General features: G+C 44.0%; 6 protein-coding genes across 12 annotated transcripts in view; 2 read left to right on the top strand and 4 right to left on the bottom strand.

Annotated features, from left to right (window-relative positions):
- LOC117040688 (serine/threonine-protein phosphatase 6 regulatory ankyrin repeat subunit C-like) overlaps window positions 1-21,088 on the bottom strand; it is a 31,653-nt gene extending 10,565 nt beyond the window's left edge. Inside the window, 5 exon segments of the mRNA XM_033138621.1 lie at window positions 1,892-2,092; window positions 6,772-6,842; window positions 8,221-8,299; window positions 14,501-14,584; window positions 20,920-21,088. Coding sequence (XP_032994512.1) covers window positions 1,892-2,092; window positions 6,772-6,842; window positions 8,221-8,299; window positions 14,501-14,584; window positions 20,920-20,946 — 462 coding nt within the window. The 5' untranslated portion in view covers window positions 20,947-21,088.
- An 11,142-nt stretch (window positions 21,089-32,230) lies between these two features.
- COQ10A (coenzyme Q10A) lies at window positions 32,231-45,430 on the top strand. Of its 2 annotated transcripts, XM_033138620.1 has the most exons (6): window positions 32,231-32,382; window positions 38,358-38,519; window positions 39,698-39,890; window positions 40,619-40,720; window positions 43,226-43,437; window positions 45,345-45,430. In XM_033138620.1, exons 1-5 carry the CDS (start codon window positions 32,303-32,305, stop codon window positions 43,391-43,393), a joined length of 705 nt encoding a protein of 234 aa, XP_032994511.1. In that variant the 5' UTR covers window positions 32,231-32,302; the 3' UTR covers window positions 43,394-43,437; window positions 45,345-45,430. The 2 variants fall into 2 exon arrangements, with proteins under 2 accessions (XP_032994511.1, XP_032994510.1); XM_033138619.1 differs by having other exon boundaries at window positions 43,226-45,430.
- A 7,960-nt stretch (window positions 45,431-53,390) lies between these two features.
- CS (citrate synthase) lies at window positions 53,391-85,989 on the bottom strand. The gene is made up of 11 exons (XM_033138618.1): window positions 85,776-85,989; window positions 68,820-68,867; window positions 67,968-68,075; window positions 64,408-64,473; window positions 64,171-64,302; window positions 63,740-63,928; window positions 61,472-61,671; window positions 59,166-59,295; window positions 58,951-59,052; window positions 57,424-57,633; window positions 53,391-54,921 (listed from the first exon to the last, which is right to left on the bottom strand). The coding sequence occupies exons 1-11, from the start codon at window positions 85,827-85,829 to the stop codon at window positions 54,751-54,753; spliced, it is 1,410 nt and encodes a 469-aa protein (XP_032994509.1). The 5' UTR covers window positions 85,830-85,989; the 3' UTR covers window positions 53,391-54,750.
- Window positions 85,990-90,434: 4,445 nt separating this feature from the next.
- CNPY2 (canopy FGF signaling regulator 2) lies at window positions 90,435-105,148 on the bottom strand. 2 transcript variants are annotated; one of them, XM_033138617.1, is made up of 6 exons: window positions 104,611-104,844; window positions 101,106-101,233; window positions 98,576-98,691; window positions 96,983-97,180; window positions 96,570-96,666; window positions 90,626-90,768 (listed from the first exon to the last, which is right to left on the bottom strand). In XM_033138617.1, exons 2-6 carry the CDS (start codon window positions 101,203-101,205, stop codon window positions 90,725-90,727), a joined length of 555 nt encoding a protein of 184 aa, XP_032994508.1. In that variant the 5' UTR covers window positions 101,206-101,233; window positions 104,611-104,844; the 3' UTR covers window positions 90,626-90,724. The 2 variants fall into 2 exon arrangements, with proteins under 2 accessions (XP_032994507.1, XP_032994508.1); XM_033138616.1 differs by lacking the exons at window positions 96,570-96,666; window positions 104,611-104,844 and adding an exon at window positions 105,040-105,148 and having other exon boundaries at window positions 90,435-90,768.
- A 3,352-nt stretch (window positions 105,149-108,500) lies between these two features.
- Window positions 108,501-117,388, bottom strand: NABP2 (nucleic acid binding protein 2). 2 transcript variants are annotated; one of them, XM_033138611.1, is made up of 8 exons: window positions 117,285-117,388; window positions 116,745-116,847; window positions 115,503-115,607; window positions 114,637-114,775; window positions 112,523-112,594; window positions 111,374-111,455; window positions 110,317-110,383; window positions 108,501-109,120 (listed from the first exon to the last, which is right to left on the bottom strand). In XM_033138611.1, exons 3-8 carry the CDS (start codon window positions 115,579-115,581, stop codon window positions 108,924-108,926), a joined length of 636 nt encoding a protein of 211 aa, XP_032994502.1. In that variant the 5' UTR covers window positions 115,582-115,607; window positions 116,745-116,847; window positions 117,285-117,388; the 3' UTR covers window positions 108,501-108,923. The 2 variants fall into 2 exon arrangements, with proteins under 2 accessions (XP_032994502.1, XP_032994500.1); XM_033138609.1 differs by having other exon boundaries at window positions 117,210-117,354.
- A 1,405-nt stretch (window positions 117,389-118,793) lies between these two features.
- On the top strand, window positions 118,794-142,078 carry RNF41 (ring finger protein 41). Of its 4 annotated transcripts, none has more exons than XM_033138612.1 (7): window positions 118,794-118,928; window positions 123,831-123,975; window positions 132,719-132,814; window positions 135,931-136,043; window positions 140,317-140,588; window positions 141,184-141,319; window positions 141,941-142,078. In XM_033138612.1, exons 4-7 carry the CDS (start codon window positions 135,954-135,956, stop codon window positions 142,046-142,048), a joined length of 606 nt encoding a protein of 201 aa, XP_032994503.1. In that variant the 5' UTR covers window positions 118,794-118,928; window positions 123,831-123,975; window positions 132,719-132,814; window positions 135,931-135,953; the 3' UTR covers window positions 142,049-142,078. The 4 variants fall into 4 exon arrangements, with proteins under 4 accessions (XP_032994503.1, XP_032994505.1, XP_032994504.1 ...); XM_033138613.1 differs by lacking the exon at window positions 118,794-118,928 and adding an exon at window positions 121,897-122,013; XM_033138614.1 differs by lacking the exon at window positions 132,719-132,814 and having other exon boundaries at window positions 118,795-118,928.
- Window positions 142,079-142,525: the final 447 nt, after the last annotated feature.

The raw sequence follows: 142,525 nt of genomic DNA, 5'->3' as shown, positions 1-142,525 counted from the left end.
CAGTGCTGTGGAATCAGCACCTGTCTCCTTGGACTTTATTATTTAGGGCTTTTTAAGGCAATCTCTGTACTGCTTAAAATATGAAAATATATCTAAGTGGTGTACAGGAAAATAAAACAAAATCAACAACAAATGTCACAGAAATAACAAATAAAGCCACATTAACAAATAAATACAGATATAAATTCTGAGCCATTTCCCCACTCAACTCCTCTCTTCTTGACAGCTACTCATACACAGTTTCCATGCACCACTGGCACACCTAACAGCAAACAGAAGCAGCAAGGGAAGGTCTAGGTTAGGTGATGCCCCAAAGACCACCTTTACTACATAAGAGAAATGTGTACTCGACTGTGAGCCAGGTTTTATTTCTCAGCAAAGCTAGCTTTGGAAGGCAGATAAGCCTGTAACTGCACCTCTGCCTGGCAATTAAGTAGGAAAGTGACACTATACACAATCTGAAGAAAGGGGCCGGCATTTTGAGCTTCCAAACAAAATGAAATTCTGGCACTTTTATAGCTAAGACAGAGGTTACCCTTTCCGTCATTCTGTACTGTTTACCTTATGGTTGGCATTTCTGGGGCAGCAGCATGTATCCAACATGAGTCACACTCAGAACAGATCTGCTGATATTAATGGACACAACTAATTGAGGTATATTAAATTCAATGGGTCTACTGTGAGCAGGACTCATGTTAGATACAACCCTGCATGCTGAACTTTTGTTGTTGTGAAGGAAGGCAGACTGAAATATATAGTCCATTCTCCTGTGCACTTCCTCTGTGTTTGAAATACTGGTGGCGGGAGAAGAGGAACCACATTTTCTGAGAATTTTCTTTAAAGCTATAAGGACTCGTAACTTGCTTCTCTTCAAAAAGCAAAAGCTCAGCCAGCAGGCTCCCTGTGACAACTGCTAGATTCTACATAGGTGCAAATGCCGATATGCAACACCTTGAACATATTGCCCAAAGAGTTCCTGTCATCGCTCAGGGAGTCTGTAGGAGGAGCAAAGGATCCCTTCTTGTCAGAATTACAAACATATGTAGCAACACCACTGCATCTGCTTCTGTGACTTGGTTGCATCTGCTCTTACATTGGTTTGAGATGCTTTATTGTTTTTCAGGTGCTTTTAATGGTTTTAGAACATTTTTGTTTATTTTCTTCTTAATTGCATTCTTTAAATCAAATAAGTGTTTGCCAACCTGGGCTTCTTTGGAAGGAAGTACAGAAATACCTACGCAAACGTCCGCCTTGTCTAGCGTCCGTTCCAGCGAACGACCGCGGCAAACCCGGAAGTACCGGAATGGGTTACTTCCGGGTTTGCCGCTCCAGCATGTGCAGAAGCGCCAAATCACGCTCCGCGCGTGTGCACAGACGCACTGCTTTGCCCTGCGTCCTTTTTGGCTAGTGGCTGGGGCTCCAGAACGGATCCCGGTTGTAAAACAAAGTACGACTGTAAATAGATTAAATAAATATCAGGGGGAAGCAGGTTTTAGGAAGGGCAACAATGTCCACAAGCGGCAGAGGGGAGCTGAACTTGCCCACTACCTGTTGCTTGTCTGCTGCAACCCAACCCTGACAGCCTCCTCTTTTTGCCTGAAGGCAAATCTCTCCTCCAAGAAACAAGTTTGAAACCATGCGAGGAAAGAAGTGGCTTGCAAACGGTGGGGGTGGGGTGGGGGTGGGGGTTGCACCAGAAAAGTGTCAAGCAGAAAGATGTTTCCCCACAATAGCAGCGGCTACTCGAGTTTTACAGCATGAGTTTTCCACGCAGTGTTGTTCTATCTTAAGCCCCAAATGCTTTTCCGACTAGACCACCCCCCATTTCACTACTTATCCAACAGAGGTGGAATGCACAGAAAACACTCCATGAAAAGAAACACACCCTTACCTCAATGTGCCCACTGTGTACAGCATGGTGCAGTGCTGTCCGGCCGGTGCGGTCTGCCACATTAACACTACTTAGCAGGGCGATGATGGCCTCAGCACACTTGGTGGCTCTGTTGGCAGCGGCAACGTGCAGTGGTGTTTGCCAATACTTGTCGCGAGCGTTGACGTCCGCAGAGTGCTTTAGGAGGAGGTTAAGTGCCTTCTGCCAGGGACAGAACACATAGAGAGAGGTCTTTTTAAAAAGAGTGCTTCAGAAAGGCAAAGGATGGCTAGAGGAATAATTAAAGAGCCGAGGAACAAGCTGATAGTACTATGCTGCATGGCAAAGTTGGAATTTTAAAACAAAGCTAACCTAAAACATTGAATTATGGTGCTGGAGGAGACTCTTGAGAGTCCCATGGACTGCAAAAATGTCAAACTTATCCATCCTTAAAGAAATCAGCCCTGAGTGCTCACTGGAAGGACAGATCCTGAAGTTGAGGCTCCAGTACTTTGGCCACCTCATGAGAAGAGAAGACTCCCTGGAAAAGACCCTGATTTTGGGAAAGATGGAGGGCACAAGGAGAAGGGAACGACAGAGGATGAGATGGTTGGACAGTGTTCTCAAAGCGACTAGCATGTGTTTGGCCAAACTGCAGGAGGCAGTGGAGGATAGGGGTGCCTGGCATGCTCTGGTCCATGGGGTCACGAAGAGTCGGACACGGCTGAATGACTGAACAAAACCTAAAACACTGCAGAATCTGCTGCTGGGAAATATAAGAAGGACCAAGAGCATCCTTGCATAAGGCGCTACAAGATGCAGTGATCTAGCAGAGCTAAGCGGAGGCACAACGAGGAACCCCACAAAAGCTGTTGGCCGAAAGAGGAGCCAACACTGTAAGGCACAACTCAATATATCCCTCACCCTATTACCAATTCCTTCATCTTCTTAACCCTGTGAGGCTCAAAAAGCCCGAAACCAGAATAGAACACCTGGGAAGTTAAGAAATCAGGTCTTGGTGTCAATTATTGGCTGGTCCGCTGGTGGCAAAGAGTTTTAAGTATTACAGGCACCTGCTATACGCAGAATATTAAATAAAGCACCTGAATTGATACAACAACTGAAAGGGCAAAAATGTGAAGCGGTCTCCTTTTGACCAAATTCCCAAGGTGCCACGCATGCTCAGATTCGTACTTTCAGTGTGTCAAGCCTCTGAGCTCAAATGAGATTAGTCTGAATTCTAAGGAAGTCTTCTCTCTAAAAGCAGCTTACTGTCAGGTCAAAGCTTCAAGATCTAGACAGCTAGGGTGAGAGTGTTAGAGACTACCAGAGAAGAGGGTGGGGAGGCAGCAGCAAGGGTTCATGTGAGTCTCAGGTGGGGGCAGGAGATGAGAACCCAGCCAAGAAGGGCTTTAGATCCAAGGCCTCACAAACATGGCAGCTGGCTTGGTTTCAATAATACGCCCACGCTGCCTGGTATAGGATTACAGCCAACAAAGTTAACTGTGCAAGCAGAAGGACATCCGTTCATGCAATGCGACTTCTGCCACAACAGCTCTGGGTTTTCCTCTAACTCTCCAGAGCAGATTTGGGGAGCGTCAGGAAGAGAGGGAGAGTAAGATGACTTTCTCTGGTTGGGGTTGCACTCCCCTGGAAGGAGCAGGTTTGTAGCTTGGGGGTAACTCCTGGATCCAACATTGTTGCTTGAGGCCCAGGTGGACTTGGGGGGTGCCTGTTTCCAGCTACATCCCCTTTTGGAGAGAGAGCACTTGCTCATGGTACTCCATGCTCTGGTAGCAATCAGAACGGATTACTGCAATGTGATCTACGTGAGGCTGCCCTTGAAAAATGACTTGGAAACCTGGGCTCCTTAAGTTGTGGAATCCTCAACCCACAGAGATGTGCCTGGCACCTTCACTATACAGCTTAAAATGTTGAAGACCACCTCTTTAACACCTGAGACCTGTGTTTTTAAGACCCACCCTATTTCCGTGACTGTAATTTATTTTAACTGTTTTTAATACAGTGGTACCTTGGTGCTCGAACGGCTTAGATGTCAAACAAATTGGCCCCCGAACGCTGCAAACCCAGAAGTGTTTCAGTTTGTGAACGTTTTTCGGAAGCCGAATGTCCAACACAGCTCCCGCTTGAGTGCAGGAAGCTCCTGCAGCCAATTAGAAGCCACACCTTGGTTTCTGAACAGTTTTGGGAGTCAAACGGACTCCCGGAATGAATTAAGTTCGAGAACCAAGGTACCACCATACAAAATTTTAAATCCTGGGACCTGCTAGTGAATGATGAACAATAAATGTAATAACAGCACAGTAGTAGCAATAATAATACTACTGCGCAAGCATACGTCATTTTGCTCACATAATCACTTTGTCAGATTCAACCCATACAGTTTGCTGAAGCCACCATAGGAGTTGCTAGTTCTCTCTCTGGGCACATCTAGAGTGATGCTGCCGCTGAGTAATTGTGATCCTGTAGCTAACAAATGCTCTTCGGTGGCCCGCGATGTTTAAGACGCTTGGCAGGAGGCAAAAGCAGCCCAGGGGCTTACATTTTTCTTCATTTGTGTAAGGAAATATACCAGAGTCTCTCCTTGCTGCCTTACAAACTCAGGAGTAGGAACCACCCACCCTGCCCCTGGAAGTCAAGCATCAATAAAAATGCTGACGCTTTTCTGAAGCAAAGAGGTGAATTAATTGAGCCAGCTTAAGTGGTGCTTCTTGGCTGCTGGAAATGGCCTGAAGCTGTGAGGTCAGCAGGAAAAGGCAATTACACAAGTTAACAGACTCTGCTAAGGAACAGCGGAAGCTTTTCCAGGAGGACAGTCTCTTGGGTGCCCAGTCTTTGGGCAATTAAGGGCATAAAACGTACTCCACAATCATCTGTACAAAAAAAAGAGGCAACTTTCTGCTTTTACAGAGAAATATAGCAACGTATTACAACAGCACCCTTAGGATGAAAAGCTGCTCTATTATCAAGTTATGGATGTTATCCTACTCACAGCAATGCAAACTTCTCTATCTCTGAATTAATGTAGCAGCGTGTAAGATTAATACAGTACATCAATCAGGAAAGGGGTGGCATTTTCTACAATTCTGTCAAGAACAGGCTGTGATAATAATATCAACTTTATAAAAGAATGGATGGGTTACGGTATTTTTCGTTTATTTGCATGCATATATATTTGTATGCATGTATATCCTTACACATTTTGTCCCTTTTTCTTTTTATCACTTTATTTCTTTATAATTGAAACCTTTTCAATAAAATATTAATACCAACATTTTATATTTTAAAAAAGAACAGTCTGTGAGAAAATTAAGGGAACTTTAGTTTACTGCACTATTTAGATCACTGAGTGTGCATGTGTGTGTGTGTGTCTGTGGCAAAAGGGAGCTTCCACATCCATGCATTCTGTGCAAATCTCTTCCTAATCCTGCTAAAAATGATCACTGGGAGCAGCCTTGTCTCTGTGACACAGGGCCAGGTTAGATTCATAATGCATTCAGCTTGTGCAGAAATTGCAGATCTGAACACTCTGGAATACAGAATATTGATTTATGACTTTAAAGTAGACTAGTGAAGCCTTGTAAACAAGTGTACAAAAGTTACTAATCTTCTTTTCTACACAAATTAGCTGTTTTTGGATAAAAAGTTGGGCAGGTGACAAGCCTAGACTAACTTGTCCAGTTATAGGGGACAGTTTCAATTTGTACAGCTCAGGCATATGGACAGGATCCATGGAAGGGTGAGATCTACTATGTGTGTGCTCCATGCTTGCCCTTCTTGGCTTATAATAGCTGCCAAGGAAACTGGCCGAGCAAGGGCACTAATGTCTTTTAAGAAGCTTCCTTGAAGCTCATCATATTGGATAATTTATCTTCCCTGTCCCCAATACTCCATTTCTGGGCAAGACACCTGAGTTTGTGAGTGGCATCACACTCCAGGTAGGCGAGGTGGATTATTTAGATCCATTTCAATCTTACTTCAAGTGTGATTATGGGACTGAGGCAGATTTAGTCACCTTAGTGGGCTATATACATCAGGAATTGGCAGAGGGGATATTTCTCTGATGGTTCTGCAAGACCTTTCAATACCATCAACTCTCGTAATCATCTGACAGGGACAGGACTTGCAAGCTTCATTTTGTGGACTTCTAGAAGGTGGCTCTAGAAGGTGCTGCTGGGGGATTCCTGTTAGACCCCTTGGCCAATGTCCTACTTCCAACTTGTACCCAGTTCTATTTAGCATCCACAATAAAGCACTATTTTTTAGGGTTTGGTGTCTCTCCTTTCCATCAAATTCCAGGGAAGCCGGTCCATGTTTTGAAGTGGTAATAGACAAGAGTAAGGGTAACAAATTGAAGCTTAATTCAGACAAAATAGGTATTCAGTAGAAATGCTGACCATGGAATGGGGGTTATGGAACATAAGACACTATTCTGTAATTTCCCTCATTCCAGCAAACTTCAAGGACAGGTAACTCTGACTTCAAACTCTTTTCAGGTACACAACTGATTTGTCCATCCATTTTAATTAAAGGGGAGGGGGAAGAAACAGGCTACAGCAATCGGAAATTTGAGGGACACAAGATGTAGCAGTACCCCTCCTCACTTGAAACTTACCACAGCTACATTAAGTCATAATAAGGCCCACAAAGATGAACTACAAGGAAGGCAACAGGTCTTGCTCCACCTTTCACGATTAAGCTAACTCTTGTTTGCAGACATTCAAGACAGCTACTGGTTTTCATTGTGAACCACTGGCATATGAAGGGGGAAATGAAGTTGCCCAAAGGGTGGCTATAGGAGGGCCCTATGAGAAAGAGCATCTCCTTTGCCACTTTAACAGGATGAATTAAAACAGGTCAAATGAACTATTAGTACCTACCTCATTGCGAGAAGCTGCAGCACGGTGTAACGGGGTTAGCCAAAGGGTGTCCTTTGCATTAACGTTAGCACCTGCCCAAGGTGGATAGGAGAGATAAAGCAAGGTCTTATACTGATGAAAAGCATCCCTTGTCCCTGCACCCAATATTAGAACCCATTTATCCCCTTAAAATGCAATCCTAACCATGTTTACTCAGAAGTATTGCTGAATTCAATGGGGCTTGCTTCCTGGTAAGTGGAGCTAGGATTGTAGCCATTATCTCACAATGTATTTGCAGATATGGGTCTTGCTTGTTTTGCAACAAAAATGGTAGCAGACAGATTAAGAGGGAGAGAACATTGGCACTGTATTCAGAAAATGCCCACCATTCAAAAAGCTAAGCTGCAAATAAGTTGTGCACATATTGATTGTGCTATTCCTTAGACTGAAGAGCATGGTGTATCAATATCACACAAACCTCAAGGTTAATGTTATGTTGGCCTCCTGAACTGTACAAAATCCAGTCTCACTTCCACTAACTTTAACTATGCAACTGATAAAGGCAGTCCAGTTGTTTAAATGAAAAGAACCTCTGACTCACAGAACTTTCTCACAAGGACAGAGATGCAAAATTCTTCTTAACGAAAGATACCATGATCAGAAGCCATGCTTAAAAATGCTTGAAAAGGAAGAATAATTAGTTTGTACAAGTAGGATCACACAATTTAGTGTCCCAATCCTCATCGAAAGAGAAATATCTGAAAACCAGCAGCTTTCAAAAACAAACGCTTGCTTTAAAATTATATACCATCAATAGCCAACTTCTTCCATTACCATTAACTTGGAGACATTTGGCATATGCGTTGAGAACCATCTGTGCTGGCTTCACTGTCCAGAAAGCCAACTCTGCCCTGCAACCCACACAGGAAGAGTTACAGTGGATAGAGCTGTCTGTTTCAAAATAATGTAGCTTCACTGAATTAGAATGTTTCCATAAATCTTTGCTGCTGCAGAATCATGACTGCAATAATATTACTAGTAGCAATCTGCTAACTTTAGCACTTTTAATATGAAAGCACTTTACGATCCTCTCATTCATTCTTGTGACTGTTTAAATTGTAGATCATTATAATTCCTGCCTTAAAGGCTTGTTAACAGAGAATGAGCAATAGCAATTTGCCTGAAGCCGGAGCTGAACATGGAATATAAAGCTGCCCACCACCACCTCTCAACTGCAGGACTGCACAGGATCTATCAGTGTTACTCGATCCTCTCTGTGACTCTGCCACCTCTGACAGTTTGGGCAGTGATATATGCAAGCCTGCACCAAACTGCCACCAGTTCCCTCAGGATAGGAAGGGTAGGCTTTCTTTTTCTATTCAGCAAATGCCCTGAAACTGCTAGACCTGACCTGGGTCAACCTCCGCACAACACCTCTTATCAACCAGAACATGCACCTTCACTTCTTACCTGATAGTATTAGGAGTTCAAGAATAGGGGCGTCTCCCAAGTATGCAGCTGCATGCAAAGGGGTTCGTCTCTCTTGGTCCTGGTTTGGGGAAACACAATAGAGATAAATGGAAGATGTTAAAGTGGAATCTAAAAGCCATGGGAGGAATCCAAGGCAATTGTTTCATCAGTGCAATTGTTTGTGCTTGTGCAATAGAACGTTCGCCTCCTTTCCTTCCCCTGTTCCAGAGGGTTGGGGGGAACCCCTAGAACAGATTCAAGGGCATATGGGGAAGTCCAATTGTGCAACAGGACCAGCTACTAGAATACTGTTCCATGCTGTTGTTGCCATCCAATCTTTTCAGTCTATAGACCAATTACCTTGATGTGCTGAAATCTGTAGCAATAACTCTGAGCTTATCTACCCAGTGACAAATTGAAGCTTAAGATGTTATATAGCAAAAGTTGTGCAAAGACAAAGTTGCTGAAATTTTAAACCTGGTTGTTAATCCACGGCATTACCGACTGCAACACTCAAAATATATCTGCCACAAGCCATCAAAGTTTGCTTAAAGAGTGGGTCACCTTCAGCCAGGAGCAAGTGTTCACCCTTTAAGAAGAAAATCCACATGCCTGTTCTGCCCCACTGCTTTTTCCCAGTAACAATGGACTGGTCTGCTGGATCTCACTATCTGATCATAGTGACATGACCTATGTAGGATACGGATTCAAAAGGCCTGCACTGCATTCGAATTTGATTGACTATTCTTACCTGCTGTGAAGTTAAATGAGCTTAGTAAACTCAGAACAGGGATATCTTGTTGGAGGATTTACTCATCTAACTTTTGCTTTGGTTGCTTTTAATGAATCTCACAGATAGCTTAACTACTATGATGATAATTTATACTCATCTGAATGGGTTGTTCCAGCCACTCTGGGCAGCTTCCAGCACAATAAAAGCATAGCAAAAATGTCAAACATTAAAAACTTACAACAACAACAACAACAACAACAACAACCTAATCCTAATCATCATCTGTTCTTGAACAGAGAGTTAGAGCCAATTAATGCAGTGCAATTTTTTGTAATGTGCTTACCTAATATGCTCTATATGTAAGAGACCTTAATTTAGCCTTTCAAAAACTTGACATTGACTTTGAAAGGATTAAATGAATTTAAGAAGCAGTGACATATCAATCATTGCCACCAAGACTACACAAATTGGTAGAACTGTGTAGGCCCAGAAAAAAATCCAGAAACTTCAAAAAGAAACATAACAAAAAAGCTCTCACACATAGCTTAAAATGGGAAAATGGAAATGAGAATAGAAATGGCGTGTGAACTCCTCTTAAGGAGTATCTTCACTTGCAGGATGACTAGTGAAATACTTTTGAAAGCAGTGCTTTAAAATGGTACAAAGCCAATTCACATTGCTGCATATATCTTAGACCCAAGACTCAAAGGCAGCAGTACATGGCTAGAGGGAATGTTGATGCAACCATCTTGCTAAAGTTAAGCAGGTCTGGGTCTGGTTAATGCTAAGATGGGAGAATATCTGGGAAACTTATGTACACATTCAGTCCCATGATGATAGGATGGTTGACTATAAATGAAATAAGTAAACAAATGTTAGTGATTATAGCAGCTCCACTACAGTTGATTGGATAATTAAACAAACAATACACCTTAAGGCTTTTAAGCAATCTCAAATGCTGTGGTAAATAGAACAAGAAGGAGTGCAATCAGAATTTGATGACTGTAACACTCCTGCAACATGGCAAGGCCTTTATATAATGTAAGAGTAGAAAAAGAGGGAAATGGGGGGCCAGAGGGGAGAGTAAAGGGGTAGAATAAACCATTTAATGTTCAAAACTTTATAATCCAGTGCATTTCTGACCCATCAGGTCCTCCCTCAGAGAATTTCAAAATGTCAATCTTAATATTTATATTTTTTATTATTTTATTATTAATAAAATATTCTACTTTCTTCTTTTAATAAAAGTTTAATCTATTCTTAGAAAATGTTCCCCACCCCAGGGTTAGAGTATAGCAGCTGAGCTGAGCTGAGCAGTAAAAGTGAGGCTGAAATTTCCAACAAACATCTTCAAACTATTCAGGGCACTTGGAAGAACGAACCCCTCAAAGACAAAGCAAGGTTGTTCTGGATGTAGACCTTGCTACTGCATTTGCTTCTAAACTTCATTCCCCAAACAAGCAAATCCTAAGAGCAAGGCAAACAGCTCTGATAAGGCATAAAATCAAGGCTATCAAAAGGCAGGAAGGCCCACTTAGATTCTGTATCAAATCAACCAGCATTTGGCCTTTGGGTTTGGTGCCAAGTGCTTGGCATTAACTGCTCAGAGGGATATCAGTGCTCTAAGGCCAAATGATCAAATGTGTAAAGTGTTAAAAGGACACAGCCCCATACTTAAAAGTCAAGGCCAATTTGAAACATGGATTGTTTGAGTCCTGAACTACTACTACTACTACTATTAACCTGCTCTTCACCCCTATGGTTCCACAGGCATCTCTCAATGGTAAAAAGAAAGAAAAAAAAGAGTAAGTGAAAAAATAAAAAAGAGCAAAAGTCTGGCAATCAAGCCAAACTTAATTTCATTTCTCAGCTGCAGAACAACTGAATTAGAAAAGTGTGCACCAGCACAGATGAGCCGATCCATTTCAAGCAACTATCTTTATTTTCTTTATTTTTTTAATTCTTAGCTGCTTAGGTCCCCTCTGACACACACAAAGTGCACGACCAAGATCAGAGGAAAGCATTTAACCCTCATTTTGCAATCTTAAGCACAAGAACACTAGTTCTATAAATTTAGTGGAACTTACAAGCAAATATAATTAGGACCAAGCTGTAAATCTTTTTTATTCCAGGGAGCACGGATAGGAAAATATCACATGAGTTGCTTTCCAAGTAATTTTCTCCCAAGTTTTTAATCAATGGACCCAAAGCAGGGTGACCATACAAAAATGAAAGAAAAGAAACATACCCCTGAATATCTATTATTTTATTATTACAAACAATAATGAACCACTGCCAAGTATCAGTTACTGCTATGGTCATCCCCGAGAATAAGAAGTAGAAAATATGTGAGCTAACATTTATCAGAACTTCTGTTGGGGGAAATCAAAACAAGCTTTCAGAACTTCAGAGATCATCTTTAGGTACTTCATCAAAATGTACCAAGAGTTTGAATTCAGATACTGTGTTTGAAGTGACCTATAGCTCCTGAGCCTAACTGACTCATGTTGTCATCTGTGGCACAAGTGTAACAACTAACAGATAATACCCCTACCTGGAGATTAGACACACCAGACTCAAAATATAACTGGCCCATTATATTGTAACACACTCCAGCGACATCAAGCTTAGCCGTCTCCATCAGATACAGGAAGTTTTGGGATCAGGTGAGGATCAAATTTTGAAAAAAGTGAGCAACAGGGGAGGCACGACAGAGGTTTCCAAAATAATGAATAATATGCAGAGAGATGGTTGTGTTCAATGAAGTCAGAGTTCAGAACTTGTTACTCATGCTTATTGACTTCAAGGGGTCTACTCTGAGTAGGACTAGCATTGAATATCCCCCAGAATGTTTCCTTCTCTGAAAATGTTAGAACCAGAGATTGCCCAATGAAGACGAATGGAATTACTTTGCACAGTGTACACTGAATTCACTCCCTCAGGATGTACAGATAGCCCCCCAACTTGGATGGGTTAGAAAATTCAGAGGATAATGCTATCAATGGCTACTAGTCACGATGGTAAATGTGTTGCTGGCATCTGTCCGTCTCAAGAGACAATGGAGATGAGTACAGTACTGTAAAGCTCAACAGTGTGGTTTCATTTTCAGCCTGAGAGCCAAGTCCAATAAAAAGTATCATCTTACTCAAAGTGCAACAAGGATTCATTTAGCTCAGTGCACTCGTTTGGTCACCTGGAATTATGCGCTTTGCTGGCAGTGTATCTGCTATCTATGTGGCACACTGTGGCTTGGGTTGAGGGGGTTCAGTCCATGGCTTAGTCCATGTGAACTATTGGGAGAGTCTGTTTGTCGCCTATTTCAAGAGGCAGCAGATTTATATCCTGCCGATCAGGGATCTGCTTAATAATAGGTTGTTCCAATTAACATGGTAAACAGTTGCCAATATTCTCATTTTCATTTTGTAGATTGCATGTCGCTAGTTTAACCCAATAAAGCACCACTTTTCATTTAAATCTCCCCCCTCCACGCACACCCAAGTCATCTGCTGACATCTTTGCCCCTAAATAAAAGGCAATCATGCAGCTGCATCAACCTTTTCTTAGTTAAATGGGAAACATGAATGTTTGCATGTTACAATAAACCAGGGCTGCTGGCTATCCTGACTTACTGGAATGCAGCATGTTATCCAAGTACTCCTCCTTTACTCCTCTCCGGCTTGAGGGGCAGAAACAAACCAGGAAGCCATAATTAAGCTTAGTTTTCCATGACGTTTGAATCTTGTATTGTGGTTTGTGTTTTACCTAATGAGCCAGGCCTCATAAGCCAACAGTTGGGGGGGGGGGGCTCATTTTATGGCTGGCTGACAATCCTGGCTTGTTAGGAAAATACAAACCATGATCCCAAGTTCAGATATTGCAAAAAGTCATGCTTAACTGCAGCTTCCTGGTTTGTTTGTTTCACTTGTGCCAAGGGTGGAATAAAGAGGGAGAAATCACTCTGTGTTCCCGAGAAACCAGCAGCCCTTGGCTATCAACACGTGTCAGTGCACCAAGTCCTCCTGTAATACTGTGTTGTAGAATCGCTCACAGTTAGAAGGAAGTTTGGTTTGGCCCCTTGCAGCAGCTAGATTTTTAAGGTTTTCCCAAGGGATGCTCCTTAAATCTAATTGTTAGAACACTCTGAAACTTGGGTGTCCAGAACAGAACAAATGCAATCCAAAAGAAATCCTACTAATTGCTTAAACCATCATATTATCCTACTGGAAATATGGCCCAAATATGTATAATCTGCTTTGATGAGTATTCTTTACCAGTTCATCAAACTTGCTGCTCATGTCCTCAAACACTCAAGACTCTGGATTTCTCACATTCCTGAGTCTGGGCTACTACTGATATGTTCTGGAGACAGCCTAAGATGCATTTAATTGTCACACCTCCTGGTTTGCTCCAAACACTAAGAGTTTCACCTTCTCACACAAAATCGGCTTATAATGGGCCTATATTAAATGCGCCTCAGCTGAATGAGCTAAGATGAAATGAAGAGCCAATTACTGTTTTGTGGGCTAGACAAGAACAAGATGAACACCATTGTAACACAGGCTGTTCTCACTCAGAGGCCACAAGACTAATCCAGAACACACTTGGTGCCAAAGAGAACAGCTGATCCCAGTGCCACCCACTGCTCTGTACAGCTAGACCAATACATCTGGTACAGCCAATTCCCAACAAAGTCAACATTTACTGGTGATGTGTGGGCCTTTCAGCCCTGTATACCAATTCTGTGTCTGCACAGTGCTTCACAGTCTGTATCTGTCACCGCAACAACCCTGCGTTCACCAACATTCCCATTTTACAAATGGGAAACTGAGGTCCAGAGATGAAAACTAAGCAATAAACCCACCAAGAGTGTGACTAAGCTGGATTCCAAACCCATGTCTGTCAAAGACCAATATCCAGTCACTGCACCACAATGGCAAAACATCAAATAGTTAAAACAAGCATTTAAGCTTGCTAAGCTGGGAAACTTTAGTAGATGGGTTGCCAACGTTGCACCTGTGGGCACACCAGCACCTGCAGAGGCCTTCCCTGGAGCCACAAATTTCAACTACTCTGCCCCTCAACCTGCTAAAATTATTCTATTATTATTTATTAAATTTATATACCTCCCTTTATCCACATCAGGGCAGTTCACAACATGAAATTACAATTAGGCTTGAAATAAACCAGCAGTGGTTTTTAAAGCCTAATTGCTAGCAGAAGGGGAGAGTGATTGCATGTATGTGACTGCAGTGTGCACACACATATACATAGTTAGTGTGTGCATGGTGTCCACAACAGCTTTGCTAGTTTGCAAATGTGTCCATGGGCCCAAAGATGCTTCCAACCCCTGCTTTAGCACATCTAGCTCTTAAGCACAAATTCTAAAAGGGACACATAGTACATGGATCAATTCATACTCCCCTGCTCTACCCACAATGTGTGTGCAGTGGTGAGGGGAGCTTAGCCAAAAGGAAAATGTAATCTTCATGCAAAGTTGAAAGAAGCAGGTTCAGTATTACAAGGAAAAACTGGTGCTCCAAAACTTACCAGTACATTGATATTCTCCTTCTGGCTCAGCAATGACCGTACTTCCTCTATATCACGATTAAAGATGGCTTGGACCAGAGGAGGCTATAAAGGAGGAGAAAAGAGCAACTATAAAATAAGCAGGATGAGAAAGGGAATAGTTATGTGCTAGCTTATTATTTCATTCCCCCCCCCCAAATCTGGATCTTCGTTATTTTTACTTAGAGGCAACTCCCCGTTTGCGCAGAGATTGCACCCTGGGTCATTACACATATTGGTGGAGTGTGCATAAGCCCACCCTACCCCCTTCTGGGGCAGAAAATGGAGCATGCATCAGTGGTCCTGTGCCAATCAAACATGTACAAAATGGTTGTCCCCTGTACCTGTATTCTCTTGTTATATTGTGAGCCCCTTTGTGAAAAATGAGGCCTTGAAAAGCAGCCTCTGGGAGCTCATGACCAGGACCTCTGAGGGTATTTTGAAGGAGAGGCCTGGAGTGCTGTCTCATGGTATACATAGGACCAAGACACGTGGACGGCAAGGGAACTGCTGCAGTGACTTGCAACACCTGTACCATGTTTGTCTTCCTACGTGAGAATGTGCAAAACTACAACAGTGCAAGCTGGTTGCCTTGCTGGAAGAGAAGGTACAGCAACTTGAGGCCTGCCTTTTAACACTTTGAGCTCCTGGGCAAGATGAAAAATTTCTCGCTAGAGCAGAGTGGACTATCCTGGAATAGCGACAAAGGTGGAGTGCCCCTAGGGAGGAGGAAGACTGCCCATAGCAGGAGACAAACCCATAGCTGTCAACTTTTCCCTTTTCTTGCAAGGAATCCTATTCGGAATAAGGGAATTTCCCTTTTAAAAAGGGAAAAGTTGACAGCTATGCAAACCCCTGAAGGAACATGACACACAGAAGCAGGACTGCCAGGAGCCATGCTGTGTCACTAGAGCTGCAAAATCAATTACATGCCCTCACCCGAGACACCGATTTTGGGCCAGAGGCTTGCAAGAGTGGTGAAAAATAATTTTTAAAGGTTTCTTCAGCTGTGTTTGAAGCAAGTAATAGGTCCTTTGTGAGAAGAAGATAGAGAATTGCTATTGGGTGACAGACAGAAGGCAGAATTGCCTGGTGCCTGCTTTGCCACTGTCTTCACCCAAAAGGAAAGCAGTGCCCAACCTGGTGATAACAGAATAAACGATGCAAGGAGGTGGCTGAAGACCAAGGTACAAAAAGAGGTGGTAAGGGAACACCTAGCTACTTTAAATGAATTCAAATCTGCATGGCCTGATGAGCTTTACCCAAGGGTATGAACAAGTGAGGTCCCTGCAGACTGGAGACAGATAAATGTTGTCCCCATAATCTATCTATCTATCAAATTTGTGTATCATCCTTCTTCCGTAGATCTCAGGGTAGTACACACGAGTAAAATACAAGAGAAAAACTAAATAATATCTGCTACTACAAATATAGAGATTTCCAAGCACAGGATGCAAAGGGCCAAATTCAGTAAAAGCCTCTATCAGGCTTTTATACCTGACTTCTGTGAATGTATTTCTTCTTGCTTTTTTAAAAAAAGCAATTGTGTTAAGTCAATTACCCTAGAACAGAAACAATACGTGTTGGCGATTATCTTTAAAGCCTTATATGGCTAGGGTCCAGGATTCCTGAGAGATCACCTCCTCCCATAGCAACCTACCGGAACCTGCTTCCTAAGATCAGAAGCAGGGTGGAAGCATCTAAGGGGGAAGCATAATTGATGGTGACAAGCAATAGGGCCTTCTCAGTGGCTACACCAATATCGTGAACACATTAACCTATGGATGCCCCCTATGGCTTTTTTCACCAGCTGGGGAAGACATTCGTATTCCAACAGCCCTTTGCCTTCAAGGTGCTGCTGTTTTGTTTAAACCTATGTTTAAACCTATGTCTGTCATATCTTCCTTCACATTTTATTCTGCCTCTTTATTTTTATCGTATATTTTTCATTGCCTGTTTGTTGTATGTTGTATTGCTTTAAATTGTTGTAGTACACTCTTGAGTGGTGCACGGACATTAGAAATATGAGACAGAAACCGCTATATAAATAATGAGCCAATTAATCTAAATACCCATAAAGCAAATGCTTAATTTAACAAGTCAGGGCGGATGCACCAGAATTCTCCAGGCTACTGACAGTGTAACTACAATTCACCAAGTCAATGAAGGAAAACATTTACCGGTACCTAAATTCACAGGGTTGCTGCATGCAAATACTTCTGAGCTTGCCTTTTACCGACGATAGATAATAAAGAGAAAATTATGTTGAATCTTCTGGATATCTGTAGTTCCAAAGGCAAGTATCCACAAATTTTGGCTCAGCTCAGTAGACAAGTGACTATTCTGAGTTGCCATTTCCCCCTATCCCAGATTCCTGTGGTATGCACAGCTCTACAGCAGGCAGAATCAGCACAACTCTTAGTGCTTCTGTATGCCCGAAAGCTCAGTGTAAAATGCAAGAACCTCCCCCACTTCCAACATTTCTGTTCATTCCAGAGGACTCAAAAGAAAGGAAATAGAGGTCTTACGTCATGCTGAATGTTGGCACTTCTGCCTGTTCCAAGCTTCAATGCAACACAGGAGACCTCCTCTGAGTTCTCTGCAATTTGTACTTCCTTCTGGACATTTAAGGCTCCAATCCCAACCACACTTACCCAGGAGTCACCCCACTGAATTCAACAGGACTCACTTCTGAATGCACATGGTTAGGATTGCAACCTAAACCTATAAAACTTACGAAGATGTCCTGGAGTTTGACCTAAAGATATTCCACAATTGTTTAGGGGAAATAAAGCACACAGATCTAAGGGCACAATGCCTATTCAGCTATTCTGTCAGCAGCTATACCTTTCAATACCACCCAGTCCACACACACACATCCTGCATATTTCTATGTACACTGATCAGAATGAAAATTCATTTTGACTGCATAACTCTACCAAGCCTTTCCTTGTGCACACACAATGCTTAACACGCAAGGCTTGTAAGACTCAATTATTTATCATTTATAGCTCTGGTTTGCAAGGCATACACTGAATAGGCATGCAATCAAAGTACACAAGCAAGATGGACCCCTTATCTACTTGGCACAGCTCTAAACAGCAATCCCATGAGAAGAGGCAAAATACAGTGGAGCTGTAACAAATGCCCCCATGGCCCTCCTACACACAGTGCAGCCTAGTAGAAAGGCAGAGTGGTTGCCAGTACCATCTGCTCATCTCGTCTTCCAAAAGAAAAACTCCAGCCTCTGCAAATCTTTCCAGATGCAGTGCTTTTGTCCAGCTAACCCCAGGTTTACTTCCCTCCACCAGAGTGCTTGGATATAGCAGCAAAAGGAGGAAGGCATAAAGGGAGAGGGATGAGTCATCCAGATGGAATGCAGGGGACACTGCATCCCTCCTTTAGGGAGAAGAACAATTCCTAGATGATCATCATGCCTCCACAATTTAGAGTTGGGGATCTCCTTGAGCAGCTGGAATGACACACCCAATAAGGTGAATGCTTTAGCTTCAAAAATCCAGGTTAAATTTGTGTGGTTGAAGTGCTGGACCTGGAAAACCTAATGGCACCTATCTATCAACATAATGGGAATATTAATGGGGTTGGGATTTTTTTTAGAAATTTCCAAGAACCTGTTTCAGATTTTTAGTGCCAGCCAGAATGGGTCCAGAGGTAAAACCCACTAAAAAAAAATTCTAGCTCAAGCTATCGGAAACTTGGAATTTTGCAGGGCTAAATATAAATGATTTACCTCATAGGATTGACATGAAGATAAATGAGAATTATTGCCATGCACTTTGTGATTGAATATGCTTTGGAAGCAATTATCATATATGCCAGATTCTGGCTTCCACCTCCAAAAAATGGAGGAGGCAGTGCATCTGTTTGCACATACACGTAAGTCCCTGACTAGTATAGTGGTACCTCAGGTTACATACGCTTCAGGTTACATACTCCGCTAACCCAGAAATAACACTTCAGGTTAAGAACTTTGCTTCAGGACAAGAACAGAAATCGTGCTCTGGCGGCGCAGCGGGAGGTCCCATTAGCTAAAGTGGTGCTTCAGGTTAAGAATAGTTTCAGGTTAAGAATGGGAACGAATTAAGTACATAACCAGAGGTACCACTGTACAATAGGAGACAGGTGGGGGGATGACAACCCATTGTCTATAATTCAGGCAAGTGAGACCCAGAGACAGTCATGGAGAACCAGCTCTGTTCCTTCTTTGCCCAATGGCAACAGATGGATAGCAGGGAAGGCCCTCCACTCATACTACCCAAACTCCTGAAAGGCATTTCACCAATAATGATGATGATGATAATAATTACTACCACTAGGCAGATTGACATAGCTGTCAACTTTTCCCTTTTCTTGCGAGGAATCCTATTCGGAATAAGGGGATTTCCCTTAAAAAAAGGGAAAAGTTGACAGCTATGCAGATCGATCAGATGGAGCTCAGAACTCAAATCACATCTAAACCATACATTTAAAGCATGCTTACACCACTTTAACAGTCATGGCTCCCCACCAAACAAAACTCAAAACAACACCAGAAAACAACACCGGAAACTGTGGGTGCTGGGAAATGTAGCTGTGAAGAGCCTCCTAACTAAGTACCCTTTAAGTACAGTTCCCAGGATTATTTGTGGGGAGCCATAAGAGTGCTTTAAATATGTGTTGTGGATGTAATCTCAGGCACTGCAGTGAATCTGCATTGGCCAAATAAACATTGCACACAAGTAAAAAGGCAAAATTCCTAAAAGTGGAATTATTAAAAGAATAAATGTTTCTGGGATTTCTGGAGAAACAGAAAAATGAGTAAGATAGTTTTGGTTATTATCCCTAAGTTTACTCATGCACATAGTAATTATTTTCTACATTAAGTAAGGGAAGCCCCTGTTATAGGAATACTTAATGCAGAAGCCTTGGGGTTTCATTATATCCTGTAACAGAATATCGGATGGTCAACTGTCATCAAGTTTACCATCTTTTAAGAAGCAATGGGTGTAAGAGAAATTCAACATGTTTCCTGCTATATTCACAGAATGAGGATCAGATGCCAATCTACTGGGAAACATAGGGCAACCCTAATGGAAATATATCGTTTTATGGAAGAGATAAGCAAGATTAACCTCATGCAAGTAACAAGAATGGAGAAAATGCACAGGCTACGCAAAAAACCAACACAAAGGCCAAAAGCACAATAGCACTAGAAGGATTTGAGATTTACAAGGTGCAAAAGGGGAGAGGGTGGTAGAAAAGGGGCAAGTCACCTTTTGCAAGTGTGTTTATATGCATGTGAACAGAAACTAAGTCCATGAAAAATTTCTTGCCCATCTGTGCCACAACGCAGCTGAGCAGCAAGCCTGACTTTGGCCAGAAGGAATTGTCATTTGCCTTGGACCAGTTTAAGAAGTAACTGGAGGCTTGAACCATGGGCAGATACACTGGATGGATGGGGGAAGCAGACTATGGACAAGAAACAGGCTTCCTAGAAAAAATCTGTCTATACCTGGGGAAGGCTCCTGCACCTTTTAGAACTTGCACAGAAAGAGAAGTCCTGCCAGGTACAAGTTCTTCTTTCACCCCAATACTATGATGATGATGATGATGATGATGTGTGTGTGTGTGTGTGAAATTCACCTTTCTGTTGCCACTTCTAAAAATACACAAAAGGTCCTCTGGCAACAGAGGGAAAATATCGTTTAGATTTGGGGGGGGGGGAATGTTTGAATCTCAGAAAGCAGGAAAGAGAGCGAAAGAGAAGCTAGCACAAAGTATTAGCAATGGGGAGAAGAGAAACTTGTGTATGTGTGTGGGTGAATTCGCAGGTGCAAATGCGAGTCAAAAAGCTGGTTCCGAGGATTAGATAAATAGCTAGATAGATATGACAGAGATGGAGGGGAAAGCGAAGGGATTTTCTAGCAGAGGCAAGGAATAGAGCTGAGAGCCTGGAAAACAAGGAGCTCCTTCGCCTTAGGCGGGAAAGAAAAGAGGCTTCTGCGCGGAGCACGGGCGCCGGCGGCCTTCTCGGGATGGCGGCGGCGGCGGCGACAGCATCTGGCTCGGGCCCAGGTCCGCCCGCTCGCCTCCTTTTCTCCTGCTTGCCCTCGTTCTCCAGTCTTAAGGCCGGGGTTCCCAGGAGGCTCCGGCGCCGCTGCCGCCGGAGCGCCTCAGACGAGACCGCAAGGCCGCTCCCGGCGCGCGAGGGTGGGCGGCTCCACACTAGGCCGCGCATCCCCGAGCTAGCGTAGCCGGCGCGGCCGAGCGCGGGAAGGCGGGAGCCGAGGCCGGGTCTGGTGCCTATGTTTGTTGTGCAGGATGGTGAGGGAGGGAAGGAGGGCGGCGAAAGCTCCTTTTTTCTCTCTCACACACACACGCACCCCCCCCCAGCCCGGTACCTGGTCCGTGATGCTGAGAATCCCCATCTCCGGGCGGGGCCGCCCCCCGCGCTTCGCTCAGCAGCGCCGCCGCCTCCTCCGAGCTCCCGGCATCGATCGCGCTTCGGCTGCCGCGGCGCCCTCCGGCTGCTGGTGGTGGGGCGGGCGGCGAGAGCAAACTAAGCCCGCCCACCGGAGGGAGGAAGGCAGCGAGAGTAGGAGGAGGAGGAGGCAGGCCCGCGCCGGAGCAGCGACCCCTGCCGGGGAGGCCCAGCCGCCGAGGCCCGCCCTGTCCCAGGGGGCGGCGAGGCCGGCAGCCCGCCCAGCGCATCCTGAGCGAGGGCTGAGGGGACCCTTGTTCCAGGCCTTCTCTCCTGAGGGGAGAAATGGCCCAGGCCTGAGGCCATAGCTGTCAAGTTTCGGATTTGAAAATAAGGGATCAGCACCCTCACCTGTCCCGGGGACAGTCTACGGTTCTCAGGGACAGTCCACGCCATGGTAATTCCCCCAGGCTACAAATTAATTTACACCAGGCTACACACCATTATCTTTCCCCACATTCATATGTGGGATTTGACTGGAGTAACACATGGCTGGAAAGGTTTGCAGTTCCACAAGCACAGGTGTGCACTGCCTCGAAATAAAAAGACGTGAACAAAAGAAGGCTCACTAGGAGGGCATTGCTAAAAAAAAGTCAACTTTGTAACCAGAGGTTCAACTGAATAGAATCTGAATCACATGCACCACAAGGCCTATGCAGCCTCAACTTAAGGTGGCTCCTGGCCTGGCTTTTTACAGGCCCCAGCTGACTGCACAACCTGGCCATATAGACAGATACCTTTAGCTTCTGCACCCCTCCTTTGCACACCTGTCAACACAACCACATAGGCATTTTACAAAACAGCTCCGCAGCACAAATCCCTTCTGCAGGCAGGCACTCGTGCACAAGAAATGCGCTCCCCACAGCGGACCCATGCTCCCTCGCCCTCTCAAATTTCCCCTCTGCAAGCTGCATCCATGGATAGAACATCGCACCTAAACATTTCACCCCCTCCTGACAGCACCACACACGGAGGGATATTTCCCACACAGCTTGATGGGCACATGTGCAACCCCCCCACTCCCCCCAATATATATATATATATATATATATTCTGCATCAGAGGGAATGCCACATGCCTCTTTGTCAATTTGAGCATAGTTGCGCTCCATGGGCGACAACATACAGGAATGAAAAAGAGATGGACTTGGCCTGGGATTGACAAATCATCTGCTGGGATTGACAAATCATCTAACCCTCACCTGAATCTCATAGCTCTCCGGTAGCTGCCTCTGATCAGTTATCATTTAACTCTTGGGGAAAATAATTAGCATCACACATCATGTGCCTGGAAGTTGCCAAACCAATTAACCAACCAGAAGGATTACTGTTAATAGCACCAGTTTTCCTATAACTTGATATTGCTGGATAGTTTTTGATCAACTGCAAAAGCATTTTTAGTTTGCTTTCTGTTGCCACACTGGATCGTTTCTTTATTAGTGCCACTTTGTATTATATGATACCTTGCAAATGAAGGAAAACAACTTTTCTGCTTGTATACGTTGATAATATAATTTAGGTTACTGAGGACAAACAAGATTGTACAAAAACAAGATTGGGTGCAGGCCATGCTGTAGTGTAGTGCTTATGCGACTGTGAATAAAAGGTGGCTGGGCTCATTGTCTCAGGGTTTGGGGGGAAGAGGTGACAAAACTGATTTCCAATAAGTGCCCCCCTTTATTTCCATAATAAGTCCTTGAGTCTGTACTCTGAATGGTGACATCAGGGACCTAGAAGGTGATATTTGCTTCTTCCAGTACACTGGCATTAGTTGGAGGGTATGGGGTTATGCAACCCTCAAGCCAAAGAGACAAATAATTATACAACCTTTAGAAGACATCTGAAGGCAGCCCTGTATAGGGAAACTTTTTAATTTTTATTATGTTTTTATATATGTTGGAAGCCACCCAGAGTGACTGGGGTGATGCTGTTAGATGGGCGGGGTATAAATAATATTGTAGTAGTAGTAGTAGTAGTAGTAGTATGGAATAGGACATCCCTATTTTCATCAGAGAAATGTTGGAGGGTATGTTAATTGATTAATATAAGCTACATGTGCAAAACTCATGAAAGGTACAGGCGACTCTCAACTTACACAGGGGGTTACGTTCCAGGGGATAACATGTACAGCCAAAATTGTGTATAGTCAAAACACGTTGGGGTCTGTGGCAGGTGGGATTGCCAAAGTCTTTTTTCCCTGGATACCCACCCACTTTTATTTTATTTTTTTAAAATTTCGCCAAGTGCATAAAGCTGAATGCACACAAGTTAAATGTGTGTAAGTTGTGAATTACCTGTGTATGTGCCGTTTAAATCAACAGTGTCCATGTTTCTCAGTGCCCACAATATTCATTCCTCAAGAAAAAGGTGTTGCATGTATTGCTTCTAGGAAGATTATTGTAACAGGGGTTCTCAAAAGGTGGTCTGTGGTGTGGACCACCAATGGTCTTTAAGCTTCATTCAGGGGGGCTGCAGTATTTCTGTAAAAATACAATTAAAAATCATAGCATCTAGCATGGTATGTTACAATTGCTACACAAGGCAGAATAATTATTAAGTGGTCCTAGACCCTCAGCAAATTTGAACTGGTTTATGGGGGTGGGAGAGTTTGGGAAACATTGGTGTGTAAGATTAGAGCCATAGGATTTGCACGGTTAAATAAACATCCAGATTGATATCCTGTGTTGGTTCAGGCTGTGTGCATAACTCGTGAAAGTTAGTTTCATAACTATCCAAAGAGTAGAGAAATAATGACTTATAATAGCATCAATTTAATCTGGCATAAACATGCAATTACAGCTGAGTTGAACAATAGCCACTGGCAGGAAAATGTTTATGACTCTTCCCTAAATATAAAATGACAGACCTCTCACAGGTCTCCTAAGAACAGATTTCCAACCAAGATGTCTCAAGAGTATGCATTTGATCCTGTCCTGTCATTACAACCCATGCTCATTCTTCATATGGCCAGGATCAGACTATTTCACCTTGTCACATTTGTTAAAAGCAAAGCAGAATGTCAGATAATTAGATTTCCTGTCAGTTCCATTTGTTTGGCATATTGGAGAAGAATTGCTGTCTTTCTTTTTCATTATCTCTTCATACTCATTGCATATTAACAGACTGGAGATGAGCTCCTACCAATAGCCCAATCTCAAGCCTTAAATGTGCTTTCCTTTCTGTATATCATAATGAAGATACTGTGTCAAATATATGTGTTGCTTTTACAGGATTGCATGGGGAAGGCTGCATTTGCGGCGAGGCTTTGGCACAGACTTTCTCAGGCCCAGTAGAGGGCAGTATCCCCTGTACCGTACTTTCTGGTGCCATGGTTAAAAATTGCACTATGCAGTAACCAATGGATTTACAGTTGCCAACTTCTTAATCTGCCCCTGTAATTCTGCTTCTAACAGTGGCTGAATATGCAGAACATTAGCAGGAGGTTATGCTTCCCTCCATGCTGTGAAAAGCTTTTCCTGATTTCTGCAAGTCACTTTTAAAGGCACAAGGGGAAGGCAAGCTTTCACCTTAATTGCAGCACTGGTTATTACTCTATCTACTCAGTTGCCTGAGCCATTTCATGATATCACTGTCAGATGAGCATGAGGCTTTTTTTCTTTTTCTTTTTCTTTCTTTTTTTTTGGAGATGGGACCTTTTGAAAATACAGAGGTTCTCAATATGAAGCAGATCCAGATTTATTTTATTTAAAGCATTTATCAACTGCTTTTCAGCATGCATGCACACCTAAAATGATAGTCATGAAATGACATCAAACATTGTAAACCTGGACAGACAAAACCTGGATTATTATTTTTTAATAATAATGTCTGCATAAAATGCTGCCTCCTCAAATCAAGCAGTGATTCAAGGGACCTCAGCTAGAGGTGAATTTCTTTTTAAAAAATATTGGTTTTTTCATGTATACATCCTCTAACAATATTTCGCTAACAATTTTCCATATTTTCCCCTCTCCTCCCCTGGACTTCCCTCATATTCCCATTTTGTTTTATTTTCATATTACTCACTCTGCGTGTCGTTTCCCAAAATTTTGGGAAGCTAGAGGAGAGTTTCTGAGAGGTAAGAGCCTCAGAGGGAAAACGTTTAACCTATACTCCCATCAACCTAACATCCTAAATATGAATGGAATATGGCAATAACAATAGGGGGTCCTTTACCTTTACCTTTAAGAGATGGAGATCAATTAGGGACGTGGGTGGCACTGTGGTCTAAAACACTGAGCCTAGGGCTTGCCAGTCGGAAGGTCAGTGGTTCAAATCCCTGCGACGGGGTGAACTCCCATTGCTCGGTCCCAGCTGCTGCCAACCTAGCAGTTTGAAAGCACGTCAAAGTGCAAGTAGATAAATAGGTACCGCTCTGGCGGGAAGGTAAACGGCGTTTCCATGCACTGCTCTGGTTTCACCAGAAGCAGCTTAGTCATGCTGGCCACATGACCTGGAAAAACTGTCTGTGGACAAACGGCGACTGGACGTAACTGTCAGGGGTCCTTTACCTTTATCTTTAAGAGGCGGAGATCAAATACTGCATTCAGGTTTGGCCCAAAAGAAGAAATACAAAGCTCTATTTATAATTCCAAATGCATTTTACTTCTCTAGGTGTCTAACTTTGCTTTTATTTTTTAAATTATGAGATGTCAAATCAGTGCCAGGATTTGGAGGGACTTCAGACAAAGCATCCTCAGTAGGCCCCCATAAGCTAGAAGAGAGAGGGCATGCAAACAGATAATTCTCTCCCATTGCCTCCAACCTATTTGGTTGCCAAAGTGCACTGAGTGAAATTTGCAATGCTGCTGGGACCGTTGCCACTCCCTGTGTGATTCCTACCTTAAAGTAATTAATCTTTCTAACGGTTGCAAAAGGAATTTGTAATATAGGTGCTTTGCATTAATTGTATTGGGGTGTGCTCTGATAGCTGAGTCCTGCACAGCACTCAGTGTGATTTAAAAAATGAAATGAACCATGATTCATCCAGTCTGCATTTCAGAGATTTTCCTAGTCACAGCAGCATATATTATAGAGAACCAGTCAAGAGTGTTTGAGAAGTTTCCTTTCTTCCTGACCATCTCTCACTCTCCCTCCATTTTCCTCCCTCCATAATGGATCCATTTGGGAAGGTGTGGAGAAAGGAGAATTATGCAGTTTTGTAATTTATTGGTAGTGATGGGGTAAGGGTAGTGGAAGCACATAGCAACATTGCTGGAGTTCAGGGACATGACTAAGACTTTCTTGTTCCAGCAAGTGTTCCAAGGTAGCATTGGGTTTTATTATAATTTTTTATTGATACTGTCCCATTTTCTGTCAAATGTTTTTATGTACATTGTTTAGAAATGCAAATAGTTAAGTGGTATAGAAATGTATCAAATTCAATTTAAAATAAAAAAAATGATTGCACTATGTAAACTGCATGGCCTTAGAAATTACATTCTTCCTTTATGTCTTAACAAAGGATTTATGGACAACTGAGAGGAACTCTTATAGACCATACAATGTCTCTTCTAATCTTACTCAACTCTTCTGTAAACTAAATAGCTCTAAACTTGTATCTTTTCCTCATTTTGGGTGTGGGTGTGTTGCTCCATTTCCTTGATCATTTTGGTTTCCCTTTTCTGAACCTTTTCTACCTCTAAAACACGTAACACATGGCGTTAGTCACAATCCATATCTATCCTGCATCCACCCTGTCATTTCTAAGGAAATACTGTGTTTTGGTGTTTTCCCCCTCAAACCAGCACACACCAAACCCACTTCGATTCATATTGAGAAAAAGAGCGACCTAGTTGTGTTTTAAGCTGGTAATGTGTACACAGTCTCAGGTTGTCCAATAAAGGCATTCGTGTTTTTTTAAATGCTGGGACATCCTTAAAATTCCACACATAATATCGTGTCCATTATTACAGCAGGGAGTGGGAACCTGTGGCCCTCCGAACATTGTTGGACTCCAACTCCCGTCAGCAGCAGTCAGTGTAGCCAATAGTCAGCAATAATGGGTGTTCTAATTCAAAAACCTCTGAAGAGCCACAGGTTCCTCATCCTTGGCTCACGAGGAGGTGAAAGCTTATCTTCTCCCTATCCCCTGCCTCCTGCTCCTAAAGAACAAAGTAATGTTCAACATCCATTGTGGCCTCAAGATGACGGGAATTTTGGGTGCTGTTTTCTCTATAGCCAATGACTGTGGGTGCAAAGTTCTGATCTTCTTAATAAATATGTTTTGTTTTGTTTTGTTTTGTTCTAGAGATGGTGTCAGGGGAGTTAATTTTTGCTCTCCAGCCAACTTCACCACATGGCCTGGTTTAAGGAAACTTTTCTATAAGGAATTGGAGGTTCCCTTGCTTTAAAAGTTGAGTTGTGGTGGTTTTTATACCCCAAAAGGACTGCAGGCATGAGTCCACACATGAGCCAATCCACACACACACACACACACACACACCCCATTCTATTCCAGGGTGTGATGAGGAGACACTCATATTGTTCTAACTGGCATTTCAGAGAGTCTTTGAGATTGTCGAGTATTATATTGGTATGATATTTGCTGCTGCTTGTATTCTGTTGTCTACTTCTTGTGCTTATCAGTCCTTTTATTTCCTGTGTTTTAGCATGGACTTTAGTTTAAAAAAAAATTCCAACTACCTTGAGCTACAGATTGAAGGGTGGAGTGCAATTCCTTAATAAATGAATGAAACCCCCCTTCCCCAAAGTGCATTAGAATTCCTTCATTTATAAGCATACACTGAAAAGCAGAAAAGGATGCTTCCATTTACAACCTTTATTGTAAGTATGTCAGGGTGGTTAACAGTGCAATCCTATAAACGTCTACTTAGAAGTCAGCCCCACTGAGTTCAATGTGGCTTAACTCCACATTATGTGTATAGGAGTGCAGGTAAGAAAATATCCAAGTGATCTTGAATATGCATCTTCAGGCTGCATGCCTCTCTATACTTCCCCAGGAGTAACTTTACTGAACACAGTAAACTGAGGCTGCAGTCTGATACACATTGCATATATATTTCAAATACTGTAAACTTGCTTAATACTGTGCTGTGCAATTGGGAGTGTACCATGCATGAAGGATCAGCCTTACTTGAAGCAATTTCTTCGAACATTCAGTTCCAGAAAGGGTGTTGCTTTCATCTCTCTATTCTCTTGTATCTGTGTTTCATTAAAATATATATGAGCTCCAGTCCAAAGGAGTGGGGTGATTACTGTATATTCTGGCGTATGACTACTTTTTAATCCAGGAAAATCTTCTCAAAAGTCGGGGGTCGTCTTATACGCCGGGTGGAGAATCTGTGGTCGAGTATATCTCAAACTCTATATTTTAACTGGAAAAGTTGGGGGTTGTCTTATACGCTGGAAAATATGGTATTTTGACAAGTGCAAAAATGGCTAAAGAAAAGAGCTCTGCTTCAGTGTTGTTTGCTGGATTGGGTCCCAGAAAAGCCATGCAGTCTGTTAGCACACCTCCTGCAGTGGGTAGACTGAAGGTGGATCTGGATCTACTAGTAGACCTCTGAGTGGTTTGCAGTAGATCACCAAGGAATTCTGACTCTTTTGACAAAACAACTTTCCACATCTAAATTAGGCAGCCTAAAGGAAGAGAGCTAACCAGGAGCAGACTTTTGGCTGACAGGACTGTGAGCTCAGTTCAGATCTGGCTCTGAAAAGAAATTCCTAGGTTCAGAATGTGCTCAGAAGCACCCAGTTCCTTAATTCTATTGATAGTTCTGAGGGGTTGAGTATAAAAACAAGGAGATCTAACAAGTCTGAAGTCTGCCCTCTCCAGTCCTAAGAGAGTTGAATAGTGCGTGCTTAACTTGCAGGATTGCCCAATCACTTTTGATCTGCAGAACTGATGTTGTTACAGGTGTCACATGATACCCTGCACTTGTAAAGCAATCAATCTTTAGTGTGGCAGCATCTACACTTTGGAACTCCCTGCCTATTGACATTAGGCTGGTGTCTTTACTGCATTCTTTTCAGCACTTTCTTAAATCATTTTTGTTTAGGTAAGTCTATCCAGACACTTAGATGTTTATATGTTTTAATCTATTTAGTCTGCTGTTAATTTTAATTATCTTAAAATGTTTTTAAATTTACTTCCTTTTAACTGTTTTTCTTGATCATTTCTATATTTATTGAAAACTGCTTAAAGGGTTTTTTTTTTACATTGAAGTGGTATATAAATTTTGTTATATAGAAAAAAAATGGAATTAAAGAGACGGAAGGAAATGGTTTCTTTTCTGTGATGCTATAAAATCCTGACGCATCATTGTGTTGAATGCTACAGGGCAGAGGCACAGGAAGGAATGGTGATTTTGGCTACTTCTCTGCGTGACTTGACCTCAGGCAGCCTGTCTGGGTGTCAACTTTAATAATTGGTTCAAATGAGTTCATGGGGGAGGGATTGGAGATTGCGCTGCCAAGGCTATTTATAATTATGTTATTGGACCTGTAATTAGCCGTGTTACCTAACAGTGAAATCAAGGTGAAATGACATAGGCCTAAAGATCAGCTGCTGACATTTTCATTCACCGCTGAACACTTTCTCTGGATCTACTAGGGAAGGAGGAGAACAGGGAAAGTACATATACACTTTACATTTCTTTTCACAAAGTCAGCGAAGTGCAAAGCTGGACAGGTTTTTGAAAAGATCACCCAACCCATTCTTCTGTCAGTAAGCCGTGAAAATTATATACTATTCCTGACTGCTCTGCTGGAAAATCTGTTCTGTTAAAACTTCCAAATGCTCTTTTATAATAATAATTTTCTCTCCCAAAGAAGTCATTGATGTATACGTCTCAGGATTCTTGGCGGGGTGGGGTGGGGTGTTCTAACATTTGCAACTATAGCCCTTTATAGTTGTAGTTGAACCTTACATACCCTCCAATATTTCTCAGATGAAAATAGGGATGTCTTATTTAATATTTATAATTAATTATAATTATATCCCTCCTATCTGACTGGGTTGCCCCAGCCACACTGGGTGGCTTCCAGCACATATAGAAACATTAAAAAATTAATCATAAAAAACCTTCCCTATACAGGGCTGCAGGTGTCTTCTAAAGGTTGTGTAAGTATCTCCTTGGTTCGGGGGGGGGGGTCACATAACCCCATACCCTCCATCATTTTTTTGATGGAAATAGGTACGTTCTACAAGACCTTCCAACATTTATCCGATAAATTAGGGACGTCCTAAGGAAAAGTGGGACATTCCTGGGATCAGATCAGAAACTGGGACAGCTTCTATAAATCTGGGAATGTTCCTGGAAAATAGGGTCTGACTTTAGCAATGTAATCCCAACTGTTTCTAAGAAGCAATTCCTATTGAATTCAGTGGAGTTTATACCCAGGTAAATTGGGTTAGGATTGTATCTTTACTCTTGGTCCAGGCTGTTGCTAGTGGAAGAAAATGTAAGGATACTAACTTTATTTATCAAATCTGAATGATAGTCGGTACAAATAAGTGGAGCAATTTCATAGGAACATAGAAAGTTGCCTTACTATGCCAGGCTATTTATTGCCCCACCTAGCTCAGCATTGCCTGCACAGCAGCTGGCAGTAGTTCTTCATGACATTCTCATAAATGTGCCTTTCTCCCAGCCGGAGTTGCCGATGACTGAACTCATGATCTTCTGCATGCAACTCATGTGATCTGTCACTGAGCTTTAGCCCTTCCCATCCTGCGTAATGAACAACCATGGGCCACAGGCAGGCAGATTACAATCCCAGCTGTCATGCATAGGTAGAGAGATAATGAGAAGGGCACAGAGATAAGATCAGCCACTCCTGTAGGGAAAGGAGAAACAGAGCAAGTATCCAGGAAGTATACCAGGCTGCTCCTCCTTTCCTTTCTGGCACCCCATGCTATCATGGACTGGCTGAGATGCACCAGCAAACTTTTCCCCTCCGCCTAATTCACCTTCCACCTGCTCACCACCTGGCCTGATGAACACTTTATGGAGAATTCGAAAGCTTGCACCCTACTTATTAACATTTCAGTTGCCTTGATGAGGCTTTTGTGCTTTTTTTGAAATAATTTTTATTTGGTTTTACAAATATAAAATTATAACAAAACAGCCACAGACATCAACAATTAGAAGATTCCTCCGAATCTCTGGACTTCCCACCTTGGAGGGGAAGGTGTGTCCTATTGTTAAACCTTTTCTACTGCATCTTTTTCAGTAGCCCATGTTTTATATAACTCCATTATCTCAATAGTACTTGCTACATTACAAGTATTCTTGCAATCCTGCTAGTGTTTTCATCTGCTTACAGTGGTCTCCCAAGATAAATTATAAATCCCCCCCTTCTTTATTGAAGTTTTGGTCTTCTTGGTTCCTGAGCTTTCCATAGTCCAACAGTTTAATTTGCCCATCTTCTCTGGTAGGAACTTTATATTCTTTCCATCTCTGGGCTAATAGCACCCTTGCTGCTGTTGTCTCAGACTTTTGTGTTTTTTCATGAGAGTCACCAGGGCTTCCCTAGCTTTTTATATGAAGTAGGTTGTGCTTGTGCCACAATAAGGTGCCTTGTTACCTAGAAAAAAAAGACCCAACCATTTAATCTTGCGGCCGTTCACGATTTCACATTGCAAAGTGAGGCTACGCCTGCTCCAAAAGCTGCAATCTTTCCCAGTGCCTCCATTCCTCCGCTAATAGGTACCATCCCAGCACCCTTGTGAGCAGGGTCAGATTAGGTTTGATGAGGCCTATTGAAGGTAATGGGGCCCTTTATGTGTCCAGCTGTCCTTTGCCAACAACAAATTGTAGCTGTTTTTTTGTGTTGACATGTTATATGGTAATTTATGGACCTAACAGGTATCTAAAGCCATTTGCGCATAACAAAACATGTATTTTATCAAAGTAATTGTTGAACTGAAATACAATTAAGAAGTATATTAATAGTGAAATACAATTAAGAAGAAGTATATTTTTGGGGGCCCCCAAGAGAGTAGAGCCCTAAACTATAGCTTGTTTAGATTATACGTAAAGCCGGCACTGCAACCCAGCACCCTTGCGAGGACCTCGGCCCTTCCGGGAGGAGCAGCAGCAGCAGGAGCGAACTACGGTTCCCATGATGCCTTCGGCTCCCGCCATGCATCGCGCCCGCTCCGCTTCTCCTCCCCCCCCCGCCAGTGTGAGGTATGGCAACGCGTTGACGACGCGTTGACGTAAGCGGCGAGGGGGGGTGAGGGGTCACGGAGGCCGGAGCCGGCGTCTGTCTCTCGTAGCTGGCAGAACTGAGGCGGCGGGGAATCGGACGCGATTTCTACCTCAGGCTCCCCACTTCATGGCGGCCCGCCGGCTCCGGGAAGTCTGGCGACTGGGAGCGCGGGGAGGGCTGAGGCCGCGAGCGCCCCCGACCGGCTGGTGAGCGGGGCAAAGAAAAGGGAGAGGAGGACCGGGGTGTGGGGGGGGGGGAGGGGAGAGGAGGAGGAGGAGCCTGGGCTGGGCACAGATTTAGGGTTGCCACATTCCCCCCCGGCAGGCGCTCCTCTGCCTCACACAGCTGCATGGCAGGCAAACTCGAAAGGGGAAGCTGCACCCCCCCCCCAAAAAAAACCCTCTAGCGCCTCATTCTCCATGCTGGGAAAAAGACTCGCCTCTCGGCTTTCCTGCCTCCCCGGGGCAGCTTGGAAGAGGAGCCAGGAGGAAGGGGGAAAGTTGGCAACCCCAAACACTCCCGCCAGAGTTCAAAGGCAACGCGTCGAAAATGGACAGGCCCCTTTTAAACAAGAGCCCAGCGGGGGGAGCCTTTGGCAGGTGCTGATGCATATGGGGGGGGAAAGTAATAAGGGGGGCATCCGCCATGCTGTATCAGCCCCCGTGCTTTGGCTCTCAATTCAGTGGGGTAGCACTGAGGAGTTTAGGGGATAATAAGCTGCACAGCCCTTGGAAGGTCATCAGAGGGGCGAATGCCAAAAGAAGAGGGGTTGGAAGGGGAAATGGAGGTTAAATAGATACCTATGCTCGCATATTAAGGGTGGAAGTTACCGGTATATTGTGTGAACAGGAGCTTGCAGGGTTGCAAGCCCTGAGACCTCTGGCTATAGGGCGGTATATAAATTCAACGAATAATAAATAATAATAAAGTTATTGTGAGTTAGGAGGAAGGCCAAGGATGGTGAGAGGGTGGAGGACAAAGAGGTCAGGGAGGAGGTTGTGCCAGTAGCAAGGGTATGCTCAGAGGGAGATGAAGAAGGGTAACAGGTATGTGCGAACTGACCCACCAAATGGTTAGAGGGGGTTTGGTTAACGGCTGCATCCCTGTAGGGAGCATGGGAAAAGTTGCGTACACACTGCAGTCCATTGAGGGGTTTTATTTCAGGGATAAAGCAGCAGGTGATTATGGGGGAGGGCTGTTAGTAGGAACCCCATTCCTCCAGCTCATGACCCTAATGCTGTCTCCCAATAAATAACACAGCCTGGTGCTAGTATGCCTCCCTCTGTTTCTGGTAGCACCCCCCCCCCCAATGTCTTGTTCCTTTAGCACAGGGGTCAGCAAACTTTTTCAGCAGGGGGCTGGTCCACTGTCCCTCAGACCTTGTGGGGGGCCGGACTATATTTTGAAAAACAACAACGAATTCCTATGCCCCACAAATAACCCAGAGATGCATTTTAAATAAAAACACACATTCTACTCATGTAAAAACACCAGGCAGGCCCAACAAATAACCCAGAGATGCATTTTAAATACAGTGGTGCCTCTGGTCAAGTACTTAATTTGTTCTGGAGGTCCGTTCTTAACCTGAAACTGTTCTTAACCTGAAGTACCACTTTAGCTAATGGGACCTCCCGCTGCCGCTGCGCCGCCAAAGCACAATTTCTGTTCTTATCCTGAAGCAAAGTTCTTAACCTGAAATGTTATTTCTGGGTTAGCGGAATATGTAACCTGAAGAGTATGTAACCTGAGGTACCACTGTAAAAGGACACATTCTACTTACTAAGTAAAAACACACTGATTCCTGGACCGTCCGCGGGCCGCATTTAGAATGCGATTGGGCTGCATCCGGCCCCCGGGCCTTAGTTTGGGAACCCCTGCTTTAGCAGAATACACCTGAGGGTCACCAGAATTAAACACTGCCACCAGTGGCAATTATGCTTTTGGTCACTTATGGGTAAAGTACCCCTCTACTTATCTTTTTGTACTCACAATTAAGGTGAGCAAATGAGTTTCTCCTGTCCTCACCCCACCCTTTTCAATCCATGTTTGTTTTCAGAGTTGTGACTCAGTGCACAGGGACTGGTGGTTTCCTGGATCCGTTTCTCTGGAATAAGACACTGATCTTGTGTACATGTGTTGGTGGAGAACAGTGTGTTTCATATTGGTAGCCGGTGGCATTTACAACTGTGTAATCTCCAAAGAGGTACATGAAAAGGGCAGCTTAATGGAAACTTTTTCTTTAGCTTATGTAAGCATCATTTATTGGAGATGAGAACAAAGAGAGAACTTGACTTGTGAATAGTTGACTCTCTACAGACCCATGGCTTCTGGTAAGCTATCCATGGTCTTTAGGCTGAGGTTTGCTACTTGTTGGCTTGCTAAAGCTTGCCAGGATTGTGCTGGCTTGAGCAGCAGTGAAACAAATAAGATTCTAGAACATAGAGTTGGCAGGACAATGCCACATCTTTGCCCTTCAAGCTGGAGAAGGTTGGTGGTGCCTGTTTCTTTAGCAAACAGGTGGAGATCCAGAGTTAAGAGCTGGTGCCACGGGAGGCTTTGGACTCCCTTGGACCAGATTTCAAGATGCATCTGGCTTTTGAACATCCTTCAATAGGACTGCTTTTCTTGGCTTCTGCATTAGCCCTATTTTTGTTCAGAAGCATACAATGTCTAGATTGCAGGTAGATGTACACAAGCATGCTTTTCTATTGCTGTGTTAGCAACCAATGACTGTGGAGAGTGCCAGAATAATGTCTTGGCATAATGTGCAGTGTTTGACTTCAGAGAACAAAGAAAAAAAGATAGGAAGATGCCTTGCAGTGTTTGACTTCACAGAACAAAGAAAAAAAGATAGGAAGATGCCTTGCAATGGCCTGTCTAGCTCAGTATTGCCTACACTGATTGGCAACAGCTCTGCCTGCAGATTGAACATAGGACCTTCTGCCCACAAGGTGGATGGCTCTACCACTGAGCTATAGCCTTTCCCCCAGCATGGGGATGTTGGAGCCTGTGGAACTGGCTGCTAACAGGTTGCTAATGGTAATGCCTTTTGGTGCAAGATTTTGTTTGTACTTTGTGTGAATGAGAATATGATGGTGAGGCATGGCTTGAGACCAGAGAACATACAAGTTTGTGCACCCACAAGTGGTGGTGGTATGTGAGTTGCCGTTCCTCAGTTTCTTTATGGGGAGTAAGTTGATGGGCTTTGAAGGGCTTTGTGAGGGTTAACCTGCTGTGTGCTCTGTCATCCCAGATTAAAAGCACCTGGTTTCACCAGTGGCATGTTGGATTTCCTGTGCTTTAACTTTCTTACGTAACAGTCCTATTCATAAGCACTTGCTTGGCAGCACTCCAAAATAAATGTCCCAGCTAACCTGCTGGGCAGCTATTACTGTAACTGGTCGTTGTTGTTTTCTAGAGTCCCTTTGTCCCTGAGTATGCTGCAATGTCGATGTCAAATGGGCGATCCTGTTGGGCTGAGTTGCCTATGGAGCATAGACTCTTGATCTTGCAACATGTTGCTGGATCCATTTCCTGCTTCTCAGACCTTTTCCTACCTTCACAACGCATGCCGCAAGTTCCCTGAAAGCACTTGCCCTTGTGAAGAGTAATTGCTGGTTCAGCATAGGACTAGCACACCAGTCACCTATTTACTTTCTTCTCATTTCCAGAAAAGACTTTAAGGAAGCTAAACTCCTGCTGACTCGTGCCAAAAAGACACAGAGCATGATGAAATTGGGTCAAGCATAGGGCTGGGCGATATATTGATATATCGTCCAAAACCTGGTTTGAAGTCCATATCGTAATAACGGTTTCATAGTTTTTGACCTGGCGATGTATTGCGAATCATGATGTGTGTGCCCAGCCCTAGTCATGACACTGATCCCCTTAGCCTGTAGTGGGGTGCTCCAGAAACCACACAGTTCCATTTCTTCAGTCCCCTGAGGTCATGATTGTGAGCAGCCTGTAGCTTTGTCCTTTCGTGCAAAGTGTACTAGTTTCTTTCCCCTCTGGTATGAAAATTCCTCCTTCCCTGAATAGACTTTCCGCTTGGCACTCTGAGCATTTATTGGTTGACAAGGCAGTTCAGCTGATCCAGTGGGAGGGCTTAGAGTCAATATTGCGTAAGATAAGCCAGCCGGCCAGCCAGTGCCCGTGTGAGAGATGGAAGCTGGCCAGGGCACAAGGAGGGCTTGTGTAACCCTGTCTGATGTTTCCTTTCATGTAATTTTGAGCAAGACTTGTGGGAAGTGAAGGAGAAAAATCATCTACTACCATCTGTGGGTGTGTCTGACAGTCCCAGGCAGGGTTCAAGCATTACACTTTCTCTGCAACAAAGGGTTTGTGACCCAAAAGCAAGATGAGAGATCTGACAGGGCCAGCCTAAGACACATACTGCCTTGTCTACCGTATGCATCTAAGTGGTGCCTCCTTCCTTGCTAACTAATGTAAGGCACAATCCAATGAGAGGTGTTGCTGCAGAAACACCATTGAAATGAACAGGAGCTGTGCAAGGTTACAGAAGTGCTCCTGGCAGCTCCTGTTCATGTCTCTGAGCTTTGCCACATGAGTCTGATCTGTCCGTTTTCAACTCTGCTGCCCTTAATAGTATCCAAAATACTTCACCTGAGGCAGCAGCCTCACCTTTCCCCATTGTAGGGCCATCTGTGGGATGAACTGGTGAGAACCCCCCCCCACTCATCTCTTAACACTGTAGATCAGTGATTTTCAACCAGGGTGCCACAGCACCCTGGGGTGCCCTGAATAATGGTCAGGGATGCCACACCACAGGCAACACTGGCCTCTGTCCCTCTTCCCTTCCCTCCCTCCTCTGATGCCTTCTGTCATCTCTGCCTCCCAAAGGCATGCACAGCTGTTTGTTGCAGCAGCCCTGGCTACAAGCTCCCCAGGTGAAAGGTGCCTCTTGGGGCTGGCCAGGGGGGTGCTTCCCAGGTCCCTGTGGGGCAGTGTGAGGAGGCATCTCTCTTTGGGGCAGGGAGGACAGCTCAGAGCCCAGGAGTGGCAGCTGTGGCTGCCCAGAGGAGTCCCAAGGAGTGGGGCGAGGAGAGGAGGCTGAAGGAACACTCCACAAGGGAGGGTGTTTGAAAAAGGGGTGAGGGGCTGCCAGCTCTGCAGGCAAGGGGTGACATAACTGGGCTCCTGAGCCCCACAGGAGTGCCTCAGAAAGAATGTAGTTGGTCAAGGGAGCCATGGACCCCAAAAAGTTGAAAATCTCTGCTGTAGATCAAACATAACAACATCCCAGCTGCTGTCGTACTCCCAGCTGACTATGTAAAATGCCTGCTTGAAGCCCGTTTGAAAGCTGGAGCAGGCAAAAGGAGGTGTTTTTGTCTTTATGACATACACAACTATGTGCTGTCCTTCTGTCCAGCCTTGGAGAAGGTCTTGGGGAACACAGAAAAGACCCTGTGCATGTTGTTATTACTTTGATGTTGGGGAGGAAGCAGGCTTCCCTGGGACCTTACCTCAGTTTTTCAGTGTGGGTGATACACCATATAGTAAGTTATATTCCTTTATTTCCTTGCATATTTCTCAAATTCAGCATGGTGCAGGTTTGCAAGTTGCTGCTTCAAATAGGATGGTGGGTGGTAGCTTAAGCCTGTACATGCTGCTTGGCAGATTGGATGTGCATGGTCTTGGCTCTGAAGACTCAGTCTCACAAATGTAGAGAATGCTCAAGGATATTTTTTGGGGGGAGGGGTAGCATTATATAGGAGCCTCTAGATTAGCAGGGACCTTTGTTTTTGAAAATTAAATGGTTCTAGAATCAGGCTTGTGTACTGTGCTCATTATTTCCAGACGTGGTATTTTTCAAATTTTCCAATAATAATAATAATAATAATAATAATAATAATAATAATAATAATAATAAATTATACCCCACCCATCTGGCTGGGTTTCCCTAGTCACTGTGGGAGGCTTCCAACAAAATATTTAAAATGCAATAAAACATCAAACATTTAAAACTTCCCTAAGAACACAACTTCAAAAGGTGGTGCTTGGTCATGCTTCCTTGTAACTTATCTATGAGAAAACTCTCAGGTTAATGCTCCTGTTTTGCTTTCTGCTGGGCATTGAATGTCCCTTTGGAATTGAATCTTCATGAAGGTGTAGTGAATCTCCTGACGGTTGAGTCCAGCTAATCCTGAGGATTTTTCAGTTCCAGGTACATGCCGTCCTGTGGGATTTTGATGATCCGTGCCCCCCAAGCTGTCAGCAGTGCCGATTGGGATCTTAGTGCTCAGCACAGCCGGACGTTTATCAACTTTACAGGGCCTTTCACCAACAAACGGAAGGAATATTCGGAAAGGAGGATCCTTGGGTGAGCAGACTTGCTTCACAGGAGGATGAATGAGCTGTATTTGTGATTAGAACAAAACTGCACCTTGCCTTCTAGTTCAGCATCTGCTTCCTACATTGGCCAACCAGATGCTTCTGGGAAGCCCACAGGTCATTGGGAGGCAATAGCCTCTCTTTTAGTTGTTTCCAAGCAACTGGTATTCATAGGTATGGTGCCTCTGATCCAGGCAGTAGCATATATATATATATGTAGCCAGCCATCATGACTAGCTGCCACGAATAGCCCAATCTTCTGTGAATCTGTCTAAATGCCTTTTGAAGCTGTCCAAGTTGGGGACCCTCCCTACATTTTGTGAGCGTTGTGAAGTCCTTCCTTTTGTCCGTCCCGATTCTCCCGCCATTCATCTTCATTGGATGGTATCATGTTCAAACAGTATGAAAGACGGAGAAAACTTGCTTCCTCGACACCATTCAGAATTTTATAAACATCTCACGCCCCGCGTGCTGCTTTTTATAAAATGAAGAAGCCCCAAATGTTGGACATAAAGATTGTCCAGCAGCGTAGGCAGGTGGCATAGGACTGCAAAGGCAAAGGTTCTGTTCCTAGTTTTGTGTGCGAGTCTGAGGAAGCCACTCAAACTGTGGCCGTAGCCACACTTGCCTGGAAGTAGCTCTCAGTCAGTCAGTTTAGAATCAAGGTGTCAATGATGCTGGGTCTAACCCATAACTTCTGCTTTGCTCTGTATTGGACAAATAAACCCCAAGAATGAAGTATTTGTTCTCATAATAAAGTGTAGGGCATAGAGGTGCCTTGGATAAGAACAAATTATGTACCAAACTCCCTCACCTTGTGACTGCAGCAGATAAAATGCATTATATGTCCCACCACCCAAAAGCCCCCAAAGTCCTGGGCTTGAGGAAGAGGGAGGCAATGCTGCCTTAGAAGTTCTCTTACCTTTGACATGCTCTGAGCATGACTGTCAAGCTCTGAACTCAGAGCCAGGTTCCGATATTCTGCATACGTGCAAACCCAGTTGTGATTTCAGCCACCTCCCACTTGCATACCCTCTTCTCAGGTTCAGTTAAATAATGCCTTACCTGTTCCTTCTGATGTACCTTGTGTACTGTCACCATCAGGTTGTCAGTGTTATTTATAATGGCTCTGAGGGGCTCCTGAACTTGCTCTCTCCTCTCTTGCAGTTACTCCATGCAGGAGATCTATGAAGTTGTGTCCAATGTGGATGAATATAAGGAATTTGTTCCCTGGTGCAAGAAATCAGTTGTGGTCTCTAAGCGGACAGGCCACGTGAAGGCCCAGCTGGAAGTTGGGTTTCCTCCTGTTGTGGAACGTTACACATCCATTGTGACACTGGTGCGGCCCCATCTAGTAAAGGTGAGCTATCATCATCATCATCATTTTTTATTTATACCCCGTCCATCTGGCCGGGTTTCCCCAGCCACTCTGGGCAGCTCCCAACAGAATATTAAAAACACGATAAAACACCAAACATTAAAAACTTCCCTAAACAGGGCTGCCTTCAGATGTCTTCTAAAAGTCAGATAGTTGTTTATTTCCTTGACATCTGATGGGAGGGCGTCACCACCGAGAAGGCCCTCTGCCTGGTTCCCTGTAACCTCACTTCTCACAGTGAGGGAGCTGCCAGAAGGCCCTCGGAGCTGGACCTCAGTGTCTGGGCTGAACGATGCGGGTAGAGACGCTCCTCCAGGTATACAGGGCTGAGGCTGTTTAGGGCTTTAAAGGTTAGCACCAACACTTTGAATTGTGCTCGGAAACGTACTGGGAGCCAATGTAGCTGCACATTTCTGTGCTATCCAGACTGGAACCTCTTCCATTGGCTGAAATCTCTTCCATTATACAGTACATTGTATCCAACAACTCGCCATGTAGAAATTTCAAATGGTTAGTGCGCTTAGGAAAGAGGCCTTATCCTAACACTGACTGATGGCACGCCTGATGCAGTCTGATGGGTCGTGGGTGAGCTGCAGCCCCAGAGCTGCAGTCGGAACCAGGGATGGACACTCTTGTTCTAGCTTATCTGGGTGGGCGTGGACGTTGCTAGCAAAATCATTCTCTGATCTCACCTCTGTCCTATATCCCAGGCGGTCTGCACTGATGGGAAGCTCTTCAACCACCTGGAGACCAGCTGGCGTTTCAGCCCTGGCATTCCTGGCTACCCCCGCACGTGTACAGTGGACTTCTCGGTAAGCACACATGGCTATAAAAGTGTTCTCAGGCAGCTCGGCTCCTGTTCCAGAAAGGATTCATCAGTCTTTGCCAGCAAGGGGTGGGCTTATTCCTTTGAAACAGGAAAGAAAGGTGCTTGCCTGTGATGAAGCCCAAGCGTTAGTCATCCAAGGAAGCAAATGTTCTTTTCATGAGCAGAAACTGTGTGTACAGAAGGGACAGAGCTCGAGTGTTGTGCCTCTTGGGTTCACTTTTTTGTCTCTTAGAGAACAGGTGAGAGCCAAAACTCCTGACTTCTTAATGAGTGTGACTTTGAGGAAGTTTTTGATCCTAAAGTGTGACCTTCTGTGGAGGTGTGAACGCTTGCTATGGGATACTTAACCTCCTCTTCTCCTCTCAATCGTCTTGTGTGTTCCACAAGGCAGAGATGGGTCTGTTCCTCAGCACCACCACCATTGCTGCTGCCTCTGCATAATCCCAGCTGGTGTGACTTAAGCTCACTCTGCGCCTCTTCATGTGTTTGTCTAATTTTGTGATGCTTAAGGACTAATGAAGTAACATCCTATTTTTGAATAACAATAATGAGGTAGGGCAAAGTGCCTTCCTTAAGGGTCAAATGTGGGATTGCACAAATCTCATACTCTTCCTCCAAACTTGCAAATGCACCATTGGCTCCTTGTTTCTTTTTCCGTTGTGTCTCTAAAATGGTGCTGTTGTATTAGAATAGCCAGGACAGCTCCATCTCGGAGAAGTTCCTTAGGTTATCAGAAAATGAGAGAAATCGGGGCAGATGAGGAATTCTACTCCTCTCTACCCCATCTGCCTTCCTCCCCTCCCCTCCCCTCCTTCCCGTCTGAGACAGGGTCTACAAGATGGCATTGGTATCTTAGAGAGAGTGGCAAGGTTTCTCTGGGGTGATGCCTTGTTGCACAAGGTAGTGCTGTCCTTGAACAAGTCCTGCTAGGATGTCAGTTGTGTCTTGTATGATTTTTCCTCATCTATGAGTGGAAAAGGTGGGCTGGGCAGAAGTCCAGGTGTGAACTCTCATCTCTTGCCAGCAATAAGATGATGTTACTAACAATTAACCCCTGTGTTGCAAACAATAGATCAGCAAACAATGAAATGCAACACGTAGACCAATAAATAGTAAAGGCACTAATTCTTAAACGCAACAAACATAACATAATACGAGACCAAAATGTACACTCTTGCAAATATGATACATGACACAAAAGTCTCTGAAAGTAATGTAAGTCTTTAAGAAGCCAGCAAGACAATATTCGCCTGTCGATAAATAAATCAGTCTTGAGATGCACGTAGATACACGTGGAGTGGTGCCAAGGTGGTAGTGTGCAGGACAGTGATCTGGATAATCACACTGTTTCGAAATAATCTTCCTCAGCACGACTACAAAAAGAATAATAACAACGATGACCCGCATATACAGAATACAAACCACGTCCATTACAAACCATATCTCATAAGAATAAGAACAAAATACTTACCACAACAATTAAAGAAGTGAATTTCTATGGAACAGTGGTCATAAGCATATGTAACCACTGCTACTGGTTCCAAGAAACCCAAGGTATAAAAAAACCAATCAATCAAACAAACCCAGCTGGTGCTCATTACTATAATACAAATAAGGGAAAAGGATAAGATGATGGCTGAACATGTTGGAGGATAATTTCACCATCCTGGGAATACTGTTTCTTAACAGGTGGCTTAATGTAAACAAGGGGTGGGAAGCCTGTGGCCTTCAAGATGCTACTGCATTGCAGCTCATTTGTCATCCTTGACCATTGGCCGTGCTAGCTGGGTCTGCAGAGCTGCAGGTTTCTCGCACCTTGCTCTCGCCATTATCTGCTGATGTGCCCAGGAACAAAATGATCTCTGCCAACCACGCCCGTTGCACTTGCGGAGTTGCAAACCCTTTGGGATTATCAGCTGCAGAGCACTTTACAGAACAGGGTTTTTCATATCTGTCACAGGAAGATTCCCCCCCCCCCCCCATATATTCACAGTACGAAAAGGTAAAGGGACCGCTGACCGTTAGGTCCAGTCGTGGACAACTCTGGGGTTGCGCGCTCATCTTGCTCTATAGGCCGAGGGAATGGTGTTTGTCCACAGACAGCTTCTGGGTCATGTGACCAGCACGACTAAGCTGCTTCTGGCGAACCAGAGTAGTGCACGGAAACGCCGTTTACCTTCCCAGTGGAGCGGTACCAATTTATCTACTTGCACTTGACGTGCTTTTGAACTGCTAGGTGGGCAGGAGCTGGGACCAAGCAATGGGAGCTCACCCCGTCGTGGGGATTCGAACTGCCGACTTTCCGATCGGCAAGCCCTAGGCTCTGTGGTATAGACCACAGTGCCACCCACATCCCTTATTCACAGTACTAGAATGCAGCATTTCCTGCTTGTTGAAGAGAGCCCCGGCTGCCCATCTCTGAACCCAACCCGCCCCAGCTTTGAAATTGCTGTGAGATGGCAGACTAATGCTTTTCCTCTCTCCCCAGATTTCCTTCGAGTTCCGCTCCCTGCTGCACTCGCAGCTGGCTACCGTTTTCTTCGACGAGGTGGTCAAGCAGATGGTCGCTGCTTTTGAACGCCGGGCGGCAAAGAACTTCGGTCCCGAGACCCGCATTCCCCGAGAGCTCATGTTCCACGAGATCCACCAGACGTGAAGGGCTCCCTGCTGCTTTGGTGGCCACGCGGACACTGTGCTGGGGTGTGCATTCATGGCTTCCCCAGCCCCTCTGTTTTTATCTATTTATTTGGTTTCTCCTGGTATCCTGTCTTAATTTATCCACTGGGCCTGGTGTGATGAAGAGAGACTTTTTCCTAAGGAAAGGGCCAGGTGGTCATGTTACCTCCGGAGCAACCTCTTAACTGTCTGTTTTGCCTAGTCATGCTCTTATGCTGGGTCATACATACATATTTTGTTTTGTAGGACTTTCTTTGAAGCCCTTCTCCTCCCCTCCCCGTTAATCCCCCAGTCTGTGGATCGTCTCCCATCCCATTCTCCGCCCATTTTGTATGTGCCAGCATGTGCCAGCCTGTCTTAGGCTGAGGACAGTGCCGAACCCTGTTTCTCTGGGGAACGGGGTGGCTGAAGCTCACAGCATGTGGTCGTGTGTTCTCTTTCTGTGCCTAGTGAAGGGCCCATTGGAAATCGTGCCTCATAAATCACTTGATTTTAAAAAAAAAGGAAAGGAAGAAAGCCCTGAACTGGACTGCCTCTCGACAACAGAGAATAAGCATGGAGAGGCTGTACTTTTTGTCTGGCAGTCTCCTTAGCTGTTAGCGGTTGGATTTGCCAGACTCTGCTGGTTGAACGTTGGTTTGGAGTGCAGTAGCGGAAATGCAGGCGTGCTGGAGAGGAGCAGGCAAACAGTACAGAGTGGCTGGTGCCTGTTACTGAGGGTGCTGATAGAGGGTGCTCTGCGGTTGCTGCATTCTTTGAGGCTGTGCGAAGCTAACGTCGTACTTGTGCTGAAACATCAGGCTGGGATTCTTCTTCCTTGCCCAATCAGTACCATATCACCACTAGGCTATCTAAGGGAGATTAGCACCCAGCCAGCTGCCCCGTGTCTTCCTTTTGGTTGACAGCAGAGTGCAGAGTAGCAAACGATGAGTGCCAAATAAAGGGCCAAGGGGAAGATATGGCCCTCTTGGAGCCGGAATAGTTTTAGAAATGTTAGAAGACACACTCCAAATGGGTGCACATTTGCGGTGGGGGAAAGAGAAAGGAAGCAGGATTACTTGCTTGTTGGGAGTGCAACCAGAGCTTTCTGCAGAAATTCAGATTCCTCTGTCCTCCTGTTTCATTAAAACCAATGTCCAACACTCTTGAAAGGTCACCTAAAACCCAGAGGTGGGTATTTTGGTTGCGGCCTTTTGAAGTGCTGTGCCTACGGCACCTTTGGGATTATTGAGACAGTGGGTTGCATGAGCCTGCCAGCGCTCCCCTAGCTGCTTTCTGCTTTGCATTATGGGAATGGAATATAACATTATCAGGCTGGGGGCTGCTGCTTTGAGGACAGGGCTTCCACCTCCACAGAAGCATGGTCCCTCTTCCATCAAATATTTCCACACAGGGAGAGTGACTATGCCTTGTGCAGCCCACTTGAGATGAAGCGCCACCCGTGGGGAGTGATTAGCATGCCAGTTTCCAGCTGGCTTGTGGGAAGGTGCTTAGTTGGGGTGTGTAGATCCCAGCTGCAATTCTAAGTCTTGCAGAGTCTTGAAAGCTGCATGTTGAGACCAACCATGCCTGCCCAGCAGCTGTCCCTGAAATTGCCTGCTGTTCCCATGACCACCATTGTGGGTCTCCCCAAATCCCACCCTGCACCTTTCCCTGGTGCAGACATCCATTTGTGTTGCCTATTTTGCTGTAAACTCGCTACCCTGTTTTGAGCGGGAAAAAGGAGTTTATCTACGTTTAGACGCACATTTTGCACAAGCGGCGTGGACACAAGCACACGACTGCTGGGGTTGAGCCCTGCGATGTGGGCTTGGGGTATTCCAGGCCCTATTGCTTCCAAGTTTCAGGCGCCAGGGTGTTTGTGTGCTTGCTTTTATGAAGATGTCATGTTGCATAACTTGGGGTGAGAGTGATCACTATGTTTTTCACAGATTCCTGTGGCTCTCTGCTCAGCGGAAGGAGGAAGATAGGTTAAAACGGCAGGTTGAGGGGAAATAAAGTAGGTGGATGAACCGTGGGCCTTGCTTTGTTTGTGCCCCCGTTGAGCAGCCAGATCACCCCGCTCGCTCCAGTGTGAGGTGTAGATCTGCTATACCTGCCCTTGGAGGGGAGGGGGAGGTTGGCTTAACAGAGGCTTGCCTTACATGTGTTACAAGTCCTTGCTCTCTTTCCTCTTCAGAACCAGGATCCCTGGACCAGTGATGGGGTCACGGCTAGAAGTCTGCCATGTTTGGGTAGCGGGAGGCATATGGACCATTGGGAACATGACCCCCCCCCTTTCTTCATAAAGGGGGGTGCTGCTGTGGCATAGATACCTGAGGAATCTCCTGTTGAGGCTGCTAGGTGTTGCCCATTGTACAATGGATGGTGTCTGACCATGAGTTTCATGGCTTTGCTTTTTCTCCAAAGAATGCAAGAATATCTGCTAGTTTGGGCTTCTCTCCCAAATTTACTGCGTTGCTATCATTGTAATGGCTCTGGAAACAACCACCCATTTCCTGTGCTGAGCTAGCAACCCGGTTTTGGAGGCAGCTCCCGCAAGTCAGTCCAAAGGCTTCTTATTCGCCATCGGTTTTGCATACCAATTGGCTCCATGCAGTTACGCTGCCAACTGTATAAATTTGACTGTACAGTTGGTGTCCTTTGCTGAGATGTTCCCTCGGCAACTCTCCCCAAATCTTTCCTTCCCTGCTCCCAAAATTGCCAGCTTTACAGACCGAAGGGGGCTTGTTTCCAAAGAACACCCTCCTTCTGCCTTTCTGAGCCGCTGAAACTTTTTACTTGCTCTTTATCCCAGTTTCTCATGTTATCCTGTAAGAACAAACAGGCTTGCTCTATGGAATGCATACACAGGGCAGTGATCTCTTCAGAGTCCTCAGGGAGGAAAGGCTTGCTTTTCTAAGACCTGTATTTCCAGAATGCTTCTCTGAGCAAATAGCTCCTTTGGTAATAATAAAAGGCAGTAAGCACTAGTGAGGAAGCCACTCCGAGGAAGTCATTAACAATGGCACGCTTCTAACCTGCTCTGCTGAGCATGTCCTGTGCTGTATTCATGAAAAACAGTCACATTAGAACTCCACCTTCCTACTTGGCTGCCCTTGTTATATCTGAATTAAGTGGAGGTACATTTGGGTGGGCTGGCAGGAATGTTTTATGCTTCTATCCATGTGTTTGGGAACCTGCCCTTGCATCCAAGTCTGGCAAAGTGACCAGCGTGGCACAAGGGCTAGCGCGCAAATTTCTCTCATGTCCACACACGTTCAAGAAGAACCAGCCTGAACTCTTACATTTATACGAAGATCAGTTGCATAGAAGAGGGACTGTGATTTCAGCTGGAAGAGCCTTGGCTTCACATCCGTTTCAGGCTTGCTCTGTTTGAAGGTGATTTGGGGGCAAGTTGGCTGTACATACCTACCGTAAAATACGGATTTGCTGATACAGGGAAGGATTTTTAAAGCAAACTAAAGCGCATTTCAGAAATACTTCTGTGATGTTGGCACCTAGACTGCCTGGCAGTCTTTTTTTTTTTTTATAAGAATTTATTGGCATTTTTCTATAACAAACATATACCCACACCCACACCTACAATAAACAAATGCAAAACAAATAAAACAAATACAAACAATGTCAAGCTTTCTTAATGCATCTTTCTAAAAAAAAAAAAATTTCTAATTCCATATCTTGACTTTTGACTTCCCCTGCCTTTTCACCTTCGAGTTTGTATCCTTAGTCTATTTTATAACCATTTCTCCTACAAAAAAAACATTAACTACAATTGTATAATTACATTCAATTATATCTTCAACAGTTGCTAAAAATGCATCATCATAATAATACCTCACCATTTAATCTTCTAAATCCATAAACTTAATCCACTTAAATTCACTTTGCTTATACTCCACCTCATAAATCTTCTCAAATCATTCACATCTAATCTATCTCTTCTATCCTTAAGGTTGCTGCTAGTAACGTAAAAACTTGAAATATCTCCTTTCATGTTCAAATAAGAAATATAACAAAAAGTTGTTGACAGTATTCACCCTCCGATTTCAATTTACCATATCAGGCTGCTTAAAGTTTTACTTAATGCTTCACCCCACACCCCCTCTGTCCATTATTCTTCTCCTAATGGCATCAGCACTGAGCTTCCATATCTCTTCCCTCTCCAAGCGTCCACAGATCCAGGCACAGTCCAAACCTCTCCTTGCCGCGAGTTCAGAGGTGTCCATCTCATCATCTCTCAGCTTCTTCGGTTCTTTGTAACATTCCTTTTCTTCTTGTAAATACCTTAATTCTCTGTCCCTGGCCCCCGAGCTCACACCTCGGGGACTGGATATACGAAATCTTAACGTCGCCTTGGGGCTGCCACCCCCAAAAAGCGAATTTCTTCTCCGAAGTAGCTCATTCATTTCACTCCATCTTTGCATCCATCCTCTCAGCTCTTTGGCAAGACTTTCTTCCAAAGTATCAAAAGTTTTGTAAGCCTCCTCTGTGGGCAATTGGTTCCATTTCAGACCCCCACACAAGACTTTGACTTTTCTGTAGAGCAGTTCCACCTTCAAGGCAGTGAGTCTCTGTTCGTCCGTTAGTCCAGAGTTCAGTGCCAGTTCAGTGCCAGCCTGGCAGTCTTACTACAGTTGCTGTTGTTTACAGCCTTCACCAATAAGATGAGCAATCTTGTTCATGCTTACTTGGAAGTAATTACTATTGAACTTGGTGGGACTTACTTCTGTGTAAATATGCTTAGGCCACTGTGCCAGAGGCTGGGGGGATGTAAGAGGCTTTGAGTAGCGCAAGGAACTTGTAGATATCATAAGTAAGCCTACTTTCCACTGCAAAGGGGTGGAAGGTGCATTCACAAGGGAAATGAGAGAATCCCATTGTCTCCATTTGCACAATTTATTCAAATCACAAAATTCTTTTCTGCTGGGAGGGGGGAGAGGGGTGGGTGACATGGTAGCAGCTTCAGAGCCCAAAATTTATTGCCTCCTTTGCTTATAATGCCGAGACCAACTGTTGCTCTGCAAAGCTGGTTTCTCCTTGAGAGTGCTGCCTGCATACCTCCCTTGAATTTGGACCCCAATCTTCAGAACAATGCTGCCAGGACAGAGGCTAGCTTTCAAGTGGGTTCCTTTGGCGCAGACTTCTGTCCCAAAAGTTTGCTGCATGTTGTGCTTCAAAGCAATGCCACCATTGCCAAACAAAACAGCAATGCTTCTTGGATCCCGAGCCTCGTGCTCACAGCAGTTCTCTTCTGCAGCTATGAATAGAAACTCTGAAAGAAAGGTGCTCAACGTGTCCAGTGATTCTTAAAACATCACTTTAAATTGAAAATGGGCAGCCTGGCATTTAGGCATTTGCCAAGCAGGGATGAAGCCCGGTTCACCGAGACATTATAAGGCACCAAGGAGAAGGAACTAGTGGTTCTGTTACTTTGAATCATCGTGACCTTGATCCATGATCTAATGAATTTTGTTTGCTGCAGTCTATGTACCACACTCCCTGTAAAATGCAAGAGCTAATATAGTTTCATGGGGTGGATTCTGCTGAAGGCTGTAGTGTTCAAGTCCCATGCAGAGGACAGGAATGTTAAGGCCCAGCTAACTTCATCTGCAGTGGAGCACATAACTCTTTATTGACAACAGACGTACAAGCAGATAATGTGTCCTGGGTTGATGCTTGTTTAATGTTCCAGGTTTCTTGTCATTACGTCCTCAGCTTTTACATTCTTAACAAGAGCTTTGCCTTCATTGGAATCATTTTGGCCCTTAAAACTATATCTACTGCAGAAAAATCAGCAATGCAGTTTGCTGCTTGTGTTAGAGAACCATCTGATCTCTCTAAAGGAAGAGACTATCTTCTTTTCTTTTGCGGCCCCTGCCTGCCTCCCCCCATGAACCTGGACTTTTAAGCCTCTCTGGGCACCTCATGTTTAAACCTTGTACCTGCTCCCCTCCAGTTGGCAAAGCGACTGTGTCCTAAACATTGCAGTGCCTTCTGCTCCTACCTGTATCATCATCAGGGCTGCAGCTGCCTCATGCTACTTAGCCTGGTATGTGCTACCTCAGCTTGTAAGCAAGGGGGGGGGGGTTGTTTCTAGAAGAAGAAAAGGGGAATAGAAAATGAGATTATGCACAGTAAGAGGAAATCATCGTTGTGTTCTACCCTTTAACTGTGAATCTTATTTGATAGCTGCAAAATCTGTCCGAGAATGTTAAAAGACTGAACCAATCCCAAGAGCATTTTTATAGACCAATAAAAAAAAATGTTTGCAAAAAGGTGCATGTAGGACTTGACTATTTAAGATTTTAGCTACATTGTCAATTTTAACCTTGTATAGTTCTTCAGGTAGAATGCATATACTGGTACTTTCCACAGCTGAATTTCCTGTTAAGTATATAAAAAGGTAAAGGGACCCCTGACCATTAGATCCAGTTGTGTCCGACTCTGGGGTTGCGGTGCTCATCTTGCGTTACTGGCTGAGGGAGCCAGCGTACAGCTTCCGGGTCATGTGGCCAGCATGACAAAGCCACTTCGAAATGTTATGCTTCATCATTAGTGCCTAAGCCAGAGCTTTCCAAACTGCTTCGCAACGTGTTAAGTGTGTTGGCTGCAATGTGTAGGTATGTTGTGCGAACACTCCCCATGCTTCTCTCAGGGCTGGAGAGGGGTTATTTAAACTTTGGTTTGCTACTCAAACTGAATGGCTGTGTTGCGAAATGATGCATGTCTAAAAAGTGTCACCAACATGGAAAGCTCTGGCTTAAACCTTCAATTGAGCACAGAATGCATGGCTGCTGGGTGTATGGAGAGAAGATTGAGTATAAACCTAGTTTGGCTTATATACATAGGGCTGTGCTTTACAACATGGGTGGTGACAACTGGCAATACCTATAGAACAAGGGCAAAACAAACTCTGAACATGGCAAGGCAAACAATGGTGCAATTGCAAAACTATGGAGTACAACATCCCCACCCCCACCCCTCTCTCAACTAGGTCAGGACCCAGAACTGTCAGGCATGGCAAGATGCAACATGGGTTCTACCTTTGAAAATTCTGGTGACTATTCTGCCGCTGCAGCAGATGGCAGATCACAACAGCTAAGTTCCCCTGAATTTTTTTTCAAATGGAAAGCTGACTACTGTATTTTTCTGTGTATAAGATATTTTTTTCCTTAGAAATAATAGCCAAAATTTGTGGGTTTTATAGCAGAGGGGGACGGATGATTGGTGTCAGCAGGTAGCAGGAGACTGGCAGCAGTGATTGGCTGTGTGATTGGTTGCTGCAGCAAGGCCCACTGACGATTGGCTGCGACAACTGGACATTGATTTATGGCAGTGGCGAGGCATGTGTGGAATCAGCTGTGGTTGTGTCGAGTGGGCAGGTGGGCTTTTGGTGGAGAGCGTGCAGACGATGTGTGCGATTTGCAATGCTGGGCCGTCTGTAGAGCGATTGGTGGCGGTGATGCCCCCCCATAGCTCCATAACTGGGCAGTACCCCCCCCCAAAAAAGCTCAACCACTCTGGGCAGTCTCTCCCTAAAAGAAGCTCAGCAACTTTCGGCAATTTCCCCCTCAATTTTTTTTTCGGTCCCAAAAAATAGGGGTCGTCTTATACATGGGGGGGGGGGGGTTATACACGGAAATAATACAGTAGTTTCTGCATTACAGGCAGCCAGTGTGCTTTTACAGCAGTTGTAAAGGTAAAGGACCCCTGGACAGTTAAGTCCAGTCAAATTCGACCATGGGGTGTGGCGCTCATCTCCACTTTCAGGCCAAGGGAACCGGCGTTTGTCCACAGACAGCTTTCCTGGTCATGTGGCCAGCATGACTAAACTGCTTCTGGTGCAATGGGACACCGTGATGAAAGCCGGAGCACACAGAAACATTTACCTTCCCACCACAGTCGTACCTATTTATCTACTTGCAGTGGTGTGCTTTCAAACTGCTAGCTTGGCAGGAGCTGGCACAGAGCAACAGGAGCTCACCCTGTCGCACAGATTCGAACTGCCGACCTTACGATCAGCAAGCCCAAGGGGTTCAGTAGTTTAGACCTCTGTGCCACCTGCGTCCCTCTAGCAGTTGTACAAGGCCATCATCCATCAGACCACAAAGCCTCTGACACCTGGACCATAATTTGGATGTACAGTTATATTTCCAGTACGGCTTAGAGCTAAGCTTCACCTTCAGGTGATACATGTGCTACAATCCTTCTGGCACCTACCACTTCAAACTGCAGCGGAATGATCACCTTTGAATACTTCTCTCTATGAAAGCGGGAATAGGTGTTGACACGAGGGCATACCGACAAGAGGACTGCATCGTGTGACTTTATGAAATGTGCCAATCCTAGGTTAGGACTACAGCACATTTCTTTGCTGAAACTGGGCTGTGTTCTCATACAACAGCCTCTTATTTCCTGTCACAACCACGAGGGAACCGAGCTATTTATAGATGCCTTCTGGGAACGTCATTCCAGATGGGCTCAGAACCATCGCCCTTATCTACAGGCAGCAGCTGTTGGCTTCTTACCAACCTGTGCACAGTGTCCTTCAAGGGCAAGGAAAGGCTTGCCCAAGGTCAGCTGGGGGCACGGCTGGGACTTGATCCTCGATTTTAAACCTCTGCACTCTTAAATGCAGGTCTGCAGCAGGAGAATCTGGAAGCTGCTTTTATTCCATGCACTCCCAAGTTAAATTATTGACAGGTGTGGGTTTGTGGCCACTCATAAAGCGGTTATACCCAGTTCATTTGTGCTTGCGGATTACTGCACGAGCAATATGAGGGTCATGGCTCAGTGGCAGAGCATGTCTCTGCATGCAAAAGGTCACAGGTTCGATCTCCAGCAAGGCCTAAGGAACTACGCTGCCACAACACACACCTTTCTTTGCAGCATTCCCCCCCCCCAACTACTAGGGCTTCTACTTTGTCTTTTGAAAGCAAGGACTGAATGGTTGCCAGCTCAGTGTTTTGGTAGAATAAAAAGCTCAACAAAAATAACAGTAATCCTACTGAACACATAGGGGCTTGTGAAGAGGGCTAAGGTCCCTACCCCACACACAGGCATACAAGCAAGGAACCAAAGTCACTTTCTGGTGCTTGAACTGTTAAGTCGAAGGAGAAGTAACTGCTATGGTTTTCCCAGTCTGCCACCTCCTTTCCAGTGGAAGGTTTTGGTTACCTAAATAAAAACAGAGTCAGCTGCTATCAAAAAATGCTAAGGACCAACACTAGGGTTTTCCTCACTATCACTGCACAATGCTGAGAAATATAGAAACCAAGCACGCGCATCACAACGTACATTTTTGGAGGGTAAAAGTATGGTTTTGCAGGTTGCCACTGTGTGCACACACACGTACAATATTCCATGTCCATGTTTGGCATCAAGGAAATGGTTTCCACCTTGGAGCTATTGCCCCTGCAATTGCCCAGGACAGGAAGAATACATACCTGCTGAATGGTTTTGCCTCGCCACTACCATACAAAACCGGAATACCAACAATTCAGAATGCCCTATTCCAGATGATGCTCTGAAGTAGTGATTGTACAACCAAGTTTATTGGATGAGCATATACAAAAGGGACAAAGACGAATAGGAGGAACCTTGGGGTTATTCCTTTGGGTTTGTGACAAGTAGCTGTACGTCCCACCCCTGCTGCGGAGGAAGCAGCAACTTCAAATTTGGATATGAAACAGTGTAAGTAAAAAGTTAAGTGGGGCAGCTCCATTCCACTGACCACCCCAAACCAACAAACACAACCACACATGGCTTGTGTTTGCTGTCACTGGGACTTTTGGAGTTGGCAATGTCTACCTGTATAGAAGCTCTGGTTGTCCTGTTCCTTTAGGATTATGCGCTTCCAGTATCCTAAGCAAACTGTGATGGCTGGTAAGAACTGTGGAAGTGTGGGTGCAAACAGTCACTGGGAGCAATGGTTCAAAGGGCTCACTGATACACAGGGACAGACTCCAATACTGTAACTTGTTAATAAAAACATTTATTTTGCAGTTTGTACAGAACCACCCGAAGTTTGCAACGGAACGCTGATGCTTACACAGCTGTTGACACTGTGCCTTCAACTTAAGATTGGGGTTTTTTCTTTCCTTTTTTTGTTTGTGGTTATAGGACAAAAAGGGTTTCACACAAACACACAGAGAAAAAACAAACATTGGTAGGAGTGTATGAAGTCCTTTCTAGAGAGGAAAGGAGGCCAGGAGACAGGCTCCATTCTTTTCACCTATCGCTGCTCTCAAGGTGTGGCCAGCCAATTTAGCGCCACATGGCAGTGCTATTACAGCTGCCGTTTTGGAAATGTTACCAATACCTTCTTTGATACTGAGACATCCTCAGCCCCACCTTTTCGGTACCACAGCACCAACACTCAAGTCAAAATTAAAAATGGGAGGGGGAGGTCACTTGCTTCAAAAACGCTGTTCTCATCTCCTCTGGCTAAAGAGGAGGGAGGCAAGGAGGTATTTGTTCCTGGCAGATCAAGTTTCTTGAGAGTCTTATCTTTGGGAACAAAGCACCATTTCACAGAAGATCAGGGTTTTTTTTTGGGGGGGGAGTGGGTTGCCCAGGGGGTTGTGTGCATTAATGCAGGTCAGGACAACCAAGTGCTGTGGTAGCTTTGGGATGGGGCATGGGAAAGGTCTGTGTTGCCCCTCTTTGGTAGGCAAGGAGGTGAGCTGTACTCCTTCCTTGCTCACCAGAGTGTGGCTCAAGTCACAGCCCTACCTGCTCTGTCTTTTAAAAGCACAATTCTGCTGTTTTTGACAGCGGCGGGAGAAGGGTATACAAAAAGGGGGGAAGGGGGGGCTCAGCTGACGGGAAAGAACTGCTTTCCTCTCCAACCCCCTCCTGCCAAAAAGGGAGGGCATTGTTTAAAAGGCAGGACACCCCATCTGTGAAAGGTGGTAAAAAGCAGCATGTGATATGACATGATTGTTAAAGGGGAAATATTCTCTGCTCCTGGCCTGCAACCTGGGGCGATAAGAGGGGATGAAAGAGGAGGAGTCTGAGCTGGAAAGAAGCAACATTCTCTCTAGCCGGGGGCATCAGCTCAGGTTGGGAAGAGCTGCCTTGGGCCCTGCGCTAAGGAATCTAAACTAACTTTGAGGTGGTATTTTAAGGTAGCAGGTGTGGTAGAGAGGGGGGAGGAGGAGACGTATCTAGAAATTTTATCTGAATTTATCCCATAAATAACCTGAAAAAAATATGCGATGGTCAGTGCCTCTAAGGAAGGATCTTTTCAAGGCCCTTTGAACAAAACACAAAAAGTCGTATTGTCTCTACCGTTCCCTCGACAGCTAACCCCCTGCCACGTTATCCCTTGCTTTAACCTGACTTTGCACCCACAAGCACCATCAGCCCATCTGTGCTCATGGATTTGGGTCTCTCCAGGGGGAAGCCAAGCGCCCGGCTCCAGATGAGCTGCGACAGGACGCCAAGAGCTCGAGACACACCAAACAGCACAGTGTAGTAGTTCATCTCCTTCATGCCGTAGTACTGCAGAAAGAAAGAGGTGGTGGTTAGGAGAACAGCCGCAGGGAGGAAAGAGACCACTTTCCAGGCATAGAGAACCCTTTAAGTAAGTAAATAACTTTATTGTACTAGCCGTTGGCCATGACAAATATAGGGAACCCTTTAGCCCTCTAGGTGTTGCTGGGATCCAACTTTGTAATTACAGTGGTACCTTGGTTCTCGAACGTAAACTGTTCCGGAAGTCCATTCGACTTCTGAAACATTTGAAAACCAAGGCGCAGCTTCCGATTGGTGCAGGCGCCCTGGAAACAATAGCCCTGGAAACGCATTGGATGTTCAGCTTCCGAAAAACATTCAAAAACCGGAACACTTACTCCCAGGTTTTCGGCGTTTGGGAGCCGAATTGTTCGAGTACCAAGGCGTTTGAGAACCAAGGTTCCAATTGGCCACGATGGCTGAGAGAGCTAAAATGGAACCTCCACCTACAGACACAGTATACCTCAAACACTAGGTGCTCAAGAAAACCAGGAGAAGGGCATCACCTTCAAGACCTACCTGTGAGGTTCCTGGGAGGCAGTGGGGGACACACACAAACCTGACTGGTCACTGTCATAATCTATACTGTAAATTGCTCTGAGGGGCCTCACAGGAAGAGATTAAGAAAACAAACTGAAGGCTGATAGATCTGATCTAGCAAAACAAATGTTCTTACACACAAGAAATAATTCCTGGAAGTGACATGAATACGACAGCCCTTGCAAAACGAATTTTTGTTGTTCCAAGAGGGCAGAAGAGGGAAGTTTGTTTTCAGTCACTTCCTGTAGGGTTTTTCCTTTAAAAAGTTGCAGAAATTAAAAGGGTGGGGGATAGGGCAAAGCACTCTGATTCTTTGTCTCATACCAGCTGAAACATTTCAGGTTTGCCCACCCCAAATCCCAGCCGTTTAGGAATTCTGCCTCATGCCATTCCTATACTATGGTTGGATATAATAGCATCTGCAAGGCCTCCTAAGCCACCGCTAGAGGGAGGCACACCACCACCCTGCCTGGCTTCTGCAAGTGTAAGAGTTCAAATGATGATTGGCATACAATTACCAAGGGTTCCACAACCAGCTTATTGGCTATGGCAAAACAAGCGGCCCCAGGCAATTATTGCCCTTCCCCTACAATGCAGAGAATGTCGGTCACATTCTAGAACACTGTGCAACTCAACAGCTGAGTCAAAGCTTCCTCCTTCACTTAGCACCCACAAACTGAGTGCAAAAAAGGTGCTTCGGGCTGCACTGCAGATTTACCAATACCCTCCCCGAAAGACAGAAATTGGTATCACACTGAGCTAAATCCTGCAGAGCTGGTTCAGCGTCCTACTGTTGGGAAATAAACTGGGCTTGCGGACAAGGATGGGAGCAGCTCTGTGTACTGGTGGGGCGCAAGCGGAAACATTTAATGTAGTGCCTGGAAATAGAGGCTTTGCCCCAGGAAACGGACTCAAGCTTGCTTCTGGCGTTACCTAGAGCAGCAAAGTGGCATAAGCATATAAGATGCAGCTCTGACATCAGAGTGAGTGTGGTGCACTAGTCAACTTGGGGTCTGTACCACTCCCCAAAAAAAGACAGATTCAGCCCTACCAGGGAATCCCCTAACTCACCAGGCCTTCCCTATTTCACCCACAACACAGCCACATCCACCACGACAGGTGAAAACAAGTCACCTGATGTCATTTTGATGAGGTGAGGCAGCTGACCCTCAGATTGCAAGGTGGCCTAAGGTGCAGCAGTCAGGCTCTGAGGCTTCAGAGCTGCTAAGATATCAGGTTTTTTGCTCCACATAAACAGAAAACACCAGGCAGAGGTGAGGGAGAAGTAGTCTGTGACTGAGAGCTCTAGTTTCCCATCAAGAAATACCTTTATCAGGACTCTCCTTTTACTTCTCCGTTGCAGTGCTTTTGAGAGTGACACATCCACCTCTGTCCTAATCAGTTTGGCATTTTGTGATTTAGGTACATCATCTAAGCCTCAACTATGTTTTTCAAACCCTGCTTTTATCCTTCCCTTATATTATGGGCTGGATGCAACTAAACAGTTGCACTAGCAGGAGCCAGTGCAACAAATTATCAAAACCACAACAGCTTCAAAACCTTTTTAAAAAACAAAAAACAAAAACCCATCATCCTTTACAGATACTTATCACAAGATTCCCTGCACCTATTTGGTCTGAATATGGCGGGTTCCATCCATTTCTGTCTAAAAGTGTAAGTTTTAGGCAGTGCTAAATCTTCCCCCATGCTTTGGAAAGCAAGTTGAGGTGATCCTCTGTCTCAGACCCAAGGCAAAGTGTGATATTAATCCGAGCTGAGAGCACCCTCTATCCGAGCCTGCAAGGCAAGTTCCCAGGGAAATATTTTCCCAGTGCTCAGTCCTAAGAAATGTGCTTGTAGGGCCCAGATTCTAGCATGCACCTTTAGCTGAGAAAGTCCAGGGCTTCTGTCTCTGCCCTCAAGAGGGTTGCCAAAGGTAGTCAAGCTCACCTGCAGGAGGACCCCACTATGTGCATCCACATTGGGCCAGGGATTCTTGGCCTTGCCCTGTTCCAGCAGCACATTAGGGACAATCTTGTATAGCTGCGCCACCAGCTTGAAGAGGGGATCTTTGGGAAGGTGCTTGAGTGCAAATTCTCTCTGGCAGGTGTAGCGAGGGTCCGTCTTCCTCAGCACTGCATGGCCATAGCCAGGAACCACCTGCAACATGAGACGTTGACAGAATCTTGTGGGTGGTACCCAATATGATGTGCAAAGGGGTTACCAGGCAGGTACTCAGCCCCCTTCATAGTTGCCAACACCCACACCTTGCTCGATGGGTTTTCACACAGTGCCACCACTACCCTTGATTTCTCACCTGCCCCCACCATCCTGCCTGTGGGACTCTTTAGGCAGTTCCCACCAGCTCACATTCATTTTTAACACTGACCTGTTTTAACAAGCCCTAGAGCAGGCTAAGTTTTTAATCATTTTTTATTAAAAGTTTTCAACATGAAATACTGTAAGAGCCAAACTAATCTAGAGAGAAGGAAAAAAAGCAAGAATAAGAAGAGGGAGAAAATAAAGAAGAAAAAGTGAATACAAGGTCCTCCATCGCTGTATCTTAACTCCTATTGCACGTACAGAAGAGGAAACCCTCCCAGCTCTCATCTGGGTGCTTCCTCTTCCCGAGCCCTACAGCAGTTTAAAGCTTGTGGAATGAGATCATGATTGGAAATTGTGTGTGTGTGTGAAATATATATTTGCACACAGACAGCAAGAGAAAATCTAGGCTGCCATATCCATTTTCTGTACAGCTTCATCCTGGCAACTTGTCTCCTGGCTGGTTTCTAGGAGGAGTGCCCTATTGGCCCATAGCACGGACTGACTTGAAGTCCTTCTTTGTCTTCTCCCATTGTTGACGACTCCCAGCACGTGACTTCCTGTTTTTGCTCCCCATTTCTATGCCAAGTGAGACTATGATGGCACTGGGAATCCACTAGCTAGTACATCAATGCCTTTCTTCTGCAGCTAATTCACATGCTTCACTTCCCAGTGGCTGCTGAAGAAGAACTGGGGGATAATTACGCATCCTTAAAATACATTTAAGCCACTCCTTGTGGTCATGTAATCAACGTGGCGGAGGGGGAAGATATTCCTTTCTAACAAAGAACAGGACATGAGTTGCCATTCTAAGAGTCTCCACATTGCATTTATTACGGACTCAATAAAATAGGACAGGGGAAAGGCATCAAGGCTGTGGGAAGTGCAGGAAAAAGAAGAATGAATATTTTAGACAGAATTCCTCTTCCTGAGAAGCTCAGCTTAAAAAGCAAAACAAAAATCTAAATATGGCTGCACATATATGCTTTTGTGCGGTTTACAAATTGAAATCCCACAAGCCAGTGTGGTTTCTCTGTGCTCCCACCACCCCATTTTATAACACACCTCACTGCAACCTAAATCTCTATAGTTTCCTCCCAACCGCATCCCCTCCCTCTGTTGCCCCATTAAGGCTTTGATGCCGCCAACACTCACCCTGCCGGAGTTCAAAGTATTCCAGATGAAATCCCTCAGTTTCGTGTCGGACACATCCTCACCCAACTCCTTCTGCAAGTTCGTCAACCATACCAGCACTTCCTGCAAGAAGCCCGTGAGATTTGCTGATAATGTGCAAGAACAGGAAGGGCTCCCTAAATGCTCTCCGCCAAATTCAAGATTTGCTAGCACTGCTCGGCTATGCAGCCCCCTACCTGATTTGCAAGACCGTGGAGTGGGCCAGCCAGACCATTCATGGCTGCAGCGAAAGCCAGATAAGGGTCGGAGAGGGCACTGCCCACTAGGTGACTGGTATGGGCACTGACATTACCACCCTCGTGGTCACTGCAGAAAACAAAGGGGGGGAGAGGGGAAATAAGCAGGGAGCAAGGAAGCTTAGAGCGCACAGCAAGCAGACTGAAATGAAGTTTTGTATGCATTTGACCCAATGGTTAATAAATTAAGATTCTCACCAACATTTCTTCCTGAACAGAAAAGATGGCACATAATATTCCAGAAATACAATAGCAGTCACAATGAATTCATTTTATGGTAACATTAAACACCCCATGTAATACGGATTAGTTGGAAATATTAATGCTAAACAGCATTTAGTGTTTTCCTACAGTGGTCCTGAACGCCACACAGACACACTTCTTAATAATCCTGGACCACTATTTGTTTTTAGGTGTACGTCTAAAAACGTGAAACATTAGAATGACAGACACACACGTTTGGAAACGCAACAGGTCATACACGCTCATCGTAGGCTCAGTATGCGAGAAGAAGTCACTGCCAGGGAACACTCAGGTTTACTGTCACACGTACGGAACGGCCTGCTATCAGCCACGCTAAAACAGGCCCATATTCCCATAGAACAGATTGGGCAGGGTGGGAGGAGACCAAGGCACTGAGGCAGAGGAGCCTCAGATCCTCCAGTGAGCTCACGGCCAAGTGAGATACAAATCTATGGACTCTGGGCTCATAGCTCTTTGCTCTTCAAACACTATGCTAAGCCAGCTACGTCTGATGCTTTTAAATTATTGTTGTTATTAGCAATACTGCTTCCAAAACCTCTCACAGAAATTAACAGGCTTTTGACATTAAAAATGTATTCACTGTCTTTGGTCATCATATGCAAGCATGAAAGATGTTCATGAAAGCGGCTCTCTCAGCACACTCACGATAGCTCTGTCAGTAGAGCATGAGACTCTTAATGTCAGGGTTGTGTGGTCGAGCCCCACATTGGGCAAAAAGATTCCTGCATTGCAGGGGGTTGGAGTAGATGACCCATGGGATCCCTTCCAACCCGACGATTCTACAGTTCCAGCATACCACGGCTGTAAGTAACAACCTACCAGGGCGAAAGTAACATTACCCTTGTAACATGTAGCTCCCAATTGAGGGTTAAACAAAAGTTAGGGTTCTCTGCCACTAGAGGGAGCCGCTTATGAGAACATACGAAGTCATTATTAGCCCAACTAGCAACAGGATTTCAGGCAGAGGCCTCTCAGTTGGGCTGATGGATTGGGACCAACTGCTGGGTCACAGTTTGATCTAACAGCAGCAGGAGTAGCAGCATACAAACATATGGTAAAAAGAAGATTAAGAAATGGGACACCAAATTCATGTTTGTGTTAAAGGTGGGTTCCAGGTTGAAAAACATTGAAGGCTACTGCTCTAACAGACTATTCCATGGATTGAAGTTGGGATGTTATACATGGAAACTCTAACCCCTGAACTATGCACCCAGGTCCCCGCACATCTCCACTGTCGCAAAAGGGTACAGATTATATCAGATGCTTACGTTCTATGCCTGTTGGCAATAAAACCACTGTCAACAAGAGAAAGAAGAAGTGTGCATGCACACGAAAGCTCACACCAAGAACAAATTTAGTTGGTCTCTAAGGTGCTCCTGGAAGGAATATTTTTATTTTTTATTTTGTTTTTACTGCTGTCTATGCTCTGGTAACCTCTAGGTTAGATTACTGCAATGTATTGTACATAGGGCTGCCCTTGAAGGTGGTTCAGAAACTTCAGCTGGTGTAGAATTCGGCAGCCAGGTTGCTCACCGGGGAAAGGTGGTTTGAGATTACATTGCACGGAGCCTGGCCTGACCGTACTGGCTGCTAATCAGTTTCCGGGCCAATTCAAAATGCTGGCTTTGACCTATAAAGCCTTAAAGGACCCTCATATGAACGGACCCTGTGATCATAATCTGAGGCCCTTCTTTGTGTGCCTCCTCCACAACGGTGACAACACAAGAGTGGGCCTTTTCTGCGGAGGCTCCTCGTTTGAGGAATGTTCTCCCCAGGAAGGCGTGCCTAGCACCTTCATTATGCTCAAGCACAGAAAGCATATGGGGGAAATTGCACCAATGCTTAGTGCGCTGGCAGTGATGGATGTTGGGGGGGAAGGACACAAATGCTAAGCTCACAAAAGCTCAGGCCTCAGCTCTTTCCGTTGCTCCATCAGCTCACAGCTCTTGCACAGCTCTTGTACACAGACAGGCAAGACTTACCTGTGAATGGTGAGGTAGAGGCGCATGAGTTCAATGAACTCGGGGTCATTATAGCCCAGCATGTTGGTGAAGTTGTGCGACCAGTCTAAGGCGGGATCGATGGCGCCGATGCTGCTGCCTTCACGGTACAGATTGCGGTAAATCTTTGCAGCTATACATGGCAGCTTGGCAATCAAGTCCATGGAGTCCTCATAGATAAACTGCAAGGTACGGAAGGGGAGGGGGAGGTAGAAGTCAGGAACCACTTGTAGGGGTCTTCCCCCTCCAATCCCGCCAGAGCAGGAGCATACAATCTGTTCGCTGGCTACAGCTACAACAGTTAACACAAAGGCTAGAGAGGCTTGTGTATAGTCTGCAACAAGAATCTTTGTATTCTGCCTTCATGCATGCATCGCACGAGATGAACTCTTAAGAGCACAAAAGCAGCTGTGGCTGTAAAATAAAATGTACTCATCCGAAAGGTGCCACAAGACTCTGCTACTGTTTGTCCTGAATGTATAAACAGACCTAGGAATGCTGATAAGCACTGCTGCCTATTCTTCCAAGAGCCACATGGGCAGGACTTCCTTCATGTGCTCATAGGCAGGGGACTGGCATCTGAATCACACTCCTGCCACACATTTCTGCTCTTTAATAATAACAAGTATTATTTCTTATGAGTCACTTTCCACAATAAGTCTCAAAGCAATCTGCTGGCAACGGCAATGTACAAAGCAATTTGTTGGCGATTGTCAGGAGAACACAATAAACAAATTTAAAAGTGGTATTAATGCCGGAACACCCTAGAAACAAATCCCTCCATCCCACAATATAGAGATGAGTTTCCCCTCCAAAATCGTCCAGATAAAATATATAATCAACTGCTGGAGAAATTAACACTCAAATGCCTGGGACCGAAATGATGCCAATGGCATCCCATGAGTATTCCACTGAAAAGGGCCTGTTCTCTTGTCTAACTGCAGTGCATTGGCTGGGCAGGGGATGAGCAGGTAAAGGTTAATGAACAGCAGAACTACTAACTGGCTCCTCGCATCCCAATACCTTACCCTTAACTCCAGACAGCAATGCCTCATGGCAGATACAGGCCAGCAGAATTGGAACGGGCCAGAGACCAAAGTCTCTTTGCTGCAGTGCCGAGCATGTGCACACACATTTTAGGTAAGGCCAGAGGCACATGTCATCTTGTTCAAGGTCTCTTGTTAAAAAGGCAGCAACTGGGGTTCTGCATGGTGAGGACCAAGGTCTCTCTCTCTCTCTCTCTCTCTCTCTCTCTCTCTCACACACACACACACACCCACCCACACACACACCCACACACACACCCACACCTCTGACTTCTGTCCTTTACCATATGCTTCAGGATCAGCACGAAACAAAAGCTGAACTGGGCTGGCGCATTTCCAAGTCAAAAAGCCAAAATATGGCAGCACTCAGCAGGGCTTGGTCAGGCTTGACACATTAGCAACTTCCACCTCTAGGTGCAGAAGCAGGAAGGACCATGTCCACAGCCCCAACCTCCACAATTTTATCAGCACCTGGCATTAGCAAATCAATCCTAGGACAAAGGGTGTTCAGCAATCCTGGAAGCAGCTTTCCAGTCAGTAAGCCCAACTCCCCAATACGAGAACCCGAGACAAACCAATGCAGGGACGGGGAAGCTGCAGCCCTCCAGATGTTTTTGGACTACAACTCCCATCATCCCTGATCACTGGCCATGCTGGCTGGGGCTGATGGGAATCCAATGGCATTTTGGAAGCCCCAAAGTTCCCTACCACTGGAGTTCTTGGTGTTTGCCATAGCGTTTTGGGGGATTAAGCTGCAGGGCATGAATCATCACCACCCTCTGACAATGAAAGCTTCAGATACATTTCCCCTACCCTTTTTAACATTTAGCAAGAATCATCGTGACATTCAAGTCCTTATTCTTGCAACACTGAGTGCATGATTCTCAGTTTTCATCACACGCAAAGAAGGGAGAGGCTCAGACAATGCAAATTTCTTTACACAGCCATAACCCTGACTACGTTAAATGTCTATGTTTCGTGCATATAAACAACAAAGCCCATTTTTATGTAGGCGATTATAATAAACCAGCTGCATTTCTGGTACGTAGCTTCAGGACTTCACCTCCAGATGCCATCGATCAGATGCTACAGAAGAAAATACTTACAGCTTGCCCACCCGCCTCCCCCATTATTTGCTTGCCAAGCCCGCAAACGGCTCACACGTCTTCTGCACACGCGAAATGTTGCCCGTCCCCGTGCTTACTTCCCAGTACTTGGTCCGGCTGATTCCCTCTGAGTAGGCACGGGCAAAAGTGCTCTCGCTGTTGAGGGCGGTGACAGCGGCACTCAGTTGTGACATGGGGTGAAGGTTGGTGGGGAAGTTGTCCAGCATGGTCACCACATGGGAAGGCAGGGCGGCCCTTTTGGCCCACTCCCGGGACAGCCAGCTCACCTGAATGGAGAAAACACAATGCTCTGCCTCAGTAAAAATGAAGGAATCGGTGCTGAGCTGTGTGCAGCCTCCCTCTGCCCTTTGCTATCTCCTTCTGCCATGCAGACACTTCAGTGCTTTCCCTGCCTGCTCACAGACACAAAAAAAAACCAGGCTGCATAATGGCATTCAAGCAAGGGCTGAAGGTATCAGCTGCAGCCTCCCATTCAGAGACTCTACTTCACCCACTCCTGTTTCGTTACCTGTTCTTGCGAGGGGATCTCTCCTGTCACCAGCAACCAGAACAGCCCTTCGGGCAGGGGCTCTGCACCTCCGGGGGCTTTGGGCAGCAGCTTCTGGCACTCGGGGATGCTGTAGCCGCGGAAACGGATGCCCTGCAGATGTGGCAAAGGCAGATTAAGAGGTATTCATACATCTCCATGGACAGGCTGCATGGTGAGACAGGTATTGTGACTACTACAACCTCAGGCCTCACTTACCTCATCTGGGTCCAGGACTGAGGTCTCGTATATTAGCCCTTTCATGCCTCTCATGCCCCCGTAGATCTAGGGACGAAAGATGCAGGCGGGAAAAAGTTAGGACAGACAAAAGGAAATACTTCTTTGCTAAGTGCATGAACTATGGAATTTGCTGCTGCAAGGTGTGATAACTTAGGTTCGTCTTTCCCTTAAGTAATTTCACACTTCATATACAGGTGAAACTCGAAAAATTAGAATATCGCGGAAAAGTCCATTTATGTAAGCAATTGTTTTCATTAGCTACTGGAGTTTAATATATGAGATAGACTCGTGACATGCAAAGCGAGGTATGTCAAGCCTTTATTTGTTATAATTGTGATGATTGTGGCATGTAGCTGATGAAAACCCCAAAGCTGAAATTGTTAATTTGGGGTTCTCATCAGCTGTACGCCATAATCATCACAATTATAACAAATAAAGGCTTGACATAGCTCGCTTTGCATGTCATGAGTCTATCTCATATATTAGTTTCACCTTTTAAGTTGAATTAATGAAAGAAATGAACCTTTCCACGATATTCTAATTTTTCGAGTTTCACCTGTAGAAGGTATCAAGATTATCAATGCTAAATACTATCCCTCTGTCCCCACTGGTGCTTTGCACACTTTCTCCCTTTGGTGGTGGTAATGGCACCCGTGAAAAATTGAGTTGGGGGGTGCTGATACGCCACGAGGGAAGGCTTATGGGCTAGCATTTCACCACCCCTGGTTTAAGTTAACCCAAAATTTCGGCACGGCCCAAAGTTTGCAGCCAGAATAAATTGATACGTTGCACAAAGTCTGCATAATAGTCTCAGGTGTACCACGTGAGGATTCTGGTGCAGAATTGTTTCCAATGCCCTGTTTTGCCAAAATGATAGCTTTATTCCCCACTCCTTGTCACCTCTGTAAGCTCTCGAGAGACCAGGAAGCATAGTGGCAAATCTCCTATAACCTTGGCTCTGGCTTAAATACTTCTTCCCCTTTTGTCAATGGCCTCAAAAACCAGACTGAAGAACAGAGTCCTTTTCAACAACCGTCAAGGCTCAGCTTTCCAGCTGGCACCCAGAAAACCTTGCTACTGTGCACCAAAGCTGGAGGAGGCACCACTTCGCAAACAATTAACCAAATGAACTTCAGATTCAGAAACAAAGCAGGAGATACTCATCAGCACTGCTTAGATTTGGCACCTAAACACTAGAGAAAGCCTTGGTACCGAAAACAATAAACTAGTAATGTGACCTCATTGCTTTAATAGCAGTTGGGCTCTCTTTGGCATTAACACTTCTCTTAGAAATGTTACTTTTATGTCAGCTACCTTGCAAGGGGGTAGGAATGAAGCCCTCCAAACTTGCTCGCAAGGGCTGCATCATCTAGGACAGAGCTTTCCAAACTGTGTGTCGCAACACGTTAGTGTGTTGGCTGCAGTGTGTAGATGTGTCGCACAATAGGTGTCCGTTATCTCTTATAAGACCTTTGTTTAACCTCCAGTTTGCTAGTAAAACTGAATAACTGTCGTGAAATGATGCACGTCTAAAAAGTGTGTCACCAACATGCAAAGTTTGAAAAGCTCTGATCTAGGAGATACCACAGCTTTGAGGCAGAGTTGTCAACCCTTGCGTCCAGTGATTTTTTTTCTAGAATAGGTGCCATTACTCATCATGATGTTGTTACTGTAAGTGCCACCCTTTTTTTGCAGTGAGTACATAGATTCATAATTTGGACCACTGCACTAGGAGGCTCCATGCTCACTATTCCTCACTTCAAACTCAGAAGGCTAACACAGGAGCTCAACAACAAATATTCAATTGCTTCTGTGGCGGAATAATGCCTGCTGATTATTCAAGTTCATTATGGATTAACCTATCACTCCCAGGTTAGGTAGGTGTTCCCTGGGAGGCGGAGCTGGTTGGCATTCTAAAAGGAGGGGGAACAACCTGGAAAGGCAGTTGGGGGTTTGGCAGTTGGGGGTGGAGGATTAGAGAGAGAAAATGAGAGGTTAGGCTTTGGGGAATGGGAGGAAAGGTCATTACCATTGCTAAAGGGATGCAGGAAATATTATAACAAAGATGAATTACATGAGTAGAAGATTTGTACCAGTATTAACCCGAGACATCCATGTTTTCAAGTTACCTAATAAAGTTAAATGTGCTTAAACGTTGGCTGACTGTGGCAGTGGATCAGTACCTTCAGAGGTGTGACTAAGAGGAGAGAAGAAAGCTTTCCTGAGGAAGAGGAAACTGTTTGCTTATTCTCCTGTCATACAGAGGGCTGGACAGTGAAGCCAAAGGTGCCACGTAGTTGCCTAAAGGGAAGGCAAACTGCAGTAGTTGGGAACCCTGGTAGGGAGATCCCATAGGTGGCAAGAGGTTTTCAAACGTAGAGCCCTGAGGTACCCCAGAGACAACTCCCATATGAACACTGAAGGATTCATCCTAGTTGTCAGTGAAACTTAGGGAGAGTCACTTCTTGGGGAAGTATTGAAAGGGGAGGGAATAGGATCCCTCACAGCTTCCACAATAAAAACATGGCTACTTGAGAAATGAAGTAGACCATTTGTTTATTTAAACCACATACTATCTACTCAAGCTGACAGCAGTTCTTCAAGGTCCCAGGCAGAGGTCATTTCTAGTTCTGCTTCTTGACAGCCTTTAACTTGAGATGCCAAGAGCTTATTCTGGAGTTGTCACCAGTACATGCATCTTGTCATTGAACCATATCCCTTTATTCACCGACTGTTCTTCCTCTTCTCCTCCTCCTCCTCCTCCTTTAAAAAGTGCTCTAGTGTCACCAATATTCTCAAACCCTGCTGATCCTTTGCCATGCCCTAAGTCTCATGGGTGGAATTCAATGTAGTGCTAAGTGAGGTACGTGTGCACACAATGGGGTCCACTCATGCAACTTGACTCTTCCCCCCTCTTCCCTGTGCTCCCCCTGAAGCTATACTGAAGGATTCCCCTAATCACCCAGAGCAGATTTAGAGGGCACAGGGAGAACATGGGGTTGAAATCCTGTTGCACAAGCGGACCTCTGCTCTGTGCACACAGCAACCTAGTTGAATCCTACCCCATGTTATTGGCTTAACTAAAGAAGTCACAAGACATCATCTGTGAAACTTTCCAGGCCATGATGCTTCACCACCTCGCTCCAGGTTAGGACTGGGCAATATATTGATATATCATCCAACACTGGTTTGAAGTCCATATCGTGATATCAGTTTCATAATGTTTGACCTGGCAATATATCGTGAATCATGGTGTGTGTGCACGCACTATACAAAAATCACGATGCGGGTAAAACTGTGAAGCCAGCCAATGCCTCTACATAGCTCCATCCTTGTATCACAATGTTTAGCTGGTGATGTGATGCTGAAAACCAGATATTGCCCAGCCCCTACTCCAGACATTTTACCAGGGGGGGGGGAATGCCTAAAAGTAGCACAGCACAGGGGCTTCTTTGCAACTCACTCCTTTAGACTGGTAGAATTTCCTGCAGGATACGACTCAAATATTCTACTACAATGATGACACCAGAAGAACTTACCATATCCACAGTGATCTGACCAATGACTGTGCTGCCATATTGTTGCCTGAAGCTTTTAAGTCTCGATTGCTCCTTAGGTATCATGTTTGCAAGAACATCTTTCAGGTTCTGGAAACAAAAAAGGGCAGCCAGATCTTACACACAAAGTTAAGAAAATGCCAGTAACCTAATACTGCAAGAGACATGGGGTAGAATAAAGAGTGGGTGAGAATTAATAATTCCAGCACGGATGGCATTCTCTCAGGTACAAATGACAAAGTGAGTCACTAGCCAGGCAGTATGCTGTATGGACATTTTCCTGGGGCAAACACTGGAACAGGGGTAGGCAATCTAAGGCCCATGGGGGTCGTTTAACCGGCCCATGGACCCCTGCCCCCCGCTCGGTTGGCTCCCGTGCGCTGTGCTAAACCGGCGCGGAGCAGAGCGGGAACCGCCTTCCGCGATGCTGGCCAGCTTCGCATTGCAGGAAGCTCCTGCAGCCAATGGGAAGCTGCGCACGCCTCCTCTGTGTCGGAATGAGCGCCGGAAATAGCATTTGTGCGTGCGTGCACACTCCAGCCCACCGCGGCGTCTGCGGGACCGTGAACCAGCCCAAGCCACAAAAACTTTGCCGACCCCTGCACTAGAACATAGGGAAAGTCCTGCTGGATCAGGTCAAAGGTCCAACTAGACCAGAATCCTGTTCTCACAATGGCCAACAAGATACCAATGGGAAATTTGTAAACGGGACCTGAGCACAGCAGCACTCTCTTCACCCGAGGTTCCCAGCAGTACAGGGTATAGCCGGGGTCCAGAGCACCCAAACTTATCTCCCCCGAACAACCCACAAGCAATGAAAAAAGAACTGCTTACCGTAGAAGCACTGGCATGTCTAGCAGCAAAAACGATACACGATGAGTTCTGCAAGGGAGAAAGAGACAGCAACTGAAAACACTTTCTTTACAAGTGGGCAGACCACCAATAACCTCACATGCATCTGAAGCAGATTTCCCACCACCACCCCATGGCCTTTCACTCCCATTTAACACCTGACTTGCAAATACACCTCAGTCCCTTGATTATAAAGAGACTCTCTTGACAACATAGGCGCCAACTGTAAGGGGCCCAGGTCCCTTCGGGTTCCCCAATAAAATATTGGAGAACAATCAGGGGATGGAGGAAGCTGAGAGTGGAGTGGCTTCAGTGGCTGGTAGCTCCTCCTGCTGCTGCTGCCACGGACAGGAAGGATGAGGGGAAGCAGCTCCTGGCTGGTGGCGGCAGGAGGAGGAGGATGAGTGCCAGAGGAGGAGGAGCCATCAGTCATTGAAGCCATGCTGCCACCACGTTCGGCTCCACCCCCTGGCTCCTCCTGGCATCACGCCCATGTTATGTGTGTGTCATCGGCTCCCCTCCAATCTTCTGCTCAACTTGGCACTTCTGCTTGACACAAGTGAAGTCTGCCATCATAGATCAGTATTTTCACTACAGCACCAGGGAAGAACATTTTGAAATACTTGGGAGTTCCCTTATAGCTCCTACCACCAATACAGAAGTGCATTCTTTGTAGAGAATCAAACAAATGTGTTTTAGATGATTTGTTTTTTGTTTTTGTTAGGTTCAGGAACCAAGTTTTCTATACTTCTGCTGAGTGATTATGCTAAAAAGAAGGCAGGAGTCTTATGGTGAAGCAATACTGAAATTTCAAACACTAGGCTCTACTTTCTTTGTCGTTTTAATTGTATTCTCCCCGCCCCCTCCTCTCCCACACACATTATGTCCCCATTCCTACAGCTTCCACTTTGTGCAATTTCTACTGTTTTTTTGTATCCTGCAAACGTAGGATGCCTGCAATCAACTGCCTAAGAGTTTTGGTCAGGGCTCCATTCAGCAAGTGCTCATCGTGAGTCATGTACACCAGGGAGGGTAAGCAAAAGTGTGCTACAGTTTCACAGTCTGGCATTCTTGCTAGTTTAGCAGCATTGGATACTTGCAAGCTGCTGAGTTTCCAACCTGTTAATATGTGCTAACATTAGAACTACAGAGCCAAAGGGTTGAGACAGAGTTTTACCCACAAGCATTGTCTGCATTTAATGGACCACCACGTGGGTTCTAATAATATTGCCCCAAAGGACTAACACTGATAGATTCTTCACTAATTTCATCATTCAACAGCAGAACTTCGACTAAAAAAGTTAAATATCAACCCATGGAAATGTTCACCAACACCCTTACCCCAAAATTGCTCACAGGTCACACGCCATATCCAAAGTTGTGTTCTGTGGCACTATGCAGGCACAGAAACAAAATTATGCATACAAAAGAGATGGGTGCAAGTTGGTTGAATCTGTATCTGTCATACAGGCAACCAAATTCAGCTTCCCACCCCTTGCATAATTTTGGTCATTATAGTACTGTATTCAGATTTTTTTTCTAGGTTTTTTTCTAAAATGTATGCACGGCCCCAATCATAATCTTTCAGTTTTTAAGATTAAGCCTCCCTTGCGAACAACCCCAGTTACAAGTAGTACTGCAGAAGGTTGCATATATGAGCAACATAAACAAGGACACACACCCCAACTACAGTCCACGTTTTTGGGCCCAACACACTTAAACTTCATAAGCACTTGGATACATCCCAGGTATGCATCACCCAAGGGGAGCACCTTCCAATCTCAGCTTCTCAAAAGCTACCAAACACAAACAAGGGTTGATAATTGAAGACACGGAAACTGCATGCTGAGGGTGGGTGGGCAGAGGAATTCAAGAACCAGTTCCCTGCACCTTCCCCACTGGTTGGAGATCATCTGAGAAAGCATTGCTCTGCAAACCTTTTCCTTTGGAAAGCATGAAGAGCATGCAGAGTAAGATCTTTTCTCAAAGCAGGTCTGTTTCTGTTGTGGCAACCACCCTGTGGAACTCCCTCCCTTGAGTTGACGCAATGCCTGCTTTTGAAAACGTTCTCCGAGGTGCTTGAAGAACATATTTACTTATCTGTTGCATTGCTTTTCTCATTTTCACAGTTACTTTAAGTCTCTCTTTTTTTGAAGTGCTTTAGAATATTTTGTATGTCACCAACTTGAAAAGAAGTTCCAAATATCAATACTTTTGCTTGCCGTTTACACCCAATCTTAGGAGAATAGCTTTAGATGAGCAAAGGCACCCCCTCCAGTCACAAACCATTCCCCACTTCCCATTCTTGCAGCCCCATCTCCTACAATACGGGTAACGGAAGATGCAGAGAAACAGGCAAGAAGGATATAGGAAGCAATGGCTGCGAGTGGCACTCAGCAGTGGAACAGCAAGAGAAACTAATTGCAAGGTAAGCATATGATATAGCTAACAGCTGGCTTAACACATCTCAAGTGACAGAACACACACAGGAGCTGTCTCAGTACAGTTTGCCTTTGCAAGAAGGCATGCTTCTGCTTTCTTGGACTCAAATGCACTCAGCTTCCCCCCAGGTGGCCTGTAAAACATGGGATAAAGTGTTCCAATACACAAAACACCAACCTACCTGATGGGGCACCTAAGGGAAAGGTGCATGCTACTATGGACAAAGCCTAGGAAGGAGATTTCCACATGTGCATGTGCTAGGGCTAGGTTTACAACAAGCCAAAAGCTAGAATTTGGCAAAAACCCTCTTTAGAGGGTGCAAACATCCATTCGACCTAATGCAGGGATAGCTAACACGGTGCCCTCCAGATGATGCTGGACTACAACTCCCATCAGCCCCAGAAAGCATGACCAATGGTCAGGGATGATGGAAGTTGTACTGTAACAATATCTGGAGTGTTCCTGCTCAATGGATCAGATTTGACGCTCTAGGTTGGGGACTCTTGACTTCATTGCAAACCAGTCCCCGTAGCAGAGAGGAAGGAGGGGTGGGGTTCATGGAATATGGCAGACAGGAAGCAGAAGCAAGAGAGCTGGGCAAAGGAGGAGACGTTGGGCTTCCTTTCCCCCCCCCCTTCTCACAGAAGCCTTACACACAAAAAACTAATCCCGCCATCGTCATATGATTACAGCCAGACAGGAAGCTTTCTACTGTCCAGACCACTGATGATTCTTTTGTCCCTCTGTCATGAAGTATTTGGAATAAACAAATTCCAACGAATTTGAGAGGCAGCCAAAAGCCAAGGGACTGGTCCTATCAGACACTGACAAGACACAAGCCAAAGGGATTTCTGAGAGCGCTTTCTATATCAGAACTCGGGCAACCTATGCCTCAGCTGAGCACATTCTGCTGTCAGGAAAAGTGCTTTCAGAGAGACATCAGCAAGACTCTAAGACTACATCAAGATGGAGGTTTCTTAAAACCAATTAGCTTATCAATCAGGTCCAGTGGCATCAGTTCAATGCACATAAGCATGGAACCCAGAGCCGCAGCAATACTGAAAGTACATTGAATAACTGCCAATTTGATAGAAAGCCTTTGGCCTGGAGAATATTGCATTAAGTTCTTCTGTAGCTTCTGCTGCCGTGTGTGTGTGTGTATTTCTAGATTTGCTTTTGGGGCAACACAGAACACCAAAAGTCTACACACACACACATATCCTACATCTGTAAAACCGATGGCACCTGCTGACTTCTGAGAGAGGTCAGGACTCTATGGCACTATGGCATAGGACTCTATGGGAAAGGACTATAGCTCAACGGCAGAGCACATGTTCTGCAAACAGAAGGTCTCAGTTTCACAGCTACCTACCTGCTATCTCCAGTTAGGGTTGGAGAAAGACTCCTGCTCAAAACCCTGGAGAGCCACTGACAGTCAGTGTGGACAGTACTGAACTAGACATACCAATGGTGTGACTCCATATAAGGAAGCTTCCTATGTTCGGAGCCCGCTACTGAGTAGGAAAAATAAAGCAATGTAGTCTAGGAGTTTAGCCAAGTTGCAAGCTGCCAGTTTCCAATGAACGATCCCCTGGGAACTACTGATAAGACTTTCCCAACCCTGAGCTGACTTGCTCTTCACTTGTGAAAGTGTCCTCTGAGCATCCTTTGAACTCCTTTTTTTGGCTCCCGGCTTACCTCTTCTATGCTTTTAATGCCTTCTGAGCAGCGCATACCTGCCTGCCTCTCTTCCAGGACAGGCAACGCAGCAACCGAGTTCCTTGGCTCAACATGTGCTCCTCTGCGACTGATGACAGGTACTCCACTGCAGAGGCTGCTGGTGGCCAGGCCCATTGAACACAGTCCTGGCACATAAAGCCTCGTGGAACAGAAGGAGTGCTACCACAGCTCCACCAAGCAGTGTCACCACAGTTCTTCCAAAGTCACCCTACATAATCCAGGATAAACAAAGGCAGCAGCTTCCGGCAACACTATGTTCCTTTGGAGCGACATTCAGGATCCAGGCTACTGACAAAAATCAGTACACTGAAAGCTTTAACTTGCAACAGCTTTACTCTCCAGAGCAAATCAGCAAAAGCTTGGTCACTATTAAAAGGAAACAGCAGGACGCTTTGGGGCGAATGGTGTGGTTCCCAGAGCCGTATCTAAGCAACAAACATCCCTTCTCCACTCTGGACCTAGATAACTATCTTGGGACAACTCTTGATTAGGAGGAGGCTGAGGAGGAGGGGAAAAAACATTCACTGAAGACAAACTGAAGATGGTACAGTAATTTCCTGCAACATTTACAGGGAGGAGGCCCGACCCTGCTATTTCAGGGATTAAGAGGACTGCATACAGTCACAGTTGTTCCTCAACAAGAGAGAAATTCATGTCCTGTGAAGAATGAAAGAGTAATGGGAGTTTGCAATGGAAATCTTATAAACCTGTATTTTGCTATACAACTCGTACACTTGGATTCTCTAGTCTGCTGTCTATAATGTTTCAAATTAGTTTGTGAAGTTTTTAACCTTAGCTACACCCGCTCCCCTTTAACAGGAGCGGGCTTGCAAATAGCCACTAACCTGGGAAAGCAAAAGCTGTGTCTCGTATTTTTAAACACATGTGGTTAATGTAGTTATCTAGGCAAGTGGGCTGGCAAGGAAGTGGGTTATTATAATCTGCATGCAACATTCTGCTTTTGCAAGATAAAGAAACACTGCAGTTCTGATTATCTGTGTATGTGTGTGAGAGAGAAGAACAGAACACTTTGAGGATATCACAACCCTTTGGAGCTCACTGCGTTCCTGATGGATCGAGAAGCCCGTCTAATAAACTTCTGGGAACAATAAAGCAGCATCTTTTCTTATAACCAACTTCAATCACTGTGGCTTTAGCTGCTTTAAATAAAAACACAAACCTGATATTTAATAGGGGTTTTAATTTTTAAAAATCTATTATACCAAAGTCTTCTGAGTGTAATGCACATATGTATGACTCTAAAACTATAGGCATTTGGGATTAAAAAACCCCCCACCAGGTATTTAAATAGCTGACAATGTGGCACATAAGAATTGCCACTGCTTTTCTGCCACAACATATACTGTGTCTCCAACAACTGTCAGATACAGATTTTGCAACAAGTTGTTTCTAGGAGAAACATACAGATCCATTGCACAATAAGCTCGAGAGAATGGCAGAACTGCCCATTACAAAATTTGATAGGTGTAAATATTTTATAGTACTTGCCTGCAGTAGATCAGGGATCACTGGCCCAACAGATGTTGCTTTGACCACTGGTCATGCTAGATGGGGCTGATAAGAGCTGGAATCCAACATCTGCAGGCAGGGTTTGAAATTAGCAGGGCCCTGGGCACATTTTGTGCCTAAAGATTCTCTGTTTGCGTGCCATTTTTTGCGCCTGGCTGACACTCAAGGATTACTGAAATGTATGTGCTTTGAATACTTGAAGTATATGTTAAGGATAGACAATATGTTAAGGAGTTTAATAATAAAGAGTAGAGCATTTTGAAAACTGAAGTATGGTACCAATATGTTTATTGTCAACACCAAATTAAACATGTATTAACAATTTCTGCTAAAAATGTGATCTTGACAATGTGAATTGTATATTAATTCATGCTTATCAAAGTAAGAAATAAAAAGTGTTTCTGACCCCCCCCCCAGTGGCGACTATACATTCTGTTTTGGCACCCACAACCCAGGTCCCAGAAGCCATTTGGCTCCTAGCTTTTCTATCCCAGTTTCTAACACTGTCTGCAGGACCACAGCTAGATCATGGTTCTATTCAATCGTGAGTGCAATTGCCTGTCAGCCACCAGTTAACAAAATACAGATACAAAACTAATATTAATAAATGTGACATGATCCTGACAGACTTTAGAGTGAGTCAAGGAGCCTGCCATATTTGTAACCTCTCTCCCAAAGTTAATATTAATAATTTATTAATTGTACCACACCCATCTGACTGGATTGCCCTAGCCACTAACCTAGAGTTCTAGTCTGTGTTGAGTTGCACTAGGGGAGGCTAGACATACATTGCTGCACGCCAGGGGTCAGCAACATTTTTCAGCTGTGGGCCGGTCCACCGTCCCTCAGACCATGTGGTGGGCCGAACTGTATTTTGAAGAAAAAAAATGAACTAATTCCTATGCCCCCCAAATAACCCAGAGATGCATTTTAAATAAAAGGACACATTCTACTCATGTAAAAACACGCTGATTCCCGGACTGTCCGTGGGCTGGATTGAGAAGGCGATTGGGCCGCATCCGGCCCACGGGCCTTAGGTTGCCTACCCCTGCTGTACGCACTCAGTCAGAAATGCTCTGGTAAACACTGCTGAATTCTGAGGATAAGCAATCCGAGAATAAGGAATGAGTTTCTTTCACAAGCTATTGTTTGACTAGGAAAGAAACATCTAGTCAAAGTGCAAATGGAGAGCTGGAAAAGTACTCAAGTCTCTGGAGAACTTATAAATCCATGAGAACTCTGGTATTTACACATTTGAAAGGGGTGATGGTGAAAGAGCAGACACTCCAGCTATCAGCAGAATAAGACATTTCTGGGGTTCAGGAAAACCACACAATATAGTGACGTGCCCATGTTAGTATCCACCTGACAGCATCACACAGTCAAGTCTGACTTCACTACATGGAAGAATTGTGTATATTACAAGAAGTCCACCAAAAGGAGAACTGTTTGTACCACAAGGTGTCATTTAACTGCATTATGATATTTCTTTGCTAGCTCTCCGCTCCGCCTCTTCTGAGGCTCTACTTTCTTTTGTCCAACTTGGGGCTGCAGTCTTTGGCTAGGGATTAATTTTCGTGAATCATCTGAAAGCCATCGTGCAAGCGAACTGTACATTATGTTAGTAAGGTACTACAGTTGCCATCTGATTATTTTTTTTAATAAGACTGATCTTTGTTTTTTTCCATTGTGTGGTTTCCAGCTCTTGTGCATGTTCACTCTCTCTTTTAGTATACCAGCAGGAGCTGACATTGCTGAATTCAAAGATAAAGTATGCAAAAAAACACCTCAAAAACCCTATCTTATTTTGCTCTCCCCATTTGTTCCCCTTTTCCTTGACTGAGGAACCCTAAATTTAAGTTGAAAGAGAAGGCATAAAACAGACTCAGGTCCTAGATGCACTGTCCTGCGGTGGAAGGGCCTTCTCCCTTCAAAGCATGGGGAAGCTTCCTTGCCCCCAACAGCCAGTATATCAGACTTTCTTCCCATTGTTCTCTGTAGAACCAAGAAATTCAGGACAGAATGTTTCATTTTGATTGGTGCAGGACTCCAAGATCCCATTCCCCACCCCCTACACAGTCAGTCATGAAACTCCTCCATAGGCAAGTTTCTTTCTCAATGTGATATACAGTACCTCTCAAAAATGAAAACAAATACTATGCATACTGAAAACCACCATAGGCTCAAGAATTGAGAGGGAAGGTAGCAGATCAAAGACTCCAATTTCTGGGAGTCATCCAAGTGGTTAAATGTTCAATGTGTTTATATTGCAGGATATGATTTATTTAAAGTGCTGGATATATTACTATTTAATTTATGGATTGATTACTGTGGAAGTGTGTTGAGCTTCTGAAGTTTGACATCAGTGAATCTCTGCTTAATTTCAGTTGAGGTTCTAAGTGTTTGCATTATTTGGGTAACACCTGCAGGATAGGTACAAAAGGAGTAAGCTATCTCTAGGAAAAAGTGTTAGCAGAGGATAAATGATCTGCCTTCTTCTGGGCAACCACCTGTGCCTTCTTAAGGATGTCCATAAACAATATAAAAGAGAACTAAGAAACCAGTGTTATTCGCCGTGTCTTGGTAAGTCAGTTTAAGAACAAATGACCATTACAGCTTCCAGAGCAGGAAATTATGCCTAGGGAAATGTAGAGTATTCTTAAAAGCAAGACTGCAGCCATTTTTATTTATTTTTTGTTCTGCAAATGAAAGAAAACAAGAAAGCCTCAAGCAAGACTGCATTGTATTAAAAATAAATAAACAGACCTATTCTTTCCTAAATATCTAAAGCATCTGGTGCTTTAGAAATGAGAATCATGAAAGCTCTGACTCAGAAGAAGGGAAGTACGTAAACAGAAAGCAAAGGAAGAGCCTTAGGTCCTAAATAATCTCTGCCTTCATAAGAGACTGATATATTTTCAGAAAATTGAAATCTTTCTTATTCCAATTTTGAATGCCTTCACTGCCTCTCTTTTCAAGTACTGTGGAATATTTATTGCAGTTGTGAGGGAATTTTGCAAAGTCATCATGGACAAAACCTGCTCACCTTGCACTTCAGAAACTGCATCACTTACCAGATGTAATATATGAAACAGTGGTTAATTTTACTTTTTAAAGCATCCTAAGAAAAGAATGAGCAAGAGGGTAGAGAAGCAAAGATAATGAGCCCTATGTGCTTTCACAGGCTGTCTTCTAGAGCTTCAGCAAACAGGTCACTGGAAGCATATGGAGTTGCTGGGTCAGAGGATTTACTAATGAACTACTCACGTAGAATCATAGAATTATGGAGTTGGAAGGGACCAAGAGGGTCATCTAGCCCAACCCTATGCAATGCAGGAATCATTTGTCCAACATGGGGCTTAAATTCACAACCTGGAGATTAAGATTCTTGTGCTCTACCGACTGAGCTACCCCAGTTAGGTTGAAGACACTAGGGTTTGATAAGGTTACTACTGACAAGTGGTTATGATTTACTGCTGCCAGGACAGCAGTCTTTTTTCTTGGGACATGTTTTTACACCAAGGAAACAGAAACCTTGCACTCAACTGTGTTATTACATAATAATGACAATACTGAACCTAAACATTTCAGGATTATTAATGGACAAGCAAGACATAAATATTATAAATGAAATAACCTGTTTTATTTTAATGGTCTCATTCAGCTTTCCCCTACCTAGTTCCCTCCAGATCAGGGTGGATTTGATTTAAATCAAACTGATTTAAATCACTAGTTAGTAAGGTTCAGGGTGGATTTAAATAAATAAAAAATCAGATTTTAAATTTTAAAAAATCAGATTTTTTATTTATTTACATCCACCCTGAGCCTTATTGACTAGTGATTTAAATCGTGATTTAAATCAGTTTGATTTAAATCAAATCCACCCTGCTCCAGATGTTTTGGACTACAACTCCCATAATCTCTTGGCCATCTGCCACGTTGGCTGGAGTTGATCAGAATTTGTACTCCAAAACATCTATAGGGTACTTGTTGAGGAAGGCTGGTCTAATTTGATCAAAATGTTTGTTATACCTTTAGAGAGACCATCGCTTGCCGTTGACTGGTATGCTAAAGCAATAAAAGAAGAAGAGTTTGGATTTGATATCCTGCTTTTCACTACCCGAAGGAGTCTCAAAGCGGCTAACATTCTCCTTTCCCTTCCTCCCCCACAACAAACACTCTGTGAGGTGAGTGGGGCTGAGAGACTTCAGAGAAGTGTGACTAGCCCAAGGTCACCCAGCAGCTGCATGTGGAGAAGTGGAGACACGAACCCGGTTCCCCAGATTACGAGCCTACCGCTCTTAACCACTACACCACACTGGCTCACACTTAAAAGAACAGAAAGGGAATGCAGTAAAAATGGCAAGATAGAACTAGAACTCATCCTGGACCAAAAACTAGGTGCCCCCCCTAGACCCTGGAAACTGATGTTTTCTTGTGTCTTGTTTTAGGATGAGCTTTCTAAAGTTTTGAAAATGGTCTCTGTGAAGCAAGGAGAATGAGGGAGTTTTGGCACACATGTTATTTAAAACCAAGAAACCAAATTACATATAGATTCTACGACCTATGGACATACCACAGCTGCATGGCCTGAAGTGTATTATGTGCTTTTGCTGTGATATAAAAGCAATTTCCCGCCTATAACTGAGAAGGAAAGGTTGCCCAGCCACAGGTTTGGCTCCTCAAAAGCATTTTAGCAGTGGTATGTTAAGTGGAGTGGGCATGCACATACATCTGCATGCACAGACAGAAGACAGCCGCTAAGGCAGAAGGGTCTTCGGAAGGTCTATGTTCTTTGTTCTGGAAGGGAAGAAGTTCTCACAGCTTAGATGCATCCCTACTAGGAAGGTAATGGAAAAGTTCAGAAGTTAAGCTGTCATACCCCACCCTTGCAACGGGAATACAGACAGCAGGTCAGAAGACCTCACCCAAGATAATGCTGTCTTTCTGCAGAGGGCATTTTATATCTGCCAGCAGGAGTCCGAGCCAATTAAGGGATTCCTATACAGTACAAATCTGTTCAGGCACAGACTAGTGAACAAGCTGTGACCCAGGCACAGACTAGTGAACAAGCTGTGACCGCATCCAACCTCTGCAACCACGTTTTCTGTGCTTTCTTCTCTAAGCTAGGGAGGACAGCTATACTGCTGGCCTGGATTTAGCTTGTTCTCTTGTGTGAATACTGAAGCTACATATAAAGAATATCCTAATAATGTTCCCAATTTCAGACTCGCGTTATCTGAAGGCACTGTCAGATGGCTCAGTGAATGCAACCTACTTTAAACAGACCTTGATGTTTAGCTTGACTGCATGCACCCAACAATAAGGGCAATTAAGGTGGCAAGGCCAACCAAGCACCTCCATGTCATTTTAACCTGGTTATCAGGATCTGGGTGATGCAATCCAGCCAACGGCCAGCTTGCCAGCAAAACTCAGCAGGGTGATAACTCACCATGGAAGAAACGTGAATCATGCCATCCGACTTGGGAGGTCCAAACCGTGCAAAGGTTTCTCAAAGCAGCACTTGCCTACAGCACTAGAAAACGTTTCCCCCCCTTACAGGTATGTCAAATTAAACTGAGATACACATTCTCCTTCCGCCATCACTCAAGTCCATTTGACAAAAGCAGGAATGCTGGCCCCTTCAGCAGACCCAAATTATAACGTAAGCAACTTGGGACACAACTGTGACTATGGAATAGGAGTTATGAGAGGAAACTGCTGCTGCATGTAGCAGACCCACTGCCAATCAGCAGGGAGAGTTTCCTACAAGATATAAAACCCCAACAAGCACCTGTTTGTTTTGGCATCATCTTGTGCTTTTTACACACCTTAACTTGTTTAAAGTTAACACAACATGGCTGTGAATTTATTTATTTATTTGTTTGTTTGTTTGTTTACTTACTTACTATATTTATATACTGTCTTTCTGCCCAAACACTCAAATATATGCAATGGATTTTCATGCACATACTTCCTGAAAGAGATCCTATCTATTACTGATATGGAGTTGCTTGCTTTTATTATTTTTACCCTGTTTTTCTGTGTTTGGACACACAAAGTACCTTACAGAATTAAACACAGCCAAAAACATCACTAAAACTAATGTGGAAGGCTCTGGAGATCATGGCTCAATTAGTTCCAGTGACAATAATGCAGACTTCTTCCTCTTTGAGGGCTCCTTCTTAGGCCCAGTGCAGATATATCCTTAGTCTCCAACCAAGGTTATGTCTGTCATGGTTATCAGTCCTGATGCCACTGCAGCTAGACTGCAAATGCAAAGTCACAGCTTTGGAACTGGTTTCATTTTGAGACTTACTGTCCCTACTGCAGAGTTTGAGCAATCAAAGAGAGACCACTCTGAAACACTGCTCCTTGTAGTGACTCCCAAACTTTTTTGATCACTTACTGTCCATTATCCAGCCTCAATAACTTTATGCTGCACATTAACCTGTTTGTCCTTCTGAATATCCACATATAGAGTTCCAAGGAACACCCCAAAAGAGAAAATGCTGCAGGAACAATGTTAGGAACAAAGAATTGGGGTTCTATCAAACAGTCAAGGCTGCCAAGAGTTGCAGATCCACATTATACTTATTCAGGCATTTGTAATAGGGTCTAACTAAAATGAAAGTGCATGCACAAAAACCCTAGCTCTGCATCCACCAGGTCTATCATTCTCCATGTGTTCCAATGCATCTTCCTGCAGCAGGGAAGGCTCCTGTACTCATGGAAGCTTCCCTTTGTTCTGGAACCCTGCTTTTCCAGTTTTCCAAAATGTATGGGAACTCAACAAGTGCAAGTGGTTTTCCAAGTGCAGGCTGCTGCCCTAGAACACACAAGGGACAACAGGCTTGGGAATGCAGAGCTAGTGTGTTCGTGTACACCAGGGGTCAGCAACCTTTTTCAGCCGTCTGAGGAACGGTGGACAGGACTATATATATATATATATATATATATATATATATATATATATATATATTTTGGGGGGGGAGAAATGAACGAATTCCTATGCCCCACAAATAACCCAGAGATGCATTTTAAATAAAAGGGCACATTCTACTCATGTAAAAACATGCTGATTCCCGGACCATCCGCGGGCCCGATTGAGAAGGCAATTGGGCCGTATCCAGCCCACAGGCCTTAGGTTGCCTACCCCTGGGGTACACTTTCCCTTCCCTAGCATATTTTGGCTAGTCATTTACAAATCCCTGAACAGACTACTCTCAACTCAAAATCCCATTCTTTAAGAGAAGAGCAGTGGACTGAGTTGCTGATGGGCAAAGTATTTGGTGAAGAGTTTACCGAAACAGTAGCAGAGCTGAGATTACAACCAGCATACCACGCTTTCCGAAACAAGAAAGGTGCACTTCTATATGGCGCTGATTGAGGCTGGGTGGATCTCTGAATCTTAAATACTTCTAATTGCACAAGAACAGCTCTTGGCTGTACCCAAGCACACCCAAAGTTTCTCCCACACTCTTAAAATACAAATCAGGACAAGATAAGGAAACCACTCTTAGGTAAACCTTATGCAAACAAGAGCTTACTTCCTCCATTAATGCTTCAGGGAATACAAGCTTACACCCCACTAAAGCTCTTGCTTTCTTCACCTGTAAACCAGAAGAATCCTTGGGGGAAAACAGGTTCCGCCATCTCCATTACAGAATCCCAGCTCAGAGTACCTACAGGTATTCAAATCTGAATGTAACGTCTTATTGGCAAGTACAGTCTAACATGTGTAAGCAATCGAGACACATGCTCTTTAAAAACCACACAGTGGGTGGAATTCGTTCAATGTACCACTAAGTGGGGTATGTTTTGGGGGAATTAGGTCCACTCATGCAATGGGACTCCCCCCCCCAATGCACTTCTAAACCTGTTCTGGGGTTCCCCCAACAAGTTAGTTGTATCCCACCCAATGTTTTTGAGGCCATGGAATGTGTATCACTGGGACTATCAGCATATACCGGTATGCTGTGACTTGACATTATATTAAGTATACCCAGCCAAATAGCATACTCAATAACTTGGCACTTGCTTTATACAAGAGCACAAAATACAAGAGACCAGCCTCCCCTCTTTGCAGCAGGCAACTGATGTCAAGTAGCTGCAACAGGGATTGCAGATGGAAAACTAAGATGAGGCAGCCCTTCTCCTGCTACTGGCAGAGGCAGAAAAAGAAAACAGCAATTGAAAAGGAAGAGGGGAACACAGCTGGGAGAAGAAATGATGGATTGGGAGCGCAAAGATGAAGATCTTATATTGCCAATGCAGGCAAGTGCCCACCTCAATCCCACCACACATTTTGTGCGTACCTGCTTTCCCAAAGGTGTGAATAGGACCAGAGACCTAGAGTGGTACCTCGACTTATGAATTACCGTACTCGACATATGAATTTTTCGACTTATGAATGAAAAAAGTGCCTGCACGCCTAAGAATTTTTCGACATCCGAAGGACATCCGTTGGCGGTTTTAGATGGCGTTTACTTGACTTTACGAATTTTAGATGCGGTTTACTCGACTTACGAATTTTTCGTTTCCAATGCATTCCTATGGGGAAATCGCTTTTTTTTACTTACGAATTATTCGACCTACGAATGTGCATTCGGAACGGATTAAATTCGTAAGTCGAGGTACCACTGTATATAGGAAAGTTACCAAGGGAAGAGTGACACCTTTCTACAATGTACTGTGCCGTTGCCCCCCAACACATTTTTTCCACCACTAAAAAAACACCTGTTTGAACTTTCAGGGAATGGTGATTAGAGCCAAGCTTTTATTACCTTTACCAGCAGAAGGCACAGATTTTGTTTTATTGCAGTGCTTTTTAATATGAGCATTTTATTATGTTAGGTTATTTGTATGCTTGCCCTGGCTGGGCCCCTTTGGGAGGAAATGAATGTAACAAATAATAAATAAATAAAGCGTTAATTGCTCCTTTGTAGTTATCAACCCTTGTGAAAAACATTCACATATATGGTGGAAACTGCAACCAGACACATCCCTGGAGACCCTTTGCATGTCCAGGGTGGTTCTCAACCACACCAGATTTGAGCAGCTCACTGTGTGGGCAAGATCCAAATACTACATCCCAATAATTACACTGTAAGCAAGACAAATACACCACATGTAGGACCCACAATTTGCCTCCCCCTCACCTCTGCTCAAGCATCTACAATTTTAGCCCAGCATTGTAAGTATCACAGAGAAAGCTGAAATCTCCAGACACCCACATAATACAATTAAGAGTGCTAGAAATGCAATTACTCCCTGAAGAGAAAGAACAGGCAGCGCACCAAGAAGCAAAATTTAAAAGAGAAATAAAAAACCAGCAATCAAAAAAGGAAAAAGGGGAGGGTATTTGGGAGAGGATTAGGAGCAGAGATGAAGAGCTTACTCGGGTCACTACAAGTCTGGCTCATCTGGCTTTTGTTTCAGACCCAAGTTAAGTATGAACTAATTTTAACTTCACTATCTACTTGCCCTGCTGCATATCTGTACTAGGCAGAAACAGATTTCCTCAGTCATCAAAATTTAGTCAAAGTACAGCAACAGAGCAGGCAGAAGTCAGGAATGGGGAAAAGGTAAATAAACCCAAAATAAATGCTCTGGGATTAGCCATTTGCAATCGATTGGTTAGGGAATTTAGAGTCTGGAGTTCAAATAAAATTGTCAAGTGGCCCTTTATCCTAGGAAAAAAGCCACAGCCAGATTTTTCAGCAAGATAACAGCAAACAGCATATTGAACTTTCAGTAGAAGGCAAAAAAATTAGACTGTAGAAAAGGAGAACACAGATCACGAAGAAAAAATGGGCACCTGGAAAATAGCCCAATAGAAAGAGACTGCTTTCAGGAAATGTCACTTGTTACAGGATGTGTGTGCATGGTGCGTCTGATGCCTCTATTACATCCCACAACTTTATCACTGCAATCTTGCAACAAAAGAAAAGAGAATGCGTACTAGGAAGCTGCACTACTTTCCATATTCATTAGACTAGAGGCCTACTTTGCCCTTCCAACGTACCACCATGCTGGGGTGTGAGCCAGTCAGCAAACATTAATTTATAGATTCATGCATTGTTTCCCTTCCATGAAACAATAGCTAGTATTTCTTCCACTTTAAGAAATACTAGCAACCAGCAGCATGAAGTTGATTACTCATGTTAAGGGATACTCCATCCCAACTTCACCCTTTTGACAGCTGACCCTTTTGCCCTCTAAGCATCCTAGGAGAAGCTGAAAGGTGATCAAGTTGTTTAATAAGGGCTGGGGATCACGAAAGAGGTGGGAAAGGAGGCAGTTTCCTAGCTACATTTCCATCAACAAGCACCAGTTTAGCTGCTTCAATCCACCTGCTATAAAAAGGAACCAGAATATGCCTGCTGCACCTTTCCCCTAGATACCAAACTTAAGGCTGGGTGAGGGGCATACAACCGCCCATGTCAGAGGGAATGAGCAGTTTCCCATCTAGAGGTCACGTGAACAGAAAAAAGTCAAGTCTGCAATTGCCAAGGCCTGATATTCTCATAACATACGATGCCTCTCCCTTTAAGATTTCATAGGGGAGGGGAACGAGAAGCAACCTAACGGGGTAATAAAGTAGAGAACATCTTTCAACAAGCCTAGACCTAACGCAACGTCCTCTGAAACAGAAACGTGGAAGTGGAGCGGTGGGGTAGGGTAGGGTAGATAGGGCAGTCCCACCCCAAGGACACCGATGTACCCAACACAGGCCCCACTCCCCACTGGCTTGGCTACTATCGCGTTACGAGACCCTACGAGTTCCCATAATCTTAGAGCTGGAAGGGGGGTCCCCCAGGGTCATCTAGCCCAACCCCCTGCAATGCAGGATTTTTACTTATTTATTTTTTTTGCTCAGCGTGGGGCTCGAACCCACGACCCTGAGATTTAAGAGCCCTCCTGGTCTCCCGACGGATCCGATGCGGGAACACCTAAGTTGCACAGGAACCAGGGCAAGACGGATCCCCCCTGCAACGGCAGATCCCAAGGGATCCCAGCTGCTGCTCCTTAGCAATAGTTGGGACGCAAACACGCCCCCCCCCCCGCGCTACACAGCCTCCCAACCCCTCGCGAGGCCTCAGGGCAAGTCGCGTGGAGGGCGCGGCCCCTTTAAGGACGGCCTGTCACAGGCCCCGGGAAGGGCGAAATGGCAGGCATGGGGGTGGGGGGGAGACGAGAAAGGGAAAGAGAATTTCACCTCACCTTGGCACCCAAGAGGCGCGCGGCCGCCCTGCTGCTGGCAGTCAACAAGGTCATGGCGAGGAGCGGCGAGAACCTGACGCGGCGGCGGCGAAGGGGCGAAAACCAGCGGCCGCCTCGAGGAGAAGAGGGAAGTCCGGGGGTGGGCGGGGGGGAGAGAAGGGAAGCAGGCAAGACCAAGGTTGAAGAGCGGCAGCAGACGCCTGAGGAAAGGAGCGGCAGCGGCTGCGCCCGGCAGGGTCCTCACAACGCGGCGGCGTCAGCAGCGAAGAGGCGGGGCCGTGCCCCGGCGGAGGACCCCGAGGCTATTAACATAAACGCCGTCAAGGTTCGCCATGGCGCCATTGGACGGCGCGGCGGGAGGGGCGGAGCTTGCCCGCTCGCGGGGCGGCCAAGGGCGTGGTCCGGCCTGGGAGTGAGGCGTCCGAGTCAGGCGCCTGATTGATCTGCGTGGCGACAGCGTCTGAAGTAGGCTCGTCTACACACACATACTGTATATAAATTAATGCGCGTTCAGCTGAGGGGCTGGCAGTACTTAGTGTTGCCAGTCTCGTGGGCTTTCCGTAGGCGTCTTGGCTGGGCTAAATAGGCCTTTGTCTGTTCCTGAAAGCTCTTCTTTTAGGCTAACTTTATTCCTAACTTCTCTCCCCACCCCCGCATCGCTTACCTCCATGTAAAACCTGAGAGCAAAATCCCGTGGAACTCATTGGGACTTGATTCAGAGTAGAAATGAGCTGTAAGGCTCGCCCTGCGCCAGGCAGCCAATCAATTTTGTATACCACCTTTCATCCGAAGATCCCAAGGCGGTCTAGGGATGTATAGGAAAACCCTGAGGGGAGCAGCAGCACAATGCCACTGCGCCAGAGGAAAGCACGGTGGTATTATTTCTCAGACCCAAGCTTTTCTCTGTTTCCTTGTGGACCCATAAAATCAGACAAAATGAGAGGCAAGTAGGATTAGAATGAGAATGTTCTACTGGTGTTCTGTTGTTGTTTGTTTTAAAAGCCCTGCTCCTCCAACATCATCTTGACAGCAGACATTAAACAGGGGAAGGTTTCCTGTTGCATCGAGTCCCTTGGGTAAAAAACACACACAATTTCTGCCAAAAGCGTGTGGCACAACACACCCGTGAATAACTGTAAACAAATTAGTTAATTTTGGGTTTCCAGTCATCTGTTGTATATTCTTCTCCCTGTAGTATTCTACAGGATAGGAAAGTCATTACTGATAGCAGGATTCATTTGGATGACATAGGAGTCATAGTTGGGAATGTGGGGAAAGGAATTTGGTTGATGTCTTTTTTAATGCATTTTCCAGAATTTAATATATGCAACTTCTTAGTTATCTCCTATCGCAATACTTCCCTGCCCATGCCTCCATGGCTTCCTATTTGTTCCTTATTATGCTGCATATCCTTTTACATCAACCATTTTCAATCTATACAGTAACCAAATAGTTGTTGCTGCTGCTCACGTATCTAACCCTTCTTGAAGATTTATTTGACTATTATACCATGCAGTGATGCTCCCCCTGCAAACACACACACACTTCCCTACACACACATACAGTATATGTTTCCTAGTCAGGCTGAGCCCTCTTAACCTAAACTGGACAAAAGTTGTGAAACTTACAACCCAAATTTGCATTATGTGTTTTTGGCTAATTTCCCACATAATTAAGGGATTTTCATGGCGACTCACTGCAGATGGTTAATATGATTTTACTAGGGTCCTAGGCTAAGTTACTTCATTTATTCACCCCAGGTGGTAATGATTATCCCATTTTTGACCCCTGGCCCATAGACTAATAGCATAGGGACATCACTCAAGCATCATGCTAGTTCTGACACAATGTTCTATCACATAGCAGAACCACAGTGGGTGGGAAAGAGTGACACTGCATTAGATGTTGCAGAACAAAAGCCAGGCAAGCAACACCAGACCAGTGAACTCTGTCTAGGCCACTTGCTCTATTTGCCTCATACACATGAGCCCAAAGCACACATCCTGCTATTATCATGGCCAGGCTGCCCCCTCATGCAGCAGATGTGTGACCAGAGTGCAGAGTCCTCATGGTGAACCAGGGCAAAAAGGTCACAGTAGTATTCTCTTTCCAAACTGCAGCAGAGGCTATTTCAATTAGTCCTGCAAGGACCTCCAGTCATTCATGATATGTTACGTCCATTTGTCTATGTAGATGAATAATCCCTACATTTTAATTTTAAAAAATTCCCTAAGGAAGGGAAGGGGTAGAGGAAGACATCCTATTTCAGTTTTAATCTTAAATAAAAAAATGTTTTGCTTTTACAAGTTAGTTTTTCCTCTTCACCATGTTATCCATGGTTGCAACACACACACACACACACACACACACACACAGGCTGTATTCATGACAAGTCAGGAGGCTGTATCACTTAGAAGCATAACAAACAGCCTATTTAGTTCTCTTTTTGCCATAAAATAATAGGTAATGAAATTTATACTGATAATTTTGTTTGAAGAAGTACTATGTTGTTTTTGGAGTAAAGCCCTAGTCTGAGGAATAAACAGGGGAGCAGATTTGGGAAGAAAGAGAGATTTAAGTTATTTGAGAATTGGCTTTCGAGAGAAAAATGGAAAACAGGGTCAAGAATTAAAAAAAAATAAGAAAAAAAGGGGGCTTTCTAGGTGAAAACCTGGCTTCTGAATAAAGCTTTAGGTATTGGCTGCTTTGCCTCTACTCTTCTACCTTACACTGTTGTATACTGCTTTTCTTTTTGTACAATTTCACCACTCATAATTTTGGGCTTTGTGCACCTTACTACATTGTTGGGAAGGTTGGGCATAAACCTGTTAATGAATCGGATCCTTTTGAGCTGTGACCTGCTGTACCTCTGAGCAACTTCCCTGCATGAATTGGAATTGTACATAAACGAAACAAGCATGTAGGCGGTTCGAATCCCTGTGACGGGGTGAGCTCCTGTTGCTCAGTCCCAGCTCCTGCCCACCTAGCAGTTCGAAAGCACGTCAAAGTGCAAGTAGATAAATAGGTACCGCTCCGGTGGTAAGGTAAACTGCGCTTCCGTGTGCTGCTCTGGTTCACCAGAAGCAGCTTAGTCATGCTGGCCACATGACCTGGAAGCTGTATGCCGGCTCCCTCAGCAAGTAACGCGAGATGAGCGCCGCAACCCCAGAGTCAGACACAACTGGACCTAATGTTCAGGGGTCCCTTTACCTAATAGAATAATATTGAGCTTAATGTATAAAGATGAGACTTAACTTTCTAACTACTACAGCTTCACATCACTTCCCTGACTAAGAATCATCTGGTTGCATTTCACTATCCCATGGGTAAAATTATAGGACAGAATGCACTTAGCTAATAAAGTCATATTCATCCAGAGCCTCTAAAGTCAGCTGGCATGGCAGACCAAAGTTTCCATCATATTCATCTGCCCATTTCCTAACACTGGAAGTCCTAGGACTCTTGACTAGTTACTACAAACATATAATCACTCTTCTCAGTGTCCAGGGTCCAAACCAGTCCATAACCTCTTGGGCATTTCATGGTAATAATAATCTGCATCTGAGCAAATTTGTGGCAGAGGTTAAGATTTAGACCAGAGAATAAGTTCACTTGGAGACAATACTTGGAGACAATAAGTTAAGCTTGGAGACAATACTGGCTCAAGTACTATGATTTCCAAATAGTTGTCAGAAGAAACAGAATCTTCTCCCTCAATTTTTCCTACAGCCCGATTTTTCTTTATGTCTTGACTGAGCACAGAAGGGGAGCACAGTTCCACTGTTGCCCTTTCAACAATGCAGCATGGCATACTTGCCTCTCCTTCTTGTGCTGATTGATAGTATTACAATACAATAGGATAATCTCCTCCCTCCATACTCAAGCTCCTTCCTCATTATCTTTATATCACTCTGGGCACCTAAAATCCCTTATTTTTCCCCTATGCCCAGTGGAAAGAGCCAGCTAGTCTAGGTTAAATATCTGCTAAATAAAAAGGATCTTTCAACCAGCAGTTTACATCATCAATACACACATGCTGCCGCGCACAACTAAAGGAAACAAATTGTAAGGAGTTCCTTGTTGATCATCTGTCACAGCATTATTTATTTTCTTGCCATCACTGGCCCATTTGTTTTTAAACAGGTATTAAAAGCCCTTTAAAGAGTATAATAACCCCTCCCCCAATTCCAGGTGCTCAATATCAGCACCCTTGTGGATTTTACAAGCCAGATACTGGCCTTCACCAAGAGCCAGTCTATACATGTAGAGGCTGGTAAAACAGCTGCGAGGCAAAGGCAACCGCTCCAGAGGCATATATATAAATTGGCTTGCTCCTCCCTCTTTGTACAGGTTAGAAGGATATATGTTCAGACTCCCCCACTCTTTGCACCCAAAGCACGGATTGCATAGACAAATTAAATAACTTGCCCGGTGTCATGATAAGGTGGTAGCAGAGCCACAATGGAACACAACAAGTTCTTCTATTCAAGTTCTGATGAACTCTGCCTCTGAGAGCTGGAAATGAACCCAGGAGTTGTGTTGTTGGTCTCTTGACTCCGACCTACAGATCAATGCACCTGCACATAGCCACTAATTATTAAAACACACACACACACAGAGGAATGGGCTATGCAGTAGAAAAAAAACAAGACTTGGATCCACATGGAAGTGTCTCTTGTTCCCTTTAAAAATAGCAAACAGAAGAGGCCTGATAACGGTGGGTTTCTAAAAAGTCAGGTGAGTTACACTGCATCACTTATTCACTTAAAAAAATTGATAAAGAAGCTTTGTGTTTTCTTTTAGAGATACAATGTTGTTTACAGATTGTAAGGTGTTCTCTCCCCCCCCCCCCAAGGCTGCTGGGACAATAATTATTGGAGCTAGGAAGAGGGAGGTGGTCTACAAGGACTTTGCCAACTCGTCCACCAGACCAGGCAGGCCTTTGCGCTTCATAGTTCATCATGTGGGAGATGCAAGGCGTGGTCACACAGATCTACAACAGAAGCACAAACAATTCAGTTCATTACAAGAACTGGAACTTCCAGATAGACAACAGAGCTGATTCAAACTTGCCCAATAATATATCGTAGCAGCAGTCCCCACAAGAAGGTGTGATGGCTGTACTTCTTCACTCTACACACAAACCAATAGTTCTCAGTCTGAATTACTCCCCTACAAAATGAGGGTTTATCCAAAAGTATAGTAAATCTAAATGTTGTAATGTAAAAAAAACAAAAATGAATTTTCAGAACACCTTTTCTTTTTAAAAATCTCAGTAATTGTTTTCAGTTTTATTTTCTGAAGCTGAACTCGAGATTTGGTGCTGATATTTGACCGATGATGTGTGGACAAAGTGGAACTCGTTTTAACGATATGTGGAGATCACGGGGCAACATTTTATTGGGTAAGGTCTTCTGCACTCTAGCCTGCTCCTTTTCACTGCTCCAACCCCACCCGCTTTCATTTCTGTCATCCATACTAACAGCTCCTAATAAAAAAAAGTCTATTTTAAAACACTCCCCTTGTAAGAAGTTATTCCACATGCTGTGCAGATGTTACTGCAGAGTCTGTTCTAGAATTGCTAGTAAATGGACAAAAAAGTATGGACTCCTCATCCAAGGGTTAACAATTTGTTCCTCAGCCACACACCTGCACAGCACATGGGTCATTAATTCAAATGCTGCCTGCCAGCCATATTATCCACCTGTGAGTTGTCCCATATGCAGAAATTCATTTCTGAAGTCCCCAGCAGTTCTGAGCTTTGGATAAAAAGGGTTGCGTTCACCTTGGTGCATCATGAGTTGCAAATATATTATAAAGAGCTATCCTAAATCGTCATTTGCTGAAATATCTCTGTCAGCCTCCGCTCTTTTTCTCAGCCAGGTCTTGCCCAAGAAACTTTTCACCACAAACAAAATTCACAGTTCGAATCACCATTTTCTCTTCCATAGGGAAGATTAAATCAATAATGACTCAGCAATTGCTTTCGGGCCACAGGATCAAACCGGGTTAGCTTATCTTCCTAATCATCATGAACATCATGAGACTAGCCACGCAATCCCAAGGACTCTGGCAAAGTAACAGTATGAACAGATCAGGTGAATATGCAATTGATTTGGGTGACAGCCAATTATTAAGCCACTTCTACAGGCCTACAGCAACTGTGATCCTCACCTTGCTGATCTGTAAAAGTAATAGGTGATCATAAAGAATCAACTTTGGCTAGATTTCCTTGTTTAACTCGGCTTTGAGCCTAAAATCAGGTGGATTTGTGTGTTAATTCTTTGGCTGGGTACTACTGTATATTCTGGCGCATAAGACTACTTTTTAATCCAGGAAAATCTTCTCAAAAGTCAGGGGTCGTCTTATACGCCAGATGGAGAATCTGCGGTCGACTATATCTCAAACTCTATTTTAACTGAAGAAGTTGGGTGGAGGTATTACATCCCGGCTCAGAAGGAGTTAATCCACCTTCATCTTGACACAGTTCATCCTTTGGTGGTGGGGCGGTCCCCGGTTTAAAAGGAGGGAACGGCCATTTTGGCAGTTGAGAAGAGGGAGGGTGTGTGTGGAGACAGGGAAGAAGAGGGGTGTGGGGCCAGGATAGTGGTGCTTAGGCTAGGATAGGATGAAGATCGGTCGGTTATACTGAAAGAGTTTATACTTTAGATGTAATTAAGCTGATGAACTATTGAAGTACGTGAAACATGATGTTCTGAAATAAATAAAGACTTGTTTTTGTTAAGCCAAGAGAAAAGAGGCATTTATTTGGTCCAGCGATATATGGATGCTCAGGAGGAGGTGAACTCAGGGAAAAGACAAAACTGACCTGCAGGGTGATAGTTTGTGTCTTGGGAGTTTCACTCAGGAGGGGCAAAAGGGCAGAAACCTTGGTAAGGCTACACAGTTGCTAAAAGGGTTTAGCTAACTGACGCAGTGGGGGGGTCTAATGAGAGAGAGACCCGGAACTGACAACCGAGAGGTATACTTAACCCAGGAGCCCAGAGCAACGTATATATATATATATATATATATATATATATATATATATATATATATATAACAGGCCACGGAAGCTGGCCAAGAGAACCCCGTTACTAAGTTATCCCTGGTTATAATAAAAGGGGATTATCCACACAGATGGACCTCAAGGCATCGAGGTGGGGTGAATAGAAAAAGTGACCCGGAACACCTCAGAAGTAATACACTTAGTAACAGAGGGGTAGTTAGCAGGGAGGTTCGTCGCACCCAGTCGTCTTATACGCCGGAAAATACGGTACAAATAGCCTGTTACGACCTGGTGGTCAGAAATAGGTGCTGCATTTTGCCTGTGCCACCGTGGCATGCCTCCAACCCTCAAACACTGGAGGGTAAAGGTCAGATGAAAACAGCACAGTCAGGTTCGTAGTCCAAAAATAGCTCAGTGCTACAGGAAGAGGCAGTTTCCTAAATGGACCCCTGGCAATGGGCTGCTTGTCACTCCTCTGAGAGCCAGTGAAAATCCAGCAGGAAAGCGAAGGCAGGAAGAGGCTTTCCATTTGTCTGTTTTATTGGCTCCAAGGTCTTTCCTAAACTGAGCAAGAAATTAACAGAAAAAAAGAAACTACAGAGAATGCAACTCTCAGCATCCTATCACATGCCCAGGTAATTTGAGTTTCTAGGACAGCTAAAACATTTTGTAAATACCTAATAAGGTGTTGCTTAGCCCAAACCCAAAAGGCAGGTAAATCTAGGAAAAAGACAATTCTGTAGAAGCAATGTATTTTTTAACTTATTTTGCATATCACTACACCAACCTTCAATCAAACAGTTTCATTTAGCCACACTGTGCCCAAACAGGCTCAATTCAAGCCATGGAAGATTACAGTTCAGCGTGAATTGACGAACCATAAAAAGGTAAAGGACCCCTAAGTCCAGTCGTGAACGACTCTGGTGTTGCGACGCTCATCTCGCTTTACTGGCCGAGGGAGCCAACGTTTGTCCACTGACAGTTTTTCTGGGTCATGTGGCCAGCATGATTAAGCCACTTCTGGCGAAACCAGAGCAGCGCACAGAAATGCCATTTACCTTCCCGCCAGAGTGGTAGCTATTTATCTACTTGCACTTTGACATGCTTTAGAACTTTAGGTTGGCAGGAGCAGGGACCGAACAACGGGAGCTTCACCCCATCGCGGGGATTCGAACCGCCGACCTTCTGATCGACAAGCCCAAGGCTCAGTGGTTTACACCACAGCGCCACCCGTGTCCACTATAGCCAATGGTAATTCCTTTGCATCCAGATAATTGGGAGTGAACTTCTGAAGCAGAGTGCGGGAAAAGTGGAAAACAGAAGTGTGCCTCTGTTGCCTTCATCTCACTTATTTGTATTGTACCATTCCTCCAAGTTTATCCAGTAAGTTTAATCAGTGAGCAGAGATTTGAACCTGGGTTTCCCCACTCTGAACCACTATACCACCCTGGTACTCACTGTTTTAAATTTGCAAGCTGAAATCATGGTTTGGTGCAGTGTCTGAACCGAGACACAGAAACAAAGCACACGGAAAAGCTTAAACCTGAAACTGGCCAACAACCTGCGTTTTCCTATCTGCTAGATAACAATGTATTGTTCAATCTTATCCATTCATTTCTTGTGGAAAAGAACCCTACGCAAAACAGTGGTGGCCAAACATGGCCCTCCAGCTGTTTTTGGACTACAATTCCCATCATCCCTGACCACTGGGTCCTGTTAGCTAGGGATGATGGGAGTTGTAGTCCAAAAACAGCTGGCGGGCCAAGTTTGGCCACCACTGACTAAAGTTTTCTCCAGGGTTGTCACTCAGTTAAAGGAATCTCAGTCTCAACTCCTTGCCCCTGCTGCACTCCTGATCAAATTCACCCTACCCTTCTGGAGTCTTTCCTCCCACTGCAAATAGCAAGTGGTGGGGAGGAAGACCACATTGACTCCAGGTGAATAAAGGCAGAGCAGCCTCCCTTCTCCTATATTGCCTGCTCTGCCTCAGAGACACTGAGGTGAGAAAGGCAGACCAGAGGAATCACTTGCCACCAGTGACATCCCTGAAGCAAAAAAAGGCAGGAATACAAGGTGAGGCCAGAGAGAACCCTTTAGGTTTACTATTTATAGCACCTGCACTGTTCTCTTGGCATCTGTGAGCTCCAGTTACTGCTGTTCTATGGGTGTTGTGAGGCACTGCAGAACGCTATGGGGTATTGGCAAGCAATGCCAAGGACAGGTCATGGTGGGAGAGCAGCCACTTTGCCTTGTTGCCAAGAGGTAAGAAAAGATGTTCTGCTCAACAGCACCGGTCTGTTTCAGTTCAGCTGCCTTTACTGTTTCTAAGTGTGGAGAGAGGAAGCCAAGCACAGGAAGCTGTGCCAGGAGAAGAAGGTCATCTATCTCTTAGGAACATTCTCCAAGGTCAAAGCGCGGCCAAAATCCTACCTGAAGTGCTACCTCTCTTCCTAGAAACTTAGTACAGCAACTGTTCAGAAGAGGGCAAAGTCAGAGGTTTGTTAATCAGGCAGTGTTTAGCTGGGAACTGAACTAAAGCTTTCCCACTTCTGAGACAAACTGAAGCTTGATGGAATGATATGTCTGTTCTCTGAAGTTTGAGGGGGAGAAGTACCTTTTTATTTTAGTGATATCAAGGTCCTTCAACCAATTTGAATGGTATTCGTGAACTGGAAAATTAATTCAGTTCTCCAAACCCCTGCTGAGCACCAATTTTATCCAGCTGAAAGAACTTTGGATGAAAGAACTTAACACCAGTCAACAAGAGCAGAAATCGAAAGCCGGTTCGTAGGGAGGCAAGATGGCCCTGATTATTTTCTACATTGAAACATTTATAAATGACACTGTTACAGAAAATAACAGTGTAAAAACATAAAAACGCAGTTGCAACAGTAAAAACACCTGTTGCTATTTCAGGTTTTTAATAAATAACGGGTTTTAAAAAAATCATGTCCCAAAAGCTGTCTGAACAATGCAGCTTTTAAAAGACGCCTGAAAGGAAGCTGGGATGACTCCTGCTTAACAATGTCTGCCATTTTGTAGTTGTGACTAATTGTCTACTGCCCCAAAATGGAAGCTAGTGGCTACACTGGCATTTTCTCCATGTTGGAAAACTGGCTTCACTGCAAGCTAAAAGGAGGGTGCTTCTTGCCTGGAATGCAGAGCTGTGCCTCCTTGTCAGAAGAATGGCCTATGCCTTGGGCTGGTTGGACACTGAGGAATAGGGGAACAAGCTGGGGAACCACCAAGGGAACTCAGAGCGGTGGTGGGAGAACAATGAGTGCTCAGATGGAGAAGACTGGGAAGAGAAGGGGTCAGAGAGTTGAGAAGTGTCTGTGGCAGAGAGAAGTCGGGTATCAGAGGCTGAAGTTGAAGCTGAAGCAGGCAAGTTGGAGGAGGGAGGTCAAAAGGCGGAGTCAGGTTAATAAAGTCACTGGTTCCTGTCCCCCCACCCCGCTGCAACAAGCTCCCCCCCCCATGACTCCCAGAATCAGAAGAGGTATGAAACAGGAGAAGCAAAGGCATGCTGCCCGCAGGTGCAGTCTCTGATTGCTTGCAAGAACCCCTGGAGAGGAGGAGACATAGAAGGGAGGTGGGGACTTTTAATCTCAGCAACAGATTTTATGGAGTAGGGCCTACAGGGCAAGAGCTGCTGCGCTCCTTAAGGCCTGAAACTCAGGCAAATCTGCAAAGATCACGTTTCGCGAATAAAGAGTTGACTCCAGCTTTCGGCGGAGTGAATTACTGACTGGCTTGATCTGAAAACAGCCTAGTCCTTTGCTTACCTGTTCGTTTGCTGCATAGCCGGTCCTTGACATTTTCTGCCTCATGGGAGAAGAATTCTATGAACTCATCTTCATATTCTTCAGCTATACTCTCACACTGCAAAGGGGAACCAAGGAAGTCAGCCGTGCTATACATCATGCCTGCAACGTATGTTCTTTGATGTAGGCACCAGCTACCTGTTCCACTTCCCTAATACGTACTGCAAAGCGTGGAGCTGGTCCAGAGTTGTGGCTGTAATTATACCACTGCAACTGCAGCATCGACTGTTTGTCACCATAACCAGCTGCAAGTATTAAGATAGAATTCGGAAGGAAAAGAGGCTAAAGGTTGCAGCCAGGAGGTTCCACTGGAGTCTCCTTTTCTCCAGCAGCCAAGTAGTCCCACACCCAGCTTCACTCTCTGCATCACTCACCGCAAACTTCAGGCTTGATGTCATATCGGTATCAAATTTGGTTTGAGAAAGGTCCATCTTGGTCCCATCGCGGGACATCACCCTCACATAGCTTTTCCGGTGGGTGGAAGGATCTTCCTTTTCGCCATATTCTTTCATGTTGTCACAGATGCGCTCCAACAATTCCGTCAGGTGAGCTTCAGACCTGGCATAGGGCACCTGTGGAGGAATGGCAGCTTGCTATGAAGGTGGAAAAACCCTCCCCCACCTTTGCCTTTATCAGATCCAATTGTAACGCAATTGTCCTCGGGCACCATTCACGTCTTACAACCTATCACTGAGGAGTGGTCAATCATTTTGCCATTTTACCGAAAGGAGGACACTGTAATGATTGCCTTGGTCTGCATCTTTCTGTGGCAACCTAAGTCACCTAACAGAAGGACCAACGGCAGCCAATAAGACCTGGCTCCATTACTGGAACTAGGGATAAAGAAATCATGTGGAACTATTGTTGAAAACTTTATATTCCCCCGCTCAAGGGCTCCATGTTCCTCACCAGTCCCTTCTTAGCTGCACCTCTAGAATTTGAAATTTCTGTATTAGGTGTGGAGAACCTTTGGCCCTCCATGAACTACAACTCGCATCAGCCCCAGAAAGCATGGCCAATGCCAAGGGATGATGGGAGCTGTAGTAAGGAACATCTGGAGGGCCAGAAGTTCCCCACACCTAATATAAATAATAATTATTAATTTCTATTTATTGTTGAGGGCTGCTTTGAGAGAAATAAGAAATACCAGCTGCCAGGAAAAACCAGTTATGCTATGAGCAAGGGTACGAGGGTAACTAACCCATTAACCAGAGGCCTTGGAAAGGTTGGGAAAGTGGTGATGGAGAATACAATGGTCCTGACCTAACAACCAGAGGCCTTGGAAAGAGTGAGAAAGTGGTGCAACCTCAAGTTATGGACGTGAAACTAGGGAGAGGGGCCTTACATACAGGGGTTGATGATTCTCACGTGAGAAGCCAGATCAATAAATAACCGGGTATAAAATACACTTCCGTATTGAAGAGAAATATTTCAGGTAATGTCTGAATGTAAGATTATGTAGGGTAGTGATTAGTGGATATCCATGAGTTTGTACAGTAATGCACAATATATATAAAACGTTCTTAAATCAAATAAATAGGATATAATACCTAAATAATAGTCGTATTATGCAGGGATGTAGCCAGTGCTCCATGAGCTTAATTCTGCTGGCACAACCAGATTCATGTTTCCTCTCCTTCCCCTGCACATCCCCAAAATTTGCTCCAGAGGATCCATCAACCCTTCAGAGCAGTTTTTGAGGGTGCACAGTGTGCTGGAGGGGACATGAGAGGGAGAGGAAGCTGCATTTTGCACACAGAAGTCCACTGTGCCAGTAAAGCTGCAGAATTTGATGCCACCCATAGTAAATAAATTCCCTTTCACAAGAAGTTTAAAATCTCAGCACAAGGGTTTCCCTCACACATTTCTTCAGGGTGCTAACCATCTCCCTGACTTCCTATTTCTCAGATCGTACACAAAAGTCTCCAGAGATTCAGCCAATCAAGGGCAAGCATGAAACATGTTACCTCCACGATGGACTGGCTTCCATCTGGGTTGATGCGGAAGGAACCTATCTGGATCATTTTCTTGGGATCTACCTGAGATATTTCCCACTCCAGCTCATCCACCAGTGCCCGGCATGCTAAAACCAAAGAAAAGAAAGAAAAACTAGCTCTAAGAAGCAGTACTGATCATAGCACTCAGGAAGACAGCTACATTAACTTCATGATCGACTGCTAGATGCCAGGAACATTCTCAAGATCTGGCAGCTGAACAAATGCATTCTTCAGAACCCAGCATACCGCAAATGAAAATATGCCTTGCCTATGTCTTGTAACAACTATTTATTTGCAGCACTTGATAGGAGAATTTGTAATTTATGTTAGGCAAGTCGTGCATGCAGGGGAGTGAAAGCAAGTACCGGGAAAGAGGTAAAATTGACAGCTCCTGACCTCGGCACAACTTCAGTTGCTTCAGCGGCCTTGAGGGCAACAAAACGACTGCACTCTCTATTCTCCTATTTGTCTTTCTCCTCTGGCGTAGCACCAGCAAGCAAGAATACTAAAGCAACAGTTGCTGCTTCTGGGACTTGTGCTTGCAACCCAAGAAAGGGAAAATACACTAGCAGGGGATGGGTAGTTATGCTAACACTCACATAAGGCTTTTCTGAAGACACAGTTCCAGTGATCTCCTCTCCCATGTGGACACTGCCAAGCAATGCTTCTGTGTGACAGTGTTCCACACGGTGAGGCGTAATGTTTGTATCAGAGATGTGTGGTACTGGAGCCGGCGAATCTCACACATTTGGGCTGACTTGCACAGACATGTAACGTCTCACCAAGGCTTATGGCATTTCAACATCACTTTTCTACATAGGCCAGACAACTCTGTTATTGGGAGCGTAAGGATGTTGCTTCAGACATGCAGGGAAGGCAGGAACAGGTCGCCTGTGGCCTTCCAGGTGCTGTTTGGCTTCTATCTGCCCACGCCTATGTGGCCGTTCGTCAGGGATGATGGAAATTGTACCACAACAGCATCTGGAGGGCCACAGGCTCCTCACCTCAGTCAAGAACTAATTTAACAGGAGTTTTGAACCAGGGTTTCCCAAACTTGTGTCTCCAGCTGCTGTTGTACAACTCCCATCATCCCAAGCTAGCAGGATCAGTGGTCAGGGATGATGGGAACTGTAGTTCAAAAACAGCTGGAGACCCAACTTTGGGAAACCCTGTTTTGAACTGAGAGGGACCCAGGAACGCTGGGCTCTGCCCAACTGAGTCACTCTAAGTAAGGGGAGACATAGGCAAGGGTCTCCATAATAGCCTCCTCCTCAGGAAATAGCAGCAAACTGTGGCAAAGTCGTCCCCTTAATATGCATGGCAGCTACTTACTCCCAAGACTCAGGCAAAGGATTTTTTAAAGAGTCAAACACCCTTCTTATGCAGCTCAGTTGCTGAGTCCTGTGCACATAGCTGAAGCCTAATGAAGGGAAGGCCCTTGAGGATCATAACGGTAGAATCATAGAATTGTAGAGTTGGGTGTGACCATGAGGATCATCTAGTTCAGGCATGTCCAGCAGGTAGATCATTATCTACAGGTAGATCACTGGACATCTGTGGCAGTCAATACTGTAGCAATGGGTAGATCACAGCCAGTATTTTTATACTGTGAGTAGATCACAGTCTCTTGGGAGTTGGACATGCCTGATTCCCCCGCAATTCAGGAATCTGCAGCTGTCCCATACACAGGGACTGAACAGAAACCTTGGTGTTATCAACACCACACTCTAACCAACTGAGCTGTCCAGGCTGACCAGTTATCTGACCAGATCAGAGGGGCCAAATAATAATAATAATAATAATAATAATAATAATAATAATAATAATAATAAATCTTTATTATGGTCATAGACCAGCAGAGGGGCCAAGTGAAAACCCCTTGGAGCCTGTTTGAGCCCATGCCACCAGCTGCCCGTCCCTAGGGTTAAGACCTTGCCGTGGCCAACCTTTCATCTCCAAGTAATGATTAAAACAATTAGAGAACAAATTGATGCAGCTTATCCCTACATACACAGGTATGGCATCATTACGTGTATTTTAAACTATGTAACTAGGTGCCCTCAGACTACTATTGTGGGGGGTCACTCAATGAGAACTGATCTGGTATGAGATAGGCTACCCCGAAAAACAGTTTGCCCACCATTGCACATCACATCCTGCAACAGAGTGAGTGGACTGGGCACCCTGGTCCATTTCCTAGAATCCTCAGGCGGCAAATCAATGTGGAAAAGGCTCTTTAAAGGCAGAGAGTGGTGTAAGCAGTGCTTTTTTCTGGGGGGACGCAGGGGTACGCATACCCCTAAACATTTTGTGAATCTTAAGTTTGGCCTCATTGAGGGGCAGTATTTCAATATGGGTAGGAAAATGAGAACACCCCTAAACATTATTTTTTTTAGAAAAAAAAGCACTGGGTGTAAGCAATGTTATTTTACTGCTCTGTATTTCTCAAGCTCCACCACACATTTTCCTAATGAGATTGCTATGAGAGAGTCTGCTTTACCTCCACAGCGGAGATCTTGGCTCCTCCGGGCAAAAGCACCACTCAACAGCAGCAAGAGGGCAGCGGACAGGCAAACCGTGCTTGGAATCCAGCTATTCATCTTCAAGGGTGTGGGCAAGCGTCCCAAGCTGCACAGAAAGTCAGAAGTTATCCCAGGGCTGCATGGAACCAATTATCTAGCTAGCTCGCAAACCCCACAAAAAGCAAACTGCTTCAAGCAATCCAATGGCTGTGCTCAGTCAGGGCTCCATAGTACGACTTATTATGCTAAGCAACGCTCTCAAAGCTAGCATTTATCCCCCCACCCCACCCCAAGCTCAGGTTTAGAATACAAAGTGCCCTCTGTGTGACAGGCCAACGGCAGCAGTTATTCTGAGGCTGTTTTAAATGTACGCTAGCTTGCTATGCTTTCCACAGAAAAATAATCCCTCTGCGAAACCAAATTCAACACTCAAAAGTGGGGGGGGGGATGGGTGAACCGAAAAAGATGTGGAAAACTCCTGGACGGCTCCCAAAAGAAGAGGCAATGTAGCCTATTGGGCATAGTGTTCACACCTATCAGATCAATCAAGAGCTAAGAGAGGATCGGCAGAGTTCTCACTGCCAGCTAACATTTGTAAGTACATTGCTACATTCCTGGATTTCAAAACACTCTTCACTCCTAAATGGACTCTCATTTTACCTCCATTTCCTTGTACCTTTTCAGATCCCACTTCCCGCACCTCTAAGCTAAATCCCAATAGAAGCTAATATATCTAGCAAAGTTATGAGACCCTAATGTACCCAGCAGAGTTATGCAGTAGAAACTTTCTAGGGCCACACCGCTTCTGACTTAGAGGTAAGGGTTGCATTCTATTGAAGTAGAAGCAGGCCTATGATGGAGAGATGTTTTACTGCACCCCAGAAGTAGCAGGCATATGAGGGAGAGGACATTTGGTGGTATTCAACTAAGTTTTACTCAGAATAGACTCACTGAAATTAAGGGACCTAACTTAGCCGTGTTCATTAATTTCAATGGGCAGGAATTAACCAGTGATTCTGCTTTTATAACAAAGGTTTTCCCCCTCTCCCACCCCTGCATTCCCCAAAATTGGCTCCAGGGGTGTGCGTCAGGAGAACACTCAAACAGCAGCACACAAGTGGAAGGGGGGGGGGATCCTTTTGTCTGGCAAACCAAAACCTTGCTGTCCCAGAGTCTACTCTAAGTAAAACGTCGCTGAAGACCATCCACTGTTTCGGGGTGATGATGATGATGATGATGATGATGTAGGGAGATTCTTGTAGGTTTTTTTCCCCATGTTGGGGAGAACTTAAAAAGCACATTCACTCATCTGCAATTAAAAGTGGTTTGGTCCAAGGAGGACTCTGCTATTTTGCTGTAAGTGGAACTTGGGTTCTCAAGACCCTCGTACAGATTTCAGTAGATTGCAATCTGTGGAATCCAGTTTCCCAATTACACATCCAATTGAAATAAGAGTCAAGCTCAAGCAGAAAAAACCTGTCAGTACTAGGGTATTTTTATCCAATAACACACACAAGGATACCAATGTTCATATCCACTTACATATAAGCACCTCAACCTTTAAATACAGAACCACACCATAACACAAGATGTATGGAAACCATAACAGGGAAAGAATGAAGCACCTATTTCAAGAAATGTTGCCTACAGTGGTCTCAGGATGGGCTCACATATGCCTTTTATGCACTGAAGTCTGTGTTTCACATGCAAAATTGTCCCCCACTGCACATATACATGTCCAAAAATTGCAATGATTTCTGGTCACAGCTCAACATATATCACTCAAGCCAAAAGCCCTGCCAGGTGCTTTTCATGGACATGTGTTACTCAAAATAACTGCAGGGAAGCCCTTTGCTCCCCCTGCACCTACAAGCGTATGGTAAGCAACACCACACCTACAAAAAGATATGGCCTTTTAGTACAAAGAATGATGTTGGAAATGCATATAGTGTGTGTGTACTGCAAGCATCTTGGAGGAAGTGCACTAATTCTCCAATTTCAAGTATTGGTTTGGTTGAGGAGACTGAATTAATCTTACATCAAATTGGGAAAAGGTGCCGACTCAGTCCCTCATACTCCATAGGACAGGAGTGGCAACTCTACTGCGTCAAAGTCTTCATACAGATCCTTCTTTTCTTAAATTGTATTTATTGATTTTTTTTCCATTACCGGTACAGAGGTCTTCTATCTAATCAAGCCACCTGGACTGAAGTTCTTTCCAAGTTCTTTTTAATCATGGATCAAAACATTCATATGGGCAGATTCAAAAAGCAAGGCATTGATGCCTCACAGCCACAATGTGCAGAATCAAGTCGCACTGAGTTGTTTCTAAACCCTCTTAAGAGCGTTTAGCGTTGCAGCCTACAGTTGCAACCCTAAACACACTACTAGAGCAGCAAAGCCAATGAACATATCGGGCTGCTTTGCATGCAGTTGAACCACCTTTCACTAATGTGGTTCTGGATGTCTTCGGACCTTGGAGCGTGGCTATGCGCAAGGGGAGGTCAAGCTAACAGTAAGTGCTGGGCTGTGTTTGAGTATCTGTGCATTCCACATCGAGATCCCAGAGTCCATAGGCGCAACCAGTTTCATCAATGCCTTGAGAAGATTTGTGGCCATACGTGGACCTATCAAATTCCTTAGGTCCGATTGTGGCATGAATTTTGTGGGAGCTGGGACTAAAGAGAAAAAAACGACACTAACCCCGCTCTCTGTGACTACCTCAGTGCTCGATTGTGCATGGATCTTTAACCCTCTCCATGCCTCTCACATGGGAGGTGCTTGGGAACACATGATTGTTATGGCACATAGAATTTTGGATTCAGTGTTGACAAGAGCTGCACCTCTTACCCATGAGACCCTGGTCACCCTCATGGCAAAGGTCACCGCTATGATCATCGCCAGACCCTTAGTTCCAGTTTCTCAGTTTCCTGAGAATCCGATGGTTCTGACTCTGGCTACCTTGCTGTCTCTAAAAACTGGAGCGTGGCCAGCCCCTCTAGGGAACTTTGTCACTAAGTACCTGTATAAGCAACAATGGTGACAAGTTCAGGTCCTTGCCAACACCTTCTAGTAGCGCTTCCAATCCTGCAGAGTCCATGCAAGCGGCAGATCTCCGAGTCCAATCTGCAAAGAGGAGATGCCCTCCTGCTGAAAGACAAGGACCTACCTGAAGCAACAAACCATTTACTCCAAGCACTCGCCTGCCATAGTTTGCTTGTGGGGGCCGCGACTCTACCCCCGCTAGCCTTCCACTCTTTTATCTCGGAAGTTTCCCAATGACACATCCAATTGAAATGGAGAGTCGTGCGGCCACGAGTTTAGCTCGGGCTCCAAAATCTCAAGCACAAAATATAGATTGCCACCGCGCGAGTTATTCACGCTGCTCCTGCAAAATAACTCAGCTGCAGGGGCAGAAGATGATATATATATATCTATACAAGGCGTCGGGTTTCGTGGGAACTTCGCCTACTGGTACTTCACCTTGGACACGCGAACGACGACCTTGCAAGGTAGGTCGCTCCCTCCCGCGTTCTGTAGGCGGGGGACCGGAGACGAGGGGACGGTGGCCGGCTTCCCTGAAGCCTCCCAGTGTGTGGTGCGTGGCAGGGATGAGGTCTGACCCGTTGCCTTCCCGACTCCTGCCAACTACACCAGCGTGGAAATGGTACCCGCCATAGGTACTCCCTCGGCTTCCCCGCCTCGCCCTGCCCGGCTTCGCTCTCGCCGCCTCCTCCCGAGGCGCCACCCGAGTCCGCCCGAAACCCCACCACTCGGCGCCGGTTGCAGCAGCAAGCGCCTCCAAATCCTCCTTTAGGGGTGTCCAACTTCCGCCTGCCCTGAATCCCACTCCACCGGCCGCGCCACACACACAAAAAAGACGACGCTAAAAAATGCCGGCTCGGCTGATACCTCTCTCCCGTATCAGCAGCCTTTCATCACGGCCTCCCTGGAAACCCTGGCCCTGCTCTTCGGAGCAGGCGCCTGCCAAGGACACCTCAGCCTCCCGTAAGGACCTTTCGGCGAGGGCCACTCCCCCGCCGCGGGCTCGCGTGGCGAACAGCGCGGCAGGCTGCCGGGCGAGGTGGGCGGGGCTGTCTTGTAACGTCACGTCCCCCAGCAGTCCGAGAGGCGAGAGTAGGCGTGGCTAATTCGCTCCCCGGGAAGCGTGGAGCTAGGAATGCCTTCTGAAGCCCCGTCCCATAGAGTTGCGAAAAAGTGTAGAATAACACATCACCCCGGAAGCCTACCCAGCGTGGGTAAGTTTAAAAGTCCAACGTGTCTGCCTTCAACTGGCTAGAGGAAGATTGTCGTGAACTCATTGCGCACGCTCAGCATCACAAACCCGTACCTTCCAACATTTTCCCGATGAAAATAGAGATGTCCTATTCTATTATTATTATTATTATTATTATTATTATTATTATTATACCGCACCCATCAGACTGTGTTGCCCCAGCCACTCTGGGAGACTTCCAACAAATAGAAAAACAGAATTAAACAGTAATTCCCAAAGGTTGTATAGTTACTTATCTCCTTGGCTCAGGGGTCACACAACTCCATACCCTCCAGCATTTCTCCGATGCAAATAGAGACATCCTACCATACCCTCTCGAAGCTACTAACATGAGTTTGGCCAAACTGCGGGAGGCAGTGAATGATAGGCGTGCCTGGCGTGCTCTGGTCCATGGGGTCACGAAGAGTCGGACACGACTGAACGACTGAACAACAACAACCATACCCTCCAACATTTCTCAGGTGAAAATAGGGGCATTTGGGGATAAGCGGGACATCTCAGGATCAAATCAGAAAAGGGGACAGCCTTTGTAAATCTGGGGGACTGCCCCTGGAAAACAGGGACACTTGGAGGGTCTACCCACACCCATCAGTAACGGAGATAAACAAAAAGAGTTTATACGCATTCAAGAGCAATTTTAAAGAAACTATTAAACATACAGATCACTCCCCCCCCCCCAACACAAGACAAACCGATTAACTCCTGATTTTACTCTTGTCCAGTCACAGCTACGCAAAGGCCTGGATTTCTCATTTGTTTCCTAAGGTCATATGTCCTTTTTTTCTACTCCAGAGGATGGGAATGAGGCAATAAAAGGATCTTCACCCAAAGGACAATATACTTTAAAAAACAAATAAATATATTTTTTTAAAAGAAGAAATTTAGCATCAGATTTAGGGTGGTGCGGGCAGTTGCCCCCCACAAGGCACCAAGAGAGGGCGTATAATAATAATAAAAATAGTTGTTGGATTGCTGCTGGCTAGTTTGAGTACTTGAGACGCGGGTGGCACTGTGGGTTAAACCACAGAGCCTAGGGCTTGCTGATCAGAAGATCGGCGGTTCGAATCCCCGCGACGGGGTGAGCTCCTGTTGCTTGGTCCCAGCTCCTGCCCACCTAGAAGTTCGAAAGCACATCAAAGTGCAAGTAGATAAATAGGTACCGCTCCGGCGGGAAGTTAAACGGCGTTTCTGTGCGCTGCTCTGGTTCGCCAGAAGCGGCTTTGTCATGCTGGCCACATGACCCGGAAGCTGTACGCCAGCTCCCTCAGCCAGTAATGCAAGATGAGCACCGCAACCTCAGAGTCGGACACGACTGGACCTAATGGTCAGGGGTCCCTTTACCTTTACCTTTAGTTTGAGTACTTAGGCAATACAAAGATAGATACACCAATGGTCTGACTGTTCTTAGATGGCCTCTCAGGTCCACATCTGTCACTGCAATGACAAAGTCCAGGATTTCCATGTTGTAAGTGTGACCATGCTTCAAATATAACCAGAGATCAGATATAAAAGAAACAGGTTTCATTGTGTTCAATGGTACTTATTCTCAGGAAACTGATTAGGACTTCAGCCTTACTCACAAACTGGGTAGTAGGCAGGGAGTATAGAAAAGGGTTATTCATATTACCTTACTTTGTGTAATCACAATCTCAACAAAGCTGGCAAAGGTCAGTTGACTAGATTTACTGAGGTACTGTTGTCTACACAATTATGTCATTTAGTCCTACGTTTGTAAGCAAACAAGAAAAAAGTTACTTCCAGTTTTGCACTCACATCCATTGTCCCATGGAATGACCCGTTTTCTCCGATCAGAGACGTTAACATTGTAAAGAGGATTAAAATATTTATTCCCCAAACATTCATGAATAGTACATTCAAACTGTCACATCAGATTGTAGACAACAGTGACGTAGCTTTTAAAAAAAAAAAGTCGAGAAATTCAAGCAATTACTCTAGAGTAGAGAACAGAAGGAAAAAAGAGAAAGGGAGACAATGACCCAAACTGCTAGATAAAATAGCACTTCAAAAAAGAGAGAGAAAATGTTTCTTCTGAACATTTTATTGGCTTTTGAGAAATTGTTTTAAGTTTGGCAAAACGATTTTTTAGTGTTTAAATGCCATCTTATCTTCCTTTCAAAACTTTTAGTATTTCATTTACAATTTTTAGCTAACTGAAACCAGGGCAATCAATAGCTTCCTGGGAGCCCTTGAACCTAATAGGTCCCTTAAATGTTAGGAGAGAGGAACTAGGACCACAGCAATGATAACCCCAAAAGAGGTCACAGGGGGTAGTCTGAGTAGCTTTCTTACTTCACACAGGGTCTGGGCCAGTTTAGAGGCAAACACACCTTACATCTCTGACCCTGGCTGGGCGTTCCACAAAATGAGAACCAAGATAGCAGCTCTGGCTCGTGAGCCTGACAAGCCCCAGAAAAAATGCCCAACACTGAAAGCCTTTGATGCCAACCACACTGAGATACGCTGGAATAAAAACACATATCTATTTAAAGTTTTCTGCACAATAACAGAAATTAAAATGTAACAGAATCCTCATTTTTCATAATTTAGATTTGGGCGGTTTTTTTTTAGTTTGTTTTTGCTTAAAAGCTTCTTCTCAATTTAGCCACACATCTAAATCTAACATCATCATTACATCTACAGAAACCTAGCTACGGGATGCTGTAAGCTACAATATCAATCAAGAATATGTTTGGGGGGATACAGCAACAGTGCCATTTCATTGGCCTGTTCTGGATAGTCACTCAGTTTGGCTCAGAAAAAAGTGGCATAAATTCTGTTTGTTTGTCTGGGTATGCCTCCTCCTTACAAAATATCCCATGAAACCCAAGAGCCTTATGGAAATTGAAACGCAACCTGTCATTTAGCCCACAATAATAATTTAAAAAGCCACTTGGTCAAGAGTAGCTTCATAGATTTTGTCACAGGTCCACAATAAATAGTTTTAAACCAGAGATGGGGAACCTGTGGACTTTCGGATGTTGATGGACAACTCCCATCATCCCAACTATTGGCCATACTGGCTGGGACTGATGGGAATTGGAGTCCAGCCGCCCTTGAAGGGAGTTAAAATCAAGGACGCATGCGCCTGTAGCACAGGAACATGTCATCTGGGAAGTTAAAAGGGAGCAATGAAACGCCATCAGGTTAAAGGATGGTCAGGCAGACATGTTAATTTCCTGCAAAGAGTGAGATTATCCAGGAATTCTGAAAAGAACAAGTTTGACCTGGGATTATCAGCATAAACTCACCGAAGACCCTCACCCGGGACTTGGCATCGCATGTTTAAAAGGACATTTCAGTGGCTAAAATACAAATTGGTTTCGTACAATTCAGAGTCTCTGCATCCATAGCCTGGCCACCCGTCTCTTCTCGGTGTCAGCTGCTCTGCCTTAAAGCTGATCAGCAGGAGGCAAAGAAAGGTTAACACAGCAGGCAGTGGAGGGAAGGGACAGAAAAGCAACCCCAAATCCTGTGCTTGTTATCTCTTGCTGCTTCGCCGTGTCTCTTTGCCATTGCTGACTGGGTTAGAAGACGACCCCGATGAGCTTCCGCTCTGGTGGTTGGGCTGGCTCCGGGTGATGCGGCCGCTGGTGGGGTGAGAGGGGGCACTAGGTGTGTGGGTGGAGCTGCCAGATCCAGTGGTGATCAACCCGTTGCCATTCTGGTTGTCAGTGACTAAAAGAAGGGGAGGGGAAGGGAAAGGAGAACAGAAAAATCTTACTGGAACTCACAGTGATGGAGCCAGCAAATCCATTTGGTATTCCTGCTGGGATATAGTAAAAAGAGTCTTATACTTGTAGTTTTAGGAACTAAAGTAGCTAGCAGATGGGAAATGTGGCATTTTCAGTTGAATGCTAGATGCATTCAAGTGTGTGGAATACACAATGCTATATAGATCGGCTCTCACTGCTAGGTTTACAGAAGGGAGAGAAAGAGCGAAGTATTTATTTCATTTTAGAGAAGGGAAGCCTTTCTGCAACACTGTGATAGAATAAACGGTCAGAACGTTTCTGCTGATAGATGCTGTTTTTAGAAGCTATAGGACTGATCCAATAAACAAGTAACTGATTCAATATCCAATAAATAAGTAACTTATTCTTCAGTATCTGAAGAAGTGTGCATGCACACGAAAGCTCATACCAAGAACAAATTTCATTGGTCTCTAAGGTGCTACTGGAAAGAATTTTTTAATTTTTTATTTTGTTTTGATTCAATAAACAAATAACATACCTGGTTTTGGTTTTAATTTAATATTACCAGTTGCCAATTTAAAAAGAAAAGAGTATTAGCTTCAAAGGAAAGATTTTCCTTAGGGATGCAATAGGAAAGGGTTAAATCCCTGCCCCTGCACAGCTTGCTGTGATTCCAGCAATTATTAGCAACTTCCCCCACTCTAATGATACTATTTGAATATTGAAAAACCAAAACTGTACATTAAACATGAAGATTTATTAATGGGCAGTATTCAACTGCCGAAACCTGTCAGTGCAAGGGTTTCGTCTATGCAATGTGGCTCCCCACCCTGGCCACGTTCCAGTGTGTGCGCCCTGCACCCTCGTCAAATTTGCCCCAGTGGGTTCGAGGAACTCCTAGGACAGATTTAGGAGGCACAATGGGGAGGAGGTGGAGAGAAGGGGATAACATTCCATTGCAGAAGCATAAATCTTTGCACTGACAGAACATTCATGTAATATCACATTGGGTACAATCCATTGCCATGTCCAATTTGACCCTTAAGACAGGCCATTTGGCCATTTCCAGGCTAAATAATACCATGAAGCACAAAACCCTGACTTGCATGACTTGTGATGACCTGCAGGGATCAGTTTTGCTCAATGGTACTAGAAAGTGCAAGATCATTCGCTGCCTACCTGCTGATGACGTGGAAGGCCCTGGTGTGGTTTGGGAGGCTGTGGGCGCTGCGTTGTCATTTTGTGTCTGTCGAAAAAAGCAAAAGTCTACTGATTTTTTTTTATACAGAAGTTTCACAGATACAACAGCCATGGGCAGAGGAGAGGGGGGAAGGTTTACAGAAGTATGCTGAAATCAAACCTAACTACAGCTGTGTAAACACCATATATTTAAAGCACATGACTTCCCCCAAGGAATCCTGGGAACTGTAGTTTACCTCTCACAGCACCCTTAAACTACAATATTCTTGAGGGTTGGTGCATGTGCTTTAAACATATCATGTGTAAACGGCCTGAGATTAATATATATAGAAGGAAAAGGCAAAATTTTTATAAGTCAATTGTGCAGAAAAACAGAGGTTCGCGGACGAGGAAGCAGGGCTAGAGCAGTTACCGTCTCCCCAAAGGGCTTGTAATGTGTCCACACTCATCTAGGCAAAGTGGATCTTAGAAAGCACCCTAGAGAGAGAGGGGAAGCGCATCTACATGCTAAGGAAGTCAATTGTATCCCAGTCATCATAACTCACTCTCGAGTCAGATCCAGTAAGGCAATCCAGAAGAATTGCCATATCCATAACTGAGAAGACCTCCCTGTACCATTAAGAGTTACACCGAATGGAAAAACCCTCCTCTTTGCAGCTTCACGCCCTCACTGTGATGGGTAAAATTTGTGCTTTCCACGCTGCTCTTAAGATACAGAAATTCCCCCAGGTTCCGGACTGAGACCTTACGGGCTTGCTTCCTGAAAGATTAAGGCGTATAATCCTTAACACCCACCGTAGCTTCCATTTTCTCAGGGCAAGGAAATGCAACAGCTGCCCGTAGCACAATACAGTATAAAAATAAACATTGGGTTATAGAGGAGAGCTGCACTGAGTGTAGGTGGCCACGAGAATTTGGAGTGATGCATTTCCCTGCGGTAAAGGGAGGCATAAACACCCTTTGTGATTGGTTCAGGAAGCCCCTCCTTCAAAATTCATTTCATCCCCCAACATTAGTTAAGAATCCTGATACTCACATTTTTGTTTTGTGACTGCTGGGCGACATATTCTGGGTTTGGCTCACTGAAATTTGGCACTTCTGAGTAAACCATACAAAACCTGGAACAGGAGAGGCAGCAGATAAAACGCAGCTGTCAAATGTCTGTCCAGAGTGGCTGGGGGAGCCCAGCCAGATGGGCGGGGTATAAATAATAAATTATTATTATAATATTATTATTCTTCCTCTCCCTACATGCATGCAGCTCTACATGGGCAGTGATGGATGGTAACCACATGCCAATTAGTGGTAATAATTTAGGCCTGGCCCTAGATTAATGCCAGACATCAACAAACCCAAACTTTGACAATATACATTGAAGTATATACTTTCATAAGAGCGGGGAAGCCGGGGCTGCAGGAGGGAAGGTAAAATAAAATCTCAAGCTGTCAAAATCAAAACCTGACAGCATGCATATTTTTTCCCCCAAGGCTATGAGTAATCTAATGTCCATACTATTGAAAAGAAAAAGAAAAACAATTTCAGAAATGGGTAGCAGTAGCTGTGCAAGCTCACTCAAGAAAGTTTCCGTTAAAGGCAGCAGCAGGTGGGGGGAACAACCTGAAGACCCCAGCTACAATTATAAGCCACCACCAACACCAACCAATATTACTCATATAATTACTCGAGCATAAAAGCTCAGGAACAGTGGGTCTTTTCAGAGAAACATCCTGGGGGGGGGGAATGGGAATCATTTGTAACGGAGGTAGGAAGGATGTGGCGTTTGCCTTAGATTACAAATTAGTGGATGCTTTTTGAAACGCACAGAGGGCTTTTTATCCTACAGAGTTAATTAAAAAATAATGTAGTACAGTTATGTAGTACAGTTATGGAGGGCAGGAGGGAGAGATTCTTATGCAAGCAATGCCTCTCAATGTTCAATACATTTGCTAACTGTAGCCTGAACTGTTTATTATAGTGTAGTCAGCATGCAAAGTAGTCACCAGTCTTTTCTATCTTGAAAGCTGCCTCCTTGACTTATGATGGTGATAGCCCCTGGAACAATTACTATCCTTTGGTGGAAATATGGCTGTGTGTCTGAACTTAAAAAAAACAGCAAGAACCAACCATATACCAAACCTGCAATTCCAAAAAAGCAACATTGGCATAAGCCAAATACAGGCCTTACTCTCCAACTTTCTGCAAGTCTCCTCCACGTCCAGTGTACAAGGTCAGGCAGCCTTTGAAAACAGATGCATACCTAGGAGAGAGAGACCCATGGTTAGGAACAGCACAACATTCCTCTTATAGGTGGAAAATGCACCAGCTCGAAACAAAATACAGTGGTACCTCGGGTTGCGGACACAATCCGTTCCGGGGTGCTGTTCGCACCCCAAAAACTCCGCAAACCAAGTGGTGATATCGCGCTTCTGCACATGCGTGACCTGCACAGAATGCTTCTGCGTATGCGCAGACCGCGCGGAGCGCTTTGCTGCGTTCATAACGCGAAAAAATGCAACCCACAGCTATCATAACCTGAGGTATGACTGTACCTGATTTGGGAGTGCCTTGAAGCACAGATGCATAAAGTTGTTCTCCGGTTGTATGATGCATATTGTTCTATTTATAAAATTTGTTACCCCACATTTCAGTATAAAATACAGGAGCCCACCTGTCTTCTCAGTTACGGTAAGTCAATTGAGTTCCTGTGCAGTTCTGGATACTGTTGGGTATAATCTGCACATTTTTAAGTCTCATTAAAGCTAATAAGTCTTAAGCTGCAATCCTATACCCACTTACCTGGGAGTAAGCTCCACTGAACTCAGTGGAACTTACTTCTAAGTAGACATGTATAGGGTTGCACTGTTAAGCACTCTTTACTTCCTCTGGATGAAGTTCAAAATGTCTCCCTCCAGCTGCTGGGAATCAAACAAATAATAATAATAAAGAAACGCTCAGTTTAACTAATCGGGGCTGGCAAAGTTGGGGCACACCAACAGTACTGTTATTCTCGTTTCACACAGAACACCCAAGATCACAGGCAGGGCAAGAGGATAACTCTCTGCACGTCCTCCCTCTCCTAGATTAAAATGTTCCCTCCCCACCCAAGATCCTGGAGCCAGCACTGCAATTCATTCTGAATTATTTTAAACACATGAAACCCTGGAAAGCCACTACCATGCAGTACAGACAGGACTCAGACAGATGGACTAAGGGCCTGACTTGGTTCAAGCTGACTTCCTATGCTCCTGAATGGGGTAACTGTGCCCCTGAAGGACCAGGAGCACAGCCTGGGAGTCATTTTGGACTCACAACTGTCCATGGAAGTACAGGTCAATTCTGTGTCCAGGGCAGCTGTCTACCAGCTCCATCTGGTACGCTGGCTGAGACCCTACCTGCCTGAAGACTGTCTCACCAGAGTGGTGCATGCACTGGTTATCTCCTGCCCAGACTACTGCAGTGCGTTCTATGTGGAGCTACCTTTGAAGGTGAATCGCAAACTATAATTAATCCAGAATGCGGCAGCTAGACTGGTGATGGGAGTGGCCGCTGAGACCATCTAACACCAGTCCTGAAAGACCTACATTGGCTCCCAGTATGTTTCTGAGCACAATTCAAAGTGTTGGTGCTGACATTTAAAGCCCTAAACGGCCTCGGCCCAGAATACCTGAAGGAGCGTCTCCACCCCCATCATTCAGCCCAGAGGTCCAGCTCCAAGGGCTTTCTGGCGGTTCCCTCATTGTGAGAAGTGAGGTTACAAGGAACCAGGCAGAGGGTCTTCTCAGTAGTAGTGCCTGCCCTGTGGAACACCCTCCCATCAGATGTCAAGGAAATAAATAACTATCTGACTTTTAGAAGACATCTGAAGGCAGCCCTGTTTAGGGAAGTTTTTAATATTCTGTTGGGAGCCGCACAGAGTGGCTGGTGAAACCCAGCCAGATGGGCAGGGTATAAATATATTATTATTATTATTATTATTATTATTATTATTATTATTAGATGTGTGCAGGGAAGATAAGGGCTAAGATAAGGGCTAAGAATGTGGACAGAAAGATTAAGCAGGTGAGCTGCCTCCACCTGTATTATAAATTATAAATTATTATTATTATTATTATTATTATTATTATTATTATTATTATTATTATTATCCTATGTGATCTTGAGCGCATACCTGAAAAAGCCTAAAATGGGCCCAACCACCTGTTACTTCTGGGGCTGGGGCTAAAGGTCCACTTGGAGAAAGGAACATCCAGTTTTCCCCACTTTCTCCTATCGCACCCCTATTGGAAAGGTGGTCCATACCCTTTGGTGAGTCGGATGATATCTCCTGGTTGGATGAGGTTGCCAACATCGTCCCACACAGAGATGTTTATGCTGCCGGTTTTGTCGGCTACTTTACATGTCCGCACTTCATGGCCATCCTTAGTCTTGGTAACCCGGCCTGGTGGTAGGAATGGTTAACAAAATTCACAGTTACCAAAATTCAAGGCAGCTAAAAGGGTGTTTCTGCTTTTTTCAGGCCAGAAATACAGGCTGGGAAGCAGCGAGTGCTCCATGCCAATACCACCCCATGGAAAAAATTGCAGAGTGCAGCTCTTTATCACCAGAAGAAGAAGAAAATGAAACACTCCTAGAAAGGGGGAGAGGAAAGGGCACCTAGGAGTATTATTGACAATGCAAGTGATATGGATTTGCAGTTTACGCTATACAAATGAGGTGACAATATTCTAACTTGCAACAGGTGCATAGGTACAAGCTGACAGTCCAAGAAACCCACAAAACTCAAAATAGCACACTTTTCTGAATCCAGATAAAAACACTGTGCTAAAAGCACAAGTGTTTTTTTTTAAAGGCAAGAGTAAAAGATCCTTGGATTCTTCCATAAGCTGCACTCAGCCTGACAGGAATCCAGTCTACTTCTGCATTTCAAAGAATATTATTCAGAAATACTAACAGTGATCATGCAATGTCACCTTTCTCATGGTACATTGGCTACTGATAGAAAGAAGTCCATGTGTGGCCCATAAATAATAGAGTAAAATACAGTAATGTGATGGTTCTATGTCTTTTAATATGATTCTGTGAAACAAGGAAGCAGATGGACCTCTCAGCTATACTGCATCAAGTTTTTAAAGCATGTTAGCCATTGTCATCCGCAGAGCACTCACCTGTTTCCAGAACAATGAATATAAGATTGAGGTTTTTCAAGCCTGGTTTAATATCCTTCACCAATGTTTCTGTTGTCATGTTGAATGGCTTTTGATTTCCAATATCTGAGTAAACAATTATTATTATTATTAATTATTATTATTATTATGTCTTAATATCCAGCAAACAGAACAAATGAAAAAGGTGCTGACTGCAGTAGATAATAATAAAACCTTGTTATATTAACCTTGAGCAGAGGCACTGTTATTTTGTGACTTCCTCTAAGGACACAGAAAGCCATGTTTCAAATGTGTCCAAAAATCATTAGTTCCACCATGTAGACACAAACGCAGCTGCTATTCCTAGCTTCCAGAATTACCGTAGACTGTCCAAATTTTATCAATTTCAAGATGTTTTGTATTACTCTGTCCCCCCGTCATTCTGTGTGAAAACTTCCACAAATCAACAATTTTGCACAGAATGCCAAGAATGATTTTTTAAAGAAATCTGGTATATGTCAGTTGATATGAAAGAACAGGTGGCCAACCTGTGGACTTTCAGATGTTGTTTCCTCCCCAGCCATCAATGCCAGTCATCAGAAATGCTGGGAGCTGTAGACCAGCAACATTTGGGGGTGGGGGGAGGTACAGGTTATCCATATGATATAGAAAATAGACCAGACCAATTTATAAACAGAAAGGCAGTTATGAAAATATCCACCAAATGTGAGAAAAATATGCTATTTCGCTTAGTTCCAGTCTCAGTTTTTGGATTTTGTGTTCATGGCATTTTGATTTTTGAAATAGATTAACGTCAGATCAATTGCCCTGGTCACATTTTTAAAAAATCTCGACAGACAGAAACGCAAAAAAAAAAACCCACACAAAAAACCCCAATACTTTCTGGACATGTTGTTTTGAGTTTTTTTTAAAAATCCCATCCTGATGTCACAATATCTTTCACCCTTAACTTTATAAGACCTTCAACTGATTACAATCTTTGAACACAAGCAGAAGATCGCCCTCTTTTACACACTCCCAGATTTACAGTGAATAACATGATTTGAAGAGTGCCATTCAATGAACAAGTAAAACATCAACAAACTATTCTCTTCAATTTCTGTGTCTGCTCATGTGCAAATTCCAGCAACACTTAAAGCACTATAGCTGCTGTTATTGCTATGGATGTGAATACTCTATTTTTATGCAAATTATAAACCAGCCCTGGTATCAGTTTAAAGGGTCCACACTGATCTTTATTACCTGTTTTGAGCACCGTACACGAAAGACTTCTTTGGCATGCGTAGAAGACTGGTATCAAGAAAACGGGTATAGCATCCTTGCTTGCGTTACAGTTCAGACACGCCTGGAAGGAAAAGACACCTTGCTTTTTGCAGATCTTCAACCACCGATCTGATCAACACATGCTGATACTTAAAAGCAAAAATCGGCTGATACTTAAAAGCAAATTTCTGCACCGTGATTTAATATTCAAACGGGAGGAAAATACCGTAAGCTAAAAACTGTATGACCCTCGGGGTCCCTTTCAACTCTACAATTCCATGATTATATGATTGTAAGTTAGTAAATACACTGGTGAGCAGTTCCCCAACCGCCTCCCGCCTCCCCCCGAAACATGGATTCAACCAGCCCTGCAACATGCACCTATATTTTTTCCTGCCGTACGCAAAGTACAGGAGAGATTATTAAACTCCACAATCTCCTTACCAACCATTCCGAGTCTATTAATTACATTTCGAATAAAAAGAGAATCACGACCACCACTTTTCCAGTGAAACAGACCTGGAGGAACGTTGGGTTGCAGACATTCCAGGAAGTATCCTACTGCGTCCAGCGCAGCCAATCGCGTGGCGAGGCTTTCCTTCGACATGCAGGAATGTTCCAATCTTTCAACCAATTGGAGGCAAATAAAGTATTAAAGTGACAGTATCACCAACTGATGCATTTAAAAAATCGATAGCAGAGGGTGCTATGAAATTATTCGAGAAGAATTTCCAGCTGTTTTGCACTTGATGCTCCGAAGGCTTGACTTTTCAAGTTAGTTGAACGAATCATGAATTAATGAATGCATTAAATATATATATATTTCCAACGCAGGAAGATACTCATGTAAGCACTGGATTCTACATAAACATCATGACCACTCCTAGTATTTAAGGAAAAATAAAGCAGAAGTGATGCTAATATGATACACCTTTAGCCTTGATCTTTTTTTGGCATGTCTGAAATTATACACTTTTTGCACTGTGGTTGTTTTGTGTTGTCAAACTTGTGCGTTGATTCACACAGCATTCATGATATGACACAATGTGCGTACATGACAATTCAAAAGATGGTGTACAGCCAGATCAGCGCATGCCACAAAGTTTTCAAAAGATGGTTGGTTTCTATCACTGTCAATTCCTTCTTCATTCTTGATAGAGGTACTGTATCTGGTTTAGAAACCACCACAGACCCTCCAAATGTCACTATTTTCCAGGGACACTCTCGGATTTACAGGTGCTGTCCTGGTTTCTTATTTGATTCCAGAATGTCCTGCTTTTCCTTAGGACGTCACTATTTTCATCAGAGAAATGTTGGAACGTATGGTAAGATGTCCCTATTTTCACTGGAGAAAAGTTGGAGGGCATGGAGTTATCTGACCCCCGAGCCATCTGAAGGCAGCCCTCTATTTTCATTAGGTAAAATTTAAAAGGGTTGTACAATACAGGATTGAGACCAAACCACATAATTATGTTCCAACAGAAGATGGGGAATGGGTGAAATTGTTTAGAAACTTTAAAAGTTACAATGGAGATTATGCAAGAGCTGGAAAAAACAGTTTCTTCCCCAGAACAAGGAATGTGGATAATGTCTAATTATTCTGATTAGAAGCTGCTCTTGTAAGATCTAATGTAGGTTTCACTCCTATCGTGGAGGATTCGAGCCACCGGCCTTCTGAACGGCAATTCCAAGAGGCTCAATGGTTTAGACCACAGCGCCCCCCGCGTCTCTCGAGTCATTTCCTGCGGGATCAAACAGAAACGCGGCACTCTAAGCAACAGCCTCCATCTAGGCCCCACCCCCAGACACGCCCATAGCGAAAGGACCACGCCCACCCGCTCTTTTCTGTCTGGAGGAGGCGGAGGCAACTTAACCACAAAGCCCCGCCATTGGCTAGAGCGGTCGCGGCTCGGGATACTTCGCTGTGTGGGCGGGGTCGCGCATCCGGGTTGAATCTGGCGTGTTTCCGGCGGCGGCGGCGGCGGCGGCGGGGTGGGGGAAAAAAAGAAGAAAATAGAAGGGAAATTCGGGGTTGCGGAGCGACGAGGGATTCTGAGCGGGGCCTAGCGAGTGCTTGAAGCGGGTGCAGGCGGAGGAGAGCGAGCCTGGTCTGGCGTATGTGGCGAGGTGACGTTGGAGAGCGGGCGTGTTTTTGTTTCTGAGGTAAGTGGGGGCGCCTGAGATGAAATGAAGGGAGGAATGGGCGGGGAGGGGAGACTGCCTGAGCTCCCGTTGGTGGCGGTTATCTGAGGGAGTCGTCGCGAGGCGGGGAGCCCGCGTCTGAGGGGGCTGTTGGGAATGTCGCGCGGAGGGTGGGAGACCCCGACTGAGGCTCTTCTTTCTTCCCCCCACCCTTTGCACATTTCGCAAATGTTGGGCTGCCCCCCACCCCAATTTGGACTCGGTGGGGCTTACCTCTGAGCGCACCTTCCCAGGCTTGTGCTGCGAAGGGGAAACCTGGGGTGGAGGAGAGAAGCTGGCGAGCTGTGGCTGTTTCGTAGAACCGTGGAGTTGGAAAGGAACCCCCGAGGGTCATCTAGTCCAACCCCCTTTTGCCCAACTCGGGGCTCGAACTCGCGGCCTGAGGTTAATCTAACTCTACCGACGTAGTTATCCCAGAGGCTTCGGGTCTGTGTGTAGTATATCTATATGTAGTCTTGCAAACTGCCTTGAGAACTTGGTTATGTGGTCGATAAGCAATTTTGGTGCGTTTTTTAAAAAAAGAAAAAAAAAGCAAGTCATCAGTATGTGGTCATCGGGGTAATGGGGCGGGGGGACGCCGCGACAGCCACAGTGTTCAGCGGCAGATGTTTTACTTGGGGCAGAGTTGGCTTCAAATGACTTAGTGGGAGTTGATGGGAGCTTTAAAAGATGGGTTGGGTGAGGCAAATAAGAAGAAAGAAGCCCGTGCCCTCTGCTCTAAGCACTTTGGAGAAAGGGAGGGTCTATTAATGCAGAAATATAAAGTACCAATGAAATATGCATGATGTACATGCTCTTTTTTAAAAAAAAACAGAATGGCAACAAGAAAGACAGGTCCCAGCCCGGATCAGTTTACAGTAGATAACTCATATGCATGTGCACCCACATGTTTAAGTTTTAAAAAACAGTTGGTAGAGAATCCTCCACATAGTGAGATGATCTAGAAAAGTGACTGGCACCACTTCTGAGGAAAGGATCTGTTGGGAAGAATTCATGTTCTGGTGAAAGAAATTCAGGACCTGGTACAGTAGTTTAAACTTGGAAGCCATGTGAGGCCTTTATCCAGGAGGAGGGAGGAGTATCACAGAACAGTAGATAAAACAGAATGATGTGTGGGTGGTCCAGTATAAATTATTACGAATGCACCATTATTTCATCAATGACATTGCAGAATACACATGCAAACACAACAAAAAACAAGACTTGGAGGTCCCTTAGCATGTTACAGATTTCTGATTGGTTCTGTTAGGGCTTGTCCACATTTCCATTTCCCCCCCATTCTCCCCCCCAAAAAACCCACAGATTACTGTTTTCAACAGATTGCTGTTTTTTTCCAATTCAGTGGTAAAGAGCATGTTTTCCCAGCAAAACCGATGGAAGAAATGCAAAACAACTTGGATTTGTCCCTAAAAACACAGTGTAAGTGGGGAATTGTAAGACCTGTGCTTTCTAGGCACAGAACAAGTGGAAGTGTGGCTGAGTCCTTAGTTAAAGGATAAGGAAAGATGTTGCTGCACTCCCAACTTTCATCAGACCCAGGCATAGTTCAGTTACAGTCCCAACAGCTTCTGAAGAGCTAGTTCCCCACCTCTGCATTACAGACCTTGACGCTAGAGCAGTGTCCTCAAATTAGAATACCCACCTGTGTGGTTCAGCTGTTAGGTGACCTAGTTTTACCTGTTCAATGCAGGGGATTTAAAATGCCCAGCATATACTGCACACAAAAAAGAAATAGGAGTCCCTCATTTGCTTTCAGATGCTTTCAACCCCAGAAAGCATGACAACAGGGTTCAAGGAAGTTGTAGTCCAGCAATATCTGAAGGGTGCTAGATTTTCTATTCCTATGTTAGAAGGAACTTATGGCGTGGGAAGTGCATACTAGAGCCGTGCTTAATTGAGCAAGATACTGTGCTGAAGGATCTTATGGCAAGCCATTGCTTGAGGCTGGGAGAGGAGCCAAGGGCAGAATACCTAATGCTTCAAGGAAGTGTTCTCTCTCTAGTTTGAGCATAAATTACAACAGAGAGCTAATCGTTTTATAGGCAGTTATAGGCTGTAAAGCAAATTTTTGCTGCCTAAATTCTGTTGTGCAGTAAGCAAGCAGGGGAATAACCAGAACATTTCAAGGTCTATCCTCTCACTTGAGCTATGATATGTGCAACTGCAACATCTTCATAAGTCCTCTGCCCTGTAGATGTGCCCTTGATTTGTGAAATTGTTGCACTTTGACAATTGGAATAATGAGGCTTGGAGGATACAGATAATGTCATCATTAAGCACGTAAGAAAATTGTCTGATTTGTAGCATATTATCTAAAACTTGTGAGATCTCCCTTATTTGTTGCACAAATGTTCCCTGGAAAGCACAACATAACAGTAACCCATAAGTAAAACAGTGACATGTGCATGGGGTATCTTTAACTCTTCTGAATGAATACATTACTATATCTCTTCGCCCCACCCACAAAACACCACTTCTTAAGCATTTTTGGAGCAGTGTTAATGCCCGGGTTTAACTTGAGTGTGAATGGAAAGTGGTTAAGCAAAATTGGCAGCTGGGTTGCTGTCCTTGACACATTTACTATGGTCTTACAGAGCAACCACCTCCCCCCGCCCCATAATCTGGTTCACCAGTGAGGGGCCATGTCAACTCAGAGACCTGCTCTACTCCCGCAGAAAGCTCTGTGGGCATACATCCACCATTGGTGTATTCTTGGTGCTAGTAGTCAGTTTTGAACTCTGAAGCAGGGAATTCCAGGAGCAGGATTGAGGCTCTTTGGATCTGCTAGTTCCAAGGCCCCATTTTTCCTTGGATAGACCCCAGGAACATTCCATCTGCACTAGCATTAAGTTGAAGTAACTAATTCTGTGGGGGTTGAAAATGTTGTTGTTGTTTTGCCCTAGCTGGTAGATGTTTGGATGGGGCAAGTGATCTACACGCTCATCCTCACTTAGGATTGTATTCTTAAATCTACTGAACAGAATTCTGCTGTAGATGTGTAAAAAGTTACCATTCCCGTTTACTGCAACACTTTTTCACTATGATGGTACATATGACAGCAGTAGGTGACTACATCATGACTTAAAAGTACAGATTATGATTTCTATATTACTCTTGAATTAATGTGCAGTATTTAAGGTTAGAATATAAATACTTCAGCTTGTGTTAGAATATCCTTGCTTTGAATTTAACTTCAGAACAGACATATCTCATGTGTTAATCTAAAAAGTTATTTTCATCAAGCATTAGCTATCAACTTTAGGTAAAAGTTATTTAGCGAAGCCTATGTAATATTATAGCTGTGATTATGTTCTTATTTTCTATCAACAGCTAATCTTTACTAAAGTCCTAGAGATACTTTTTCACACCACTCATTTAGTAACTTTAGTGAGAATTGATGTGCAAATAAGAAAATTGATGTGCAGTTAAGAGATGACCTAATGTGTAATATTAGAGCATGTTTCCTAGATCTATTTGTTGTATGGCCTGATGTGTAATGTTTGGTCCTTGTTTCTAAAACTCTTTGCTGAGAGAATAAAGTTTTATTTGAAAGTGGTCTTCAAGATGACTGACTGACTGACTGACGTAATTTCTAGCTGTGGCTTTTGTGGCACAAACATGTTTTCACTGCTAGTTCATCATCTTATGTGTAAGGCAAGTGAGGAACAGCTGTCTAGCACAGATTCCTCTGTCTTTTAAAACCTCTTCTGTTGCCTTGTTACACTTTGTTTTGGTAGAGGTTTTTGCTAGTACAAGGTGACTCAGAATCCTTAAGAAGCCATTAGGATCATAGCAGTGGTGCTTTACAGCTTTGGTTTTTTAAAATTATTTGTTTTGGCCCACTTGTCATTGGAATGGACGAATCTTCAGAATGTTTGAATCTGGGGTTAACCACCCTCAGTCTAGAGTCTTATCTTGTACCCTTCCATGCTCAAAATAAGTTATTTGTATGGTGCAGTAATGCAGCATAGCCACTTTTGGATAGCTGCAGTCCAGGGTTCAAAATACCCATGCAGCCATGAAGATCACTTGGAGACCTTGGATCAGTCACTTTTTCTCAGCCTAATCTACCTCACAGGGTTGTTGTGAGAATAAAATGGGAAGGATAAGAACTATGTATGTCAACTTGAGCAGCTTGGAGGAAAGATGGAATATAAATGCAATAAATAAATTGCTGCTTCCCAGGGACAGAGAGCATGACAGGTTGCAAATGCAAAGGAATAAGTGATCCCCTTGCACCAGTGCCTATGGACCTGCATCCAGTTTTATAGTCTAATCCAGCTGCCAACCTTATGTTTGGTTATGGCCCAGGAAAACCTGTCTCAAAGGTTAGCGTAGTAGTGTTTCATATAAGGTTACACTTTACTTTGGGGTGGACAGTGGTTAATGGCTACTTAAAATGTGTTTTTAAATGTCCCCTGATTTAGGATTTCAAATCTATTATAGAAAGGAATTCTATTGCATGAAAATGGTACCAGCTGATCAACCTTATTGGGCAATATTGCTTCTTATCAAGCTTTTTGCTCTTGAGAAATTGGTGTTAAAATGCCAAAAACATAATACTAGTACATAATGAATTGTTTGCCCTGCCCAAGGGCATGGAAATGAACTAGATTTTAATAACATGCCTTGCTGTCTTATAATTTTGTGCATGAAGTAAATTACTAGTGCAAAATTATGTCCACATGACTTATGATATAGTTGATGAAATATTGTTTGTTGGGTATAAATAGCTTAATGTAGGTTCTTGTCGTTGTTAATAGTAGTATAGAGCAACTACATGTCTTGCCGCAATGCTTGTAATCTGTAATCTAATTTCATGTCTGGTGTTGTCTCTCCTTTTATATGTTCCTGTGGCTACAGATCATGGCTGCAGAGAAAAATGACAACTTAGTCTGAATGAGGAAGAGCAGGAAGAAGATGGGCCACTGTGATATACTCTTTGAAAAGAGCAATCGAAAGTCATCTTTGTCTTGTTGCTGTTCAGGAAGGAATTCTTCTACAGAAGGTAAAGCAACTTTGGCAGAGCTCAAAGTGTGTGTGTGGGCTAATGTATCTGCATTTCTCTTTGTATTGAAATCTAGCAGTGGCTGTGCATTCAACCAAATGGATTGATGGAGTCAGACATATCCTGTTCTTATGGCAAAGGCAAAAACCAAAACAAAACCCCAAGCTGGGTGCTGTTGTCCTATATTTGTATGCACATTCTATTTTTATTTTGTCATTAGAACCTTTTAGAACTGAAAGCTTTGGAGAGATTTGACAATCAAAATAAGATCTTGAAAGGATCTTCAATTCCACAACTATGGTGCATTCACTTATCATCTATGCTATGCAGCCCAAGCACCAATGGCTTCTCTGCATTACATTGTTTGACAAACAGTGGTGGATGACAAAAGTTGGTACATGTAGAACTATTTTGGTCACTTTTGGGAAGCTACATAAAATGCAAAATTGAAATTCAGTTCTTTCAGAAGCACCTGAAAACTTACTCTATAGAATAGATGCTCTGCTTCTGGAACAAGACATGTTTGAGTCCTATGGGTGTTTTCTGAACCATAATTGGCAATAATAAAGATTCCTAGCTGGAAGCCTTATTGCTTTCAAGTAAACAGCATCAGCTGAAGGTTGTTGCTTCTACACAATGCACTAAGTCCTGGCAAAATGAGAGAGAAAGAAATTGAGCACGTACCTAAAATTCCGTTAAATTGACAGTATAGCAGAGTTGATGGGTAGATATTTTTACGTTTAGGAAATAATAGAATTTTAGGGAGAAAATGCTAACTTTGAGACTTTAGGGAGAAAATGCTAACTTTGGACTTCTGTTTCAGTGTATCTGAAGAAGTGTGCATGCACACGAAAGCTCATACCAGGAACAAACTCAGTTGATCTCTAAGGTGCTACTAGAAAGAATTTTCGATTTTGTTTTGAGACTTTGCTGCTCCTTTTCTGTGGAACGCTCTCTTGCTGTTATTTTTAAAAGAAGTTCTTAAAGGAAACAAAGATACAGTAAAAGCCACTGAAGAGATGCAAGATCGAGAACGAGGAAGCAAAGAAATCTGTCAGGAGCATAGCATGAGATAAGAGACAAAAAGTAGGAACAAGGAACAAGGCAGTGCAGAGTTTTAAGAGCTATTGAACACCATAATAGGGAGTTAGGCAAGAGACACATATTGGAGGGTACATAGTCATGCTAGGCAAGGAAACTCATGTGTGCAGCAGCATTTTGAATAGAGAAATAAAGCAGAATATGGAAGACCAATTTAACAAAATACTGCTTAGCTCACATAATTTTAATACTTGAATTAGAACTTAGTGATGAAAAGAGAATCAGCAATCTCTTTTTTCTTTACAACCTGTTGCTGTGAGCCCATATTAACATTTTTTTTCTTTTTTGATCTCATTGCTCTTGGATGAAAGTAAGCAAAGACAGAGGGCCTGGCAGAGCTTATGTTCGAACTAAACATAAGCAGCTTCAAGTAGCTGTTTTGTTGACTTAGGAGGCTTATGTTTGACTAGATGCAGATCTGCCTCCCTTCTTTAGAAATCTTCAGCTTGGGTGTCATGATTGCTTTCAGAAGCATAATGTTCTGGAAAGTAATTAAAGGTTACCCTTTGTGGGGAGTAATCTGCCTGGCACTGTGAAAATAATATGCTTCGGCTGCAGAAACACTAAAATGATCTGTCATTCGTTACGAAAATAAGCTCCTGGTCTCTGTGTTTCGTGCCAGCATTTTTCCTGAGAAAAACACTCTGTATGAACGAAGTGCAAAAAGATGACTTAAAGCTTACATGAAATATCACATGAAATCACCAGTTTGTTTCATAGGTTATTTTTAGAGTTACAAGCACTAACTCTCTCTAAAAGCTGTACACAGGCAGTGACTTTGGCTTTGTTGTTAAACTGGAGGAAGTAGTGCTTAAGTAATGAAAGGTGGTTGCTTTCAAGAATGGACTTGTCAATAGTTCATGTGTGTATGGAAAAGTTGTTCTGCTTAGTTACTACTTATTTGTATAGAAAGTATTGTTTCTGCAGCTATATTTATGTAAATGCCTTCTTGTGTTGCCCTCCTGAAGCAGTTAGTGACAAGATGGCTTTCTTGTACTGACGTCTGCTAGTCTTGAATATAGCTTCTGATTAGTTAAGATGATTTTTATATTGTCTTGATCTGCTTGTTGTGAAATGATGACCACCACTACAGATGAGCTTTTGGAGTGCCAATTCCAGTTGTTATAAATACGGTCCTGTGAACTAGATCTGAGTAATGAACTTTACACAAGGTTTTATTGTATTTATTTATTTCATTTCTGAACTGTTTTCTGTAAGTCATTGGAAAGCAATTTGAGAATAAAACAATATATAAATGTGAAACAGTTTTGAGTACAATACAAATGAAGATGGGCATTTTCTTACCGTCTCCCCAACTGAAGAAAATAAATTAAATACAAAATTCACACTAGAAGATATGCAAATTTACTGGTCCTAAGCTGTTGGAAGGGCTATTAATACTTTTTTACTTCCATCTTTTTTTAAGTACTTGAATTTACTTACTGGTAGGCCACTATATCACGTTGCTGGTAAAGTCATGTCTGCTAGGGAGTTACCATGACCAATTGCCATTAATTTCTTTAGAAAAAACAGACTCTAAAAACACAAGAACACAAACGATTTAAGGTGTACTGTTGGGAGATTGTGAAGAGAAGTTACAGATATTGTCGGTATATCTACTTCTTCTATCTGACAACAGAGTCAAGTCATCCTTGTTCTTCGAGTTGAAAACCCTATAGAGCCCCTTATTCCCATAAGCAAGAGGTAAAGTCATCCTCTCATTGACACTTGTAAACTCTGAGGACTGCTTCATAGCATTAATCTATTTGTAGGTGGAGGTTGTACTGTATTGTGTAATGTGTGAAGGGCAGTGTGAGTATATTTACCAGGAAGAATAAATTGTTTAGTTTACTCAGTGCCAGAGACCAACATTTCGGAATTTTTGCTGTGAGCTGGTGCAGTCATATTATCGTCAAACGATGAATTATTGGAGTCAGAATGACTTTAGTCCTGCACTTGAACATTTCAGAGTGCTCTGTCTTGTATTTCTGTAATTGATAACATGCCTGTGTAATAAGCAAGAGAGACTATCCTCACTTTGAAATCTGGGAGGCAGAGCACTTTAAGACAATGGAAGCAGGCGCCAGTAGTAGTGTCTGTTACATAATGACTATCTGTGCCAAGCTACATCAAGACTGCAAGGTGTGCTGTGCATAAAAAGGAAATTAGCATGTGGAAGTCTCATTAGAAAGAGCAATGATTATATAGAAGTTCTTTCACTTTTTTATAAAAATGGAAAAAAGATTAACATAGAAAAGTATCCCACCTTTCATTTCTTTTAAAGGAGGCTTGGGGTTGTTTCAGAAAATTGTGCCTGTGGTTTGCATCTGCAACAACTTTGCCCTAACCTTGAACTAGATTTTTCTCTGGGGTATCACAGCCCATTGGTGTGCACTTGACTGTTACATACATCCTTAAACAATGAGCCACATTGCTTCTAAAAATGTATTTGGAGGTTTTGTGTGCATTTTTTGTTTCACACATGGGTAAGATTTGCATGTAATGTGAAGCCAAACGATGGCTTAGTGCAAATCTACAAGCACAAGGGCTCTCAAGGGAGAAGATCGTGGCCACCTTGCTCCTCCTCTGTACTTGGCACTGCAAGCTAAGGCATGGGTTGACTCAGCATGTTGTCCAATCCTGAACTTGTGATTTGTCTCTTTCTAGACAAACGGCAAGCTGGAAACCAAGAACATAGTTTGTTTGCAGCTCATGCTTTATGTTGAGCAAGACAAGTCTGGATTTGGAGGACACACTAAACCAGATCATGGCTTGGCTTCACAGGACAGGAGGAGCAGCCAACAGCTGCAGTCTCCTCTCTGGAAACTCACGTGTTCACACATTTTCACTATGTCGTAATTTGGCATTATTCTGTTCATTCATTCATTTCATTTATATCCCACCTTTCCTCCAAGGAGCACAGGTCTCCCTGTCTCCATTGTATCCCTACAGCAATTGTATGAGGTAGGCAGGGCTGAGAGACAAAAAAAAGGGATGACAGAAAAAAGGGATATTTTATGTGCAAACTACAGGTAGGTGATTAATTCTTCTGGTTGACATTCTTGGTATGTCTCTGGGTGCTCCAATACAAACTGGAGTCTCTTAAAAATGACAAAAGCTTTTTCGGTTTATTACAATGCCCAGAAGGTCATACATTAAGTAGCATGCTCATTTCTGAATTAAAATTGGAGGCTTGCATAACTACACATGGAAAATGTCTGTAAGAGTAAGATTCACTCGTGTCCTTTGCTTTTGCTTGAGTCACACTTTGCTTGAGCATGCCTCCTAATTGAAAGAATGCAAAACCAAAGCAATGATGTATTCAGAGACCCAGTGAAAAGTCTCATTTGATAACAGGTCCCCATTTTGCCCTGTGTTGCTAATGACTGGATCATTTAGTAAGGGGTGGGCATCCTAGGGCATCCTGTGTCCAAAGGCATATGAACCCCCACCATGCTGAAGCAAGGCAGACCCGAATCTGATTATGCCTGAAATGGAGACCTCTTTGAACCACATATACACCAACTTGGGTCCCATGATACAAAAAGGGATATAAATGTAATGAAAGAAATAATAGATTAAAATTGTTTGTGTGTTAAGGGCCATGTTCCTTTAGGAATAATCTGACAGTGACCATATATTGGCAGTGGGTGGGGTCACCCCTTCTCTCTGCCCTATAGAGGAAGGGACAGATCTCACTTGAACTGATTGCATGTAGAGGGGTCTTGAAATCAGACAGAAGGCCACAGGTTGTCCGTTCCTGATTTAGTCACACCCAGTGCAGATAAGTAGCTAGCTTAGAGCATGGTGTTAGTAATGCCAGAGCCATTGATTTGAACCCCCATGCCGGCCTTTTTGCGCTGAACAAGGGCTTTATGCTTTTCTCTCTGAGATTACCTGGAGATTCACCCTACATTTTAAGAGTTCTGGGGCTGATAAATAGTATGCAGCAGTGTCACTTTTCAACCCAGTACCTTTGAAATTATTTCTGTTGAATAAATAAAATATAATCACCTGCTATTCTCCATGATGTAGCAAACCAGGACTCTTGTACCCTAAAGCAGCAGGAGAGAACTGAAGGGGAAAGTTTCCAGACTAGGATGGGAGAAACCACTGCTATATGGTGTTTTTTTTCCTATTCAGAGCTCTTAATGTGACAGGCAGTTGGTCTGGTTCTGGCAACCGTATTTCTAGAAATGCCTCAGATTTTTAGCCAACTGCTAGATTGTTGGTTTTCGTATCCTAGATTCCCATCAGCAGACCACAAGTGTAGGCATGTGTCGTCATTCATTTTGTTTTATTAGTGTGTGCATCAGCCTCACACTTACTGTATTCAGGTTTTTAAGGGGCCTTTTGTGTGTATCTCAAAACTTGTATCTCAGAAGTCCCCCAAACTGTGAACTCTACTATTGGTAACCTAAACTCTTTCTTCTTTTTTGGTGAATAGAAAGTTCATCATTTTAGCTTACAAGCTATCTCCTAAAGCAGTAAACTGATAGGCTGCAAGGGAATTGTAGGCTTCTAGCACTAAGTTGCAATGAATAACAGAAATGAGCAAGTCAGCTGTCTGTCGCTGTTCCTTTAGCAATTGAAGTTACTGACAATGCTGTTATTTGAAGATCAAGCAACAGCAATATTTCAGATAACAATTGCTTCAAAAAGATACCCAAATCCCTGCACTCCACTCACATGAGTAGACTGTGGTTTTTAATTGTGCTGTCTAATCCCTCTCCCTCCTGTTGTTGGCAAGGAAATGGAATTTTAAAAGCCTTACATAGCATAAGGTGCATTAGCTGATTGCAGCCACATGATACAATTTGACTACAGAAAACAGGATAATACAGTGCTATTCGTGAAAATTTGTGTAGCAGGCAATATGCCTCCATGTAATACCAAAATAAGTTACAATTAAACCCATGCTTCAAGAAAAGGCAGAAACATGAACAGTTGAGGGATCTGAGTCCATATGAGACCAGAGATAGGGGAAACTACCTATGCCTATGTGATAGTTAAAACTTGGCAGCATTTCAAGTATAGGTGTTGTGGTACTACTAAAAGGAAAGCTAAATAAGCCTCTTTCCCATTGTAGGCTGAAAGGATGGTTCTCAACTTTCCATCCTCCTAGCCTATTAATGCATTATAATAGCATATAAAGCAGGATTTAATTTCTCCTTAAATTAACTGCCATAGAACTGCTCTTAGCTTTCTGTATGGAATGATGGAGGGTTGGTCCAAAATAACACTGGAAAATCCATTTGGGCATTAAGCAGATATTCACTGCTCCTTTGCAGATTTTAAAATGTCTGTTTATTTCTAATGCCAAACCCAGTCAGTGTTTTTAAGTACGCTTTCAAATTCAGGGGCTATGGTCCTGGGTAATTTTGCATTTGTTTTTCCAGATATAACTTTGGTTTAGATACTACAACATGTGTCACATGTTTCTCCTACTCATCTTTTATTTTATTTTATTCCTGCTCATCTTTTATTTTCTTGTGCCACGTATCAACCTGATAAACTCCCATTTCTTTTTAGCATGAATGCATGCAACATGTATTATGCATTTTAGTTCCCCTGCATTGCACAGGTAAAACTAGACTGTCTAACAGCTGAACCATTCAATTGGGTATTCTGATTCATAATTTGTGAACATCGCATCAGCATCAAAACATGTTTGCCAGAGAGCTACAGGTTCCCCAGCAGTGATGTAATCTCTCCACAGTTAAATGATGTCTGCTTCCCTTTGCATTTTCTACTGAATAGTGTGCACCAGTCTAGGTTTCACAGTTACTGACCACTGATGTTTGAACTTGTAGAACCAGAGATCCTGCACAAGCATTGTACATTGATAGACTTCCACTGGACTTTGAACTAATTACATTTTTAATTGCTCTGAAAACCCTTCGGAGCTTCCTAGCATTTGGTAGATCTGAAGGAATAGCCTTGCTACCTAAATATTTTGAAGGCTATACAATCTTAGGAAACTGTTATCCAGGTACCAAATGGTTGTTGCTTTATTCTGTTCAGTTTTGCTACTATCCTACACGCAGAACAAACTATGCCAGTTCTCATTTATGTGAAGTTCACTCTGCAAGCCAGAGTGAATTTCTCCTTACTGTGAGTTTTTCTTGTTGTTTTTTTTCATTTGGAAGTATTAAAGTTCAAAGAACCTGTCACTATGGTTTGGCTAAATATTATACCTGCTTCTAAAGATAGAGCAAATCAAAGTGACATCTTGGGATCACACAAACGAATCATTTGCAAAGCTGGAAATAAGACATGGAAACGTATTTGGAACTAATAAGAGAATTCTTTGTTAGTGTATTTTTAACCAAGGGGTCTGCTCCTGGGTAAAGTTAGTGAAGCCACATGCACTGAAGGGTAGTGGCTCTGTAGTTCCAGTAGTAGAAGGAGTAATGCTGGCAACTGCAACTTCCTGTGGCACTGTGACAGAACAACCTGTAGCCACTACAGTTTATTTTCCAACTATCATAGGTACGTGCAGTTTGTATTCTGAATCTGATTGCCCTAATTGACTGTGTCCAAGCCTTGTGGACCACTGTAGGATGTGTGTATTCATATGCCTTTCCCTGGGCAGCAGGTCTTTTCATTACAGTTTACAAAGCTCGGAACTAGGAAACCTCACTAAAAGCAAAAAAAAAAAAAAAAAAAAAAACATAGCTTACAAGAGCAGGGAAGGATGCTTGTACCTGTTATGTGTTAATACTACTTGGTTCTCAGTTTCAAAGTGTGTGAGAACTTAGGCAAAGGTTACATTCCCTCTGTAGGACTAAATTGTGTTTCTCCTCTCAGAGAAGTAGACAGATTTATTTCTTCATACATTTTTGGAATGTCATAACACTGAAAATAGTTTCAAATGGTGGTGGGAATTTATTTACTAGGTTATTTTCTTAGAGATCTCTAAGCAGTGTATTAGTGGCTATCACAGTGATAACAAATCACTTGACATTTGAGATTCAAGTCTGTTTGAAGTCTTGATACAATACTATTTGTGTTAAGATACTTTTTAATGATTGGATTAACAGTCTTTGTAAACAGAATTTGAACTAGAATGTGGGTTTCTGATTATCATGTTTAGTTCCCAAGCAATAATATTTTTAATTGCATCTTCTGTTGCCATTCGAATCATCAAGATTTTAGGTTGTGTGGAAATCTTTAAAGGTATTTATGGGTTATAAAATTCAGCCAAACTATTGAACAGGTCTCATTTGTGATTCAAACTCGGGTATACTGAAAAATCCCTAGGTGCGCTATGACTTTCAGACATGATTCATTTGGATGCTCCTTTAAAAACTTACGAACACCCTATAATTTGGGCAGCTGCCATTGGCTTTCCAGACAAATTGTTCCAGCCAGGATAGACTGTTTGGCCATGAGCTGTATATTCCTGCCGTTTTGTGTGTGCCTCTTCCCCTCTTGTCCACTCAGGGTGACCTTTCAAGGCTCCTCTTTGTGTATCTATGCTATTCAGAGATAAGTAGTGAGAAGTGGCCTAAATATTTAACATGATCACTCAGCAGCAAGCCATGTTGCCATAGTAATCTCATTAGAAATGTTCCTTTTTAATCTAGTATAAGCAATATCACTGAATGTACAGACTGAACCCTTTATTTCTGATTATCAGCAGTGCATAACTTACTACAAGAGGCAAATTAAACTGGTGATCATGCTGCTAAATTGATAATGTGGACTCCTCATGTCATCTGCTTTCTGGTTTGGGGTGAGTCACTTCTCCCTGTCTTGGGTTTCCCCAACTGCAAAATGGGGGTTAATTGTATTCTTATTTGTAAAATGCATTATTTTGATGCAGTTTTGTGTCCATGCTTGAATATTGTTTTTTGTAATAATTTTCTAAAAGAATCTATACAAAAACATACAAAACTAATAATAATAATAATAATAATAATAATAATAATAATAATAATAATTTATACCCCGCCCATCTGGCTGAGTTTCCCCAGCCACTCTAGGCAGCTCCCAATCAAGTGTTAAAAACAATACAGCATTAAATATTAAAAACTTCCCTAAACAGGGCTGCCCTCAGATTTCTTTTAAAAATAGGATAGCTGCTTATTTCCTTGACATCTGGTGGGAGGGCATTCCACAGGGCGGGCGCCACTACCGAGAAGGCCCTCTGTCTGGTTCCCTGTAACCTCACTTCTCACAATGAGGGAACCGCCAGAAGGCCCTCGGCACTGGATCTCAGTGTCCGGGCTTAATGATGGGGGTGGAGACGCTCCTTCAGGTATACTGGACCGAGGCCGTTTAGGGCTTTAAAGGTCAGCACCAACACTTTGAATTGTGCTCGGAAACGTACTGAGAGCCAATGCAGATCTCTCAGGACCAGTGTTATATGGTCCCGGCGGCCACTCCCAGTCACACACACACACACAGCCCACACCTGTTAATCTTATGGAACATTTCATTATTTATTAACAATATATTTGTCAGCACTGCAAACCATGTATATATTCTTTCAACATTTGTTACATTTTATCACAGCTATGAAAAAGCATTAAAAGATTGTATCCTGTAATTCTTCTCTATATATCTCATAAAAACGAGACAATTTTTTTCCAAATTGTTCTTGCTTTGGACTCCCTTCTCTCATTCTGAGCAGTTTAGTTAAATTCGTCCCTGAACTGTACCATACTTTCATAATTATTTTACTATTAGTGCTCGAGCACTTATGCCATTGGGCGGCTAGCAATATAAGCTTCTACTTATAAAACTCCTTAAGTTTAAAATATTGGTACCTTTGGGCCTTTTTGAGCTCCTTTATTTTGTCAGTTGGCTCTAATGTAATGATTCTTTCATTCTTCGCAATACCTCTTGCTTTTGTAATATGCTGTATTCATAAAACTATATTTCCTGTCAAACGGAACACAATGTTATACATAAAATACTAGTTGGGATATTTGAGAAGATAATATTTTCTTTGTTTGCTCTGGACTTGCAATGGTGCATTAATCATATTGGGTTTTATCAGTTACTGAATATTGTTTTTTTGTGCTACTTATGTTCCTATGTTTGAATGCTTCCTGACAGTAAAATGTGCCATATTTGTTTAGAATCTTAAAACTAAGGTCATATTGGCCAATAGGACTACATTTTGCAAATGAAGAAAGTCACTGTTACTCCTTTGATGTCATAATTCAGGTAGCTAAAGATATAGCCAACAAGCTGCCAACTTATAATGAAGAGTGCAGTGTCATCTCTACAGCAACTTTCCCCCTAGAAGCTGGTCCCTGAGTGAGCAGAAATGAACAGTCTGCTCTTGAAGTATTCCTGGAGCCGTGCAAGTCACTTGAAAGTAGCATTGTGGTTAATCCTTTCTCAGCCAATGGCTATATCCTTCCCTTGGGGAGGATAAAGATCTTGACAGAGGCTGGCCCTCACTCTAGAAATTTGTCACTTGTCTCTATCAAGGTGCATAGCCTAACCCAGAGTTTTTAAATGAACCGGACAGGGCAGTTTGTAGGACTGCAGTAATAGCTCACAGTTCAGCTCAGTGCTTGTGAGGAAACAAAGGAGTAGGGAGAGTTTTTGTTTTTAAAATTGGAAGGTGTGTAACTAGACTTACAGGAGATGATGTGACAGGATCTGTTCTGTCCCATCCCCCTCCAATTTCCATCTTATTCTCTTGACAGTCCTCTGTTTCAGCATTATAGATTACTGATGGAGGACTGTAGCTCAGTGGTAGCACTGAGGTCAGATGTTGTATGCCACCAACACTGAGTAAAAATCAGAAATAAACTTTCTGAAACGCTGAAGAGCTACTGGAGGTCAGTGTAGCCGATACTGAACTGGATAGACTGATTGTCTGACTTGGCAGCTTTCTGTGTTCCTAATTTGATGGAGTATGAAACTTGGTGGACAGTCTCTCTCTATTTGCAGGTGGACAGGGTGGGATGGTGTTGAGCACAGAATTGGGAGGTTGCAAGGTGAACATGGCTAGAGCACGCTATATAATTAGCCATGAGAGTTCATGCTCTGGTTCGGTTCTTTGAGGACCTGTCAGTCACTCCCAAACCTTGTGTTTCAAGAAATAAATAATTCAGACTCTTGGGAGACTCAGGTGTGCCATCATTCAGTTAGCCTCCTTGGGGCAGGTAATTATGCTGTGCGTCTAACTACATCAGGAGTGATTGATCCAATCTTGCTTGATATAGCGATGCACCCAAATTACCTGCCCTCAGAGGAAGTCACACTCGACTTTCTATTGGAAGTAGCCTGTGCAGTTTTGCTTCCCCCCCCCTCAAGGTTTGCAAGCCCATTTACAGCTCCTAGAGAAGGTTGTGAATCAGTTACACTGAGCCCCCCCCATCAGCTGTCTTAGCTGTGGAGCTTTTTTTCTTTCTCCCCTCCTTCTGCCATACCTGCTCTATAATTTGGTGTGAAACTTAGACACACCTTGCCATCGCTCATATAGGCAAGTTGTTCCACAGAAAGAACAAAAAAAGCAAGGTGTGGAATTAAAAAATGCAAGTGAAGAGATGAGTAATTCTGCATTGTAGAGGGAAGTGTCTAATTTGGTGTTAGTGGGTGGGTCAAACCACCCAAATCTGTGTACACAGATTGGGCTGAGTTGAGTTGTCTCTTTGCTACACCACACCCTGCTCTTCAGGGATTTGAAGCTTTTCTGTCAATCCCTGACTTAGAATGCAGCCTTATCAGGTTAGCTGGCAGGCAGGCAGCCTGGCAGCCTAGCCAAAAGAATGACTTTTAACTGACTCCACAGAAGCAGCAATCTGAATATGCTGGCGTCTCTTGTGGCAAGACTCCAAATCATCTGTGCTCAACTGTTCTTCGTTTCCCCTCTCCTGCTTTTTCTAGGGTTTTGGCATCGGTGATGAGAAATGGGGTATGATGTAGCTCGCTTTCAAGGGGATGTTGATGAAGATCTTGTATGTCCCATCTGCAGCGGGGTCTTGGAGGAGCCAGTGCAGGTAGGTCAGCGTAAAGATTTTGTAGTTTATTGAAAAGCTGAAGGTTTTCTATGTCAAACCATTTTCTGTGTCAAACCTGTATCTGAAGGCAGCCCTGTTTAGGGAGGCTTTTAATGTTTAATAGATTATTGCATTTTAATGTTCTGTTGGAAGCTGCCCAGAGTGGCTGGGGAAACCCAACCAGATGGGCGGGGTATAAATAATAAATTATTATTATTATTATTATTATTATTATTATTATTATTATTATTATTAGATCTTTGTTCAGCTGCATGGCTGAGGGAGAATACATGTGATAGTAGTACTCTTTGCTTTAATTTTTAAAGCTGTAATCTAGCCTGATTTATTGAGTCAAAGAAAAAAGTTTAAAAATGCACACTATGTTATATCTGTGCAGATTCCACTAGAATCTGTTAAACATCGTGAGCTTTGTTTGGAGTTCAGGCACAAATTTAACAGCTCATGTTAATCACTGAATGCTAATCAGATAGGCAGTATATCCATGTAAAAGGCAGTAGATTTCATGATAGGCTATGCACTTAATGGTATTAAAGTTTGGGCTATCAGAGCTCATGATTTCTCTACTATCTGTTGCAGTTTCTTCTGGATTTTCCAAAATCATAGACCTAGGACTGTGAATGTGAACTAGTTAACAATTTATACACACAAGGAGAGCCCAGCTAAATTTGCCCCAAAGACACCTCAATTTCTCTCGGTGATCAACCAGGTGCCTTTCAGAAACCTACAAGCAGGACCTAGCATATGTCCAAGCCAACCCCATCTATGATCGCCACATGTGACCACATGCATCTATTTTGCTTTCCCTATAGTAATATGGTAATATGTCAGTCAGCTGTAAGCCCATCTTGTTCTCTTATCAGTAGTAAACAAATCACTTCTTTGTGTAGCTGAAGTGAACTGGATAGGTAAAGGATTGATTCTCTACTGGCAAGGTGTTCTTGAAAAGATCAATTAAGCTAAACAGCTAGCTGCTGAATTTTGGCTTGCATATGAAAGAAGCATTGGGTGGCAGCAAAAGTGCTTTGGAATATCATTAAAAGGAAAAAACACCTAGTTTGAATTCAGCTCTCTGGCTTGCAGGTAGCTGGTAACTAGATTACAATGAACCTTCAGATACTTGTATAACTAGGCATACTGGGAGTTTTCATTCCACATTCAGAACAAAAGCTTCTGTTTCTTGAGAGGCTGGAACTACTGGAGCATGAGTTTATTTTTGCACAGGGAACTGGCAGGAACTATTCTTATCTTAGTAGGTCTCCTTATGTAACATTTGCATGAAGAGGCATTAACCAAAAATATGCCCTTCCTGCATGTTACATGGCTGGCTTTGGTGCTTGCTCTATGTGCAAGTATGGGACCCTAATCCTGAAGGGACCTTTGTTTTTCCTTTATTCAGATTTTTATCCCTCCTTTCATTTCAAAATGAAGTGCTCAAGGAGCCTAATATAAACAAACATTAAAAGCAAATAACATTTAAAAAAAAATAAAAAAATTGCTTAAACTTTTTTTTTTAAGCAAAACATGGGGATGGCAGAAAATCAAAAAGCTAGAAACAAATTTCCAGGTAAAGCAAAAAGAAATCACACAGTCTGCCCAGAGCCTGCTAAAACAAAGTCTTCAGAAAGCAATGGAAAACGAGCAATTGGGGCGAGATGGATCTCGCCAGTCACATCTTGTGCACTGAACAGAGAAGGCATTTTCTCTTGCTAATTAGTGACCCTGTAAAATGCATCAGTCAAGTTAAAATGCTGTTCCAACCTGTCAGAGGAGACAGAAGCTTGTATTCAACAAAATAATTGCTTTCATGGAATGACTTCCACAAGCACAGCAAAGCCCCCCAAATCTGTTCTGGGGGTTCCAGAACAGATTTCAGAGTAGTCTGGTGGGAGGAAGGAGGAGAAGGAAGGGAAGTTCTGTTGTGCATGCAATGATTCTGTTGGATACAACCTACCAGAACTAGCTGATTCACAGTAGCCATGAGAGATTAGTCTACCTAAAATATTCAAGTGTTTTGTTATGGTATGTGTGGAAAATATCTTAGTGTTAAACAGTATTTCTGATCGCACTAGAAACATTATTCTTAGCAAGCTAGTTAGGCATGTTAATAAACTCAAATTGTTTCTCTCTTGTCCAAGAGACAGACTGATTTGCGTTTAAATTTGAAGCGACACTCTAAAAACTGCTTCAGAATGCACATTGCATCTAATCCATTGTGATACGGTTGATACAATGGAGAGCAACATGTGCTATTCAGCTGCACATCTTGATTTTCTCCGAACAGGAAGTCATTAAGCTTGGGAGAATGGGAGAGGAAATAGACTGAGAGCTTCTGAACTTTCCTAACTCCCTGTTAGATTGAATATGTGTTGTGCATTACTTACCAGTTACCCAGCTACCCCTGCCACCCAAGTGGTGTTATCTATCAGCCTCTCTTCATATGCGGTCAGGATTGTAGGCTGGAGCCCTTTGCCTGTATTTCTGTTTATATGGGGATGAGTCAGTGAGCAAATGCAGCATTGTTAGGCTCTAATTTCTTGCTAAGGTTAAAATGTCGCTGTTAATCTTCTCTTGTCTCCCATCTGCAATAGAGATTTGCTGAAGGGTTTTCTGGAGGATGCGCTTTGTGTGAATTGCTCACAAAGAATTTTATTTTGTTGGGTGGGAGGCAATTATTGGTTCTATTGTTACTTGATTTATTGCATTCATCAACCTTTGCAATAACTATTACTGCCTAAAATACGACAAACATCTGTACTGCTGAGGACACTTTTATTATTCTGTACCTAGATATCTTTCTTGAAAATAAAAAAAATGTATAAAAAGTCCCTGTTAAAAAATAATTGCAGACTATTAGTAAAACTACAGAAATTTGTTTTGTTTGCCAAGATTTGAATACAGTGTATTACAGCCATCATAAGGCAATAAGTTTACTTCTTAGCAGACTAATTTGTGAGTGATGTTTATGGGTGTCTTACTTGGCAGATAAGAGTGTCTTGTCTCCCAAGCCAGTTGTATCACTTCCACAAGTGTTGGTCTTATGGTCCAAATGCACCAATGAAAACACTTGATGAATGACCATTTTGTGATTTGAGCAAAAGTGTATTTTAAACCTGCTGCTGGTTTATGGTGCTCAACAGGTTGACCATTCTCAGCTATATCACTGGCTTATTTGGAAGCATATGGCACATGCTGAGTGTAGGAGAGCTTAGTGTAGCAGATGTCCAGGAAAAACCTGAGAGCACACAGGAAGAAACTAAGAAAATTGGCCCGATTCAGCTAATGAGTCTTGCCAGCAGAAGCCAACTCAAGGACTTCTGCCAGCACAACAGGGCTCCCCCCCTTTCTCTACCCCCTGACCCCCCCCCCCAAGTTGGCTGGGGGGTTGTCGGGGGAAACCCAAGAACAGCACACAGACTGGAGGGGGCGAAAAGAGGGGAAATTGCTCCATCAGCGCAAGCATTTTGACTTACCAGATGGAACATTCTCCTTAGCACTACGCTGAATTCCTCCCCATTATCATAAGACAGAAAACACGGTGAGAACCAAGCAACTGTGAATTAGTTTATAGGAAATTAAACTTCTGCCTTCTGTCAGTTGGCAATGCCTGGGAGGCATAGCTGTGAGACGAGTAGCTGAGCTGGTGAAGTACATTTGTGCATGAATAAATCTTCTCCGGAAGAAGAGTTATAACTAAAACTGTGCCTTATTTGGAGGATTGTCTATGTTACGCCCACAGGCAGTGCAATGAAAACAGCTGGTTAAAGGGAGAGGTACTGTGCTACTTTACCCTGTGAAGTGAATTTTTCAAATCATCAAGATTTATTTTAACAATTCCTTATTGAGTTGAACACGTTGCACAGTGGTGAATGTACACCTCCTTCCATTTATCTCTACTTGTACCACACTAGCACTGAAATGGCAAGATATGATTTGCAATAGGCTTGATATGAGAGAGAGATCCCTGCCTCAAGGCAGTAGGTGATTTTCATATCCTTTGGTTAATGGCAGTTGTCCTGTGTTGCTGCTTCATTGTCTGGTAAGTTATAGCCAAAGTGAGCTATATTCATCTGCTGTTAGTAACTTAGATTGGCTTAAATGATTGGTCGAAGTTCTGTTCTGCTTCCAACTCTTTCTCTCTTATTTGTGAAAAACATGGAAATAAGATAAGAGCACACATGAACACAGGCCACAAACCAGTAACATGAACCTGATGTAACCTGCATTGGCATACCTTGCTCTGTTCTTTGCACAGGCTCCTCATTGCGAGCACGCCTTCTGCAATGCCTGCATCACCCAGTGGTTCTCCCAACAACAGACTTGCCCCGTGGACCGAAGTGTTGTGACCGTGGCTCACTTGCGGCCTGTTCCTCGGATCATGCGTAATATGCTATCTAAGCTGCAGATCACATGTGACAACGCTGTTTTTGGTTGTACCGCTGTAGTGCGACTTGACAACCTGATGTCTCACCTCAACGACTGTGAACACAATCCAAAGCGGCCTGTGACTTGTGAGCAGGGATGTGGGTAAGTATTCACTAGGTCTGACCCAATGCATTGTAATGTCATAGTTCAGTACTTTGTCTAAGGCAGGCACGTCGGGGGCCTAATTCGGCCCGCCGGTCGGTTTAATCCGGCCTCTGTGGCAGTTTAGCTCCTGGGGTAAAAGCTCAACAACTTCAATCCTAAAAAAAGCTCAAGAACTTTTGGGTCAAATCGTAAAAAAGCAACAACTTTGGTTGGTCCTCATGCATGTTCACTTCATCAAATCTGGCCCTCTTTGGAAAAAGTTTGGGCACCCCCTGGTCTAAGGGTTTTACATAGCCAGTAGGGCTTCACTCCAATGCCAGTGTGAACTGGAAAATCAGCAGGAGAGAGACATTGGTTGTGTGGTCCACCTGGTCAAGCTTAATATGAGACAGCTTTTATGATGCGTGAGGCACAGTTGAGTTGCGCAATACTGGCAGCTGGCAACTTGAGACTACTGACCAGTCCCAGTTTGCTTTAAAGTATAGATTTTTGCTTCCGCATTGTTTGCAGGTCACCTAATCATGAGTTTCTATTAGAAGACACCCGTTGCTTAATCACCTTTCTCAATTCCTGCTGTTCCTTCTCCATGCAGCTTGGAAATGCCCAAAGATGAGTTACCGAATCATAACTGCATCAAGCACTTGCGGTCAGTGGTGCAGCAGCAACAGACAAGGATAGCTGAGTTGGAAAAGACTTCAGCAGAACATAAGCACCAGCTAGCGGAGCAGGTAACAGCTTCTTTTGCAGCAGTCTTTGTGGCTCCTTTAAGTAGATAAACAATTCCTCTTTCCCCAGGCAAGCTCAAATAACTGATAAGAGTTTGTGTTGCCAGGAGAAATGGCTAAAGGACTAAATTACCTCTCTTGTTAGTTCAGAATTTGTCAGAGGATGAAAAATCATTGGGCTGTGTGTGTTTAAAGATAGGGGATATTGAGTTGAAGTATTGTGTAAGTGTTATAGCTGAGTCCTGATCTTAAGGAGGAAGGGACGATTTCAAAAGACACTTGCCCAGATGGATTTCAAATATTTTTTAGACTCTGGAGTCTTCTCAAGTTCTGAGTGACTGTAAAATATCCAAAAGGGGCATTCACTATGTGACAGTTGGTTCTTCTTAAAATACAGAGGAGAAATGGGAGATAGGTCCACATTCACTTAGCTTCAACCACGCTATGCATTTTATGTTCCCTGACTCTTCACTAGGTCCATACCTAGCATCCTATTACTGTCTCGTAATGGAGAGATCTAGTGGCTGCTTAAACGTCGAGGACATTTTTTTAAACCACGTCTTTCTCAAAATCTTATTTGAAAAACTGCAGCTTTCATCTGCTCGTTTACTCTGTTTCTTTCAGAAACGTGACATTCAGTTGTTGAAAGCATATATGCGAGCGATACGTAGTGTCAATCCCAACCTGCAGAATTTGGAGGAGACTATTGAATATAATGAAATCCTAGAGTAAGTGCTGGAACTGAGTTTTAAAAGAGGGTGGGATGGTGAGGGTATTTTTTTGACATGGGCAAGGCCAGCATAGCTAAGAGCTGACAATGTTGGAAAGTGATTGAAAAGTGAATGGAGAAGACATCACTATCTTGTAATCTACCTCTCTCTCTCTCTCCTCTCTCTCTCTCTCTCTGCTCTCTCTCTCTTGTGTTGTGTTTGCATTGCAAATTTTCACATTTCTAGGGATACAGTACTATACAGAGTAGGCAAGGAGATGCTTCCTATCATACCAACTTGCAGGTGTTGGGGGGGTGGCTGCAGAGGGAAGAGAGGAAGGGGTGGCCCCAATGTATGAGTGGAGTTCACTCCTGCAGTGTTGCATATCACCAAGGTGTTTCTAAACACTGGATTCCTGGAGTGTTACAGGAGCTTGAATCCATGCTGCCTGGCCGATGCACATACAGGCAGCAATAGGTAGAAGAGAAATGTTTACTAT

The sequence above is a fragment of the Lacerta agilis genome, chromosome 2 (genome assembly GCF_009819535.1).
Source record: "Lacerta agilis isolate rLacAgi1 chromosome 2, rLacAgi1.pri, whole genome shotgun sequence".
Classification (NCBI taxonomy): domain Eukaryota; kingdom Metazoa; phylum Chordata; class Lepidosauria; order Squamata; family Lacertidae; genus Lacerta; species Lacerta agilis.
This window is presented reverse-complemented; position numbering and strand designations above follow the sequence as displayed.

What these genes read in the sequence shown, in the direction of transcription:
- COQ10A (XM_033138620.1), top strand. Translation starts at nt 32,303, where the DNA reads ATGGCGGCCCGCCGGCTCCGGGAAGTCTGGCGACTGGGAGCGCGGGGA. An exon ending in CGAGCGCCCCCGACCGGCTG is followed by an intron (nt 32,383 to 38,357) that starts GTGAGCGGGGCA and finishes AGGATTTTTCAG; the next exon opens with TTCCAGGTACATGCCGTCCT. An exon ending in TGCGGCCCCATCTAGTAAAG is followed by an intron (nt 39,891 to 40,618) that starts GTGAGCTATCAT and finishes CCTATATCCCAG; the next exon opens with GCGGTCTGCACTGATGGGAA.
- CS (XM_033138618.1), bottom strand. Translation starts at nt 85,829, where the DNA reads ATGACCTTGTTGACTGCCAGCAGCAGGGCGGCCGCGCGCCTCTTGGGT. An exon ending in GACATGCCAGTGCTTCTACG is followed by an intron (nt 68,076 to 68,819) that starts GTAAGCAGTTCT and finishes TTTTGTTTCCAG; the next exon opens with AACCTGAAAGATGTTCTTGC. An exon ending in CTCTACCTCACCATTCACAG is followed by an intron (nt 59,296 to 61,471) that starts GTAAGTCTTGCC and finishes TGTTTTCTGCAG; the next exon opens with TGACCACGAGGGTGGTAATG.
- NABP2 (XM_033138611.1), bottom strand. Translation starts at nt 115,581, where the DNA reads ATGACAACAGAAACATTGGTGAAGGATATTAAACCAGGCTTGAAAAAC. An exon ending in ATCATCCGACTCACCAAAGG is followed by an intron (nt 112,595 to 114,636) that starts GTATGGACCACC and finishes TCTCTCTCCTAG; the next exon opens with GTATGCATCTGTTTTCAAAG. An exon ending in GACTTGCAGAAAGTTGGAGA is followed by an intron (nt 111,456 to 112,522) that starts GTAAGGCCTGTA and finishes CTCCTGTTCCAG; the next exon opens with GTTTTGTATGGTTTACTCAG.
- RNF41 (XM_033138612.1), top strand. Translation starts at nt 135,954, where the DNA reads ATGGGGTATGATGTAGCTCGCTTTCAAGGGGATGTTGATGAAGATCTT. An exon ending in TCTTGGAGGAGCCAGTGCAG is followed by an intron (nt 136,044 to 140,316) that starts GTAGGTCAGCGT and finishes TTCTTTGCACAG; the next exon opens with GCTCCTCATTGCGAGCACGC. An exon ending in AGCACCAGCTAGCGGAGCAG is followed by an intron (nt 141,320 to 141,940) that starts GTAACAGCTTCT and finishes TGTTTCTTTCAG; the next exon opens with AAACGTGACATTCAGTTGTT.
- CNPY2 (XM_033138616.1), bottom strand. Translation starts at nt 101,205, where the DNA reads ATGAATAGCTGGATTCCAAGCACGGTTTGCCTGTCCGCTGCCCTCTTG. An exon ending in GAAGCCAGTCCATCGTGGAG is followed by an intron (nt 97,181 to 98,575) that starts GTAACATGTTTC and finishes ATTCCTCCACAG; the next exon opens with GTGCCCTATGCCAGGTCTGA. An exon ending in CATCAAGCCTGAAGTTTGCG is followed by an intron (nt 90,769 to 96,982) that starts GTGAGTGATGCA and finishes CTTCTGTTGTAG; the next exon opens with ATCTGTGTGACCACGCCTTG.